Consider the following 104002-nt stretch of genomic DNA (forward strand, 5'->3'; position numbering starts at 1 on the left):
CCAGTCTAAACAACCCAGTCTGTAATATCCAGTCTAAAACTAGTCCTGTAATATCCAGTCTAACAACCTAGTCCTGTAATAACCAGTCTAACAACCTAGTCCTGTAATATCCAGTCTAACAACCTAGTCCTGTAATATCCGTCTAACAACCTAGTCCTGTAATATCCAGTCTAACAACCTAGTCCTGTAATATCCAGTCTAACAACCTAGTCCTGTAATATCCAGTCTAACAACCTAGTCCTGTAATATCCAGTCTAACAACCTAGTCCTGTAATATCCAGTCTAACATCCCAGCCTGTAATATCCAGTCTAACAACCCAGTCCTGTAATATCCAGTCTAACAACCTAGTCCTGTAATATCAGTCTAACAACCTAGTCCTGTAATATCCAGTCTAACAACCACACTATCCGAGTCCTGTAATATCCAGTCTAACAACCTAGTCCTGTAATATCCAGTCTAACAAACCTAGTCCTGTAATATCCAGTCTAACAACCCAGTCCTCGTAATATCCAGTCTAACATACCTAGTCCTGTAATATCAACAGTCTAACAACCTAGTCCTGTAATATCCAGTCTACAACCTATCCTGTAATATCCAGTCTAACAACCTAGTCCTGTAATATCCAGTCTAACAATCCTCAGTCCTGTAATATCCAGTCTAACAACCTAGTCCTGTAATATCCAGTCTAACATCCCAGTCCTGTAATATCCAGTCTAACAACATAGTCCTGTAATATCCAGTCTAACATTTCCCAGTCCTGTAATACTCCAGTTAACATCCCTAGTCCTGTAATATCCAGTCTAACACCCTAGTCCTGTAATATCCAGTCTAACAACCCTAGTCCTGTATATCCAGTCTAACAACCTAGTCCTGTAATATCCAGTCTAACAACCTAGTCCTGTAATATCCAGTCTAACAACCTAGTCCTGTAATATCCAGTCTAACAACCTAGTCCTGTAATATCCAGTCTAACAACCTAGTCCTGTAATATCCAGTCTAACAACCTAGTCCTGTAATATCCAGTCTAACAACCTAGTCCTGTAATATCCAGTCTAACAACCTAGTCCTGTAATATCCAGTCTAACAACCTAGTCCTGTAATATCCAGTCTAACAACCTAGTCCTGTAATATCCAGTCTAACAACCCAGTCCTGTAATATCCAGTCTAACAACCTAGTCCTGTAATATCCAGTCTAACAACCTAGTCCTGTAATATCCAGTCTAACAACCTAGTCCTGTAATATCCAGTCTAACAACCTAGTCCTGTAATATCCAGTCTAACAACCTAGTCCTGTAATATCCAGTCTAACAACCTAGTCCTGTAATATCCAGTCTAACAACCTAGTCCTGTAATATCCAGTCTAACAACCCAGTCCTGTAATATCTAGTCTAACATCCCAGTCCTGTAATATCCAGTCTAACATCCCAGTCCTGTAATATCCAGTCTAACAACCCAGTCCTGTAATATCCAGTCTAACAACCCAGGCCTGTAATATCCAGTCTAACAACCTAGTCCTGTAATATCCAGTCTAACAACCCAGTCCTGTAATATCCAGTCTAACAACCTAGTCCTGTAATATCCAGTCTAACATCCCAGTCCTGTAATATCCAGTCTAACATCCCAGTCCTGTAATATCCAGTCTAACATCCCAGTCCTGTAATATCCAGTCTAACATCCCAGTCCTGTAATATCCAGTCTAACAACCCAGTCCTGTAATATCCAGTCTAACAACCCAGTCCTGTAATATCCAGTCTAACATCCCAGTCCTGTAATATCCAGTCTAACATCCCAGTCCTGTAATATCCAGTCTAACAACCCAGTCCTGTAATATCCAGTCTAACAACCCAGTCCTGTAATATCCAGTCTAACATCCCAGTCCTGTAATATCCAGTCTAACATCCCAGTCCTGTAATATCCAGTCTAACAACCCAGTCCTGTAATATCCAGTCTAACAACCTAGTCCTGTAATATCCAGTCTAACATCCCAGTCCTGTAATATCCAGTCTAACAACCCAGTCCTGTAATATCCAGTCTAACAACCCAGTCCTGTAATATCCAGTCTAACATCCCAGTCCTGTAATATCCAGTCTAACAACCCAGTCCTGTAATATCCAGTCTAACATCCCAGTCCTGTAATATCCAGTCTAACAACCCAGTCCTGTAATATCCAGTCTAACATCCAGTCCTGTAATATCCAGTCTAACAACCCAGTCCTGTAATATCCAGTCTAACATCCCAGTCCTGTAATATCCAGTCTAACATCCCAGTCCTGTAATATCCAGTCTAACAACCCAGTCCTGTAATATCCAGTCTAACAACCCAGTCCTGTAATATCCAGTCTAACAACCCAGTCCTGTAATATCCAGTCTAACATCCCAGTCCTGTAATATCCAGTCTAACAACCCAGTCCTGTAATATCCAGTCTAACATCCCAGTCCTGTAATATCCAGTCTAACATCCCAGTCCTGTAATATCCAGTCTAACATCCCAGTCCTGTAATATCCAGTCTAACAACCCAGTCCTGTAATATCCAGTCTAACATCCCAGTCCTGTAATATCCAGTCTAACAACCCAGTCCTGTAATATCCAGTCTAACATCCCAGTCCTGTAATATCCAGTCTAACATCCCAGTCCTGTAATATCCAGTCTAACAACCCAGTCCTGTAATATCCAGTCTAACATCCCAGTCCTGTAATATCCAGTCTAACATCCCAGTCCTGTAATATCCAGTCTAACAACCCAGTCCTGTAATATCCAGTCTAACATCCCAGTCCTGTAATATCCAGTCTAACAACCCAGTCCTGTAATATCCAGTCTAACAACCTAGTCCTGTAATATCCAGTCTAACATCCCAGTCCTGTAATATCCAGTCTAACAACCTAGTCCTGTAATATCCAGTCTAACATTGCAGTCCTGTAATATCCAGTCTAACAACCTAGTCCTGTAATATCCAGTCTAACAACCTAGTCCTGTAATATCCAGTCTAACAACCGAGTCCTGTAATATCCAGTCTAACAACCTAGTCCTGTAATATCCAGTCTAACAACCTAGTCCTGTAATATCCAGTCTAACAACCCAGTCCTGTAATATCCAGTCTAACAACCTAGTCCTGTAATATCCAGTCTAACAACCTAGTCCTGTAATAACCAGTCTAACAACCTAGTCCTGTAATATCCAGTCTAACAACCTAGTCCTGTAATATCCAGTCTAACAACCTAGTCCTGTAATATCCAGTCTAACAACCTAGTCCTGTAATATCCAGTCTAACAACCTAGTCCTGTAATATCCAGTCTAACAACCTAGTCCTGTAATATCCAGTCTAACAACCTAGTCCTGTAATATCCAGTCTAACATCCCAGTCCTGTAATATCCAGTCTAACAACCCAGTCCTGTAATATCCAGTCTAACAACCTAGTCCTGTAATATCCAGTCTAACAACCTAGTCCTGTAATATCCAGTCTAACAACCACACTACCCGAGTCCTGTAATATCCAGTCTAACAACCTAGTCCTGTAATATCCAGTCTAACAACCTAGTCCTGTAATATCCAGTCTAACAACCCAGTCCTGTAATATCCAGTCTAACAACCTAGTCCTGTAATATCCAGTCTAACAACCTAGTCCTGTAATATCCAGTCTAACATCCCAGTCCTGTAATATCCAGTCTAACATCCCAGTCCTGTAATATCCAGTCTAACAACCTAGTCCTGTAATATCCAGTCTAACATCCCAGTCCTGTAATATCCAGTCTAACAACCTAGTCCTGTAATATCCAGTCTAACATCCCAGTCCTGTAATATCCAGTCTAACAACCTAGTCCTGTAATATCCAGTCTAACAACCTAGTCCTGTAATATCCAGTCTAACAACCTAGTCCTCTAATATCCAGTCTAACAACCGAGTCCTGTAATATCCAGTCTAACATCCCAGTCCTGTAATATCCAGTCTAACAACCTAGTCCTGTAATATCCAGTCTAACAACCTAGTCCTGTAATATCCAGTCTAACAACCTAGTCCTGTAATATCCAGTCTAACAACCTAGTCCTGTAATATCCAGTCTAACAACCTAGTCCTGTAATATCCAGTCTAACAACCCAGTCCTGTAATATCCAGTCTAACAACCTAGTCCTGTAATATCCAGTCTAACAACCTAGTCCTGTAATATCCAGTCTAACAACCTAGTCCTGTAATATCCAGTCTAACAACCTAGTCCTGTAATATCCAGTCTAACAACCTAGTCCTGTAATATCCAGTCTAACAACCTAGTCCTGTAATATCCAGTCTAACAACCTAGTCCTGTAATATCCAGTCTAACAACCCAGTCCTGTAATATCTAGTCTAACATCCCAGTCCTGTAATATCCAGTCTAACATCCCAGTCCTGTAATATCCAGTCTAACAACCCAGTCCTGTAATATCCAGTCTAACAACCCAGGCCTGTAATATCCAGTCTAACAACCTAGTCCTGTAATATCCAGTCTAACAACCCAGTCCTGTAATATCCAGTCTAACAACCTAGTCCTGTAATATCCAGTCTAACATCCCAGTCCTGTAATATCCAGTCTAACATCCCAGTCCTGTAATATCCAGTCTAACATCCCAGTCCTGTAATATCCAGTCTAACATCCCAGTCCTGTAATATCCAGTCTAACAACCCAGTCCTGTAATATCCAGTCTAACAACCCAGTCCTGTAATATCCAGTCTAACATCCCAGTCCTGTAATATCCAGTCTAACATCCCAGTCCTGTAATATCCAGTCTAACAACCCAGTCCTGTAATATCCAGTCTAACAACCCAGTCCTGTAATATCCAGTCTAACATCCCAGTCCTGTAATATCCAGTCTAACATCCCAGTCCTGTAATATCCAGTCTAACAACCCAGTCCTGTAATATCCAGTCTAACAACCTAGTCCTGTAATATCCAGTCTAACATCCCAGTCCTGTAATATCCAGTCTAACAACCCAGTCCTGTAATATCCAGTCTAACAACCCAGTCCTGTAATATCCAGTCTAACATCCCAGTCCTGTAATATCCAGTCTAACAACCCAGTCCTGTAATATCCAGTCTAACATCCCAGTCCTGTAATATCCAGTCTAACAACCCAGTCCTGTAATATCCAGTCTAACATCCCAGTCCTGTAATATCCAGTCTAACAACCCAGTCCTGTAATATCCAGTCTAACATCCCAGTCCTGTAATATCCAGTCTAACATCCCAGTCCTGTAATATCCAGTCTAACAACCCAGTCCTGTAATATCCAGTCTAACAACCCAGTCCTGTAATATCCAGTCTAACAACCCAGTCCTGTAATATCCAGTCTAACATCCCAGTCCTGTAATATCCAGTCTAACAACCCAGTCCTGTAATATCCAGTCTAACATCCCAGTCCTGTAATATCCAGTCTAACATCCCAGTCCTGTAATATCCAGTCTAACATCCCAGTCCTGTAATATCCAGTCTAACAACCCAGTCCTGTAATATCCAGTCTAACATCCCAGTCCTGTAATATCCAGTCTAACAACCCAGTCCTGTAATATCCAGTCTAACATCCCAGTCCTGTAATATCCAGTCTAACATCCCAGTCCTGTAATATCCAGTCTAACAACCCAGTCCTGTAATATCCAGTCTAACATCCCAGTCCTGTAATATCCAGTCTAACATCCCAGTCCTGTAATATCCAGTCTAACAACCCAGTCCTGTAATATCCAGTCTAACATCCCAGTCCTGTAATATCCAGTCTAACAACCCAGTCCTGTAATATCCAGTCTAACATCCCAGTCCTGTAATATCCAGTCTAACATCCCAGTCCTGTAATATCCAGTCTAACAACCCAGTCCTGTAATATCCAGTCTAACAACCCAGGCCTGTAATATCCAGTCTAACAACCTAGTCCTGTAATATCCAGTCTAACAACCCAGTCCTGTAATATCCAGTCTAACATCCCAGTCCTGTAATATCCAGTCTAACAACCCAGTCCTGTAATATCCAGTCTAACATCCCAGTCCTGTAATATCCAGTCTAACAACCCAGTCCTGTAATATCCAGTCTAACATCCCAGTCCTGTAATATCCAGTCTAACAACCCAGTCCTGTAATATCCAGTCTAACAACCTAGTCCTGTAATATCCAGTCTAACAACCTAGTCCTGTAATATCCAGTCTAACAACCCAGTCCTGTAATATCCAGTCTAACAACCTAGTCCTGTAATATCCAGTCTAACAACCTAGTCCTGTAATATCCAGTCTAACAACCTAGTCCTGTAATATCCAGTCTAACAACCCAGTCCTGTAATATCCAGTCTAACAACCTAGTCCTGTAATATCCAGTCTAACAACCTAGTCCTGTAATATCCAGTCTAACAACCTAGTCCTGTAATATCCAGTCTAACAACCTAGTCCTGTAATATCCAGTCTAACAACCTAGTCCTGTAATATCCAGTCTAACAACCTAGTCCTGTAATATCCAGTCTAACATCCCAGTCCTGTAATATCCAGTCTAACATCCCAGTCCTGTAATATCCAGTCTAACAACCTAGTCCTGTAATATCCAGTCTAACATCCCAGTCCTGTAATATCCAGTCTAACATCCCAGTCCTGTAATATCCAGTCTAACAACCTAGTCCTGTAATATCCAGTCTAACATCCCAGTCCTGTAATATCCAGTCTAACATCCCAGTCCTGTAATATCCAGTCTAACAACCTAGTCCTGTAATATCCAGTCTAACATCCCAGTCCTGTAATATCCAGTCTAACATCCCAGTCCTGTAATATCCAGTCTAACAACCTAGTCCTGTAATATCCAGTCTAACAACCTAGTCCTGTAATATCCAGTCTAACATCCCAGTCCTGTAATATCCAGTCTAACAACCCAGTCCTGTAATATCCAGTCTAACAACCCAGTCCTGTAATATCCAGTCTAACATCCCAGTCCTGTAATATCCAGTCTAACATCCCAGTCCTGTAATATCCAGTCTAACATCCCAGTCCTGTAATATCCAGTCTAACAATAATGATGAAGCGAAAACAGGTTTAGCATTTTAGACTGAAATACCTTATTTACATAGGTATTCAGACACTTTGGTATGAGACTCAACATTGAGCTCAGGTGCATCCTGTTTCCATTGATCATTCTTGAGATGTTTCTACAAATTTACTGAATTGTGTCGAGGCACAGATCTGGGGAAGGGTACCAGAAAACGTCTGCAGCATTGAAAGCCCCCAAGAACACAGTGGCCACCATCATTCTTAAATGGAAGAAGTTTGGAACCACCAAGACTCTTCCTAGAGCTGACCGCCCGGCCAAACTGAGCAATCGGGGGAGAAGGGCCTTGGTCAGGGAGGTGACCAAGAACCTGATGGTCACTCTGACAGAGCTCCAGAGATCCTCTATGGAGATGGGAGAATCTTCCAGAAGGACAACCATCTCTGCAGCACTCCACAAATTAGGCCTTTATGGTAGAGTGGCCAGACGGAAGCCACTCCTCAGTAAAAGGCACATGACAGCCCGCTTGGAGTTTGCCAAAAGGCACCTAAAGGACTCTCAGACCATGAGAAACAAGATTTTCTGGTCTGAAGAAACTAAGATTGACCTCTTTGGCCTGAATGCCAAGCGTCACGTCTGGTTGAAACCTGACACCATCCCTACGGTGAAGCATGGTGGTGGCAGAATCATGCTGTGGGGCTGTTTTTCAGCGGCAGGGATTGGGAGACTAGTCAGGATTGAGGGAAAGATGAACAGAGCAAAGTCCAGAGAGATCCTTGATGAAAACTTGCTCCTGAGCACTCAGGACCTCAGAATGGGGCGAAGGACCCTAAGCACACAGTCAAGACAACGCAGGAGTGGCCTCGGGACAAGTCTCTGAATGTCCTTGATTGGCCCAACCAGAGCCCGGACTTGAATCTCTGGAGAGACCTGAAAATAGCTGTGCAGCGAGGCTCCCCATCCAACCTGACAGAGCTTTAGAAGATCTGCAGAGAAGAAATGGGAAAAACTCCCCAAATACAAGTGAAGACAAGAAGACATTATGTGGTATTGTGTATAGATTGATGAGGGGAAATTTATAAAAAAAATCCATTTTAGAATATAACTAACGTAACTAAAAGGTCAAGGGGTCTGAATACTTTCCAAATGCACTGTAAGTGCCTTTGAACGGGGTATAGTAGTAGGTGCAACTCAATATTAGGAAGGTGTTCTTAATGTTTTGTCCACTCAGTGTACGTTCAGTCGGAATATAATGTTTTCATTCACTACAGTATTATCATAATGCTATACAGCTTTCAACCTACTTTTTTGCTCAGATCCTTTCTAGTGGTCTACTGATACTGGAATCACTTAAAGAATTTCAACCAAAATTTTATATTCATGGTTTTTTCAACACATTGCTTGGGGCAAGATCACCCTTAGTGAAGTTGACAACAACCGGATGTAGCCGGTTTCCAGGGATACGGCTAATTCCACCTAGCTTCCTTTTCCTCTAAACCCCCCCCCCTGCTACGTTGGGTTAGGAACAGACAGCCAGGGTTTGAAACCCCCAGTACTATCGGGTCAGCGCTACTCCCAATGGTCACGGCAATGCTAACTACAATACTAACAGTGTCCAACTGAATGGGTGGTGAGTGGAGACTGAGGCAGAGTGATAGGAGTCAAAAGGAGTCAGATAAGCCCTTTCCAGTATAGAGAAGAAACAAAGAAGCACAATAGTGTATACTGAACTAGGGGAAAATACAGTAGAATACAGTAAAATACAATAGAATGCAGTAAAATACTGTAGAATACAATATAATACAGTAATATACTGTAGAATACAATAGAATACAGTAATATACTGTAGAATACAATAGAATACAGTAATATACTGTAGAATACAATAGAATGCAGTAAAATACTGTAGAATACAATATAATACAGTAATATACTGTAGAATACAATAGAATGCAGTAAAATACTGTAGAATACAATATAATACAGTAATATACTGTAGAATACAATAGAATACAGTAAAATACCGTATGTGGAAAAAAGTAATTAAATATGAAACATTACTATAGTGTCAGTCAATGCTTTTTGATCTGACAAGAAAACACCAGCATGTGTTTTATTTTTTTATGATTATTTCTTAAATTGGGTTTATTTTGGTTTAAATATTGGTTGTCTGGGTCTGTAGCCCAATGGGTGGGCTAATAAACTAACAACAAATATAAACAACCAATCCAGTTAGAGTGTTAGTATTTAGACAAAAACACCAGCATTGAGGTGTAAACATGTAAATAAGAACACATTTTAAAAGTGAATTAAAAAAAATCGTAGTTAGTGTTTATGTAGGTTTTAATTATTATGTATTTCTAGGACTCTAGGAAAGAACATGCCCAACAGGTGACCAACAGGTGACCAACAGGTGACCAACAGGTGACCAACAGGTGACCAACAGGTGACCAACAGGTGACCGACAGGCGACCTAAAAGCGAGCCTAATAAACACTAAGCGGTAAACGCAGTAGGTGTTATTATTTACCTCCAAACACCCCGACTGGTTCCTGTCTCCCTCCGCCTGTCGCCCCTCTCTCGTGTATCCTCCCTGTCCCTGGGCTGAGGACCCACCAGTCCCTCCAGACCCCAGCCTCTTCTCCTCCCTGAAGCTCTGCTCCAACAGCTTCTTGTTCAGCAGACGGGCTGCGTTCTCTGCCAGGGTGTATCCAGGCGGGGCAGACAGGTCCTGGCGTATACTGAGCACCTCTGGTGTCCTCTCACCCCCTGTTCCCCCCGGCCCTCCCTGGGCCTCTACTATCAGCTGCACCGGGCTGGGAGAACGCCCGCGGACATTCCTCAGAAACTCCTGGACAGCTCCAAGGTATCTTGGGTCTTTGGGGTCTGAGGGGGGTAGACTGGGACCACCGGGTCCACCAGGAGGTGAGGGGTCAGGGGGAGCGGTTCGGGTGCGGCTGGGGGACTTGGTGAATTTGCACTGCGGGGGTTCGTAGGCCACGGGGCTGTGGTCTATGATGTTGAAGAGACAAGACAGGCCGTCGTTGATGGTGGTGTGGACCGGAGAGTCCCTGGTGGTGGTGGAGCGAGCCCAGGCCGACTCAGAGGCACCCTTCTGGGGGGTGGTAGGGGTAGGGGCCCTGGGGCCGGCCGCGGAGCTTGAGGCCCCACCTGGGAGGTCAGCCTTCGATGATGTTGACAGCTTCCTCTGGAGCTTAGGAGAGCCATACTTAGGAGAACAACATGGACGCTCGAACTTGGACTGGACCACAGGAGAGTACTGTATCTTACGGATGTTTCTGGAGGGGGAGGAGATGGGTGTAGAGCTGCCTCCTTTAGGGGTGAGGCAGCGGTGGGGGGAGCTGGTGAGGGTGCGGAGGATGTCTGTTTGTAAGCCCACGCTGATGGTCTGAGTGGTCTGGGTTCCGCGAGTGGTGAAACCATTTGTCTGACACGCCGTATCTCGGAGCTGTGGAGTAAATTAAACAGACAAGTGAAACGTCTTAGTGACATGCGCAGGTGAGGAGAGGATCCCCAAAGCTTAAACAGTATACTATAGAAACCTGGAAGACAGTATACTATAGAAACCTGGAAGACAGTATACTATAGAAACCTGGAAGACAGTATACTATAGAAACCTGGAAGACAGTATACTATAGAAACCTGGAAGACAGTATACTATAGAAACCTGGAAGACAGTATACTATAGAAACCTGGAAGACAGTATACTATAGAAACCTGGAAGACAGTATACTATAGAAACCTGGAAGACAGTATACTATAGAAACCTGAAAGACAGTATACTATAGAAACCTGAAAGACAGTATACTGTAGAAAACTGAAAGACAGTATACTATAGAAACCTGGAAGACAGTATACTGTAGGAACCTGAAAGACAGTATACTATAGAAACCTGGAAGACAGTATACTGTAGGAACCTGAAAGACAGTATACTGTAGAAACCTGGAAGACAGTATACTATAGAAACCTGGAAGACAGTATACTATAGAAACCTGGAAGACAGTATACTATAGAAACCTGAAAGACAGTATACTATAGAAACCTGGAAGACAGTATACTGTAGAAACCTGAAAGACAGTATACTATAGAAACCTGAAAGACACTATACTGTAGAAACCTGAAAGACAGTATACTGTAGAAACCTGAAAGACAGTATACTGTAGAAACCTGAAAGACAGTATACTATAGAAACCTGAAAGACAGTATACTATAGAAACCTGAAAGACAGTATACTATAGAAACCTGAAAGACAGTATACTGTAGAAACTTCACAAAGATGAACAACAGACTAGATGGATGAACAACAGACTAGATGGATGAACAACAGACTAGATGGATGAACAGCAGACTAGATGGATGAACAACAGACTAGATGGATGAACAACAGACTAGATGGATGAACAACAGACTAGATGGATGAACAACAGACTAGATGGATGAACAACAGACTAGATGGATGAACAGCAGACTAGATGGATGAACAGCTAGACAACAGACTAGATGGATGAACAACAGACTAGATGGATGAACAACAGATTAGATGGATGAACAACAGACTAGATGGATGAACAACAGACTAGATGGATGAACAGCAGACTAGATGGATGAACAACAGACTAGATGGATGAACAACAGACTAGATGGATGAACAGCAGACAACAGACTAGATGGATGAACAACAGACTAGATGGATGAACAACAGACTAGATGGATGAACAGCAGACTAGATGGATGAACAGCAGACTAGATGGATGAACAACAGACTAGATGGATGAACAGCAGACTAGATGGATGAACAACAGACTAGATGGATGAACAACAGACTAGATGGATGAACAACAGACTAGATGGATGAACAACAGACTAGATGGATGAACAACAGACTAGATGGATGAACAGCAGACTAGATGGATGAACAGCTAGACAACAGACTAGATGGATGAACAGCAGACTAGATGGATGAACAATAGACTAGATGGATGAACAACAGACTAGATGGATGAACAACAGACTAGATGGATGAACAACAGACTAGATGGATGAACAACAGATTAGATGGATGAACAGCAGACTAGATGGATGAACAGCAGACTAGATGGATGAACAACAGACTAGATGGATGAACAGCAGACTAGATGGATGAACAGCAGACTAGATGGATGAACAACAGACTAGATGGATGAACAACAGACTAGATGGATGAACAACAGACTAGATGGATGAACAACAGACTAGATGGATGAACAACAGACTAGATGGATGAACAACAGACTAGATGGATGAACAGCAGACTAGATGGATGAACAACAGACTAGATGGATGAACAGCAGACTAGATGGATGAACAACAGACTAGATGGATGAACAACAGACTAGATGGATGAACAACAGACTAGATGGATGAACAACAGACTAGATGGATGAACAACAGACTAGATGGATGAACAACAGACAACAGACTAGATGGATGAACAACAGACTAGATGGATGAACAACAGACTAGATGGATGAACAACAGACTAGATGGATGAACAACAGACTAGATGGATGAACAGCAGACTAGATGGATGAACAACAGACTAGATGGATGAACAACAGACTAGATGGATGAACAACAGACTAGATGGATGAACAACAGACTAGATGGATGAACAGCAGACTAGATGGATGAACAACAGACTAGATGGATGAACAGCAGACTAGATGGATGAACAACAGACTAGATGGATGAACAACAGACAACAGACTAGATGGATGAACAACAGACTAGATGGATGAACAGCAGACTAGATGGATGAACAACAGACAACAGACTAGATGGATGAACAACAGACTAGATGGATGAACAACAGACTAGATGGATGAACAACAGACTAGATGGATGAACAACAGACTAGATGGATGAACAACAGACTAGATGGATGAACAGCAGACTAGATGGATGAACAGCAGACTAGATGGATGAACAACAGACTAGATGGATGAACAGCAGACTAGATGGATGAACAACAGACTAGATGGATGAACAACAGACTAGATGGATGAACAGCAGACAGCAGACTAGATGGATGAACAACAGACTAGATGGATGAACAGCTAGACAACAGACTAGATGGATAAACAACAGACTAGATGGATGAACAGCTAGGCAACAACAACAGATACAACGTCAACAGACCTGTCTCTGTTGCTCCAGGTGGTCCGAGGTGCCCGAGCGGTAGTTCCTTACGGAGAAGGCCACCTCCTTCATGTCATCACTGAGGTTCCGTGACAGCTGCAGCTCCAGAGACGAGGCGTACCCCACCGTGGGGATGGGACCCCCCACAGAGGGACCCCGCAGTCCCCCCCCACCCTCTAATAACTCCTTATGACAGAAAGGAGGCCACCTACCATCACCAAACACCTCGTCTGGACCTCCTACCCCCCCAATCCCGGAGGCACCCCCTACCTCACCAACACCCCCACCCCCTTGCCCCAAGGTTCCTTTGGGGTACAGGTAGTCTTGATCGGAGGGCCCGGGGGATCGGGTGGGGCTGTGGGAGACGTGGACCCCTGCTCCCCCTCCTATGTTACCCTCGTTGCCCCTGAGTGGGGAGCGCTGGTGATGGGGTGGGCAGGGGGGCTCGTGGCTGGATTGGGTGTTAGTGGTCAAAGTCACGCTGGTGGTTAGGGACCACGAGGCCGGCTGGAACGGTTCTGGAAGTCAGAGAGAGAATGTGGAACGATTAGAACTACAATTCTAACTAATACCGCTATGGAACGTATTCTAGAACAGCCAATATCCCTCCCCTAAAAACACAGCTCTCTGGAACAATCCTTGGATAGCTTCTTTTTATTTTTTAAATTCTAAAATAAATGTATTCCTATGACTGAATTAAAAAGGAATGACTTAATGTAGATCCTTTCTAAGGACATGCAACTTAAAACGTTTCGTAACAAGACATTTTGATTTTAAATCTTTTTTTTTTTGACATCAGAGTAATCTTGAGGAAACTTTATATGAGTCAGAAAATTATACTAGAAAAAAAATATAAAACTACTGGAACCAAGACTTAAAATTTACTGATATTGGCACAAGATGGAAGGAATGTTGGAACATAACTAACGGAATTTACAGTTAATGAAAATCAGCTTAATCCAGCATAAACTAATGTATAGAATTTATTATACAAGAGATACAATTCCCAAATTCTACAGCCCACAGCAGAGTCATGTCTTCAGTGTAAAACTAACAATGACTCAATAATCCTTCTGGGAATGCTATGATGTCATAAAGTTATGGGCGGAGTTAGAAAGCTGTCTGTCAGAAGTATTACAACGTAAATGTACTTTTTAAATCAGTTTGTCTGCATATTTCTCGACATGACATACGAGGGTGAGATACCCGATGGGTCGGACGACACTTTCACCGTCAATCATCTTGAAAAGAAAACGTAGACTTTAAAAAACAAAATGGAAATCAACCAATCCGCCGTTGTTAAGACAACGGAAAGGTAAAATGCTTTATTATCTAAATGAATGAAAGTGCTTGGGCCACGTAGAGAAACAAAATGGTGCAGTTTGAGGCCATGAGGTGGAGAGTGATGCGGGCGCTGGAGATGGAGGGTGGGGGGAGCAGGTGGGTCTGGGCAGGGGTGATGTTGTGGATGTTTGTGTGATGTTGTCGTTTGTATGTGTATGTTTTCTATTGTGAAAAAATAAAAATAAAGTAATAAAAAACGTAAATGGTGGTGGTAAAAACAGACAGCATTAAACCATGAGCAACATCAGTACCTGAAGCGGGCCGTTCTGCCCAGGCCTCCATGGCTGTAGGGGTGTGGTGGCCTGGTGTCGGGGAGGGGCCAGGGACAGGGAAGTCCCACCCTTTACTGTTGAACTCCTCAATGTACTTCAGGTCGTCAGGTGACAGGGGCGGAGTCACGTCGTCACGGCCACGGTCACCGTGACGACTCCTGTCAGGCAGGAAGGGAGAGCTGTCCATCAGACGCTGGAAGTCACTCATAGAACAGACCGACTTAGCCCTGTGGAGGAGGAGAGAAACGTTTCAGATAAAAACACTTAACAATTACATTATTACATTATCAGACAAATGTAGCAGAGGAGAGAAGAGAAGAGAAGAGGAGAGGAGAGGAGAGGAGAGGAGAGGAGAGGAGAGGAGAGGAGAGGAGAGGAGAGGAGAGGAGAGGAGAGGAGAGGAGAGGAGAGGAGAGGAGAGGAGAGGAGAGGAGAGGAGAGGAGAGGAGAGGAGAAGAGAGGAGAGGAGAGGAGAGGAGAGGAGAGGAGAGGAGAGGAGAGGAGAGGAGAGGAGAGAAGAGAAGAGAAGAGAAGAGAAGAGAAGAGAAGAGAAGAGAAGAGAAGAGAAGAGGAGAGGAGAGGAGAGGAGAGGAGAGGAGAGGAGAGGAGAGGAGAGGAGAGGAGAGGAGAGGAGAGGAGAGGAGAGGAGAGGAGAGGAGAGGAGAGGAGAGGAGAGGAGAGGAGAGGAGAGGAGAGGAGAGGAGAGGAGAGAAGAGAAGAGGAGAGGATAGAAGAGGAGAGAGTGCAGAGAGGATTCAGTACATATGCATCACAGACCCACTGCTGCTTCCTGTCACTAGAAGGAAAACGCAGGTAAGGACATGACATTAGAGATACACAGCACAGGGAGGACTGTCTCTGTCATATCTCTTGTCTAAACTACATGGTACAGCCTCTCTTCACAGGTAGGACTGTCTCTGTCATATCTCTTGTCTAAACTACATGGTACAGCCTCTCTTCACAGGGCATAAACACATCTAGTTTGCTCTCCATAAAGGCCAGTTAATGCGTTTCATTTCCTTTCATCAGGGATCGCTATAAAATTATTCAATAATTAATCAGGCTGCAATGACTTGGATCACGTACCATTACGATCTTTCACGAAGAGCTATTCAACACAAACCACCAGGAAATATCACAGAGCTGCTTCACAGAGCTGCTTCACAGAGCTGCTTCAACACAAACCACCAGGAAATATCACAGAGCTGCTTCACAGAGCTGCTTCACAGAGCTGCTTCAAAGAGCTGCTTCACAGACCCGCTTCAAAGAGCTGCTTCACAGAGCTGCTTCACAGAGCTGCTTCAACACGAACCACCAGGAAATATCACAGAGCTGCTTCACAGAGCTGCTTCAAAGAGCTGCTTCACAGAGCTGCTTCACAGAGATGCTTCAAAGAGCTGCTTCACAGAGCTGCTTCACAGAGCTGCTTCACAGAGCTGCTTCACAGAGCTGCTTCAACACAAACCACCAGGAAATATCACAGAGCTGCTTCACAGAGCTGCTTCAACACAAACCACCAGGAAATATCAAAGAGCTGCTTCACAGAGCTGCTTCACAGAGCTGCTTCACAGAGCTGCTTCACAGAGCTGCTTCAACACAAACCACCAGGAAATATCACATCTAACAGCAGTCATTTCTTTACCCATAGGATGTATCAGTACAGCAGACGTGTTTAAAATACAGTGAGTGGAGTTCAGAGAACACAACAGCCAAAAGCAGAAAGCACACCGATTGTAAATGATAAAATGGCAGCCTGTCTAGATAAGATAAGTGGAAACAATACCAGTAATAACATAATTCGGATGAATCCAGGTAAGTCACACTTACAGTAACAATAAGGATAGGTTGCCACAGTAACAATAAGGATAGGTTGCCACAGTAACAATAAGGATAGGTTGTCACAGTAACAATACGGATAGGTTGTCACAGTAACATTAAGGATAGGTTGCCACAGTAACATTAAGAATAGGTTGCCACAGTAACAATAAGGGTAGGTTGCCACAGTAACAATAAGGATAGGTTGTCACAGTAACAATGAGGATAGGTTGTCACAGTAACAATGAGGATAGGTTGTCACAGTAACAATAAGGATAGGTTGTCACAGTAACAATAAGGATAGGTTGTCACAGTAACAATAAGGATAGGTTGCCACAGTAACAATAAGGATAGGTTGTCACAGTAACAATAAGGATAGGTTGTCACAGTAACAATAAGGATAGGTTGTCACAGTAACAATAAGGATAGGTTGTCACAGTAACAATAAGGATATGTTGTCACAGTAACAATAAGGATAGGTTGTCACAGTAACAATAAGGATAGGTTGTCACAGTAACAATAAGGATAGGTTGTCACAGTAACATTAGGATAGGTTGTCACAGTAACATTAGGATAGGTTGTCACAGTAACAATAAGGATAGGTTGTCACAGTAACAATAAGGATAGGTTGTCACAGTAACAATAAGGATAGGTTGTCACAGTAACAATAAGAATAGGTTGCCACAGTAACATTAAGGATATGTTGTCACAGTAACAATAAGGATAGGTTGTCACAGTAACAATAAGGATAGGTTGTCACAGTAACATTAAGGATAGGTTGTCACAGTAACAATAAGGATAGGTTGTCACAGTAACATTAAGGATATGTTGTCACAGTAACAATAAGGATAGGTTGTCACAGTAACAATAAGGATAGGTTGTCACAGTAACAATAAGGATAGGTTGTCACAGTAACAATAAGGATATGTTGTCACAGTAACAATAAGGATAGGTTGTCACAGTAACAATAAGGATAGGTTGTCACAGTAACAATAAGGATAGGTTGTCACAGTAACAATAAGGATATGTTGTCACAGTAACAATAAGTATAGGTTGTCACAGTAACAATAAGGATAGGTTGTCACAGTAACATTAAGGATAGGTTGTCACAGTAACAATAAGAATAGGTTGCCACAGTAACAATAAGGATAGGTTGTCACAGTAACAATAAGGATATGTTGTCACAGTAACAATAAGGATAGGTTGTCACAGTAACAATAAGGATAGGTTGTCACAGTAACATTAAGGATATGTTGTCACAGTAACAATAAGGATAGGTTGTCACAGTAACAATAAGGATAGGTTGTCACAGTAACAATAAGGATAGGTTGTCACAGTAACATTAAGGATAGGTTGTCACAGTAACATTAAGGATAGGTTGTCACAGTAACAATAAGGATAGGTTGTCACAGTAACAATAAGGATAGGTTGTCACAGTAACAATAAGGATAGGTTGTCACAGTAACAATAAGGATAGGTTGTCACAGTAACATTAAGGATAGGTTGTCACAGTAACAATAAGGATAGGTTGTCACAGTAACATTAAGGATAGGTTGTCACAGTAACAATGAGGAAAGGTTGTCACAGTAACAATAAGGATAGGTTGTCACAGTAACATTAAGGATAGGTTGTCACAGTAACAATAAGGATAGGTTGTCACAGTAACAATAAGGATAGGTTGTCACAGTAACAATAAGGATAGGTTGTCACAGTAACAATAAGGATAGGTTGTCACAGTAACAATAAGGATAGGTTGTCACAGTAACATTAAGGATAGGTTGTCACAGTAACATTAAGGATAGGTTGTCACAGTAACATTAAGGATAGGTTGTCACAGTAACAATAAGGATAGGTTGTCACAGTAACAATAAGGATAGGTTGTCACAGTAACAATAAGGATAGGTTGTCACAGTAACAATAAGGATAGGTTGTCACAGTAACATTAAGGATAGGTTGTCACAGTAACATTAAGGATAGGTTGTCACAGTAACATTAAGGATAGGTTGTCACAGTAACATTAAGGATATGTTGTCACAGTAACATTAAGGATAGGTTGTCACAGTAACAATAAGGATAGGTTGTCACAGTAACATTAAGGATAGGTTGTCACAGTAACATTAAGGATAGGTTGTCACAGTAACATTAAGGATAGGTTGCCACAGTAACAATAAGGATAGGTTGTCACAGTAACATTAAGGATAGGTTGTCACAGTAACAATAAGGATAGGTTGTCACAGTAACAATAAGGATAGGTTGTCACAGTAACATTAAGGATAGGTTGTCACAGTAACAATAAGGATATGTTGTCACAGTAACATTAAGGATAGGTTGTCACAGTAACAATAAGGATAGGTTGTCACAGTAACATTAAGGATAGGTTGTCACAGTAACAATAAGGATAGGTTGTCACAGTAACATTAAGGATAGGTTGTCACAGTAACAATAAGAATAGGTTGCCACAGTAACAATAAGGATAGGTTGTCACAGTAACAATAAGGATAGGTTGTCACAGTAACAATAAGGATAGGTTGTCACAGTAACATTAAGGATAGGTTGTCACAGTAACATTAAGGATAGGTTGCCACAGTAACAATAAGGATAGGTTGTCACAGTAACAATAAGGATAAGTTGTCACAGTAACAATAAGGATAGGTTGTCACAGTAACAATAAGGATAGGTTGTCACAGTAACATTAAGGATAGGTTGTCACAGTAACAATAAGGATAGGTTGTCACAGTAACATTAAGGATAGGTTGTCACAGTAACAATAAGGATAGGTTGTCACAGTAACAATAAGGATAGGTTGTCACAGTAACACTAAGGATAGGTTGTCACAGTAACATTAAGGATAGGTTGTCACAGTAACAATAAGGATAGGTTGTCACAGTAACAATAAGGATAGGTTGTCACAGTAACAATAAGGATAGGTTGTCACAGTAACAATGAGGATAGGTTGTCACAGTAACAATGAGGATAGGTTGTCACAGTAACAATAAGGATAGGTTGTCACAGTAACAATAAGGATAGGTTGTCACAGTAACAATGAGGATAGGTTGTCACAGTAACAATAAGGATAGGTTGTCACAGTAACAATAAGGATAGGTTGTCACAGTAACATTCAGGATAGGTTGTCACAGTAACAATAAGGATAGGTTGTCACAGTAACATTCAGGATAGGTTGTCACAGTAACAATAAGGATAGGTTGTCACAGTAACAATAAGGATATGTTGTCACAGTAACAATAAGGATAGGTTGTCACAGTAACAATAAGGATAGGTTGTCACAGTAACAATAAGGATATGTTGTCACAGTAACATTAAGGATAGGTTGTCACAGTAACATTAAGGATAGGTTGCCACAGTAACATTAAGGATAGGTTGTCACAGTAACAATAAGGATAGGTTGTCACAGTAACAATAAGGATAGGTTGTCACAGTAACAATACGGATAGGTTGTCACAGTAACAATAAGGATATGTTGTCACAGTAACATTAAGGATAGGTTGTCACAGTAACAATAAGGATAGGTTGTCACAGTAACAATAAGGATAGGTTGTCACAGTAACATTAAGGATAGGTTGTCACAGTAACATTAAGGATAGGTTGTCACAGTAACAATAAGGATAGGTTGTCACAGTAACAATAAGGATAGGTTGTCACAGTAACAATAAGGATAGGTTGTCACAGTAACATTAAGGATAGGTTGTCACAGTAACAATAAGGATAGGTTGTCACAGTAACATTAAGGATAGGTTGTCACAGTAACAATAAGAATAGGTTGCCACAGTAACAATAAGGATAGGTTGTCACAGTAACAATAAGGATAGGTTGTCACAGTAACAATAAGGATAGGTTGTCACAGTAACAATAAGGATAGGTTGTCACAGTAACAATAAGGATAGGTTGTCACAGTAACAATAAGTATAGGTTGTCACAGTAACAATAAGGATAGGTTGTCACAGTAACAATAAGGATATGTTGTCACAGTAACATTAAGGATAGGTTGTCACAGTAACAATAAGGATAGGTTGTCACAGTAACATTAAGGATAGGTTGTCACAGTAACAATAAGGATAGGTTGTCACAGTAACAATAAGGATAGGTTGTCACAGTAACAATAAGGATAGGTTGTCACAGTAACAATAAGTATAGGTTGTCACAGTAACAATAAGGATAGGTTGTCACAGTAACAATAAGGATAGGTTGTTACCTGAGCAGGCTGCCAAAACCCATCTCCTCCTCCTCCTCTTGGTACATAGAGGGGCCCTCTCTGTCTGGGATCTCATTCAGAGCCTGAAATCTCACACACACAGACACACACAGACACACACAGACACACACAGACACACACAGACACACAGACACACAGACACACACACACACACAGACACACAGACACACACAGACACACACACACACACACACACACACACACACACACACACACACACACACACACACACACACACACAGTGTTAGTGCAAGGCTGGAACAAAACCATGCACTGGACCAGTATTGAAAAAGACCACTCTTTTGAGGTCTGAAAACGCTTTAGGGGTGAAATGTTACTTTTATACACTCCTGGGTTATGTCCCAAATGGCTCCCCATTCCCTATATAGTGCACTACTATAGACCAGAGCCCTATATAGTGCACTACTATAGACCAGAGCCCTATATAGTGCACTACTATAGACCAGAGCCCTATATAGTGCACTACTATAGACCAGAGCCCTATATAGTGCACTACTATAGACCAGAGCCCTATTCCCTATATAGTGCACTACTGTAGACCAGAGCCCTATATAGTGCACTACTATAGACCAGAGCCCTATTCCCTATATAGTGCACTACTGTAGACCAGAGCCCTATTCCCTATATAGTGCACTACTATAGACCAGAGCCCTATTCCCTATATAGTGCACTACTATAGACCAGAGCCCTATTCCCTATATAGTGCACTACTGTAGACCAGAGCCCTATTCCCTATATAGAACACTACTGTTGACCAGAGCCCTATTCCCTATATAGTGCACTACTTTAGACCAGAGCCCTATTCCCTATATAGTGCACTAATTTAGACCAGAGCCCTATTCCCTATATAGTGCACTACTTTAGACCAGAACCCTATTCCCTATATAGTGCACTACTTTAGACCAGAGCCCTATTCCCTATATAGTGCACTACTATAGACCAGAGCCCTATTCCCTATATAGGGCACTACTATAGACCAGAGCCCTATTCCCTATATAGTGCACTACTATAGACCAGAGCCCTATTCCCTATATAGTGCACTACTATAGACCAGAGCCCTATTCCCTACATAGTACACTACTATAGACCAGAGCCCTAAGATAAGAATTTCACTGTGAGGTCTACTATACCTGTTGTATTCAGCATTTCACTGTAAGGTCTACTACTCCTGTTGTATTCAGCATTTCACTGTGAGGTCTACTACACCTGTTGTATTCAGCATTTCACTGTAAGGTCTACTACACCTGTTGTATTCAGCATTTCACTGTGAGGTCTACTACACCTGTTGTATTCAGTATTTCACTGTGAGGTCTACTACACCTGTTGTATTCAGCATTTCACTGTAAGGTCTACTACACCTGTTGTATTCAGCATTTCACTGTGAGGTCTACTACACCTGTTGTATTCAGTATTTCACTGTGAGGTCTACTACACCTGTTGTATTCAGCATTTCACTGTGAGGTCTACTACACCTGTTGTATTCAGCATTTCACTGTGAGGTCTACTACACCTGTTGTATTCAGCATTTCACTGTGAGGTCTACTACACCTGTTGTATTCAGCATTTCACTGTAAGGTCTACTACACCTGTTGTATTCAGCATTTCACTGTAAGGTCTACTACACCTGTTGTATTCAGCATTTCACTGTGAGGTCTACTACACCTGTTGTATTCAGCATTTCACTGTGAGGTCTACTACACCTGTTGTATTCAGCATTTCACTGTAAGGTCTACTACACCTGTTGTATTCAGCATTTCACTGTAAGGTCTACTACACCTGTTGTATTCAGCATTTCACTGTGAGGTCTACTACACCTGTTGTATTCAGCATTTCACTGTGAGGTCTACTACACCTGTTGTATTCAGCATTTCACTGTGAGGTCTACTACACCTGTTGTATTTAGCATTTCACTGTAAGGTCTACTACACCTGTTGTATTCAGCATTTCACTGTGAGGTCTACTACACCTGTTGTATTCAGCATTTCACTGTGAGGTCTACTACACCTGTTGTATTCAGCATTTCACTGTGAGGTCTACTACACCTGTTGTATTCAGCATTTCACTGTGAGGTCTACTACACCTGTTGTATTCAGCATTTCACTGTAAGGTCTACTACACCTGTTGTATTCAGTATTTTACTGTGAGGTCTACTACACCTGTTGTATTTAGCATTTCACTGTAAGGTCTACTACACCTGTTGTATTCAGCATTTCACTGTGAGGTCTACTATACCTGTTGTATTCAGCATTTCACTGTGAGGTCTACTACACCTGTTGTATTCAGCATTTCACTGTGAGGTCTATCTACACCTGTTGTATTCAGCATTTCACTGTGAGGTCTACTACACCTGTTGTATTCAGCATTTCACTGTAAGGTCTACTACACCTGTTGTATTCAGCATTTCACTGTAAGGTCTACTACACCTGTTGTATTCAGCATTTCACTGTGAGGTCTACTACACCTGTTGTATTCAGTATTTCACTGTGAGGTCTACTACACCTGTTGTATTCAGCATTTCACTGTGAGGTCTACTACACCTGTTGTATTCAGCATTTCACTGTGAGGTCTACTACACCTGTTGTATTCAGCATTTCACTGTGAGGTCTACTACACCTGTTGTATTCAGCATTTCACTGTAAGGTCTAAACCTGTTGTATTCAGCATTTCACTGTGAGGTCTACTACACCTGTTCTATTCAGCATTTCACTGTAAGGTCTAAACCTGTTGTATTCAGCATTTCACTGTGAGGTCTACTACACCTGTTGTATTCAGCATTTCACTGTGAGGTCTACTACACCTGTTGTATTCAGCATTTCACTGTAAGGTCTACTACACCTGTTGTATTCAGCATTTCACTGTGAGGTCTACTACACCTGTTGTATTCAGCATTTCACTGTAAGGTCTACTACACCTGTTGTATTCAGCATTTCACTGTGAGGTCTACTACACCTGTTGTATTCAGCATTTCACTGTGAGGTCTACTACACCTGTTGTATTCAGCATTTCACTGTAAGGTCTACTACACCTGTTGTATTCAGCATTTCACTGTGAGGTCTACTACACCTGTTGTATTCAGCATTTCACTGTAAGGTCTACTACACCTGTTGTATTCAGCATTTCACTGTAAGGTCTACTACACATGTTGTATTCAGCATTTCACTGTAAGGTCTACTACACCTGTTGTATTCAGCATTTCACTGTGAGGTCTACTACACCTGTTGTATTCAGCATTTCACTCTGAGGTCTACTACACCTGTTGTATTCAGTATTTCACGGTAAGGTCTACTACACCTGTTGTATTCAGTATTTCACTGTGAGGTCTACTACACCTGTTGTATTCAGCATTTCACGGTAAGGTCTACTACACCTGTTGTATTCAGTATTTCACTGTGAGGTCTACTACACCTGTTGTATTCAGCATTTCACGGTAAGGTCTACTACACCTGTTGTATTCAGTATTTCACTGTGAGGTCTACTACACCTGTTGTATTCAGCATTTCACTCTAAGGTCTACTACACCTGTTGTATTCAGCATTTCACTCTAAGGTCTACTACACCTGTTGTATTCAGTATTTCACTGTGAGGTCTACTACACCTGTTGTATTCAGCATTTCACTGTAAGGTCTACTACACCTGTTGTATTCAGCATTTCACTCTAAGGTCTACTACACCTGTTGTATTCAGCATTTCACTCTAAGGTCTACTACACCTGTTGTATTCAGTATTTCACTGTGAGGTCTACTACACCTGTTGTATTCAGCATTTCACTGTAAGGTCTACTACACCTGTTGTATTCAGCATTTCACTCTAAGGTCTACTACACCTGTTGTATTCAGCATTTCACTGTAAGGTCTACTACACCTGTTGTATTCAGCATTTCACTGTGAGGTCTACTACACCTGTTGTATTCAGCATTTCACTCTAAGGTCTACTACATCTGTTGTATTCAGCATTTCACTGTGAGGTCTACTACACCTGTTGTATTCAGCATTTCACTCTAAGGTCTACTACACCTGTTGTATTCAGTATTTCACTGTGAGGTCTACTACACCTGTTGTATTCAGCATTTCACTCTGAGGTCTACTACACCTGTTGTATTCAGTATTTCACGGTAAGGTCTACTACACCTGTTGTATTCAGTATTTCACGGTAAGGTCTACTACACCTGTTGTATTCAGCATTTCACTGTGAGGTCTACTACACCTGTTGTATTCAGCATTTCACTGTGAGGTCTACTACACCTGTTGTATTCAGCATTTCACTGTAAAGGTCTACTACACCTGTTGTATTCAGCATTTCACTGTAAGGTCTACTACACCTGTTGTATTCAGCATTTCACTGTGAGGTCTACTACACCTGTTGTATTCAGCATTTCACTGTAAGGTCTACTACACCTGTTGTATTCAGCATTTCACTGTGAGGTCTACTACACCTGTTGTATTCAGCATTTCACTGTGAGGTCTACTACACCTGTTGTATTCAGCATTTCACTGTGAGGTCTACTACACCTGTTGTATTCAGCATTTCACTGTGAGGTCTACTACACCTGTTGTATTCAGCATTTCACTGTGAGGTCTACTACACCTGTTGTATTCAGCATTTCACTGTGAGGTCTACTACACCTGTTGTATTCAGCATTTCACTGTGAGGTCTACTTCACCTGTTGTATTCAGCATTTCACTGTAAGGTCTACTACACCTGTTGTATTCAGCATTTCACTGTGAGGTCTACTACACCTGTTGTATTCAGCATTTCACTGTGAGGTCTACTACACCTGTTGTATTCAGCATTTCACTGTGAGGTCTACTACACCTGTTGTATTCAGCATTTCACTGTAAGGTCTACTACACCTGTTGTATTCAGTATTTTACTGTGAAGTCTACTACACCTGTTGTATTCAGCATTTCACTGTGAGGTCTACTACACCTGTTGTATTCAGCATTTCACTGTGAGGTCTACTACACCTGTTGTATTCAGCATTTCACTGTGAGGTCTACTACACCTGTTGTATTCAGCATTTCACTGTGAGGTCTACTACACCTGTTGTATTCAGCATTTCACTGTGAGGTCTACTACACCTGTTGTATTCAGCATTTCACTGTGAGGTCTACTACACCTGTTGTATTCAGCATTTCACTGTGAGGTCTACACCTGTTGTATTCAGCATTTCACTATAAGGTCTACTACACCTGTTGTATTCAGCATTTCACTGTAAGGTCTACTACACCTGTTGTATTCAGCATTTCACTGTAAGGTCTACTACACCTGTTGTATTCAGCATTTCACTGTGAGGTCTACTACACCTGTTGTATTCAGCATTTCACTGTGAGGTCTACTACACCTGTTGTATTCAGCATTTCACTGTAAGGTCTACTACACCTGTTGTATTCAGCATCTCACTGTAAGGTCTACTACACCTGTTGTATTCAGCATTTCACTGTAAGGTCTACTACACCTGTTGTATTCAGCATCTCACTGTAAGGTCTACTACACCTGTTGTATTCAGCATTTCACTGTAAGGTCTACTACACCTGTTGTATTCAGCATCTCACTGTAAGGTCTACTACACCTGTTGTATTCAGCATTTCACTGTGAGGTCTACTACACCTGTTGTATTCTGCATATCACTGTAAGGTCTACTACACCTGTTGTATTCAGCATTTCACTGTGAGGTCTACTACACCTGTTGTATTCAGCATTTCACTGTAAGGTCTACTACACCTGTTGTATTCAGCATTTCACTGTAAGGTCTACTACACCTGTTGTATTCAGCATTTCACTGTAAGGTCTACTACACCTGTTGTATTCAGTATTTCACTGTAAGGTCTACACTTGTTGTATTCAGCGCATGTGACAATTAACATTTGATTTGATTTGATATGGCTCTGGTCAGAGCAGTATACTATATAGGGAATTAGTTCTGACATGTCTCACCTGGTTCATACAGGGGAACCTCTTGTCAGGGTCCAGTCTGCAGGGAGGTGGGGCCATCAGGCCACCCAGGGGGTCCAGTGTCAGAGCGTCCAGGAAAAGGTTCTCCGTTGGGCCTCGGAACCTCACTACAGCCCCCTGCTCTTCATGGGCCTCCGAGTCCGAGTGGGAGCGGGTGGGGAGGGAAACAGGGCCTGGGATGGCAGAGCGAGTAAAGCGTGGTGACCTTGGGGAGCGAGGGGCCTTACATGGGCTCTTCTGGGGGGAAAAGACACCTCTGTGTCCTCCTGCTCTCTCCCCTTCTTTGACGTCGGATGGTGAGCCATCGCTGCCCCTCCGTACGTTAAGCTCTCTCTGTAGCTGTGGGGGGAGGAGAGAGAGAAGAGGAGAGGAGAGGAGAGAGAGAGAAGAGGAGAGGAGAGGAGAGGAAAGAGAGAGAGAGAGAAAGGAAGGAGGGAAGAGAGGAGAGGGAAGAGAGAGAGGAGGAGAGGGAGGGGAAGACAGGGAGGTGAAGAGAGAGAGAGACGGAGGGAAGGAGGAGAGGAGAGGGAGGGGAAGACAGGGAGGTGAAGAGAGAGAGAGACGGAGGGAAGGAGGAGAGGAGAGGGAGGGGAAGACAGGAAGGCGAAGAGAGAGAGAGACGGAGGGAAGGAGGAGAGGAGAGGGAGGGGAAGACAGGAAGGTGAAGAGAGAGAGAGACAGGGGAAGGAGGAGAGGAGAGGGAGGGGAAGACAGGGAGGTGAAGAGAGAGAGAGACAGAGGGAAGGAGGAGAGGAGAGGGAGGGGAAGACAGGGAGGTGAAGAGAGAGAGAGACAGAGGGAAGGAGGAGAGGAGAGGGAGGGGAAGACAGGGAGGTGAAGAGAGAGAGAGATGGAGGGAAGGAGGAGAGGAGAGGGAGGGGAAGACAGGGAGGTGAAGAGAGAGAGAGACGGAGGGAAGGAGGAGAGGAGAGGGAGGGGAAAACAGGGAGGTGAATTATGAAAAACAAAATGTACATAGTCACAATTTTCAGTGATCATATTATAATGCCATAAGCATCAATATAACACTGTGAGACATTGTTCCTTCTTCTGAGATATTAATTATACTAAGACTTAATTATTACTAACTCTGTGTATCTTATGCATTTCTCAGACATATAATGGTGTGAATATTCGCCCTAGGGGCTTCTTCTATTCCTTTCCCTTTCTCCTCCTATCTCTCGATCCTCTTCCCCCTCTCTCTCCCTCTTTTCCCCCCTCTTCCCCTTCCCCATCTCTCTCCCACCTCTCCCCCTCTTCCCCTTCCCCATCTCTCTCCCTCCTATCCCTCTTCCTATCTCTTCCTCTTCTCTCTCCCCTGCCCTCCCTCTCTCCCCTCATCTCCCTCCTCTACCCCTCTTCTCTCCCCCTGCCCTCCCTCTCTCCCCTCATCTCCCTCCTCTACCCCTCTTCTCTCCCCCTGCCCTCCCTCCCGTCCTCTCCCTCCCCTCATCTCCCCTCCCCCTCCTCTCCCTTCCCCATCTCTCTCCCTCCTATCCCTCTTCCTATCTCTTCCTCTTCTCTCTCCCCTGCCCTCCCTCTCTCCCCTCATCTCCCTCCTCTACCCCTCTTCTCTCCCCCTGCCCTCCCTCTCTCCCCTCATCTCCCTCCTCTACCCCTCTTCTCTCTCCCCTGCCCTCCCTCTCTCCCCTCATCTCCCTCCTCTACCCCTCTTCTCTCCCCCTGCCCTCCCTCTCTCCCCTCATCTCCGCCCCACCTCCTCTCCCTCCTTTCTCCCTTCCCCTCCTCTCACCCCCTCCCCTCCTCTCCCGCCTCTCTCCCTCCCGTCCTCTCCCTCCCCTCATCTCCCCTCCACCTCCTCTCCCTTCCCCTCCTCTCTCCCCCTCCCCCTCATCTCCCCCTCCCTCCCCTCCTCTCCCACCTCTCTCCCACCTCTCTCCCTCCCCTCATCTCCACTCCACCTCCTCTCCCTCCTCTCTCCCTCCCCTCCTCTCCCGCCTCTCTCCCTCCCCTCCTCTCCCTCATCTCCCCTCATCTCCGCCCCACCTCCTCTCCCTCCTTTCTCCCCTCCCCTCCTCTCCCACCTCTCTCCCTCCCCTCATCTCCCCTCCACCTCCCTCTCCTCTCTCCCTTCACCTCCTCTCTCCCCCTGCCCCTCCTCACCCTCTCCATCTTGTGGTGCATGTTTCTCATGTTGCTGTCCCACTCTTGTCTCTCCCGGTCGAAGCGTTCCAGCAGGTCTCTCCTCTCCCTCCCCCACCTCTTCTCTCCATGCTGCAGCTTCCAGTGGAGGTCCAGGGAGGTGCTGTGGCTCTCGGCCAGGAGGCAACGATGCTCCTCTCGCTCCTGTTTAAAGGCCCAGTCTGAGTCTCCTCCTCCTCCTCCCTGCGTCTCTCCTCTGGCCTCTCCGCTCACCTCTCCTTTCTCTTCTTGTCTCTCCTCTTCCAGCTGGTTGAACACAGAACAGACAGGCAATATATTAGTACAGTTGAAGAGCAATCCTTACCAATGTGGTGAAGTATTAGGATGGGTCCTTCTCCTGACCGTGTGAGCAGGAGAAACTCAGTCTGTCAGATGACCTGACTACAATCAGTCTGTCAGATGACCTGACTACAATCAGTCTGTCAGATGACCTGACTACAATCAGTCTGTCAGATGACCTGACTACAATCAGTCTGTCAGATGACCTGACTACAATCAGTCTGTCAGATGGATGACCTGACTACAATCAGTCTGTCAGATGACCTGACTACAATCAGTCTGTCAGATGACCTGACTACAATCAGTCTGTCAGATGACCTGACTACAATCAGTCTGTCAGATGACCTGACTACAATCAGTCTGTCAGATGGATGACCTGACTACAATCAGTCCGTCAGATGACCTGACTACAATCAGTCTGTCAGATGACCTGACTACAATCAGTCTGTCAGATGGATGACCTGACTACAATCAGTCTGTCAGATGACCTGACTACAATCAGTCTGTCAGATGACCTGACTACAATCAGTCTGTCAGATGACCTGACTACAATCAGTCTGTCAGATGACCTGACTACAATCAGTCTGTCAGATGACCTGACTACAATCAGTCTGTCAGATGACCTGACTACAATCAGTCTGTCGGATGACCTGACTACAATCAGTCTGTCGGATGACCTGACTACAATCAGTCTGTCGGATGACCTGACTACAATCAGTCTGTCAGATGACCTGACTACAATCAGGTTGATAGTTTGCTAAATATGTGTTATTAGATGGAAGTTATTTGTGTTGTGAACAGATATCTACGATATATATTTTCAGCAGCCTGTATTGTGAAACGGCAGTGAAAACGGACTACAGAAACCCTCCACATTTTTTTATAAGGAGTTGATATAAGGAACCAGAGGAAGAAACCCTCCAGCCAGTCGGTGTTCTGTAGAGGAATATCAAACATTCTCCTTGTCATAGGGAAATAATATGCAAAACTGCTATGGCTATGAACAACATGTTTAAATTATTGAATGGATATACAATAAAGAGATTTATAATTTGTGTTGGCTCACTGGGTTTTAGACTAAATGTTGTAGCTCAAACACAAAAAAACAGATTACGAACAGACACAGTTGGTTCCACTCAGACAAAACTGACTGTCCTGAGCCAAGACGAACCTCAACCAAGTGTTAAAATAGTTCTGTCTCAGCGCTGCGGTCTCTTTAAAAAAGGTGGCCAGGCGTCATCTGTCACTGTGTTGGATCATTAATGACCTCAAGAACGACAGGAAGGTAGGATACATATTTATGCCCCCTTGACTGCAGACAGCACCATCTGTGTACCTGAGCAACATCACACTTCATCACCAGCCGTTCACTTATCAAGAGACCGTCAGGTCTACATTAACATATTATCCATATACTTACTGTAACTATGTCCCAGCTCCTGCTGTTGTTATGGATAGGGGGCAGCATTTTCACGTTTGGATGAATAGCATGCCCAGAGTAAACTGCCTGCTACTCAGTCCCAGATGCTAATATATGCATAGTATTATTAGTATTGGATAGAAAACACTCTGAAGTTTCTAAAACTATTTTAATGATGTCTGTGAGTATAACAGAACTTATATGGCAGGCAAAAACCTGAGAAAAAATCCAAACAGGAAGTGGGAAATCTGAGGTTTGTAGTTTTTGAACTCAGCCCCTATCGAATTCACAGTGGGATATGGGTTATGTTGCACTTCCTAAGGCTTCCACTAGATGTCAACCGTCTGTAGAACGTTGTTTCAGGCTTCTACAGTGAAGGGGGGCCGGATGGGAGCTGTTTGACTAAGGGGTCTGCCTGCAGCCTCGTTCTCAGTCACGCGCATTTCACATGAGAGGTAGCTCTCCTTCCATTGCTTTTCTACAGACAATGGAATTCTCTGGTTGGAACATTATTGAACATTTAAGTTAAAAACATCCTAAAGATTGATTCTATACTTAGTTTGACAAGTTTCTACGACCTGTAATATAACTTTTTGAACTTTTCGTCCGACTGGACCTGAACGGCGTTTGGATTTGTTTACCAACAAAAGAAGCTGTTTGGACATAATTGATGGACTTTATGGAACAAATCAAACATTTATTGTCGAACTGGGATTCCTGGGAGTGCATTCTGATGAAGATCATCAAAGGTAAGTGAATATTTATAATGCTATTTCAGACTAATGTTGACGGCGCAACATGACGGATATTTATTTTTTGGTTTTGGGCTCTGAGCGCCGTACTCAGATTGTGCTTTTTCCGTAAAGTGTTTTTGAAATCTGACACAGCGGTTGCATTAAGGAGAAGTTTATCTATATTTCCATGTATAACACATGTATTTTCATCAACATTTATAATGAGTTTGTCTGTAGATTCATGTGGCTCTCTGCAAAATCACTGGATGTTTTGGAACTACTGAACGTAACACGCCAATGTAAAATAAGATTTTTGGATATAAATATGAACTTTACCAAACAAAACATACATGTATTGTGTAACATGAAGTCCTATGAGTGTCATCTGATGAAGATCATCAAAGGTTAGTGATTCATTTTATCTCTATTTGTGCTTTTTTTCCCCCCTCTCTTTGGCGGGGAAAATGGCTGCCTTAAAGAGGCAGCATCACTGGGATGTAGATGGCTGCCTTAAAGAGATTAAAGAGACAGCATCACTGGGATGTAGACGTCTGCCTGAAAGAGGCAGCATCACTGGGACGGAGATGTTGTCTCTTTAATCTCTTTAAGGCAGCCATCTACATCCCAGTGATGCTGTCTCTTTAATCTCTTTAAGGCAGCCATCTACATCCCAGTGATGCTGTCTCTTTAATCTCTTTAAGGCAGACATCTACATCCCAGTGATGCTGTCTCTTTAAGGCAGACATCTACATCCCAGTGATGCTGTCTCTTTAAGGCAGACATCTACATCCCAGGGATGCTGTCTCTTTAATCTCTTTAAGGCAGCCATCTACATCCCAGAGCTGCTGTCTCTTTAAGGCAGCCATCTACGTCCCAGTGATGCTGTCTCTTTAATCTCTTTAAGGCAGACATCTACATCCCAGTGATGCTGCCTCTTTAATCTCTTTAAGGCAGACATCTACATCCCAGTGATGCTGCCTCTTTAATCTCTTTAAGGCAGACATCTACATCCCAGTGATGCTGTCTCTTTAATCTCTAAGGCAGACATCTACATCCCAGTGATGCTGTCTCTTTAATCTCTTTAAGGCAGACATCTACATCCCAGTGATGCTGTCTCTTTAATCTCTAAGGCAGACATCTACATCCCAGTGATGCTGTCTCTTTAAGGCAGCCATCTACATCCCAGTGATGCTGTCTCTTTAATCTCTTTAAGGCAGACAGGCATCTACATCCCAGTGATGCTGTCTCTTTAATCTCTTTAAGGCAGACATCTAGAGTAAGTTACCTGAGCAACGTGACACTTTATCTCGGCCGATTTAACCTTCCAGGATATCTTGTTGTTGGCGTAGCTGTGTGTCTGTGTGTGTGTGTGTGTGTGTTCGTGTTCGTGTTCGTGTGTGTGTGTGTGTGTGTGTGTGTGTGTGTGTGTGTTCGTGCCTGGATTAGAGTTACCTGAGCAACGTGACACTTCATCTCTGCCCATTTGACCTCCCAGGAAGCCTTGTCGTTGGCGTAGTTCTGCTGCAGCTGGCACCTCCTGCTCTCCTCCTCCCTCAACTCTGACCTGAACTCCTCTAACAGGGAGCGCACTGCCTGGAGCACCCTACGGTTCTCACCCACCTGGAGAGGAGGAGCGGGGGAGGAAGTGGGGGAGGCGAGAGAGGAGGAGGAGGTGAGGGAGGGGTCGGGGAAAGGGGTGAGGAGGAGGAGGAGGAGGAGGAGGAGGAGAGGTGAAAGAGAGAGAATGAAACTGGGTCATGCATTTATTAAAGATATCATTGTGTCCTTTCTATTTACCTAATAATGTCAGCTGTTTCCAACACAAGTCATGCTTTTAATTTCCACGTTCATCTACACAAACTATAACTCTACACCACTTACTAAACTCAGCAAAAAATGAAACGTCCCTTTTTCAGGACCCTGTCTTTCAAAGATAATTAGTAAAAATCCAAATAACTTCACAGATCTTCATTGTAAAGGGTTTAAACACTGTTTCCCATGCTTGTTCAATGGACCATAAACAATTCATGAACATGCACCTGTGGAACGGTCGTTAAGACACTAACAGCTTACAGACGGTAGGCAATTAAGGTCACAGTTATGAAAACTCAGGACACTAAAGAGGCCTTTCTACTGACTCTGAAAAACACCAAAAGAAAAATGCCCAGGGTCCCTGCTCATCTGCGTGAACGTGCCTTAGGCATGCTGCAAGGAGAACTGCAGATGTGGCCAAGGCAATAAATTGCAATGTCCGTACTGTGAGACGCCTAAGACAGAGCTACAGGGAGACAGAACGGACAGCTGATCGTCCTCGCAGTGGCAGACCACGTGTAACAACACCTGCACAGGATCGGTACATCTGAACATCACATCTGCGGGACAGATACAGGATGGCAACAACAACTGCCCGAGTTACACCAGGAACGCACAATCCCTCCATCAGTGCTCAGACTGTCCGCAATAGGCTGAGAGAGGCTGGACTGAGGGCTTGTAGGCCTGTTGTAAGGCAGGTCCTCACCAGACATCACTGGCAACAACGTCGCCTACGGGCACAAACCCACCGTCGCTGGACCAGACAGGACTGGCAAAAAGTGTTCTTCACTGACGAGTTGCGGTTTTGTCTCACCAGGGGTGATGGTCGGATTCGCGTTTATCGTCGAAGGAATGAACATTACACCGAGGCCTGTACTCTGGACCGGGATCGATTTGGTGGTGGAGGGTCCGTCATGGTCTGGGGCGGTGTGTCACAGCATCATCGGACTGAGCTTGTTGTCATTGCAGGCAATTTCAACGCTGTGCGTTACAGGGAAGACATCCTCCTCCCTCATGTGGTACCCTTCCTGCAGACTCATCCTGACATGACCCTCCAGCATGACAATGCCACCAGCCATACTGCTCGTTCTGTGTGTGATTTCCTGCAAGTGCATGTGCATGTCAATGTTCCGCCATGGCCAGCGAAGAGCCCAGATCTCAATCCCATTGAGCACATCTGGGACCTGTTGGATCGGAGGGTGAGGGCTAGGGCCGTTCCCACCAGAAATGTCCGGGAACTTGCAGGTGCCTTGGTGGACGAGTGGGGTAACATCTCACAGCAAAAACTGCCAAATCTGGTGTAGTCCACGAGGAGGAGATGCACTGCAGTACTTAATGCAGCTGGTGGCCACACCAGATACTGACTGTTACTTTTGATTTTGACCCCCCTTTGTTCAGGGACACATTATTCCATTTCTGTTAGTCACATGTCTGTGGAACTTGTTCAGTTTATATCTCAGTTGTTGAATCTTGTTATGTTCATACAAATATTTACACATGATAAGTTTGCTGAAAAATAAACGCAGTTGACAGTGAGAGGACATTTATTTTTATGTTGGTTAGCACTAGGCTCTGCTGCGGTTCATTTGTTTATTGGGATCCCCATTAGCTTTTTGCAGAAGCAGCAGCTACTCTTCCTGGGGGTCCACAAAAAAACAGCATGACAAGTTACAAAACACTGATACACTGATAGACAAGAAGAGTCACGCACATTAAAGTACAACCACATACAAACAATACCACAATACAACAAAATAATGTGTGTGTTAGAGTGTGTCCCCCCTCACAGTCCCGCTGTTCCAAGAGATGTTGTTTGTTTTTAAAGGTCATTTTTCTGTGAGACGCCTAAGACAGAGGCATGCGATCATGCCTCTGTATAATACCGTGAGTTGCCGTGAATTCATTTTGGACTTGGGGAACTGTGAAGAGACCTCTGGTGGCATGTCTTGTTTGGGGTATGTATGGATGTATGAACTATATTGATTATGCAGATCGGGAATTTTAAATCACAGTAATATTTCTCATAAAAACTAGAAGAGAAGCAATTCATCTCTCGTGAACCCTCAACCAGGAAAGACTGTGGTGTTGTTGATGTTAGTTCTGTGTGTGTAGTTAAGGGCGAGGTGTCCTGCTCTGTTCCGAGACGGCTGCAGCTTCGCTGTAGTTGACCATATTACCAGACAGTCATCAAGACGGGACAAGACCAGAGGCTGAATCAACAAGTACCGTTGATTTGTGTCACATATTTATCAGATGTTATTGGTCCATACACATATTTAACAGATGTTATTGGTCCATATTTAAACAGATGTAATTGGTACATATTTATCAGATGTTATTGGTCATTTACATTACATTTACATTTAAGTCATTTAGCAGACGCTCTTATCCAGAGCGACTTACAAGTACATACATTCATACTTTTTTTGTACTGGCCCCCCGTGGGAATCGAACCCACAACCCTGGCGTTGCAAGCGCCATGCTCTACCAACTGAGCCACACGGGGCTGATGGTCCATACACATATTTAACAGATGTTATTGGTCCATACACATATTTATCAGATGTTATTGGTCCATACACATATTTATCAGATGTTATTGGTCCATATTTATCAGATGTTATTGGTCAATACACATATTTATCAGATGTTATTGGTCCATACACATATTTAAACAGATGTTATTGGTCCATATTTATCAGATGTTATTGGTCCATACACATATTTATCAGATGTTATTGGTCCATACACATATTTAACAGATGTTATTGGTCCATACACATATTTATCAGATGTTATTGGTCACATATTTAACAGATGTTATTGGTCCATACACATATTTATCAGATGTTATTGGTCCATATTTATCAGATGTTATTGGTCCATATTTATCAGATGTTATTGGTCCATATTTATCAGATGTTATTGGTCCATACACATATTTATCAGATGTTATTGGTCCATACACATATTTATCAGATGTTATTGGTCCATATTTATCAGATGTTATTGGTCCATATTTATCAGATGTTATTGGTCCATATTTATCAGATGTTATTGGTCCATATTTATCAGATGTTATTGGTCCATATTTATCAGATGTTATTGGTCCATATTTATCAGATGTTATTGGTACATACACATATTTATCAGATGTTATTGGTCCATACACATATTTAACATATGTTATTGGTGTCACGACTTCCGCCGAAGTCGGCCCTTCTCCTTGTTCGGGTGGTGTTCGGCGGTCGACGTCACCGGCTTTCTAGTCACCACCGATCCATTTTTCTGTTTCGTTTTGTTTTGTCTGCAATATTACACACCTGGTTTCAATTCCCCTATTATGTTCCCTATTTAACCCTCTGGCTTTCATTTCTGTTTTGTCCGTGATTGTTTGTTACGTTAGTGGTTGTTGTTATTTCTTATTGATGTTTTGTAATTATTCCCTTTGTGGAATTTTGCTGTCATTTTTGAGTAAACGTTTTGTGTTTCGCTCAACACCTGTGTCCTGCATTTGACTCTACTACTTCGCCGCACACAACCCTGACAATTGGTCCATATACATATTTAAACAGATGTTATTGGTCCATATTTATCAGATGTTATTGGTCCATATTTATCAGATGTTATTGGTCCATACACATATTTAAACAGATGTTATTGGTCCATATTTATCAGATGTTATTGGTCCATATTTATCAGATGTTATTGGTCCATATTTATCAGATGTTATTGGTCCATATACATATTTATCAGATGTTATTGGTCCATACACATATTTAACAGATGTTATTGGTCCATACACATATTTATCAGATGTTATTGGTCCATATTTATCAGATGTTATTGGTCCATACACATATTTATCAGATGTTATTGGTCCATACACACATTTAGCAGATGTTATTGGTCCATACACATATTTAACAGATGTTATTGGTCCATACACATATTTATCAGATGTTATTGGTCCATAAACATATTTATCAGATGTTATTGGTCCATACACATATTTATCAGATGTTATTGGTCCATATTTAACAGATGTTATTGGTCCATACACATATTTATCAGATGTTATTGGTCCATACACATATTTATCAGATGTTATTGGTCCATATTTAACAGATGTTATTGGTCCATACACATATTTAACAGATGTTATTGGTCCATACACATATTTATCAGATGTTATTGGTCCATACACATATTTATCAGATGTTATTGGTCCATATTTATCAGATGTTATTGGTCCATATTTATCAGATGTTATTGGTCCATATTTATCAGATGTTATTGGTCCATACACATATTTATCAGATGTTATTGGTCCATACACATATTTATCAGATGTTATTGGTCCATATTTATCAGATGTTATTGGTCCATATTTATCAGATGTTATTGGTCCATATTTATCAGATGTTATTGGTCCATATTTATCAGATGTTATTGGTCCATATTTATCAGATGTTATTGGTCCATATTTATCAGATGTTATTGGTACATACACATATTTATCAGATGTTATTGGTCCATACACATATTTAACATATGTTATTGGTGTCACGACTTCCGCCGAAGTCGGCCCTTCTCCTTGTTCGGGTGGTGTTCGGCGGTCGACGTCACCGGCTTTCTAGTCACCACCGATCCATTTTTCTGTTTCGTTTTGTTTTGTCTGCAATATTACACACCTGGTTTCAATTCCCCTATTATGTTCCCTATTTAACCCTCTGGCTTTCATTTCTGTTTTGTCCGTGATTGTTTGTTACGTTAGTGGTTGTTGTTATTTCTTATTGATGTTTTGTAATTATTCCCTTTGTGGAATTTTGCTGTCATTTTTGAGTAAACGTTTTGTGTTTCGCTCAACACCTGTGTCCTGCATTTGACTCTGCTACTTCGCCGCACACAACCCTGACAATTGGTCCATATACATATTTAAACAGATGTTATTGGTCCATATTTATCAGATGTTATTGGTCCATATTTATCAGATGTTATTGGTCCATACACATATTTAAACAGATGTTATTGGTCCATATTTATCAGATGTTATTGGTCCATATTTATCAGATGTTATTGGTCCATATTTATCAGATGTTATTGGTCCATATTTATCAGATGTTATTGGTCCATATACATATTTATCAGATGTTATTGGTCCATACACATATTTAACAGATGTTATTGGTCCATACACATATTTATCAGATGTTATTGGTCCATATTTATCAGATGTTATTGGTCCATACACATATTTATCAGATGTTATTGGTCCATACACACATTTAGCAGATGTTATTGGTCCATACACATATTTAACAGATGTTATTGGTCCATACACATATTTATCAGATGTTATTGGTCCATAAACATATTTATCAGATGTTATTGGTCCATATTTAACAGATGTTATTGGTCCATACACATATTTATCAGATGTTATTGGTCCATACACATATTTATCAGATGTTATTGGTCCATATTTAACAGATGTTATTGGTCCATACACATATTTAACAGATGTTATTGGTCCATACACATATTTATCAGATGTTATTGGTCCATATTTAACAGATGTTATTGGTCCATATTTATCAGATGTTATTGGTCCATACACATATTTAACAGATGTTATTGGTCCATACACATATTTAAACAGATGTTATTGGTCCATACACATATTTAACAGATGTTATTGGTCCATATTTACCAGATGTTATTGGTCCATACACATATTTAACAGATGTTATTGGTCCATACACATATTTAACAGATGTTATTGGTCCATAAACATATTTAACAGATGTTATTGGTCCATATTTAACAGATGTTATTGGTCCATATTTAACAGATGTTATTGGTCCATATTTAACAGATGTTATTGGTCCATACACATATTTAACAGATGTTATTGGTCCATACACATATTTAACAGATGTTATTGGTCCATACACATATTTAACAGATGTTATTGGTCCATATTTAACAGATGTTATTGGTCCATATTTAACAGATGTTATTGGTCCATATTTAACAGATGTTATTGGTCCATACACATATTTAACAGATGTTATTGGTCCATACACATATTTAACAGATGTTATTGGTCACATATTTATCAGATGTTATTGGTCCATATTTATCAGATGTTATTGGTCCATACACATATTTAAACAGATGTTATTGGTCCATATTTATCAGATGTTATTGGTCCATATTTATCAGATGTTATTGGTCCATATTTATCAGATGTTATTGGTCCATACACATATTTAAACAGATGTTATTGGTCCATATTTATCAGATGTTATTGGTCCATATTTATCAGATGTTATTGGTCCATACACATATTTAACAGATGTTATTGGTTCATACACATATTTAACAGATGTTATTGGTCCATACACATATTTATCAGATGTTATTGGTCCATACACATATTTATCAGATGTTATTGGTCCATACACATATTTAACAGATGTTATTGGTCCATACACATATTTATCAGATGTTATTGGTCCATACACATATTTATCAGATGTTATTGGTCCATAAACATATTTATCAGATGTTATTTATCCATACACATGTTAAACAGATGTTATTGGTCCATATTTATCAGATGTTATTGGTCCATATTTATCAGATGTTATTGGTCCATATTTATCAGATGTTATTGGTCCATACACATATTTAAACAGATGTTATTGGTCCATACACATATTTAAACAGATGTTATTGGTCCATATTTATCAGATGTTATTGGTCCATATTTATCAGATGTTATTGGTCCATATTTATCAGATGTTATTGGTCCATATTTATCAGATGTTATTGGTCCATATTTATCAGATGTTATTGGTCCATATTTATCAGATGTTATTGGTACATACACATATTTATCAGATGTTATTGGTCCATACACATATTTAACATATGTTATTGGTGTCACGACTTCCGCCGAAGTCGGCCCTTCTCCTTGTTCGGGTGGTGTTCGGCGGTCGACGTCACCGGCTTTCTAGTCACCACCGATCCATTTTTCTGTTTCGTTTTGTTTTGTCTGCAATATTACACACCTGGTTTCAATTCCCCTATTATGTTCCCTATTTAACCCTCTGGCTTTCATTTCTGTTTTGTCCGTGATTGTTTGTTACGTTAGTGGTTGTTGTTATTTCTTATTGATGTTTTGTAATTATTCCCTTTGTGGAATTTTGCTGTCATTTTTGAGTAAACGTTTTGTGTTTCGCTCAACACCTGTGTCCTGCATTTGACTCTGCTACTTCGCCGCACACAACCCTGACAGAATCACGGACCAAACTTCAAATGGAGTCAGCAGGCACAGCCAGCCCCTCTCTCCCAGTCGGGGAGCAAGTTCAACAGCACGCGACCATGTTACACAGTTTAGGGACCGCCATGGATCGCGTGCTGCAGACAATGGACCGATGGGAGAGAGGAGGTCTCCCGGTAAATCATACCCCATCACCCCCACCCGCGCCTCTCCCTACTCCACCGGTCATCCCTCCATCGTCAGGACCCAGTGGGATTCGGCTCTCGCTCCCAGGAGCGTATGACGGTACAGCAGCCGGGTGTCAGGGGTTCCTCCTACAGTTGGAGTTATACCTGGCAACTGTTCATCCGACCCCTTCAGGACGAGAGAGAGTGGGCGCCCTCATCTCCTGTCTGACGGGTAAGGCCCTGGAGTGGGCCAACGCCATCTGGAGAAGAGAGGGCCAAACCCTGGATGACTATGATGACTTCTCTCGCCGCTTCCGGGCGGTCTTTGATCATCCACCTGAAGGGAGAGCGGCGGGAGAGCGTTTGTTCCATCTCAGACAGGGGATGAGGAGCGCTCAAGATTTCGCCCTGGACTTCCGTACTCTGGCCGCTGGTGCGGGATGGAATGAGCGGGCCCTGATCGATCACTACAGGTGTAGTCTACGAGAGGACGTTCGTAGGGAGTTAGCCTGCAGGGACACCACTCTTAACCTGGACCAGCTGGTGGATTTATCTATCCGGCTGGATAACCTGTTGGCCTCCCGCGGACGTCTAGATCGGGGTCCGCCCGTTCCATTACCCAGCCCCTTGGATCCTACACCGATGGAGTTAGGAGGGGCTGCTAGAAGGGAGACCGGAGGGAGGACCACTCCATGCACCAACTGTGGACGCAGAGGACACACTGCTGTCCGGTGCTGGGGTGTTTCTCCTGGAAGTCGAGGTAGCAGGCGGAGCACTGATGGGTCATCTCCGGTGAGTAGGCACATAACTCACCCAGAGTCTTCTGTTGCGCACATGTGGTTACATATAGAATTTCCTGAGTTTTCCTCGCATCCCCAGCATAAGGCGCTAGTAGATTCAGGCGCAGCTGGGAACTTTATTGATCGCTCTTTAGCACATAGATTAGGGATCCCTATTATTCCTGTTGATGTTCCCTTCCCTGTACATGCCTTAGATAGTCGTCCTTTGGGGTCGGGGCTGATTGGGGAGGTCACAGCGCCCATCGCTATGAGAACGCAGGGGGATCACGAGGAGAGAATTAGTCTCTTTTTGATCGACTCTCCTGCGTTTCCTGTTGTGTTGGGTCTTCCCTGGTTGGCCTCTCATGATCCGATTATTTCGTGGCAACAGAGGGCTCTCAAGGGATGGTCCTGTCAGTGTTCAGGGAGGTGTGTAGGTGTTTCCTTAGGTGCCACTACGGTGGAAAGTCCAAACCAGGTTTCCAACATGCACATTCCTCCCGAATATGCCGATTTGGCACTCGCCTTCTGTAAGAAGAAGGCGACTCAATTACCACCCCATCGACCGGGGGATTGTGCGATAGATCTCTTGGTAGACACTAAACTTCCCAGGAGTCATGTGTATCCTCTGTCACAGGAGGAGACGGTGGCTATGGAGACATATGTCACCGAATCTCTGGGACAGGGATACATTCGGCCTTCCATCTCACCTGTCTCCTCGAGTTTCTTTTTTGTGAAGAAGAAGGATGGAGGTTCGCGCCCGTGTATTGATTATCGAGGATTAAATAAGATCACGGTAAAATACAGTTACCCGCTACCACTCATAGCCAGTATGACCGAGTCATTACACGGGGCGCGCTTCTTCACAAAATTGGACCTCAGGAGCGCTTACAACCTGGTGCGTATTAAGGGGGGAGATGAGTGGAAGACAGCATTTAGCACCACTTCTGGGCATTATGAGTACCTCGTCATGCCGTACGGGTTAATGAATGCTCCATCAGTCTTCCAATCATTTGTGGATGAGATCTTCAGGGACCTGCATGGGCAGGGTGTAGTGGTGTATATAGATGACATTCTAATATACTCCGCTACACGCGCCGAGCATGTGTCCCTGGTGCGTAGGGTGCTTGGTAGACTGTTGGAGCATGACCTGTACGTCAAGGCTGAGAAATGTCTGTTCTTCCAACGATCCATCTCCTTCCTAGGGTACCGCTTTTCAGCGTCAGGGGTAGAGATGGAGAATGACCGCATTTCAGCCGTGTGTAATTGGCCGACTCCAACCACGGTAAAGGAGGTGCAGCGGTTTTTAGGGTTTGCCAACTACTACCGGAGATTTATCCGGGGTTTTGGTCAGGTAGCGGCTCCCATTACCTCACTGCTGAAGGGAGGACCGGTGCGACTGCAGTGGACAGCTGGGGCGGACAGGGCTTTTGGTCACCTGAAGGCTCTGTTTACCTCGGCTCCAGTTCTGGCTCATCCTGATCCTTCCTTAGCATTCATAGTTGAGGTGGACGCGTCCGAGGCGGGGATAGGGGCTGTGCTGTCTCAGCGTTCGGGTACGCCACTAAAGCTCCGCCCCTGTGCATTCTTTTCGAAGAAGCTCAGCCCGGCGGAGCGAAACTATGATGTGGGGGACCGGGAGTTGCTGGCTGTTGTCATGGCTCTGAAAGCGTGGAGACACTGGCTTGAGGGGGCTAGACACCCTTTTCTCATTTGGACTGACCACCGCAATCTGGAGTACATACGGGCAGCGAGGAGAATGAACCCTCGCCAGGCAAGGTGGGCCATGTTTTTCACCCGTTTTGATTTCACCCTTACCTACAAACCAGGTTCCCAGAACGTTAAGGCAGATGCACTGTCCCGGCTGTATGATACAGAGGAGAGGTCCACAGATCCCACTCCCATAATTACAGCCTCTCGCCTGGTGGCACCGGTGGTGTGGGAGGTGGACGCGGACATCGAACGGGCGTCACGTACAGAGTCCGTTCCACATGACTGTCCAGCTGGGCGTCTGTACGTTCCGTTTGATGTCCGCGATCGTTTGATCTGTTGGGCTCATACGTCACCCTCCTCTGGTCATCCTGGTATCGGTCGGACGGTGCGCTGCCTTTCTGGGAAGTACTGGTGGCCCACTTTAGCTAAGGACGTGCGGGTTTATGTTTCCTCCTGTTCGGTATGTGCACAGTGCAAGGCACCTAGACATCTGCCCAGAGGGAAATTACAACCCCTTCCCGTTCCACAGCGACCATGGTCACACCTATCGGTGGATTTCGTGACGGATCTTCCCCCGTCGCGGGGTAACACCACGATCCTGGTCGTTGTGGATCGGTTTTCTAAGTCCTGCCGTCTCCTTCCTTTGCCCGGTCTCCCTACGGCTCTACAAACTGCGGAGGCTCTGTTCACCCATGTATTCCGGCACTACGGGGTGCCTGAGGATATAGTTTCTGATCGGGGTCCCCAATTTACGTCTAGAGTCTGGAGGGCGTTTATGGAACGCCTGGGGATCTCGGTCAGCCTTACCTCAGGTTTCCACCCCAAGAGCAACGGGCAGGTGGAAAGAGTAAACCAGGATGTGGGTAGGTTTCTGAGGTCCTATTGCCAGGACCGGCCGGGGGAGTGGGCAGCTTACATCCCCTGGGCCGAGATGGCCCAAAACTCCCTACGCCACTCCTCTACCAACCTATCACCTTTTCAGTGTGTGCTAGGTTACCAGCCGGTCCTGGCACCATGGCATCAGAGCCAGATTGAGGCTCCTGCGGTGGATGAATGGTTTCGGCACTCAGAGGAGACTTGGAACGCTGCCCACGTACGGCTACAACGTGCCATCAGGAGACAAAAAGCGAGTGCCGACCGCCACCGCAGTGAGGCCCCGGTGTATGCACCGGGGGATCGGGTCTGGCTCTCGACCCGAAACCTACCCCTTCACCTGCCCTGCCGGAAACTGGGTCCGCGGTTTATGGGGCCATTTAAAGTCCTGAGGAGATTGAACGAGGTTTGTTATAGGTTACAACTCCCCCCTGATTACCGTATTAACCCCTCGTTCCATGTGTCTCTCCTCAGGCCGGTGGTGGCTGGTCCGCTCCAGCAGTCTGAGGTGCGGGAGGTTCCTCCGCCCCCTCTTGACATCGAGGGGGTCCCGGCGTATAGCGTAAGGGCCATCATGGATTCTAGACGTCGGGCGAGGGGCCTTCAGTACCTCGTGGAGTGGGAGGGGTACGGTCCGGAGGAGAGATGCTGGGTACCGGTGGAGGACATTCTAGATCCATCCATGTTACAAGAGTTTCACCGTCTCCACCCAGATCGCCCTGCACCTCGCCCTCCGGGTCGTCCTCGAGGCCGGTGTCGTCGCGCTGCTGGAGCCGCGCGTCAAGGGGGGGGTACTGTCACGACTTCCGCCGAAGTCGGCCCTTCTCCTTGTTCGGGTGGTTTTCGGCGGTCGACGTCACCGGCTTTCTAGTCACCACCGATCCATTTTTCTGTTTCGTTTTGTTTTGTCTGCAATATTACACACCTGGTTTCAATTCCCCTATTATGTTCCCTATTTAACCCTCTGGCTTTCATTTCTGTTTTGTCCGTGATTGTTTGTTACGTTAGTGGTTGTTGTTATTTCTTATTGATGTTTTGTAATTATTCCCTTTGTGGAATTTTGCTGTCATTTTTGAGTAAACGTTTTGTGTTTCGCTCAACACCTGTGTCCTGCATTTGACTCTGCTACTTCGCCGCACACAACCCTGACAATTGGTCCATATACATATTTAAACAGATGTTATTGGTCCATATTTATCAGATGTTATTGGTCCATATTTATCAGATGTTATTGGTCCATACACATATTTAAACAGATGTTATTGGTCCATATTTATCAGATGTTATTGGTCCACATATTTATCAGATGTTATTGGTCCACATATGTATCAGATGTTATTGGTCCACATATTTATCAGATGTTATTGGTCCACATATGTATCAGATGTTATTGGTCCACATATTTATCAGATGTTATTGGTCCATACACATATTTAACAGATGTTATTGGTCCATACACATATTTATCAGATGTTATTGGTCCATACACATATTTATCAGATGTTATTGGTCCATATTTAACAGATGTTATTGGTCCATACACATATTTAACAGATGTTATTGGTCCATACACATATTTATCAGATGTTATTGGTCCATATTTAACAGATGTTATTGGTCCATACACATATTTATCAGATGTTATTGGTCCATATTTAACAGATGTTATTGGTCCATATTTATCAGATGTTATTGGTCCATACACATATTTAACAGATGTTATTGGTCCATACACATATTTAAACAGATGTTATTGGTCCATACACATATTTAACAGATGTTATTGGTCCATATTTACCAGATGTTATTGGTCCATATTTAACAGATGTTATTGGTCCATACACATATTTAACAGATGTTATTGGTCCATACACATATTTATCAGATGTTATTGGTCCATATACATATTTATCAGATGTTATTGGTCCATATACATATTTATCAGATGTTATTGGTCCATATACATATTTAACAGATGTTATTGGTCCATATTTAACAGATGTTATTGGTCCATACACATATTTATCAGATGTTATTGGTCCATATTTAACAGATGTTATTGGTCCATATTTATCAGATGTTATTGGTCCATACACATATTTAACAGATGTTATTGGTCCATACACATATTTAAACAGATGTTATTGGTCCATACACATATTTAACAGATGTTATTGGTCCATATTTAACAGATGTTATTGGTCCATATTTAACAGATGTTATTGGTCCATACACATATTTAACAGATGTTATTGGTCCATACACATATTTATCAGATGTTATTGGTCCATATACATATTTATCAGATGTTATTGGTCCATATACATATTTATCAGATGTTATTGGTCCATATACATATTTAACAGATGTTATTGGTCACATATACATATTTAACAGATGTTATTGGTCCATATACATATTTATCAGATGTTATTGGTCCATATTAACAGATGTTATTGGTCCATATTTATCAGATGTTATTGGTCCATATTTAACAGATGTTATTGGTCCATATTTAACAGATGTTATTGGTCCATATTTAACAGATGTTATTGGTCCATATTTAACAGATGTTATTGGTCCATATTTAACAGATGTTATTGGTCCATATTTAACAGATGTTATTGGTCCATATTTAACAGATGTTATTGGTCCATATTTAACAGATGTTATTGGTCCATATTTAACAGATGTTATTGGTCCATATTTAACAGATGTTATTGGTCCATATTTAACAGATGTTATTGGTCCATATTTAACAGATGTTATTGGTCCATACACATATTTAACAGATGTTATTGGTCCATATTTATCAGATGTTATTGGTCCATACACATATTTATCAGATGTTATTGGTCCATATTTATCAGATGTTATTGGTCCATATTTATCAGATGTTATTGGTCCATATTTATCAGATGTTATTGGTCCATACACATATTTATCAGATGTTATTGGTCCATATTTATCAGATGTTATTGGTCCATATTTATCAGATGTTATTGGTCCATATTTATCAGATGTTATTGGTCCATATTTATCAGATGTTATTGGTCCATATTTATCAGATGTTATTGGTCCATATTTAACAGATGTTATTGGTCCATATTTAACAGATGTTATTGGTCCATATTTAACAGATGTTATTGGTCCATATTTAGCAGATGTTATTGGTCCATATTTAGCAGATGTTATTGGTCCATATTTAACAGATGTTATTGGTCCATATTTATCAGATGTTATGTTACCTCCAAAAGTGCAGTAACAATTCACAACAATACATAGGTTATACTGTGGTGAGTTGTAGGACATGTACCAGGTTATACTGTGGTGTGTTGTAGGACATGTACCAGGTTATACTGTGGTGAGTTGTAGGACATGGACCAGGTTATACTGTGGTGAGTTGTAGGACATGGACCAGGTTATACTGTGGTGAGTTGTAGGACATGGACCAGGTTATACTGTGGTGAGTTGTAGGACATGGACCAGGTTATACTGTGGTGAGTTGTAGGACATGGACCAGGTTATACTGTGGTGAGTTGTAGGACATGTACCAGGTTATACTGTGGTGTGTTGTAGGACATGTACCAGGTTATATTGTGGTGAGTTGTAGGACATGGACCAGGTTATACTGTGGTGTGTTGTAGGACATGTACCAGGTTATACTGTGGTGAGTTGTAGGACATGTACCAGGTTATACTGTGGTGAGTTGTAGGACATGGACCAGGTTATACTGTGGTGAGTTGTAGGACATATACCAGGTTATACTGTGGTGAGTTGTAGGACATGGACCAGGTTATACTGTGGTGAGTTGTAGGACATGGACCAGGTTATACTGTGGTGAGTTGTAGGACATGTACCAGGTTATACTGTGGTGTGTTGTAGGACATGGACCAGGTTATACTGTGGTGAGTTGTAGGACATGTACCAGGTTATACTGTGGTGAGTTGTAGGACATGTACCAGGTTATACTGTGGTGAGTTGTAGGACATGGACCAGGTTATACTGTGGTGTGTTGTAGGACATGTACCAGGTTATACTGTGGTGAGTTGTAGGACATGGACCAGGTTATACTGTGGTGAGTTGTAGGACATGTACCAGGTTATACTGTGGTGAGTTGTAGGACATGTACCAGGTTATACTGTGGTGTGTTGTAGGACATGTACCAGGTTATACTGTGGTGAGTTGTAGGACATGTACCAGGTTATACTGTGGTGAGTTGTAGGACATGGACCAGGTTATACTGTGGTGTGTTGTAGGACATGTACCAGGTTATACTGTGGTGAGTTGTAGGACATGTACCAGGTTATACTGTGGTGAGTTGTAGGACATGTACCAGGTTATACTGTGGTGAGTTGTAGGACATGTACCAGGTTATACTGTGGTGAGTTGTAGGACATGGACCAGGTTATACTGTGGTGAGTTGTAGGACATGTACCAGGTTATACTGTGGTGAGTTGTAGGACATGTACCAGGTTATACTGTGGTGAGTTGTAGGACATGTACCAGGTTATACTGTGGTGAGTTGTAGGACATGTACCAGGTTATACTGTGGTGTGTTGTAGGACATGTACCAGGTTATACTGTGGTGTGTACAGTACAAATTGCATCCTAAGCAGAGTTTGATGTGTTCATCCTTGTGCTAAATGCTAACAGGGCTTTGGGACCTGTTTTTGAATAATGGTTTGTGGTTTAAAGCAGCTCCATTTTCAGATCAGTGTACAAAACCATTTCTGTCAAGTTAAAGAAATCACAACAGTAGATAGAGTAGAGCACTTTAGATTCTGTTAAGGAAACATGACATACCCTACTGCTCTGTGACAGACAGACAGACAGACAGACAGACAGACAGACAGACAGACAGACAGACAGCTTAATTTCTCTTTGACTGTGAGACATCGTTCATTCTCCACAGTACAGCGAACAAGTAGAACGCTTGTATCTACAACATGAATGATAGTAACTCATATTAACTGTATTCTACTCCGACACACAGTGAGCTCATCTAGCTGGTTGAAATCTATCCTGAGAAAATAACACGTTAGCCAGGAGGTCAAAGAGTTACTATATTTGCCTCCTTTTTTTTGTATTTCAATAATGAGCCATGCTGAAGTAGTGCTATGATATAACTGGTGACTGCAGCTGGTCAAAATGACTGCTGCTGGAGACAGAACCTGAACGGCTACAGGAATCAAGTTTCTACTCGGCGAGAGAAACTGTCTCCGGCAAAATGATGCATGTCTCTTCACTGGCCAACATGTCTTAGTACAGTAGCTGGGAAGGCAACGTGCAGACACTGTGCGCAGAGACAGGAAATAGTATTATTTGGGTAGTGATCGTTGAACTCCATTGTACTTGAACAGACTTTGTACTCATCCCAAAGTGCACTTTAACCTTTGAGTGTATCAACAGAGGGGAAATCCGTTGTGCCCTACCTGTGTCTGATTCTGCAGGCGTTCAGGGGAGGGGAGTTGGGTTGTGGGGCCAGGCTCGGCGCCGTCTCTCTGGGGTAGCTGGGTAGACGACGTGTCCCTGTCCTCTCTCTCCGTCTCTTCCTCTCCGTGCTCCAAGATCAGCTCTGGAATACCCTCCAACTTCTCATGGTGGGACAGACAGGACATGGAATAACAAGGTTATTAAACACGACTACAGACATGGAATAACACGGTTATTAAACACGACTACAGACATGGAATAACAAGGTTATTAAACACGACTACAAAGACATGGAATAACACGGTTATTAAACACGACTACAAAGACATGGAATAACAAGGTTATTAAACACGACTACAGACATGGAATAACACGGTTATTAAACACGACTACAGACATGGAATAACAAGGTTGTTAAACACGACTACAGACATGGAATAACACGGTTATTAAACACGACTACAGACATGGAATAACAAGGTTATTAAACACGACTACAGACATGGAATAACAATGTTATTAAACACGACTACAGACATGGAATAACAATGTTATTAAACACGACTACAGACATGGAATAACAAGGTTATTAAACACAACTACAGACATGGAATAACAATGTTATTAAACACGACTACAGACATGGAATAACAAGGTTATTAAACACGACTACAGACATGGAATAACAAGGTTATTAAACACAGCTACAGACATGGAATAACACGGTTATTAAACAACTACAGACATGGAATAACACGGTTATTAAACACAACTACAGACATGGAATAACACGGTTATTAAACACGACTACAGACATGGAATAACAAGGTTATTAAACACGACTACAGACATGGAATAACACGGTTATTAAACACGACTACAGACATGGAATAACAAGGTTATTAAACACGACTACAGACATGGAATAACAAGGTTATTAAACACGGCTACAGACATGGAATAACACGGTTATTAAACACGACTACAGACATGGAATAACAAGGTTATTAAACACGACTACAGACATGGAATAACAAGGTTATTAAACATGACTACAGACATGGAATAACAAGGTTATTAAACACGACTACAGACATGGAATAACACGGTTATTAAACACGACTACAGACATGGAATAACAAGGTTATTAAACACGACTACAGACATGGAATAACAAGGTTATTAAACACGACTACAGACATGGAATAACAAGGTTATTAAACACGACTACAGACATGGAATAACAAGGTTATTAAACACGACTACAGACATGGAATAACAAGGTTATTAAACACGACTACAGACATGGAATAACAAGGTTATTAAACACGACTACAGACATGGAATAACAATGTTATTAAACACGACTACAGACATGGAATAACACGGTGATTAAACACGACTACAGACATGGAATAACAAGGTTATTAAACACGACTACAGACATGGAATAACAAGGTTATTAAACACGACTACAGACATGGAATAAGAAGGTTATTAAACACGACTACAGACATGGAATAACACAGTTATTAAACACGACTACAGACATGGAATAACAAGGTTATTAAACACGACTACAGACATGGAATAACACGGTTATTAAACACGACTACAGACATGGAATAACACGGTTATTAAACACGACTACAGACATGGAATAACACGGTTATTAAACACGACTACAGACATGGAATAACAAGGTTATTAAACACGACTACAGACATGGAATAACAAGGTTATTAAACACGACTACAGACATGGAATAACACGGTTATTAAACACGACTACAGACATGGAATAACAAGGTTATTAAACACGACTACAGACATGGAATAACAAGGTTATTAAACACGACTACAGACATGGAATAACAAGGTTATTAAACACGACTACAGACATGGAATAACAAGGTTATTAAACACGACTACAGACATGGAATAACAAGGTTATTAAACACGACTACAGACATGGAATAACAAGGTTATTAAACACGACTACAGACATGGAATAACAAGGTTATTAAACACGGCTACAGACATGGAATAACAAGGTTATTAAACACGGCTACAGACATGGAATAACACGGTTATTAAACACGACTACAGACATGGAATAACAAGGTTATTAAACACGACTACAGACATGGAATAACAAGGTTATTAAACACGACTACAGACATGGAATAACAAGGTTATTAAACACGACTACAGACATGGAATAACAATGCTATTAAACACGACTACAGACATGGAATAACACGGTGATTAAACACGACTACAGACATGGAATAACAAGGTTATTAAACACGACTACAGACATGGAATAACAAGGTTATTAAACACGACTACAGACATGGAATAACAAGGTTATTAAACACGACTACAGACATGGAATAACAAGGTTATTAAACACGACTACAGACATGGAATAACAAGGTTATTAAACACGACTACAGACATGGAATAACAAGGTTATTAAACACGACTACAGACATGGAATAACAATGTTATTAAACACGACTACAGACATGGAATAACACGGTGATCAAACACGACTACAGACATGGAATAACAAGGTTATTAAACACGACTACAGACATGGAATAACAAGGTTATTAAACACGACTACAGACATGGAATAAGAAGGTTATTAAACACGACTACAGACATGGAATAACACAGTTATTAAACACGACTACAGACATGGAATAACAAGGTTATTAAACACGACTACAGACATGGAATAACACGGTTATTAAACACGACTACAGACATGGAATAACACGGTTATTAAACACGACTACAGACATGGAATAACACGGTTATTAAACACGACTACAGACATGGAATAACAAGGTTATTAAACACGACTACAGACATGGAATAACAAGGTTATTAAACACGACTACAGACATGGAATAACAAGGTTATTAAACACGACTACAGACATGGAATAACACGGTTATTAAACACGACTACAGACATGGAATAACACGGTTATTAAACACGACTACAGACATGGAATAACAAGGTTATTAAACACGACTACAGACATGGAATAACAAGGTTATTAAACACGACTACAGACATGGAATAACAAGGTTATTAAACACGACTACAGACATGGAATAACACGGTTATTAAACACGACTACAGACATGGAATAACAAGGTTATTAAACACGACTACAGACATGGAATAACAAGGTTATTAAACACGACTACAGACATGGAATAACAAGGTTATTAAACACGACTACAGACATGGAATAACACGGTTGTTAAACACGACTACAGACATGGAATAACAAGGTTATTAAACACGACTACAAAGACATGGAATAACAAGGTTATTAAACACGACTACAGACATGGAATGACAATGTTATTAAACACGACTACAGACATGGAATAACACGGTGATTAAACACGACTACAGACATGGAATAACACGGTGATTAAACACGACTACAGACATGGAATAACAAGGTTATTAAACACGACTACAGACATGGAATAACAAGGTTGTTAAACACGACTACAGACATGGAATAACACGGTTATTAAACACGACTACAGACATGGAATAACAAGGTTATTAAACACGACTACAGACATGGAATAACAAGGTTATAAAACACGACTACAGACATGGAATAACAAGGTTATTAAACACGACTACAGACATGGAATAACAAGGTTATTAAACACGACTACAGACATGGAATAACAAGGTTATTAAACACGACTACAGACATGGAATAACACGGTTATTAAACACGACTACAGACATGGAATAACAAGGTTATTAAACACGACTACAGACATGGAATAACACGGTTATTAAACACGACTACAGACATGGAATAACAAGGTTATTAAACACGACTACAGACATGGAATAACAAGGTTATTAAACACGACTACAGACATGGAATAACAAGGTTATTAAACACGACTACAGACATGGAATAACAATGCTATTAAACACGACTACAGACATGGAATAACACGGTGATTAAACACGACTACAGACATGGAATAACAAGGTTATTAAACACGACTACAGACATGGAATAACAAGGTTATTAAACACGACTACAGACATGGAATAACAAGGTTATTAAACACGACTACAGACATGGAATAACACGGTTATTAAACACGACTACAGACATGGAATAACAAGGTTATTAAACACGACTACAGACATGGAATAACAAGGTTATTAAACACGACTACAGACATGGAATAACAAGGTTATTAAACACGACTACAGACATGGAATAACAAGGTTATTAAACACGACTACAGACATGGAATAACACGGTTATTAAACACGACTACAGACATGGAATAACAAGGTTATTAAACACGACTACAGACATGGAATAACAAGGTTATTAAACACGACTACAGACATGGAATAACAAGGTTATTAAACACAATGACAAAGCAGGAAGAGGAGCAGCAAATCAGTGAACTAACCAACCAACAAACTGAGAGTCAGTCAATCAATCACTCAGTTGACCAATCAAACGACTCGATCCTGCACTGATGAATGATTGAGTGTTTTGAGCTAGATGTCAACCCTCCTCCTGGAGAACTATTGAGAATGCAGGCTTTTGCTCCAGCCCTGTTATACACTGTTTGGTCACTGTGCTCTAACAAGATGTACTCAGCTCAATCCTCCTAAGTGATCGACTGCCTTTTTGGTTTGTTCCTTAGGAGCTCATGAGGAGACACGTGGACAGATAGGACTCAACCAGGACGGGAGGTCATGAGCAGACACGTGGACAGATAGGACTCAACCAGGACGGGAGGTCAAGAGCAGACACGTGGACAGATAGGACTCAACCAGGACGGGAGGTCAAGAGCAGACACGTGGACAGATAGGACTCAACCAGGACGGGAGGTCATGAGCAGACACGTGAACAGATAGGACTCAACCAGGACGGGAGGTCAAGAGCAGACACGTGGACAGATAGGACTCAACCAGGACGGGAGGTCATGAGGAGACACGTGGACAGATAGGACTCAACCAGGACGGGAGGTCAAGAGCAGACACGTGGACAGATAGGACTCAACCAGGACGGGAGGTCATGAGCAGACACGTGGACAGATAGGACTCAACCAGGACAAGAGGTCATGAACAGACACGTGGACAGATAAGACTCAACCAGGACGGGAGATCATGAGCAGACACGTGGACAGATAGGACTCAACCAGGACGGGAGGTCAAGAGCAGGCACGTGGACAGATAGGACTCAACCAGGACGGGAGGTCAAGAGCAGACACGTGGACAGATAGGACTCAACCAGGACAAGAGGTCATGAACAGGCACGTGGACAGATAGGACTCAACCAGGACAAGAGGTCATGAGCAGGCACGTGAACAGATAGGACTCAACCAGGATGGGAGGTCAAGAACAGACACGTGGACAGATAGGACTCAACCAGGACAGGAGGTCATGAGCAGGCACGTGAACAGATAGGACTCAACCAGGACAAGAGGTCATGAGCAGGCACGTGAACAGATAGGACTCAACCAGGATGGGAGGTCAAGAACAGACACGTGGACAGATAGGACTCAACCAGGACGGGAGGTCATGAGCAGGCACGTGAACAGATAGGACTCAACCAGGACGGGAGGTCAAGAACAGACACGTGGACAGATAGGACTCAACCAGGACGGGAGGTCATGAGCAGGCACGTGAACAGATAGGACTCAACCAGGACGGGAGGTCATGAGCAGGCACGTGGACAGATAGGACTCAACCAGGACGGGAGGTCATGAGCAGGCACGTGGACAGATAGGACTCAACCAGGACGGGAGGTCATGACCAGGCACGTGGACAGATAGGACTCAACCAGGACTGGAGGTCATGAGCAGGCACGTGGACAGATAGGACTCAACCAGGACTGGAGGTCATGACCAGGCACGTGAACAGATAGGACTCAACCAGGACGGGAGGTCATGAGCAGGCACGTGGACAGATAGGACTCAACCAGGACGGGAGGTCATGAGCAGGCACGTGGACAGATAGGACTCAACCAGGACGGGAGGTCATGACCAGGCACGTGGACAGATAGGACTCAACCAGGACTGGAGGTCATGAGCAGGCACGTGGACAGATAGGACTCAACCAGGACTGGAGGTCATGACCAGGCACGTGAACAGATAGGACTCAACCAGGACGGGAGGTCATGACCAGGCACGTGGACAGATAGGACTCAACCAGGACGGGAGGTCATGAGCAGGCACGTGGACAGATAGGACTCAACCAGGACGGGAGGTCAAGAGCAGACACGTGGACAGATAGGACTCAACCAGGACAAGAGGTCATGAACAGACACGTGGACAGATAGGACTCAACCAGGACAAGAGGTCATGAACAGGCACGTGGACAGATAGGACTCAACCAGGACGGGAGGTCATGAGCAGGCACGTGAACAGATAGGACTCAACCAGGATGGGAGGTCAAGAACAGACACGTGGACAGATAGGACTCAACCAGGACGGGAGGTCATGAGCAGGCACGTGGACAGATAGGACTCAACCAGGACGGGAGGTCATGACCAGGCACGTGGACAGATAGGACTCAACCAGGACGGGAGGTCATGAGCAGGCACGTGGACAGATAGGACTCAACCAGGACGGGAGGTCATGACCAGGCACGTGGACAGATAGGACTCAACCAGGACTGGAGGTCATGAGCAGGCACGTGGACAGATAGGACTCAACCAGGACTGGAGGTCATGACCAGGCACGTGAACAGATAGGACTCAACCAGGACGGGAGGTCATGAGCAGGCACGTGGACAGATAGGACTCAACCAGGACGAGAGGTCATGAGCAGGCACGTGGACAGATAGGACTCAACCAGGACGGGAGGTCATGACCAGGCACGTGGACAGATAGGACTCAACCAGGACTGGAGGTCATGAGCAGGCACGTGGACAGATAGGACTCAACCAGGACGGGAGGTCATGACCAGGCACGTGGACAGATAGGACTCAACCAGGACGGGAGGTCATGAGCAGGCACGTGGACAGATAGGACTCAACCAGGACGGGAGGTCATGACCAGGCACGTGGACAGATAGGACTCAACCAGGACGGGAGGTCATGAGCAGACACGTGAACAGATAGGACTCAACCAGGACGGGAGGTCATGAGGAGACACGTGGACAGATAGGACTCAACCAGGACGGGAGGTCATGAGCAGACACGTGGACAGATAGGACTCAACCAGGACTGGAGGTCATGAGCAGGCACGTGGACAGATAGGACTCAACCAGGACTGGAGGTCATGATTAGGCACGTGGACAGATAGGACTCAACCAGGACTGGAGGTCATGAGCAGACACGTGGACAGATAGGACTCAACCAGGACGGGAGGTCATGACCAGGCACGTGGACAGATAGGACTCAACCAGGACGGGAGGTCATGACCAGGCACGTGGACAGTTAGGACTCAACCAGGACTGGAGGTCATGAGCAGGCACGTGGACAGATAGGACTCAACCAGGACGGGAGGTCATGACCAGGCACGTGGACAGATAGGACTCAACCAGGACGGGAGGTCATGAGCAGGCACGTGGACAGATAGGACTCAACCAGGACGGGAGGTCATGACCAGGCACGTGGACAGATAGGACTCAACCAGGACGGGAGGTCATGAGCAGACACGTGAACAGATAGGACTCAACCAGGACGGGAGGTCATGAGGAGACACGTGGACAGATAGGACTCAACCAGGATGGGAGGTCATGAGCAGACACGTGGACAGATAGGACTCAACCAGGACTGGAGGTCATGAGCAGGCACGTGGACAGATAGGACTCAACCAGGACTGGAGGTCATGAGCAGGCACGTGGACAGATAGGACTCAACCAGGACTGGAGGTCATGAGCAGACACGTGGACAGATAGGACTCAACCAGGACGGGAGGTCATGACCAGGCACGTGGACAGATAGGACTCAACCAGGACTGGAGGTCATGACCAGGCACGTGGACAGATAGGACTCAACCAGGACGGGAGGTCATGAGGAGACACGTGGACAGATAGGACTCAACCAGGATGGGAGGTCATGCCTTTTTGTCCTCGTATGAATGACTTTTACATTTAGTTTTGAGTCTCTTTTCAATGTTTTAATTTGAAATGTAACTAATTGTAGATTAAACTAGCTAATTTCATAATCTCTTGAACCTCTGTGATTTCAACAGTAGAACAAACTAAAATTAAGAAAAAACGAATTTGTTTTGACAGCATACCTATCTAACTAGTTAACTATTTAACTATCTAACTAGCTAACCAGCTAGCAGATTTACAGCATCATTCGCTATCAGCCGATAGCCACTCTTTTCCCGAAGTTTATCGTCTCTAGTCGTCTCAACTTAAAAGGCCTAGGAGTCACTGGCACTTGCTTGTGTGTCATGAGTGAGTGTGTCGTTGCAGAAAAATAAAGAGGCCTGTAAATGTTAAATAAATAAATAAAAGGCATGTAAATGTTAAATAAAATAAATAAAGAGGCCTGTAAATGTTAAATAAAATAAATAAAGAGGCCTGTAAATGTTAAATAAAATAAATAAAAGGCCTGTAAATGTTAAATCAATAAATAAAAGGCCTGTAAATGTTAAATAAAATAAATAAAAGGCCTGTAAATGTTAAATAAATAAATAAAAGGCCTGTAAATGTTAAATAAATAAATAAAAGGCATGTAAATGTTAAATCAATAAATAAAAGGCCTGTAAATGTTAAATAAAATAAATAAAAGGCCTGTAAATGTTAAATAAAATAAATAAAGAGGCCTGTAAATGTTAAATAAATAAATAAAAGGCATGTAAATGTTAAATCAATAAATAAAAGGCCTGTAAATGTTAAAATAAATAAATAAAAGGCATGTAAATGTTGAAATAAAATAAATTAGAGGCCTGTAAATGTTAAATAAATAAATAAAAGGTCTGTAAATGTTAAATAAATAAATAAAAGGCATGTAAATGTTGAAATAAAATAAGAGGCCTGTAAATGTTAAATAAATAAATAAAAGGCCTGTAAATGTTAAAATAAATAAAAGGCATGTAAATGTTGAAATAAATAAATGGGTAGTTGTTATGGGAGGGGGGGGGGCACCTGCACCCCAAAGCTCTGTGCATGGCCCTACCTCTGAGTGTGCTGTCTCCTCCCCGGTCTCTGTCCTCTTCCCCAGCCTCCAGACTAAACTACCTGGGGTTCAGCCTCTAGCCAGTCACCTCACCTCTGAGTGTGCTGTCTCCTCCCCGGTCTCTGTCCTCTTCCCCAGCCTCCAGACTAAACTACCTGGGGTTCAGCCTCTAGCCAGTTATCTCACCTCTCAGTGTGCTGTCTCCTCCCCGGTCTCTGTCCTCTTCCCCAGCCTCCAGACTAAACTACCTGGGGTTCAGCCTCTACCTGGGGTTCAGCCTCTACCTCTAGCCAGTCATCTCACCTCTGAGTGTGCTGTCTCCTCCCCGGTCTCTGTCCTCTTCCCCAGCCTCCAGTGCATGAGGATCCAGCGTAGCTTCATATAGAAGATGACGGTGTTGTGTCTGAACAACTGGACCTCCTGCTGCAGTAGGGTTCTCTCCTGGACCCAGGGAGCCTCGTGGGCCTGCAGGCCCGTCAGATCCAGACCCGCCCTGGGCCTCACACCCTGCGGATCCAGCCGCCTCCGTTCCTCATCCTGGTGGGAGATAGGGAGAGGAGGTTGGGAGGGAGGGAAGGTTGGGCGGGAGGGGAGGTTGGGAGGGAGGGAAGGGGTGGTAAGAGAAACAGAGGAGGAGGGGGGTGAAATGTGGGGTAGGGAGATAGGGAGGGGAACATTTTGTTATTCTCCATTATTTCCTCATTGGGGTGGGTAGGGAGGTGGAAAGCGGGGGGGGGGGGGGGGTAAGGTCAGGAGTTTTCCCCACATGACCCCTCGTTGAAAACTACTGTACATTTAGGTCCCAGAGTTTGTCAAAGGTCCTGGAGGGTTCCGTGACCATGTGACCTAACCAGGAAAAACTCTGAGCCCTGGAGATAGTCTTTAACCAGGCCCCAGAGCCCTCAAGAGAGTCTTTAACCAGGCCCCAGAGCCCTCAACAGAGTCTTTAACCAGGCCCCAGAGCCCTCAACAGAGTCTTTAACCAGGCCCCAGAGCCCTCAAGAGAGTCTTTATCCAGGCCCCAGAGTCCTGGAGATAGTCTTTAACCAGGCCCCAGAGCCCTGAAGATAGTCTTTAACCAGGCCCCAGAGCCCTGAAGAGAGTCTTTAACCAGGCCCCAGAGCCCTGGACACAGTCTTTAACCAGGCCCCAGAGCCCTGAAGAGAGTCTTTAACCAGGCCCCAGAGTCCTGAAGAGAGTCTTTAACCAGGCCCCAGAGCCCTGAAGATAGTCTTTAACCAGGCCCCAGAGCCCTCAAGAGAGTCTTTAACCAGGCCCCAGAGCCCTGAAGAGAGTCTTTAACCAGGCCCCAGAGCCCTGAAGATAGTCTTTAACCAGGCCCCAGAGCCCTGAAGAGAGTCTTTAACCAGGCCCCAGAGCCCTGGACACAGTCTTTAACCAGGCCCCAGAGCCCTGAAGAGAGTCTTTAACCAGGCCCCAGAGTCCTGAAGAGAGTCTTTAACCAGGCCCCAGAGCCCTGAAGAGAGTCTTTTACCTGGCCCCAGAGCCCTGAAGAGAGTCTTTAACCAGGCCCCAGAGCCCTCAAGAGAGTCTTTAACCAGGCCCCAGAGACCTGAAGAGAGTCTTTAACCAGGCCCCAGAGCCCTGAAGATAGTCTTTAACCAGGCCCCAGAGCCCTGAAGAGAGTCTTTAACCAGGCCCCAGAGCCTTGAAGATAGTCTTTAACCAGGCCCCAGAGCCCTGGAGATAGTCTTTAACCAGGCCCCAGAGCCCTGAAGAGAGTCTTTAACCAGGCCCCAGAGCCCTGAAGAGAGTCTTTAACCAGGCCCCAGAGCCCACAAGAGAGTCTTTAACCAGGCCCCAGAGCCCTCAAGAGAGTCTTTAACCAGGCCCCAGAGCCCTCAAGAGAGTCTTTAACCAGGCCCCAGAGCCCTCAAGAGAGTCTTTAACCAGGCCCCAGAGCCCTCAAGAGAGTCTTTAACCAGGCCCCAGAGCCCTCAAGAGAGTCTTTAACCAGGCCCCAGAGCCCTCAAGATAGTCTTTAACCAGGCCCCAGAGCCCTCAAGATAGTCTTTAACCAGGCCCCAGAGCCCTCAAGATAGTCTTTAACCAGGCCCCAGAGCCCTGAAGAGAGTCTTTAACCAGGCCCCAGAGCCCTGAAGATAGTCTTTAACCAGGCCCCAGAGCCCTCAAGATAGTCTTTAACCAGGCCCCAGAGCCCTGGAGATAGTCTTTAACCAGGCCCCAGAGCCCTGAAGATAGTCTTTTACCTGGCCCCAGAGCCCTGAAGAGAGTCTTTAACCAGGCCCCAGAGCCCTCAAGAGAGTCTTTAACCAGGCCCCAGAGCCCTGAAGAGAGTCTTTAACCAGGCCCCAGAGCCCTGAAGATAGTCTTTAACCAGGCCCCAGAGCCCTGAAGAGAGTCTTTAACCAGGCCCCAGAGCCTTGAAGATAGTCTTTAACCAGGCCCCAGAGCCCTGGAGATAGTCTTTAACCAGGCCCCAGAGCCCTGAAGACAGTCTTTAACCAGGCCCCAGAGCCCTGAAGAGAGTCTTTAACCAGGCCCCAGAGCCCTGAAGAGAGTCTTTAACCAGGCCCCAGAGCCCACAAGAGAGTCTTTAACCAGGCCCCAGAGCCCTCAAGAGAGTCTTTAACCAGGCCCCAGAGCCCTCAAGAGAGTCTTTAACCAGGCCCCAGAGCCCTCAAGAGAGTCTTTAACCAGGCCCCAGAGCCCTCAAGAGAGTCTTTAACCAGGCCCCAGAGCCCTCAAGATAGTCTTTAACCAGGCCCCAGAGCCCTCAAGATAGTCTTTAACCAGGCCCCAGAGCCCTCAAGATAGTCTTTAACCAGGCCCCAGAGCCCTCAAGATAGTCTTTAACCAGGCCCCAGAGCCCTGAAGAGAGTCTTTAACCAGGCCCCAGAGCCCTGAAGATAGTCTTTAACCAGGCCCCAGAGCCCTCAAGATAGTCTTTAACCAGGCCCCAGAGCCCTGGAGATAGTCTTTAACCAGGCCCCAGAGCCCTGAAGAGAGTCTTTAACCAGGCCCCAGAGCCTTGAAGAGAGTCTTTAACCAGGCCCCAGAGCCCTGAAGATAGTCTTTAACCAGGCCCCAGAGCCCTGAAGATAGTCTTTAACCAGGCCCCAGAGCCCTGAAGATAGTCTTTAACCAGGCCCCAGAGCCTTGAAGATAGTCTTTAACCAGGCCCCAGAGCCCTGAAGAGAGTCTTTAACCAGGCCCCAGAGCCCTGAAGATAGTCTTTAACCAGGCCCCAGAGCCCTGAAGAGAGTCTTTAACCAGGCCCCAGAGCCCTGAAGAGAGTCTTTAACCAGGCCCCAGAGCCCTGAAGAGAGTCTTTAACCAGGCCCCAGAGCCCTGAAGAGAGTCTTTAACCAGGCCCCAGAGCCCTGAAGAGAGTCTTTAACCAGGCCCCAGAGCCCTGAAGATAGTCTTTAACCAGGCCCCAGAGCCCTGAAGAGAGTCTTTAACCAGGCCCCAGAGCCCTCAAGATAGTTTTTAACCAGGCCCCAGAGCCCTGAAGATAGTCTTTAACCAGGCCCCAGAGCCCTGAAGAGAGTCTTTAACCAGGCCCCAGAGCCTTGAAGAGAGTCTTTAACCAGGCCCCAGAGCCCTGAAGAGAGTCTTTAACCAGGCCCCAGAGCCCTGAAGAGAGTCTTTAACCAGGCCCCAGAGCCCTGAAGATAGTCTTTAACCAGGCCCCAGAGCCCTGAAGAGAGTCTTTAACCAGGCCCCAGAGCCCTGAAGATAGTCTTTAACCAGGCCCCAGAGCCCTGAAGATAGTCTTTAACCAGGCCCCAGAGCCCTGAAGAGAGTCTTTAACCAGGCCCCAGAGCCCTGAAGATAGTCTTTAACCAGGCCCCAGAGCCCTGAAGATAGTCTTTAACCAGGCCCCAGAGCCCTGAAGAGAGTCTTTAACCAGGCCCCAGAGCCCTCAAGATAGTCTTTAACCAGGCCCCAGAGCCCTGAAGAGAGTCTTTAACCAGGCCCCAGAGCCCTGAAGAGAGTCTTTAACCAGGCCCCAGAGCCCTGAAGAGAGTCTTTAACCAGGCCCCAGAGCCCTGAAGAGAGTCTTTAACCAGGCCCCAGAGCCCTGAAGAGAGTCTTTAACCAGGCCCCAGAGCCCTGAAGATAGTCTTTAACCAGGCCCCAGAGCCCTGAAGAGAGTCTTTAACCAGGCCCCAGAGCCCTGAAGAGAGTCTTTAACCAGGCCCCAGAGCCCTGGAGAGAGTCTTTAACCAGGCCCCAGAGCCCTGAAGATAGTCTTTAACCAGGCCCCAGAGCCCTCAAGATAGTCTTTAACCAGGCCCCAGAGCCCTCAAGATAGTCTTTAACCAGGCCCCAGAGCCCTCAAGATAGTCTTTAACCAGGCCCCAGAGCCCTCAAGATAGTCTTTAACCAGGCCCCAGAGCCCTCAAGATAGTCTTTAACCAGGCCCCAGAGCCCTCAAGATAGTCTTTAACCAGGCCCCAGAGCCCTCAAGATAGTCTTTAACCAGGCCCCAGAGCCCTGAAGAGTCTTTAACCAGGCCCCAGAGCCCTGAAGAGAGTCTTTAACCAGGCCCCAGAGCCCTCAAGATAGTCTTTAACCAGGCCCCAGAGTTCTGAAGAGAGTCTTTAACCAGGCCCCAGAGCCCTGGAGATAGTCTTTAACCAGGCCCCAGAGCCCTGGAGATAGTCTTTAATGCATGGAGCCCCAGACCGAGGGTGATTGACCGTCATCTTGAACTTCTTCCATTTTCTAATAATTGCGCCAACAGTTGTTGCCTTCTCACCAAGCTGCTTGCCTATTGTCCTGTAGCCCATCCCAGCCTTGTGCAGGTCTACAATTTAATCCCTGATGTCGTTACACAGCTCTCTAGTCTTGGCCATTGTGGAGAGGTTGGAGTCTGTTTGATTGAGTGTGTGGACAGGTGTCTTTTATACAGGTAACAAGTTCAAACGGGTGCAGTTAATACAGGTAATGAGTGGAGAACAGGAGGGCTTCTTAAAGAAAAACTAACAGGTCTGTGAGAGCCGGAATTCTTACTGGTTGGTAGGTGATCAAATACTTATGTCATGCAATAAAATGCAAATGAATTACTTAAAAATCATACAATGTGATTTTCTGGATTTTTGTTTTAGATTCCGTCTCTCACAGTTGAAGTGTACCTATGATAAAAATTACAGACCTCTACATGCTTTGTAAGTAGGAAAACCTGCAAAATCGGCAGTGTATCAAATACTTGTTCTCCCCACTGTTTTTATTATTTACAGTATGTAGCCTACACCCCCCTACATATGTATTATTTACAGTATGTACACCCCCCTGCATATGTATTATTTACAGTATGTACACTCCCCTAAATACTTATTATTTACAGTATGTACACTCCCCTACATATGTATTATTTACAGTATGTACACCCCCCTGCATATGTATTATTTACAGTATGTACACTCCCCTAAATACTTATTATTTACAGTATGTACACTCTACATATTTATTATTTACAGTATGTACACCCCCCTGCATATGTATTATATACAGTATGTACACTCCCCTAAATACTTATTATTTACAGTATGTACACTGCCCTACATATGTATTATTTACAGTATGTACACCCCCCTACATATGTATTATTTACAGTATGTACACCCCCCTACATATGTATTATTTACAGTATGTACACTCCCCTACATATGTATTATATACAGTATGTACACCCCCCTACATATGTATTATATACAGTATGTACACCCCCCTACATATGTATTATTTACAGTATGTAGCCTACACTCCCCTACATATGTATTATATACAGTATGTACACTCCCCTACATATGTATTATATACAGTATGTACACCCCCCTACATATGTATTATTTACAGTATGTAGCCTACACTCCCCTACATATGTATTATTTACAGTATGTACACCCCCCTACATATGTATTATATACAGTATGTACACTCCTCTACATATGTATTATTTACAGTATGTAGCCTACACTCCCCTACATATGTATTATTTACAGTATGTAGCCTACACTCCCCTACATATGTATTATTTACAGTATGTACACTCCCCTACATATGTATTATATACAGTATGTACACTCCTCTACATATGTATTATTTACAGTATGTAGCCTACACTCCCCTACATATGTATTATTTACAGTATGTAGCCTACACTCCCCTACATATATATTATTTACAGTATGTAGCCTACACCCCCCTACATATGTATTATATACAGTATGTACACTGCCCTACATATGTATTATTTACAGTATGTACACTCCCCTACATATGTATTATTTACAGTATGTACACTCCCCTACATATGTATTATTTACAGTATGTACACCCCCCTAAATATGTATTATATACAGTATGTACACTCCCCTACATATGTATTATATACAGTATGTACACCCCCCTACATATGTATTATTTACAGTATGTACACCCCCCTACATATGTATTATATACAGTATGTACACTCCCCTACATATGTATTATATACAGTATGTACACCCCCCTACATATGTATTATTTACAGTATGTAGCCTACACCCCCCTACATATGTATTATTTACAGTATGTAGCCTACACCCCCCTAAACACTTATTATTTACAGTATGTACACTCCCCTACATATGTATTATTTACAGTATGTACACTCCCCTACATATGTATTATATACAGTATGTAGCCTACACTCCCCTACATATGTATTATTTACAGTATGTACACTCCCCTACATATGTATTATTTACAGTATGTAGCCTACACCCCCCTACATATGTATTATTTACAGTATGTAGCCTACACCCCCTAAACACTTATTATTTACAGTATGTACACCCCCCTACATATGTATTATTTACAGTATGTACACTCCCCTACATATGTATTATATACAGTATGTACACCCCCCTACATATGTATTATTTACAGTATGTACACTCCCCTACATATGTATTATTTACAGTATGTACACTCCCCTACATATGTATTATATACAGTATGTACACTCCCCTACATATGTATTATATACAGTATGTACACTCCCCTACATATGTATTATATACAGTATGTACACCCCCCTACATATGTATTATTTACAGTATGTAGCCTACACTCCCCTACATATGTATTATTTACAGTATGTACACTCCCCTACATATGTATTATATACAGTATGTACACCCCCCTACATATGTATTATATACAGTATGTACTCTCCCCTACATATGTATTATTTACAGTATGTACACCCCCATACATATGTATTATTTACAGTATGTACACCCCCATACATATGTATTATTTACAGTATGTACACTCCCCTACATATGTATTATTTACAGTATGTACACCCCCCTACATATGTATTATTTACAGTATGTACACTCCCCTACATATGTATTATTTACAGTATGTACACCCCCCTACATATGTATTATTTACAGTATGTACACCCCCCTACATATGTATTATTTACAGTATGTACACTCCCCTAAATACTTATTATTTACAGTATGTACACTCTACATATTTATTATTTACAGTATGTACACCCCCCTGCATATGTATTATATACAGTATGTACACCCCCCTACATATGTATTATTTACAGTATGTACACCCCCTTTACATATGTATTATTTACAGTATGTACACTGCCCTACATATGTATTATTTACAGTATGTACACTCCTCTACATATGTATTATATACAGTATGTACACTCCCCTAAATACTTATTATTTACAGTATGTACACTCCCCTAAATACTTATTATTTACAGTATGTACACTCCCCTAAATACTTATTATTTACAGTATGTACACTCCCCTAAATACTTATTATTTACAGTATGTACACTCCCCTAAATACTTATTATTTACAGTATGTACACTCCCCTAAATACTTATTATTTACAGTATGTACACTCCCCTAAATACTTATTATTTACAGTATGTACACTCCCCTAAATACTTATTATTTACAGTATGTACACTCCCCTAAATACTTATTATTTACAGTATGTACACTCCCCTAAATACTTATTATTTACAGTATGTACACTCCCCTAAATACTTATTATTTACAGTATGTACACTCCCCTACATATTTATTATTTACAGTATGTACACTCCCCTAAATACTTATTATATACAGTATGTACACTCCCCTACATATGTATTATTTACAGTATGTACACCCCCCTGCATATGTATTATTTACAGTATGTACACCCCTCTACATATGTATTATTTACAGTATGTACACTCCCCTCTCCTGGGTGATGGGGCCGTGTGCAACAGCCACTGGCCTTTCTCACCTATATGAATGAACCGAATATGTTGACCGAATCAATTTAATTACACTTTTAATTTATATGCAATAAAAAGTCTCATTAAAGTTTGGTTATATATTCTGATGCCTTTCTGATGTCAACATTGGTGTGGACACGAGAGGCTGTAGCCAATAGCATAGTCTATCACCTACATTTAGACATGTAGGTTAACTATTTATGGACATATACAGACACATGTTTTTAACAGAATAGCTAGTGTGTTTATTTTGTTTTTCAAAATCAATTTAATTGGCTATTTTGGTTAATGCCCTTGGTGCCTTGTCAGACGGCCTTGATGCCCTGGCATATTGGGCACATAACCTGCGATCGTGATCCAGCCGGGAACTGCATTTCTGCCCCAGCTGTGTCCCTCAGCTGTTCCCCCCCAAAACATCAACCGGACAACACACAGTTACCATCAGAGCTGTACCCCCAAAACATCAACAGGACAACACACAGTTACTATCAGAGCTGTACCCCCCAAAACATTAACCAGACAACACACAGTTACTATCAGAGCTGTACCCCCAAAACATCAACCAGACAACACACAGTTACTATCAGAGCTGTACCCCCAAAACATCAACAGGACAACACACAGTTACTATAAGAGCTGTACCCCCCAAAACATTAACCAGACAACACACAGTTACTATCAGAGCTGTACCCCCAAAACATCAACCAGACAACACACAGTTACTATCAGAGCTGTACCCCCAAAACATCAACAGGACAACACACAGTTACTATCAGAGCTGTACCCCCAAAACACCAACCGGACAACACACAGTTACTATCAGAGCTGTACCCCCAAAACATCAACAGGACAACACACAGTTACTATCAGAGCTGTACCCCCCAAAACATCAACCGGACAACACACAGTTACTATCAGAGCTGTACCCCCAAAACATCAACCGGACAACACACAGTTACTATCAGAGCTGTACCCCCAAAACATCAACCGGACAATACACAGTTACCATCAGAGCTGTACCCCCAAAACATCAACAGGACAACACACAGTTACTATCAGAGCTGTACCCCCAAAACTTCAACCAGACAATACACAGTTACTATCAGAGATGTACCCCCAAAACATCAAAAGGACAACACACAGTTACTATCAGAGCTGTACCCCCAAAACATCAACCGGACAACACACAGTTACTATCAGAGCTGTACCCCCCAAAACATCAACCAGACAACACACAGTTACTATCAGAGCTGTACCCCCAAAACATCAACCGGACAATACACAGTTACCATCAGAGCTGTACCCCCAAAACATCAACAGGACAACACACAGTTACTATCAGAGCTGTACCCCCAAAACTTCAACCAGACAATACACAGTTACTATCAGAGATGTACCCCCAAAACATCAAAAGGACAACACACAGTTACTATCAGAGCTGTACCCCCAAAACATCAACAGGACAACACACAGTTACAATCAGAGCTGTACCCCCAAAACATCAACCAGACAACACACAGTAACTATCAGAGCTGTACCCCCAAAACATCAACCAGACAATACACAGTTACTATCAGAGCTGTACCCCCAAAACATCAACCGGACAACACACAGTAACTATCAGAGCTGTACCCCCAAAACATCAACCAGACAACACACAGTAACTATCAGAGCTGTACCCCCAAACTATCAACCAGACAACACACAGTAACCCTCAGAACAGGCCAAAATAATATCCTGGATACCAATGTTTGGCAACGACACGGAGTACAAGGAGTGAAATGTCATAACTGTCAAATCCTAATTTAAAATCTGTGGGCTTGAGATTGACCATTTATCGAGACTTATCATTGACGTCAACGCAGGATTAAAACAAAAATACATGCATGAATCTCAAGTTTGAAATCCAGAGTCTTCTTCCAAACAGAAGTCTGTAACCCTATGGACTGTATAGTACAGTACATAACCCTAGTGACGTCTGTAACCCTACAGACTGTATAGTACAGTACATAACCCTAGTGACGTCTGTAACCCTACAGACTGTATAGTACAGTACATAACCCTAGTGACGTCTGTAACCCTACAGACTGTATAGTACAGTACATAACCCTAGTGACGTCTGTAACCCTACAGACTGTATAGTACAGTACATAACCCTAGTGACGTCTGTAACCCTACAGACTGTATAGTACAGTACATAACCCTAGTGACGTCTGTAACCCTACAGACTGTATAGTACAGTACATAACCCTAGTGACGTCTGTAACCCTACAGACTGTATAGTACAGTACATAACCCTAGTGACGTCTGTAACCCTACAGACTGTATAGTACAGTACATAACCCTAGTGACATATGTAACCCTACAGACTGTATAGTACAGTACATAACCCTAGTGACGTCTGTAACCCTATAGACTGTATAGTACAGTACATAACCCTAGTGACGTCTGTAACCCAACAGACTGTATAGTACAGTACATAACCCTAGTGACGTCTGTAACCCTACAGACTGTATAGTACAGTACATAACCCTAGTGACGTCTGTAACCCTACAGACTGTATAGTACAGTACATAACCCTAGTGACGTCTGTAACCCTACAGACTGTATAGTACAGTACATAACCCTAGTGACGTCTGTAACCCTACAGACTGTATAGTACAGTACATAACCCTAGTGACGTCTGTAACCCTATAGACTGTATAGTACAGTACATAACCCTAGTGACGTCTGTAACCCAACAGACTGTATAGTACAGTACATAACCCTAGTGACGTCTGTAACCCTACAGACTGTATAGTACAGTACATAACCCTAGTGACGTCTGTAACCCTATAGACTGTATAGTACAGTACATAACCCTAGTGACGTCTGTAACCCTACAGACTGTATAGTACAGTACATAACCCTAGTGACGTCTGTAACCCTACAGACTGTATAGTACAGTACATAACCCTAGTGACATATGTAACCCTACAGACTGTATAGTACAGTACATAACCCTAGTGACGTCTGTAACCCTATAGACTGTATAGTACAGTACATAACCCTAGTGACGTCTGTAACCCTACAGACTGTATAGTACAGTACATAACCCTAGTGACGTCTGTAACCCTATAGACTGTACAGTACAGTACATAACCCTAGTGACGTCTGTAACCCTATAGACTGTATAGTACAGGACATAACCCTAGTGACGTCTGTAACCCTACAGACTGTATAGTACAGTACATAACCCAAGTGACGTCTGTAACCCTACAGACTGTATAGTACAGTACATAACCCTAGTGACGTCTGTAACCCAACAGACTGTATAGTACAGTACATAACCCTAGTGACGTCTGTAACCCTACAGACTGTATAGTACAGTACATAACCCTAGTGACGTCTGTAACCCTACAGACTGTATAGTACAGTACATAACCCTAGTGACGTCTGTAACCCTATAGACTGTACAGTACGGTACTCTCTAAATGTCATCACAAAACCATGTCAGTATTATCTACGCCCCTACAGGATTACCAATTCATTTAAGGTTCTGCTCTCAGACTGACTGATGTGTGTGAAGCCTATATGAGCTATAATATATTACACTGGGACTGCGTTCTGTGTTCTAATGGGACTGTGTTCTGTGTTCTAATGGGACTGTGTTCTGTGTTCTAATGGGACTGTGTTCTGTGTTCTAATGGGACTGTGTTCTGTGTTCTAATGGGACTGTGTTCTGTGTTCTAATGGGACTGTGTTCTGTGATCTAATGGGACTGTGTTCTGTGTTCTAATGGGACTGTGTTCTGTGTTCTAATGGGACTGTGTTCTGTGTTCTAATGGGACTGTATTCTGTGATCTAATGGGACTGTGTTCTGTGTTCTAATGGGACTGTGTTCTGTGATCTAATGGGACTGTGTTCTGTGTTCTAATGGGACTGTGTTCTGTGATCTAATGGGACTGTGTTCTGTGTTCTAATGGGACTGTGTTCTGTGTTCTAATGGGACTGTGTTCTGTGATCTAATGGGACTGTGTTCTGTGATCTAATGGGACTGTGTTCTGTGTTCTAATGGGACTGTGTTCTATCCTTATTTGTAGAACTGCTCATCATCATCATTATCTCTTTCTCTGTCTAACTCCTCTTCCCTCTCTTGTGAACCTACCATAGGAGTCCCCTCGAAGCCTACCATTGACTATGTACATACCCAGCGTGCGACAGAGCTGCAGGAGTTGTGACCCGTTTTTGTTGGTTATGTTGTCATAGTTGTGCCTAGGGGGGCATAATATCTCTCTCTCTCTCTCTCTCTCTCTCTCTCTCTCTCTCTCTCTCTCTCTCTCTCTCTCTCTCTCTCTCTCTCTCTCTCTCTCTCTCTCTCTCTCTCTCTCTCTCTCTCTCTCTCTCTCTCTCTCTCTCTCTCTCTCTCTCTCTCTCTCTCTCTCAATTCAATTCAAGGGGCTTTATTGGCATGGGAAACATGTGTTAACATTGCCAAAGCAAGTGAGGTAGATATTATACAAAAGTGAAATAAACAATACAAATTAACAGTAAACATTACACATACAGAAGTTTCAAAACAATAAAGACATTACAAATGTTATATTATATATATACAGTGTTGTAACAATGTACAAATGGTTAAAGCACACAAGTTAAAATAAATAAGCATAAATATGGGTTGTATTTACAATGGTGTTTGTTCTTCACTGGTTGCCCTTTTCTTGTGGCAACAGGTCACAAATCTTGCTGCTGTGATGGCACACTGTGGAATTTCTCCCAGTAGATATGGGAGTTTATCAAAATTGGATTTGTTTTCAAATTCTTTGTGGATCTGTGTAATCTGTGGGAAATATGTCTCTCTAATATGGTCATACATTGGGCAGGAGGTTAGGAAGTGCAGCTCAGTTTCCACCTCATTTTGTGGGCAGTGAGCACATAGCCTGTCTTCTCTTGAGAGCCATGTCTGCCTACGGCGGCCTTTCTCAATAGCAAGGCTATGCTCACTGAGTCTGTACATAGTCAAAGCTTTCCTTAAGTTTGGGTCAGTCACAGTGGTCAGGTATTCTGCCACTGTGTACTCTCTGTTTAGGGCCAAATAGCATTCTAGTTTGCTCTGTTTTTTTGTTAATTCTTTCCAATGTGTCAAGTAATTATCTTTTTGTTTTCTCATGATTTGGTTGGGTCTAATTGTGCTGTTGTCCTGGGGCTCTGTGGGGTGTGTTTGTGTTTGTGAACAGAGCCCTAGGACCAGCTTGCTTAGGGGACTCTTCTCCAGGTTCATCTCTCTGTAGGTGATGGCTTTGTTATGGAAGGTTTGGGAATCGCTTCCTTTTAGGTGGTTGTAGAATTTAACGGCTCTTTTCTGGATTTTGATAATTAGTGGGTATCGGCCTAATTCTGCTCTGCATGCATTATTTGGTGTTCTACGTTGTACACGGAGGATATTTTTGCAGAATTCTGCATGCAGAGTCTCAATTTGGTGTTTGTCCCATTTTGTGAAATCTTGGTTGGTGAGCGGACCCCAGACCTCACAACCATAAAGGGCAATGGGCTCTATGACTGATTCAAGTATTTTTAGCCAGATCCTAATTGGTATGTTGAAATTTATGTTCCTTTTGATGGCATAGAATGCCCTTCTTGCCTTGTCTCTCAGATCGTTCACAGCTTTGTGGAAGTTACCTGTGGCGCTGATGTTTAGGCCGAGGTATGTATAGTTTTTTGTGTGCTCTAGGGCAACAGTGTCTAGATGGAATTTGTGGTCCTGGCGACTGGACCTTTTTTGGAACACCATTATTTTGGTCTTACTGAGATTTACTGTCAGGGCCCAGGTCTGACAGAATCTGTGCAGAAGATCTAGGTGCTGCTGTAGGCCCTCCTTGGTTGGTGACAGAAGCACCAGATCATCAGCAAACAGTAGACATTTGACTTCAGAGTCTAGTAGGGTGAGGCCGGGTGCTGCAGACTGTTCTAGTGCCCGCGCCAATTCGTTGATATATATGTTGAAGAGGGTGGGGCTTAAGCTGCATCCCTGTCTCACCCCACGACCCTGTGTGAAGAAATGTGTGTGTTTTTTGCCAATTTTAACCGCACACTTGTTGTTTGTGTACATGGATTTTATAATGTCGTATGTTTTACCCCCAACACCACTTTCCATCAATTTGTATAGCAGACCCTCATGCCAAATTGAGTCGAAGGCTTTTTTGAAGTCAACAAAGCATGAGAAGACTTTGCCTTTGTTTTGGTTTGTTTGGTTGTCAATTAGGGTGTGTAGGGTGAATACATGGTCTGTTGTACGGTAATTTGGTAAAAAGCCAATTTGACATTTGCTCAGTACATTGTTTTCATTGAGGAAATGTACGAGTCTGCTGTTAATGATAATGCAGAGTATTTTCCCAAGGTTACTGTTGACGCATATTCCACGGTAGTTATTGGGGTCAAATTTGTCTCCACTTTTGTGGATTGGGGTGATCAGTCCTTGGTTCCAAATATTGGGGAAGATGCCAGAGCTAAGGACGATGTTAAAGAGTTTTAGTATAGCCAATTGGAATTTGTTGTCTGTATATTTGATCATTTCATTAAGGATACCATCAACACCACAGGCCTTTTTGGGTTGGAGGGTTTTTATTTTGTCCTGTAACTCGTTCAAGGTAATTGGAGAATCCAGTGGGTTCTGGTAGTCTTTAATAGTTGATTCTAGGATTTGTATTTGATCATGTATATGTTTTTGCTCTTTATTCTTTGTTATAGAGCCAAAAAGATTGGAGAAGTGGTTTACCCATACATCTCCATTTTGGATAGATAATTCTTCGTGTTGTTGTTTGTTTAGTGTTTTCCAATTTTCCCAGAAGTGGTTAGAGTCTATGGATTCTTCAATTACATTGAGCTGATTTCTGACGTGCTGTTCCTTCTTTTTCCGTAGTGTATTTCTGTATTGTTTTAGTGATTCACCATAGTGAAGGCGTAGACTCAGGTTTTCTGGGTCTCTATGTTTTTGGTTGGACAGGTTTCTCAATTTATTTCTTAGATTTTTGCATTCTTCATCAAACCATTTGTCATTGTTGTTCATTTTCTTTGGTTTTCTATTTGAGATTTTTAGATTTGACAGGGAAGCTGAGAGGTCAAATATACTGTTAAGATTTTCTACTGCCAAGTTTACACCTTCACTATTGCAGTGGAACGTTTTACCCAGGAAGTTGTCTAAAAGGGATTGAATTTGCTGTTGTCTAATTGTGTTTTGGTAGGTTTCCAAACTGCATTCCTTCCATCTATAGCATTTCTTAATGTTACTCAGTTCCTTTGGCTTTGATGCCTCATGATTGAGTATTGCTCTGTTCAAGTAGACTGTGATTTTGCTGTGGTCTGATAGGGGTGTCAGTGGGCTGACTGTGAACGCTCTGAGAGACTCTGGGTTGAGGTCAGTGATAAAGTAGTCTACAGTGCTACTGCCAAGAGATGAGCTATAGGTGAACCTACCATAGGAGTCCCCTCGAAGCCTACCATTGACTATGTACATACCCAGCGTGCGACAGAGCTGCAGGAGTTGTGACCCGTTTTTGTTGGTTATGTTGTCATAGTTGTGCCTAGGGGGGCATAATCTCTCTCTCTCTCTCTCTCTCTCTCTCTCTCTCTCTCTCTCTCTCTCTCTCTCTCTCTCTCTCTCTCTCTCTCTCTCTCTCTCTCTCTCTCTCTCTCTCTCTCTCTCTCTCTCTCTCTCTCTCTCTCTCTCTCTCTCTCTCTCTCTCTCTCTCTCTCTCTCTCTCTCTCTCTCTCTGCCCTCCTCTCCTCCTCTCTCTCTTTCTCCTCAAATGTAAATCACACAGAGCACTAATTCTACTATACGAAAGCTGCTTTTTCATTCATCCTCTCATTCATTCACTCTCTCCACCTCGCAGATTATGTTAGAGGGGAAACTGAAATCCCACCTCCCAACTGTAACAATATATTTAGAAACCACATCCCTGGTCAGAGTGTTTGTCGTTACATAATAGTGTCCAATTTCTCTGTGACAGTATAAGCCATCAGGTCCTCGATGGCCTTTTCTGCTCTCGATGGCTAAGCTAAACCGTGTTTATCAAAGAATACGTCACGCACATCAACATCTGATGCCGAGGAACAGCAGTTATGTGTCTGTGGTATTGGTGGGTGGAGCTTCTATCTGTTATACAGTACCGTGTGTGTGTGTGTGTGTGTGTGTGTGTGTGTGCGTGCGTGCGTGCGTGCGTGCGTGCGTGCGTGCGTGCGTGCGTGCGTGCGTGCGTGCGTGCGTGCGTGCGTGCGTGCGTGCGTGCGTGCGTGCGTGCGTGCGTGCGTGCGTGCGTGTGTTATTGGAAGCTAAAGCACCTATCTGATGTACTGTAGCTACATGACACTATGCTGCGTCAGAGTCAGAGATAATAATCTCTGTGTGTGCAGATGAAAGCACAATATGGGAAAAATAGCACGGTCGCTGTGTCACAGACTTTAGAGGGCTCCCCGCATGTCCAACAACATTCAATACACCCTGCCCCCCCCCAATACATCCTAGTCATAGACTGTTCTCTCTGCTACTGCACGCCAAGCGGTACCGGAGCGCCAAGTCTAGGTCCAAGAGGCTTGTAAACAGCTTCTACCCCCAAGCCATAAGACTCCTGAACATCTAATCAAATGGCTACCCAGACTATTTGCATTGCTCCCCCCTTTTACACTGCTGCTACTCTCTGTTATTATCTATGCATAGTCACTTTAATAACTCTACCTACATGTATATATTACCTCAATTAGCTCGACTAACCCGGTACCCCCTGTATATAGCAAAAATATTGACTCTGTACCGGTACCCCCTGTATATAGCCTCCACATTGACTCTGTACCGGTACCCCCTGTATATAGCAAAAATATTGACTCTGTACCGGTACCTCCTGTATATAGTCTCCACATTGACTCTATACCGGTACCCCCTGTATATAGCCTCCACATTGACTCTGTACCGGTACCCCTGTATATAGCCTCCACATTGACTCTGTACCGGTATCCCCTGTATATAGCCTCCACATTGACTCTGTACCGGTACCCCCTGTATATAGCCTCCACATTGACTCTGTACCGTAACACCCTGTATATAGCCTCCACATTGACTCTGTACTGGTACCCCCTGTATATAGCCTCCACATTGACTCTGTACCAGTACCCCCTGTATATAGCCTCCACATTGACTCTGTACCGTAACACCCTGTATATAGCCTCCACATTGACTCTGTACTGGTACCCCCTGTATATAGCCTCCACATTGACTCTGTACCGGTACCCCCTGTATATAGCCTCCACATTGACTCTGTACCGTAACACCCTGTATATAGCCTCCACATTGACTCTGTACTGGTACCCCCTGTATATAGCCTCCACATTGACTCTGTACCGGTATCCCCTGTATATAGCCTCCACATTGACTCTGTACCGGTACCCCCTGTATATAGCCTCCACATTGACTCTGTACCGTAACACCCTGTATATAGCCTCCACATTGACTCTGTACTGGTACCCCCTGTATATAGCCTCCACATTGACTCTGTACCGGTACCCCCTGTATATAGTCTCCACATTGACTCTGTACCGGTACCCCCTGTATATAGTCTCCACATTGACTCTGTACCAGTACCCCCTGTATATAGTCTCCACATTGACTCTGTACCAGTACACCCTGTATATAGTCTCCACATTGACTCTGTACCAGTACACCCTGTATATAGCCTCCACATTGACTCTGTACCGGTACACCCTGTATATAGCCTCCACATTGACTCTGTACCGGTACCCCCTGTATATAGTCTCCACATTGACTCTGTACCGGTACCCCCTGTATATAGTCTCCACATTGACTCTGTACCGTAACACCCTGTATATAGCCTCCACATTGACTCTGTACCGGTACCCCCTGTATATAGTCTCCACATTGACTCTGTACCAGTACCCCCTGTATATAGCCTCCACATTGACTCTGTACCGTAACACCCTGTATATAGCCTCCACATTGACTCTGTACCGGTACCCCCTGTATATAGCCTCCACATTGACTCTGTACTGGTACCCCCTGTATATAGCCTCCACATTGACTCTGTACCAGTACCCCCTGTATATAGCCTCCACATTGACTCTGTACCAGTACCCCCTGTATATAGTCTCCACATTGACTCTGTACCAGTACCCCCTGTATATAGTCTCCACATTGACTCTGTACCGTAACACCCTGTATATAGCCTCCACATTGACTCTGTACCGGTACCCCCTGTATATAGCCTCCACATTGACTCTTTACCGTAACACCCTGTATATAGCCTCCACATTGACTCTGTACCGGTACCCCCTGTATATAGCCTCCACATTGACTCTGTACCGGTACCCCCTGTATATAGTCTCCACATTGACTCTGTACCAGTACCCCCTGTATATAGCCTCCACATTGACTCTGTACCGTAACACCCTGTATATAGCCTCCGCATTGACTCTGTACCGTAACACCCTGTATATAGCCTCCACATTGACTCTGTACCGGTACCCCCTGTATATAGCCTCCACATTGACTCTGTACCGGTACCCCCTGTATATAGTCTCCACATTGACTCTGTACCAGTACCCCCTGTATATAGTCTCCACATTGACTCTGTACCAGTACCCCCTGTATATAGCCTCCACATTGACTCTGTACCGTAACACCCTGTATATAGCCTCCACATTGACTCTGTACCGGTACCCCCTGTATATAGCCTCCACATTGACTCTGTACTGGTACCCCCTGTATATAGCCTCCACATTGACTCTGTACCAGTACCCCCTGTATATAGCCTCCACATTGACTCTGTACCAGTACCCCCTGTATATAGTCTCCACATTGACTCTGTACCAGTACCCCCTGTATATAGTCTCCACATTGACTCTGTACCGTAACACCCTGTATATAGCCTCCACATTGACTCTGTACCGGTACCCCCTGTATATAGCCTCCACATTGACTCTTTACCGTAACACCCTGTATATAGCCTCCACATTGACTCTGTACCGGTACCCCCTGTATATAGCCTCCACATTGACTCTGTACCGGTACCCCCTGTATATAGTCTCCACATTGACTCTGTACCAGTACCCCCTGTATATAGCCTCCACATTGACTCTGTACCGTAACACCCTGTATATAGCCTCCGCATTGACTCTGTACCGTAACACCCTGTATATAGCCTCCACATTGACTCTGTACCGGCACCCCCTGTATATAGCCTCCACATTGACTCTGTACCGTAACACCCTGTATATAGCCTCCACATTGACTCTGTACTGGTACCCCCTGTATATAGCCTCCACATTGACTCTGTACCGTAACACCCTGTATATAGTCTCGCTATTGTTATTTTACTGCTGTTCTTTAATTATTTGTTACTTCATTTCTTATTTTTGTTGGTATTTTTCTTAAAATTGCATTGTTGGTTAAGGGCTTGTAAGTAAGCATTTCACTGTAAGGTCCAAAACCTGTTGTATTCGGCGCATGTGACTAATAGAATTTGATTTAATTTGACTGTCTGTCTGTCCTTAGTCAGTCCTACAGTAGCATGGTATGATCAGTCCTACAGTAGGTGGTAAAAGACAGGGAGGTAGAGAGATGGAAGAGGCACTGACCTCCAGTCTTAAAGAAGCCAGGAAGGGTCTGTGGTATCTAGTGTGTCTCAGGATGGCTCCCCTGTGCGTGCGTGCGTGCGTGCGTGCGTGCGTGCGTGCGTGCGTGCGTGCGTGCGTGCGTGTGTTATTGGAAGCTAAAGCACCTATCTGATGTACTGTAGCTACATGACACTATGCTGCGTCAGAGTCAGAGATAATAATCTCTGTGTGTGCAGATGAAAGCACAATATGGGAAAAATAGCACGGTCGCTGTGTCACAGACTTTAGAGGGCTCCCCGCATGTCCAACAACATTCAATACACCCTGCCCCCCCCCAATACATCCTAGTCATAGACTGTTCTCTCTGCTACTGCACGCCAAGCGGTACCGGAGCGCCAAGTCTAGGTCCAAGAGGCTTGTAAACAGCTTCTACCCCCAAGCCATAAGACTCCTGAACATCTAATCAAATGGCTACCCAGACTATTTGCATTGCTCCCCCCTTTTACACTGCTGCTACTCTCTGTTATTATCTATGCATAGTCACTTTAATAACTCTACCTACATGTATATATTACCTCAATTAGCTCGACTAACCCGGTACCCCCTGTATATAGCAAAAATATTGACTCTGTACCGGTACCCCCTGTATATAGCCTCCACATTGACTCTGTACCGGTACCCCCTGTATATAGCAAAAATATTGACTCTGTACCGGTACCTCCTGTATATAGTCTCCACATTGACTCTATACCGGTACCCCCTGTATATAGCCTCCACATTGACTCTGTACCGGTACCCCTGTATATAGCCTCCACATTGACTCTGTACCGGTATCCCCTGTATATAGCCTCCACATTGACTCTGTACCGGTACCCCCTGTATATAGCCTCCACATTGACTCTGTACCGTAACACCCTGTATATAGCCTCCACATTGACTCTGTACTGGTACCCCCTGTATATAGCCTCCACATTGACTCTGTACCAGTACCCCCTGTATATAGCCTCCACATTGACTCTGTACCGTAACACCCTGTATATAGCCTCCACATTGACTCTGTACTGGTACCCCCTGTATATAGCCTCCACATTGACTCTGTACCGGTACCCCCTGTATATAGCCTCCACATTGACTCTGTACCGTAACACCCTGTATATAGCCTCCACATTGACTCTGTACTGGTACCCCCTGTATATAGCCTCCACATTGACTCTGTACCGGTATCCCCTGTATATAGCCTCCACATTGACTCTGTACCGTAACACCCTGTATATAGCCTCCACATTGACTCTGTACTGGTACCCCCTGTATATAGCCTCCACATTGACTCTGTACCGGTACCCCCTGTATATAGTCTCCACATTGACTCTGTACCGGTACACCCTGTATATAGCCTCCACATTGACTCTGTACCAGTACACCCTGTATATAGCCTCCACATTGACTCTGTACCGGTACACCCTGTATATAGCCTCCACATTGACTCTGTACCGGTACCCCCTGTATATAGTCTCCACATTGACTCTGTACCGGTACCCCCTGTATATAGTCTCCACATTGACTCTGTACCGTAACACCCTGTATATAGCCTCCACATTGACTCTGTACCAGTACCCCCTGTATATAGCCTCCACATTGACTCTGTACCGTAACACCCTGTATATAGCCTCCACATTGACTCTGTACCGGTACCCCCTGTATATAGCCTCCACATTGACTCTGTACTGGTACCCCCTGTATATAGCCTCCACATTGACTCTGTACCAGTACCCCCTGTATATAGCCTCCACATTGACTCTGTACCAGTACCCCCTGTATATAGTCTCCACATTGACTCTGTACCAGTACCCCCTGTATATAGTCTCCACATTGACTCTGTACCGTAACACCCTGTATATAGCCTCCACATTGACTCTGTACCGGTACCCCCTGTATATAGCCTCCACATTGACTCTTTACCGTAACACCCTGTATATAGCCTCCACATTGACTCTGTACCGGTACCCCCTGTATATAGCCTCCACATTGACTCTGTACCGGTACCCCCTGTATATAGTCTCCACATTGACTCTGTACCAGTACCCCCTGTATATAGCCTCCACATTGACTCTGTACCGTAACACCCTGTATATAGCCTCCGCATTGACTCTGTACCGTAACACCCTGTATATAGCCTCCACATTGACTCTGTACCGGCACCCCCTGTATATAGCCTCCACATTGACTCTGTACCGTAACACCCTGTATATAGCCTCCACATTGACTCTGTACTGGTACCCCCTGTATATAGCCTCCACATTGACTCTGTACCGTAACACCCTGTATATAGTCTCGCTATTGTTATTTTACTGCTGTTCTTTAATTATTTGTTACTTCATTTCTTATTTTTGTTGGTATTTTTCTTAAAATTGCATTGTTGGTTAAGGGCTTGTAAGTAAGCATTTCACTGTAAGGTCCAAAACCTGTTGTATTCGGCGCATGTGACTAATAGAATTTGATTTAATTTGACTGTCTGTCTGTCCTTAGTCAGTCCTACAGTAGCATGGTATGATCAGTCCTACAGTAGGTGGTAAAAGACAGGGAGGTAGAGAGATGGAAGAGGCACTGACCTCCAGTCTTAAAGAAGCCAGGAAGGGTCTGTGGTATCTAGTGTGTCTCAGGATGGCTCCCCTGTTCTGGGCCGGACCCTGAGGAAGACCCTCCTGGCTCTGGCCCTGGGTCTCCACGGCTCGCTCCTGTCCTAGACGCCACTCCAGCTCATCCCTCACACCGGACCGTGACTGAAGGGGTGGGGTGTCAGGGGTCAAGGGGTGGAAGGAGTAGAAATGCATGAAGTGGATTGGTGGGTGAACGAACAGAGATGAATAACCACGAACAAACAGAGGAAGAAATAAAAATACAAAAATGGGTAAAAAGAAGATAAAACCAAATTGCAAAAAATGTACTGAAACTTAAGAGGACAGACTGACGGAACAGGAAATGAAGAAAAGCACAAAGAGAAAGAGCAACTTAAAGACCGCGGCGGACGAGAGAGACGAGAAGAGGACGAGAACGAGGATGAGCAACAGGATGGGTTGAAACAGCTGAAGGATGAACACAAAAGAGGAGAAAAAAGAGAGGGAATGCAAAAACACTGTTTATGAAGCGCATGCAATGAGGGCTACATGACTCCAAACACACAGCTGATACCACAGCAGACTGCAGATAGATTAGCTAGCACGCCAACAGCTGATAGATACCACAGCAGACTGCAGATAGATTAGCTAGCACGCCAACAGCTGATAGATACCACAGCAGACTGCAGATAGATTAGCTAGCATACCACCAGCTGATAGATACCACAGCAGACTGCAGATAGATTAGCTAGCACGCCAACAGCTGATAGATACCACAGCAGACTGCAGATAGATTAGCTAGCACACCAACAGCTGATAGATACCACAGCAGACTGCAGATAGATTAGCTAGCACGCCAACAGCTGATAGATACCACAGCAGACTGCAGATAGATTAGCTAGCACACCAACAGCTGATAGATACCACAGCAGACTGCAGATAGATTAGCTAGCACACCAACCATAGATCGATACCACAGCAGACTGCAGATAGATTAGCTAGCACGCCAACAGCTGATAGATACCACAGCAGACTGCAGATAGATTAGCTAGCACGCCAACAGCTGATAGATACCACAGCAGACTGCAGATAGATTAGCTAGCACGCCAACAGCTGATAGATACCACAGCAGACTGCAGATAGATTAGCTAGCACGCCAACAGCTGATAGATACCACAGCAGACTGCAGATAGATTAGCTAGCACGCCAACAGCTGATAGCTACCACAGCAGACTGCAGATAGCTTAGCTAGCACGCCAACAGCTGATAGATACCACAGCAGACTGCAGATAGATTAGCTAGCACGTCAACAGCTGATAGATACCACAGCAGACTGCAGATAGATTAGCTAGCACGTCAACAGCTGATAGATACCACAGCAGAATGCAGATAGATTAGCTAGCACGTCAACAGCTGATAGATACCACAGCAGAATGCAGATAGCTTAGCTAGCACGCCAACAGCTGATAGATACCACAGCAGACTGCAGATAGATTAGCTAGCACACCACCAGCTGATAGATACCACAGCAGACTGCAGATAGATTAGCTAGCACGCCAACAGCTGATAGATACCACAGCAGAATGCAGATAGATTAGCTAGCACGCCAACAGCTGATAGATACCACAGCAGACTGCAGATAGATTAGCTAGCACGCCAACAGCTGATAGATACCACAGCAGACTGCAGATAGATTAGCTAGCACGCCAACAGCTGATAGATACCACAGCAGAATGCAGATACCTTAGCTAGCACGCCAACAGCTGATAGATACCACAGCAGACTGCAGATAGATTAGCTAGCACACCACCAGCTGATAGATACCACAGCAGACTGCAGATAGATTAGCTAGCACGCCAACAGCTGATAGATACCACAGCAGAATGCAGATAGATTAGCTAGCACGCCAACAGCTAATAGATACCACAGCAGACTGCAGATAGATTAGCTAGCACACCAGCCATAGATAGATACCACAGCAGACTGCAGATAGATTAGCTAGCACACCAACAGCTGATAGATACCACAGCAGACTGCAGATAGATTAGCTAGCATGCCAACAGCTGATAGATACCACAGCAGACTGCAGATAGATTAGCTAGCATACCACCAGCCATAGATAGATACCACAGCAGACTGCAGATAGCTTAGCTAGCATACCACCAGCCATAGATAGATACCACAGCAGACTGCAGATAGCTTAGCTAGCATACCACCAGCCATAGATAGATACCACAGCAGACTGCAGATAGCTTAGCTAGCATACCACCAGCCATAGATAGATACCACAGCAGACTGCAGATAGATTAGCTAGCATACCACCAGCCATAGATAGATACCACAGCAGAATGCAGATAGATTAGCTAGCATACCACCAGCCATAGATAGATACCACAGCAGACTGCAGATAGCTTAGCTAGCATACCAACAGCTGATAGATACCACAGCAGACTGCAGATAGATTAGCTAGCATACCACCAGCTGATAGATACCACAGCAGACTGCAGATAGATTAGCTAGCATACCACCAGCCATAGATAGATACCACAGCAGACTGCAGATAGCTTAGCTAGCATACCACCAGCCATAGATAGATACCACAGCAGACTGCAGATAGCTTAGCTAGCATACCACCAGCCATGCAATAGCAAAAAAAACTCTACACACGTGCAATGCCGTTATTTTTCACATGACACTTTTAACGGTTTTTACACTGTTAAACGTGACTCTTTATTAGACTCTTATCATTCTACATAACTTTAACTTTATCTTGTTTTCTTTGAGTAGAAGGCAAACCGTGTCCTTCAAGAGAATGTTTGTTTGTAGTAGCTGTTAGTTGAGTAACAGTATGCCCCACCCATCCTAACCACAATTAGGATTCTACAGGCGAACGGATTAAAACAGTGGCACAGGTATTATCCCTATATTCAATTTCAAAAGAGAATCAAACATTTTTTTATAAAAAATGTATTCATTGAATAATTCCAAAAAGGCCCAATCATGGTGTAAAGAGCAAACTGTTTATTAACATACTGTCTCAAACAGCGGTACCAGCGGTACCAGCGGTACCAGCGGTGGAGGACAACGCAGCGGACAGAAGGCGAAGGGACCGGCAAGGTCCTTCCACGGGCAACTCCTCATTCTGACTTTGATTGATTGGTTGATTTGTTAATTGATTGCTTGATCAATTGTGTGAAAAAGCCATATGGAAGAAGCTGCCAACACCCCCCCCCCCCCCCCCCCCCCCCCTCCCACTGAGTTGAAGCAGGCATCTGCATGTGGGTACAGGTCAAGGCGATGGATCAAGCAGGTTGCCATTTCGGGGGCAGGGTGCGTATGGGTATGTGGACGCAGCTCTGAAAGCGAGCGTGAGGGTGTGAGGGATGGTGAATGGGGACGGGAGAAGGGAGGTGGTGGTGCTGGGTGGCTGAGCCGGGTGACTCAAGGTGGGACAGGCACTGCTGTGGCACCTCTGCTGGTCGTTTGGTTGTCCTGTGTTTCTCAGTCCATCTCTGAGGATACCAAGTGTGTTCAAGCCCAGCACTAACACACCTGATTCAACTAAACAGCTAATCACCAAGCCCATGATTATTAGTACTGGGCTAGGAACCCCAAGCAATGGATGGGTAACATTGGTCTAAAGGACCGTGTTTACACAGTCAGACAAATTCGGATCTTTTTTTCTCCCACAAATTGGTCTTCTCACCAATCACATCAGATCTTTTCACACCAGATCTTATCTGAGTGGTCAAAAGACCAATTAGTGTGAATTTAAAAAAAAATCTGAATTGGGCTACCTGTGTAAACGCAGCCAAGGTGTCACCATCTCTGCCTGGTTCCTGCTGGTCTTTACTGATCTAGTGTTGCATTCAAACAGAGGGGCTCTATGGACTTTCTGTAGCTGTGTCATGTAGGGGTCATGTAGGGGTCATGTAGGGGTGTAGTGGGCCATTTGTTTGTTTTTGTCTTGTGTTGAACCTGGGACCAATGTGAAAGAAAGTTTAAAATAAACATGACTTGTGTTCTGAGTGGGTAGTCTTCTGATAAAGCAGACATGGGCCTGTATCCCAAACGGCACCCTATTCCCTACATAGTGCACTACTTTTGACCAGTGTCTGATTGGCTCTGGTCAAATCTAGTGCACTACACGGGGAATAGGGTGCCATTTCAGACGCAGCCCCACGCTAGCTATAATGAATGGTTTTGTGTATTTGACACGCTACGCTGCATTAGCATCACATTTAGAGGCTGGGAATGGCTCTACTAATGACTCCCCTTGGCGTTTTATACTGTTTACATCCAGTAGTAATGGACTGTACCATTTACACAGACCCCCCCCTTGAGGTTTTATACTGTTTAAATCCAGTAGTGATGGACTGTACCATTCACACAGACCCCCCCTTGAGGTTTTATACTGTTTACATCCAGTAGTAATGGACTGTACCATTCACACAGACCCCCCTTGAGGTTTTATACTGTTTACATCCAGTAGTAATGAACTGTACCATTCACACAGACCCCCCCCCCTTGAGGTTTTATACTGTTTACATCCAGTAGTAATGGACTGTACCATTCACACAGACCCCCCCCTTGAGGTTTTATACTGTTTACATCCAGTAGTAATGGACTGTACCATTCACACAGACCCCCCCTTGAGGTTTTATACTGTTTAAATCCAGTAGTAATGGACTGTACCATTCACACAGACCCCCCTTGAGGTTTTAAACTGTTTATATCCAGTAGTAATGGACTGTACCATTTACACAGACTCCCCTTGAGGTTTTATACTGTTTACATCCAGTAGTAATGGACTGTACCATTCACACAGACCCCCCCTTGAGGTTTTATACTGTTTAAACCCAGTAGTAATGGACTCTACCATTTACACAGACTCCCCTTGGGGTTTTATACTGTTTAAACCCAGTAGTAATGGACTCTACCATTCACACAGACTCCCCTTGGTGTTTTATACTGTTTAAACCCAGTAGTAATGGACTCTACCATTTACACAGACTCCCCTTGGGGTTTTATACTGTTTACATCCAGTAGTAATGGACTGTACCATTTACACAGACTCCCCTTGGGTGAGTTTTATACTGTTTACATCCAGTAGTAATGGACTGTACCATTCACACAGACTCCCTTTGGCGTTTTATACCGCTCCCGTCTGTGAATCTGTGCGGTGTCTGAAATGGCACCTAATTGACCCACACGGCCCTGGTCAAAAGTAGTGCCCTATATACCTACCCTACCCACTGAGTAGGGTGCATATTCCTCACTGCTGTTTAAAGTCACGTTGTGCTCTGTCTGACAGATTCATTACTTCAACATTTCTATTGGTTTCCTGGTGTCATAATGTCTTAATGTATAAATCAGAATGTCATGAAATAATATCAATATCGGTTTAACTCTGTTTTCCATAATGACTACTTGCCGCTACAGGCAGGCATTCTTAAACTGATTGATAAGACATACTAACTAATTGATAAGACATACTAACTGATTGATAAGACATACTAACTGATTGATAAGACATACTAACTGATTGATAAGACATACTAACTGATTGATAAGACATACTAACTGATTGATAAGACATACTAACTGATTGATGCAGCCAGGGGGTTGATGTCTAGATGTAGCAAGGAGACAGACAACGTAACATACAGTACAGACAGTACTGCAACACAAATGGCTCCCTATTCCCTATGTAGTGCACTACTTTGACCAGGGCCCATAGGGCTTTTAACTAGTGCTACCGGCCCGAACCGAGTGAGAGTGAAAACAGTTTTTATTCTTTTATTTTTGTTTACCTTTATTTAACTAGGCAAGTCAGTTAAGAACACATTCTTATTTACAATGACGGGCCTACCCCGGCCAAACCCGGACGACGCTGGGCCAGTTGTGCACCGCCCTATGGGACTCCCAATCACGGCCTGGATGTGATGCAGCCTGGATACGAAGCAGGGACTGCAGGGCCTTTAGATCGTTGCGCCACTCGGGAGCCTAAAACATGTTTCCCGCATGTAGTGCACCCTATTCACTACGTAGTGCACTACCTTTGACCAGAGCCTTCAGGATTTACTTTACTTGGCTTCAGCCCTTGGCTCCTATAAGGAGAATAGGCCCTTGACGAATGTTGTATCACATCCAGGCTTACCTTACTGCGAAGTAAGATAAGCCTGAAGACTCTGGTCAAAGGTAGAGCACTACGTAGTGAATAGGGTGCCATTTCGGCCGCACCCCTGAATAGAGACAGATATAGGTCAAAAGTCGGAGGAGTTTTATCCAATTCCTTACCTGGAAATCTGTGACCAGGTCGCGTCCCAGGGTGCCGATGGGCGAGTCTCGTGACATGGAGGTGACCCCAGACAGGAAGCTACTGGACTCTGTGAGGTTGGGCAAGGGTGACAGGTCGTCTCCCCGATCCCGGTCACCTCCCTTCTCCCTCAGGCCCTCTCCCAGGTGATCCACCTTCTCCATGAAGATATGGAGCTCTGTGCGGAAGGCCTTCATACGGGTGTTGATCGTGTCCAGGACCTGTGAGTCTGGTTTGGGATCGGGGAGGCGGGTGGTGTCTTCTTTAAACCCCTCCAGAGCCAGACTCAAACTGTCCCCTCCTGTTATTAAAATCTTTCCCTCGTAGATCAGACTGTCCGTGTCGCTAATGAGACGATCTACGGTCTTCCCAAGGCGCTCTGCTTCTCGTTTGACATTCGTGAACGTCTCGCGGTCTTCTCGCCTACGATTAGATAGTTCGGTGGCGCTGAGCCCGCTGAGCTCGTCCGAGGGCTTGTGACTTCCAAACCCCGAGGTCGTGGTGGTCTTCTCAAAGAGGTCCTCCGAGTCACTCTCGCCACCGACAGGCCCCTCTCTCTTGGGGTGAAGTAAGAGGAGCCTCCCAGTTTCTTCCTCCTCTGCAGTGTCGCGGTGCCCGGTGTCGCTGTCTGCATCGCTGTCCCGCGGGGAGCTGGTGCGGAGGCCCAGGTGTTGGGCCAGGTCACAGCGCTGAACGTTGGACATCAGGACTCTGTTCTCATACTGCAGCTTCATCACCTAGATGAGGACACGAGACACCATTATGAAAGCTTTAGAGACAAGTCAACATTATGTTAGCTTTAGAGACAAGTCAACATTATGTTAGCTTTAGAGACAAGTCAACATTATGTTAGCTTTAGAGACAAGTCACCATTATGAAAGTTTTAGAGACAAGTCAACATTATGAAAGCTTTAGAGACAAGTCAACATTATGTTAGCTTTAGAGACAAATCAACATTATGAAAGCTTTAGAGACAAGTCAACATTATGAAAGCTTTAGAGACAAGTCAACATTATGAAAGCTTTAGAGACAAGTCAACATTATGAAAGCTTTAGAGACAAGTCAACATTATGAAAGCTTTAGAGACAAGTCAACATTATGTTAGCTTTAGAGACAAATCAACATTATGAAAGCTTTAGAGACAAGTCAACATTATGAAAGCTTTAGAGACAAGTCAACATTATGAAAGCTTTAGAGACAAGTCAACATTATGAAAGCTTTAGAGACAAGTCAACATTATGAAAGCTTTAGAGACAAGTCAACATTATGAAAGCTTTAGAGACAAGTCAACATTATGAAAGCTTTAGAGACAAGTCAACATTATGAAAGCTTTAGAGACAAGTCAACATTATGAAAGCTTTAGAGACAAGTCAACATTATGAAAGCTTTAGAGACAAATCAACATTATGAAAGCTTTAGAGACAAGTCAACATTATGAAAGCTTTAGAGACAAGTCAACATTATGAAAGCTTTAGAGACAAGTCAACATTATGAAAGCTTTAGAGACAAGTCAACATTATGAAAGCTTTAGAGACAAATCAACATTATGAAAGCTTTAGAGACAAGTCAACATTATGAAAGCTTTAGAGACAAGTCAACATTATGAAAGCTTTAGAGACAAGTCAACATTATGAAAGCTTTAGCAACGTCCTGAATGGTACCCTATTCCTTTTATAGTGCACACCTCCATCATGCTGCCTCACACAGAGCATTATGGGTACTGTAGTCCATCACGCTGCCTCACACCTCATTATGGGTACTGTAGTCCATCATGCTGCATCACACAGAGCAGTATGGGTACTGTAGTCCACCATGTTGCCTCGCATAGAGCATTATGGGTACTGTAGTCCATCATGCTGCCTCACACTGAGCATTATGGGTACTGTAGTCCATTATGCTGCCTCACATAGCGCATTATGGGTACTGTAGTCCATGCTGCCTCACCTTCCCACTGAGCTCATTTATCTGCATCCTGGCTGACTTCAGCTCCTCGATCATCACCACACCGCTTCCGTTACCCCCGCCTCCTCCGTTACTCCCATTACCGGACTTCATCATCATCATCACTCCGACATCGACCTCCTCGTCTCTCGGGCCGAACTTGAAGCGGTTCAGTTCGGAGGTCAGCTGCTTGTTGTGGTCCTCGATCTCCGAGATGGACCGCCGGAGAAGTTCTGCCTCTTCCTCTACGAACTGTAGGTGGCGCCGCAGCTCCCCGGCTGACTCCAGAGCGTCTCCGCCGTACGGGGAGGAGGGCATGCTGCTGAAGGGCTCCCGGCCGAAACAGTCCCTCTCGTACTGGCAACGGATGTCCTCGTTCTCAGCCCTCAGGCCTCGGTTCTCCACCTGATAATAATGAACACAATGATTAGGAAGCGATCTTCATTTAAAGGAATAAATCAAAGTACTGCAGGAAGGGGAAACAAAAGACAATAGCACCCTATTCCTTATGTAGTGCACTACTTTGACCTAAACCCCGGGCTCTGTCTATAGTAGTGGATAGGGACCTGGTCTATAGTAGTGCACTACATGGATTAGAATGGGATAGTGTTCCATTTTCAGACACACCCAGGATCTGGCCACTCACCTCCAGCTCTACAATTTTCCTCCCCAGAATATTCGCCTCTTCCTCCACCAGTTTGAGTCGGAGCCGTAGCTCGGCCTCCCTGGTGCTGTGGGGCCCACCACCTGCGAGCTCTGCCAGGGGTAGAGGGCTGTCCACGTCCCCGTAGACTGACTTGTACTGCTGGATCTCCTGCTCTAGCTTGTCCTTCTCCTTCCCCAGCTTGGCCATCTTCTTACGCATGAGGGTGGCCTCTTCCTTAGAGAACTGCAGCTGACACCTGAGATCTGCACTGTCCTCCTGTGAAGAGGAGGCGGAGGAGGAGGAGGGGGGAGGAAGAGGGAGGAGTAGGGGGGAGGGGAGGAGGGAGGGAGGAGGGGAAGAGTAGGAGGAAGAGGGAGGAGGGGAGGAGGGAGGTAGAAGAGAGAGGAGGGGGAGGAGGAGGGAGGAGTAGGGGGGAGGGGAGGAGGGGAGGAGGAAGAGTAGGGGGGAGAGAAGAGAGGGGGGAGGGGGAGGAAGAGGGATGGGGGAGGAGGGGGGAGGAGGGGGAGAGGAGGGGGAGAGGAGGGGGAGGAGGAGGAAGAGAGAGGAGGAAGAGAGAGGAGGAAGAGAGAGGAGGGGGAAAGGAGAGAGGGGAGGGGGAGGAGGAGGGGGAGAGGAGGAGGGAGGAGGAAGAGGAGGAAGAGGAGGATGTCATTAGTGTACGCTCATTGTGAAATCAGATTGGGTTTATGTGATAGAATGTATAATAGAAGCCTGCTACCTGGGTCAGAGATGATAGAATGTGTGATAGACGTCTCCTACCTGGGTCAGAGACGATAGAATGTGTGATAGAAGTCTCCTACCTGGGTCAGAGATGATAGAATGTGTGATAGAAGTCTCCTACCTGGGTCAGAGATGATAGAATGTGTGATAGACGTCTCCTACCTGGGTCAGAGATGATAGAATGTGTGATAGAAGCCTCCTACCTGGGTCAGAGATGATATAATGTGTGATAGAAGTCTCCTACCTGGGTCAGAGATGATAGAATGTGTGATAGAAGTCTCCTACCTGGTTCAGAGATGATATAATGTGTGATAGAAGTCTCCTACCTCGGTCAGAGATGATATAATGTGTGATAGAAGCCTCCTACCTGGTTCAGAGATGATATAATGTGTGATAGAAGTCTCCTACCTGGGTCAGAGATGATATAATGTGTGATAGAAGTCTCCTACCTGGGTCAGAGATGATAGAATGTGTGATAGAAGTCTCCTACCTGGGTCAGAGATGATATAATGTGTGATAGACGTCTCCTACCTGGGTCAGAGATGATAGAATGTGTGATGGAAGTCTCCTACCTGGGTCAGAGATGATATAATGTGTGATAGAAGTCTCCTACCTGGGTCAGAGTGTCACGTTCCTGACCTTATTTCCTTTGTTTTGTCTTTGTTTAGTTGGTCAGGACGTGAGCTGGGTGGGCATTCTATGTTATGTGTTTCTATGTTGGGTTCATTTTCAATTAGCCTGATATGGTTCTCAATCAGGGGCAGGTGTTTTACGTTTCCTCTGATTGAGAACCATATTAAGGTAGGCTGTTCTCACTGTTTGTTTGTGGGTGATTGTTGCTGTGTCTGTGTTTGTTCGCCACACGGTACTGTTACGTTTCGTTCGTTCGTTCGTTCGTTTGTTCCTGTTCGTGCGTTCATTTTTATATGTTCTCAAGTACAGGTCTGTTCACGTCATTTTGTTATTTTGTATTTTGTCAAGTGTTCTTCGTGTTCGTCTTATTCAAATAAATCATTATGTATTCACACTACGCTGCGCTTTGGTCCGATCCTTGCTCCTCAGACGAGGAGGAAGACGAGCGTTACAGAATCACCCACCAACCAAGGACCAAGCAGCGTAGTAACGGGCAGCAGCGACAGCATACACAGGACTTCTGGACATGGGAGGAAATTCTGGACGGTAAGGGACCCTGGGCACAACCTGGAGAATATCGCCGCCCTCGTGAAGAGCTGGATGCAGCTAAAGCCGAGAGGCGGTGGTATGAGGAGGCAGCACGGAAGCAAGGCTGGAAGCCTGTGAGTCAGCCCAAAAAAAATCTTGGGGGGGGGGGGGGGGGGGGGGGGGGCTACAAGGGAGTGTGGCAAAGTCAGGTAGGAGACCTGCGCCAACTCCCCGAGCTTACCGTTGAGAGCGAAAGTACGGGCAGACACCGTGTTATGCGGTAAAGCGCACGGTGTCTCCTGTACGTGTGCATAGCCCGGTGCGGTACATTCCAGCTCCACGTATCGGCCGGGCTAGATTGAGCATTGAGCCAGGTGCCATGAAGCCGGCTCAACGCGTCTGGTCTCCAGTGCGTCTCCTCGGGCCGGCATACATGGCACCAGCCTTACGCATGGTGTCCCCGGTTCGCCAACACAGCCCAGTGCGGGTTATTCCACCTCCCCGCACTGGTCGGGCTACGGGGAGCATTCAACCAGGTAAGGTTGGGCAGGCTCGGTGCTCAAGGGAGCCAGTACGCCTGCACGGTCCGGTATATATCCGGCGCCACCTCCCCGCCAGCCCGGTACCACCAGTTCTGGCACCACGCACCAAGCCTCCTGTGCGTCTCCAGAGTCCTGTGCGCCCTGTTGCTGCTCCCCGCACTAGCCTTAAGGTGCGTGTCCTTAGCCCGGTACCACCAGTTCCGGCACCACGCACCAGGCCTACTGTGCGCCTCAGCCAGCCAGAGTCTGCCGTCTGCCCAGTGCCGCCTGCACTGCCCGTCTGCCCAGAGCCGTCTGAACTGCCCGTCTGTCCTGAGCCTTCAAAGCCGCCCGTCTGTCCTGAGCCTTCAAAGCCGCCCGTCTGTCCTGAGCCTTCAAAGCCGCCCGTCTGTCCTGAGCCTTCAGAGCAGTCCGTCAGTCAGGAGCCGCTAGAGCCGCCCGCCAGACAGGAGCCGCTAGAGCCGCCCGCCAGACAGGAGCCGCTAGAGCCGCCCGCCAGACAGGAGCAGCCAGAGCCGCCCGCCAGACAGGAGCAGCCAGAGCCGCCCGCCAGACAGGAGCAGCCAGAGCCGCCCGCCAGACAGGAGCAGCCAGAGCCGCCCGCCAGACAGGAGCAGCCAGAGCCGCCCGCCAGCCGTGACCTGCCAGTGCCGTCCGCCAGCCGTGACCTGCCAGTGCCGTCAGCCAGCCGTGACCTGCCAGAGCCGTCAGCCAGCCGTGACCTGCCAGAGCCGTCAGCCAGCCGTGACCTGCCAGAGCCGTCAGCCAGCCGTGACCTGCCAGAGCCGTCAGCCAGCCGTGACCTGCCAGAGCCGTCAGCCAGCCGTGACCTGCCAGAGCCGTCTGCCAGCCGTGACCTGCCAGAGCCGTCTGCCAGCCGTGACCTGCCAGAGCCGTCTGCCAGCCGTGACCTGCCAGAGCCGTCTGCCAGCCGTGACCTGCCAGAGCCGTCTGCCAGCCGTGAATGTATGATAGACGTCTCCTACCTGGGTCAGAGATGATAGAATGTGTGATAGAAGTCTCCTACCTGGGTCAGAGATGATATAATGTGTGATAGAAGTCTCCTACCTGGTTCAGAGATGATAGAATGTGTGATAGAAGGGAGTGTAGACAAAGGGAGCATGTAGCATGTAGCACGTAGCATGTAGCATGTAGCACGTAGCATGTAGCACGTAGCACGTAGCATGTAGCACGTAGCATGCAGCTCCCTGGTGGAGTTCACTTCCACTGTTGTTAAATAAAGTATACAGATTTGATCATTCTGTTGTCGCTGAAAAATGTACTGCTCCGCAGGAAATGCCGATTAGCGTCGTGATTTGCATAAATTAATTGAAAACCTCACACTAACACACGGTTATGTTAGGAGCATTGGACATGTCATGTAGTCTAATTTGGGCAAGCCAGTAGCCTAACCACCGGTCAAGCAACATCATGGACTAAACGTTCAAATCCTGATGCTGCAGGATTCTTTTGCAGCGACAATACTGGTTCAAATTAAGATCCCACACCTGTAGGCGGCATGCTGTATGAAGGACAGCATCTGGAAATAGCTGTGACAGTGATAATGTAAACATCTCTAAACCAATCAAAACTAACTCAATTAAATACATCCTGCAGAGTCACAGAGAGGGAGTGTGGCAAAGTCAGGTAGGAGACCTGCGCCAACTCCCCGAGCTTACCGTTGAGAGCGAAAGTACGGGCAGACACCGTGTTATGCGGTAAAGCGCACGGTGTCTCCTGTACGTGTGCATAGCCCGGTGCGGTACATTCCAGCTCCACGTATCGGCCGGGCTAGATTGAGCATTGAGCCAGGTGCCATGAAGCCGGCTCAACGCGTCTGGTCTCCAGTGCGTCTCCTCGGGCTGGCATACATGGCACCAGCCTTACGCATGGTGTCCCCGGTTCGCCAACACAGCCCAGTGCGGGTTATTCCACCTCCCCGCACTGGTCGGGCTACGGGGAGCATTCAACCAGGTAAGGTTGGGCAGGCTCGGTGCTCAAGGGAGCCAGTACGCCTGCACGGTCCGGTATATATCCGGCGCCACCTCCCCGCCAGCCCGGTACCACCAGTTCTGGCACCACGCACCAAGCCTCCTGTGCGTCTCCAGAGTCCTGTGCGCCCTGTTGCTGCTCCCCGCACTAGCCTTAAGGTGCGTGTCCTTAGCCCGGTACCACCAGTTCCGGCACCACGCACCAGGCCTACTGTGCGCCTCAGCCAGCCAGAGTCTGCCGTCTGCCCAGTGCCGCCTGCACTGCCCGTCTGCCCAGAGCCGTCTGAACTGCCCGTCTGTCCTGAGCCTTCAAAGCCGCCCGTCTGTCCTGAGCCTTCAAAGCCGCCCGTCTGTCCTGAGCCTTCAAAGCCGCCCGTCTGTCCTGAGCCTTCAGAGCAGTCCGTCAGTCAGGAGCCGCTAGAGCCGCCCGCCAGACAGGAGCCGCTAGAGCCGCCCGCCAGACAGGAGCCGCTAGAGCCGCCCGCCAGACAGGAGCAGCCAGAGCCGCCCGCCAGACAGGAGCAGCCAGAGCCGCCCGCCAGACAGGAGCAGCCAGAGCCGCCCGCCAGACAGGAGCAGCCAGAGCCGCCCGCCAGCTGTGACCTGCCAGTGCCGTCCGCCAGCCGTGACCTGCCAGTGCCGTCAGCCAGCCGTGACCTGCCAGAGCCGTCAGCCAGCCGTGACCTGCCAGAGCCGTCAGCCAGCCGTGACCTGCCAGAGCCGTCAGCCAGCCGTGACCTGCCAGAGCCGTCAGCCAGCCGTGACCTGCCAGAGCCGTCAGCCAGCCGTGACCTGCCAGAGCCGTCTGCCAGCCGTGACCTGCCAGAGCCGTCTGCCAGCCGTGACCTGCCAGAGCCGTCTGCCAGCCGTGACCTGCCAGAGCCGTCACTCAGTCCGGAGCCGCCCCTCAGTCCGGAGCCGCCCCTCAGTCCGGGGCCGCCCCTCAGTCCGGGGCCGCCCCTCAGTCCGGGGCCGCCCCTCAGTCCGGTGCCGCCCCTCAGTCCGGTGCTGCCCCTCAGTCCGGTGTTGCCCCTTAGTCCGGTGCTGCCCCTTAATCCAGTGGGGTTAATATGGTGGGTAGCCATTAGGAGGAGGCCACGGAAGCGGGGATTAACTATGGTGGGGTGGGGACCACGTCCAGAGCCAGAGCCGCCACCGTGGACAGATGCCCACCCAAACCCTCCCCTATAGGTTCAGGTTTTGAGGCCGGAGTCCGCACCTTGGGGGGGGGGGGGGGGGGGGGTACTGTCACGTTCCTGACCTTATTTCCTTTGTTTTGTCTTTGTTTAGTTGGTCAGGACGTGAGCTGGGTGGGCATTCTATGTTATGTGTTTCTATGTTGGGTTCATTTTCAATTAGCCTGATATGGTTCTCAATCAGGGGCAGGTGTTTTACGTTTCCTCTGATTGAAAACCATATTAAGGTAGGCTGTTCTCACTGTTTGTTTGTGGGTGATTGTTGCTGTGTCTGTGTTTGTTCGCCACACGGTACTGTTACGTTTCGTTCGTTCGTTTGTTCCTGTTCGTGCGTTCATTTTTATATGTTCTCAAGTACAGGTCTGTTCACGTCGTTTTGTTATTTTGTATTTTGTCAAGTGTTCTTCGTGTTCGTCTTATTCAAATAAATCATTATGTATTCACACTACGCTGCGCTTTGGTCCGATCCTTGCTCCTCAGACGAGGAGGAAGACGAGCGTTACACAGAGATGATAGAATGTGTGATAGAAGTCTCCTACCTGGGTCAGAGATGATAGAATGTGTGATAGAAGTCTCCTACCTGGGTCAGAGATGATAGAATGTGTGATAGACGTCTCCTACCTGGGTCAGAGATGATATAATGTGTGATAGACGTCTCCTACCTGGGTCAGAGATGATAGAATGTGTGATAGAAGTCTCCTACCTGGGTCAGAGATGATAGAATGTGTGATAGAAGCCTCCTACCTGGGTCAGAGATGATAGAATGTGTGATAGACGTCTCCTACCTGGGTCAGAGATGATATAATGTGTGATAGAAGTCTCCTACCTGGGTCAGAGATGATAAAATGTGTGATAGAAGTCTCCTACCTGGTTCAGAGATGATAGAATGTGTGATAGAAGTCTCCTACCTGGGTCAGAGATGATAGAATGTGTGATAGAAGTCTCCTACCTGGTTCAGAGATGATAGAATGTGTGATAGACGTCTCCTACCTGGGTCAGAGATGATATAATGTGTGATAGAAGTCTCCTACCTGGGTCAGAGATGATAGAATGTGTGATAGAAGTCTCCTACCTGGTTCAGAGATGATAGAATGTGTGATAGAAGTCTCCTACCTGGTTCAGAGATGATAGAATGTGTGATAGAAGTCTCCTACCTGGGTCAGAGATGATAGAATGTGTGATAGAAGTCTCCTACCTGGTTCAGAGATGATAGAATGTGTGATAGACGTCTCCTACCTGGGTCAGAGATGATATAATGGGTGATAGAAGTCTCCTACCTGGGTCAGAGATGATAGAATGTGTGATAGAAGTCTCCTACCTGGGTCAGAGATGATAGAATGTGTGATAGACGTCTCCTACCTGGGTCAGAGATGATAGAATGTGTGATAGACGTCTCCTACCTGGGTCAGAGATGATAGAATGTGTGATAGACGTCTCCTACCTGGGTCAGAGATGATAGAATGTGTGATAGACATCTCCTACCTGGGTCAGAGATGATAGAATGTATGATAGACGTCTCCTACCTGGGTCAGAGATGATAGAATGTGTGATAGAAGTCTCCTACCTGGGTCAGAGATGATATAATGTGTGATAGAAGTCTCCTACCTGGTTCAGAGATGATAGAATGTGTGATAGAAGTCTCCTACCTGGGTCAGAGACTTCTTGTCTCTAAATGTTTCCCTGCTTCCTCTCCGCCGTGTACCAGTCTGTGAGAAGGAAGAGAAAACACAAATATCAGAGGACAACACTGGCTACATACAATAACTAGGACTAGGTGGGGACAATGATTTATACTGCTTCAATCCTCAAAACACTTTTTCCTTTTTGACAGAACACATGTAACTATAGAAGTAGAATGAATAGAACGGTCTCGGAACCTCTAAACCTGGCAAAAAGGGTAAAACTGTGGGCAAAGCCCTGTTTCTGTGGAGAGTGTGGGGGAGATATGGACCTGGCGAATATTTCACTGGTGCTGGGACTGGGGTGGCTTAACAACAAACTCACATACTTTCTCATCCGGGTCTTCCTCAGATTGGAAGACATGTTGTGCCCAAAGTAAGTACGTACAGACAGACAGACAGACAGACAGACAGACAGACAGACAGACAGACAGACAGACAGACAGACAGACATCGAGAGACTGACCAACAGAGAGACAGACAGACCAACAAACACAGACAGACAGACAGAGCAACAAACAGAGACAGGCAGATAGACCAACAGACACGAGAGACTGACAACCACTGTGACAGACAGTCAGACAGACAGACGTACAGTACTGACGTACAGTACTGACAGACAGACAGACAGACAGACAGACAGACAGACAGACAGACAGACAGACAGACATCTTATTCTGTTTCCGACTCAACACACACCACATTTCCACAATAGCCTGTCCTGAGCATTTGCCTGCCTGTCTGTCTGTCTGTCTGTTTATGTTTGACATTTGAAATGTGTTCTAACGAGCTCTGCATCACGCGAAGCAAAGCCAGGATCAAATGTGTCCTTCTGCACGATAGCTTAGTGTTTTCACTGACTGACTGGCAACCCTTTACCCATAATGCTCTATGTGAGGCAGCATGATGGACTACAGTACCCTGCCAGATAAACCCATTCAACTTCAAATCCACTGCTCTCTTGGTGTGGACATCCAAATATGCATACTACACACACAGACACAGAAATGTATTGTTTACACACACACACACACACACACACACACACACACACACACACACACTTGCCCCCTCTGTCCTGTGTTTACTGGTGATGTAACGAAGTGGGTTCCCCAACATAAACTGACACCAGGAAGTGAGTCAAGGTCTGTCCTTGTCCGGCTGTAACGAGGTCTCAGTCTTTTCACCTGGCTAGCCATCTGATTCCTATAGTGTATCAGCTATCCCAGCTAGGCTATATCAGTCCCCTACGATGGCGCTAAAGGACAGCCCCAAGACAGCAACTTTCAGTTTGTACAAATTCAATGACATGCCTTTTTGGTTTACGCAACGCCCCCAGTACCACTCTGCCACTTTCTCCTCTGTCCCTCGAATCACAGATTCTGTGTGGAAATGGCCTGTAGCAGAGGACGCAGAGGTGTAAAATGTACTCAATTGTCATACTTGAGTAAAAGTAAAGATACCTTAATAGAAAATGACTCAAGTAAAAGTGAAAGTCACCCAGTAAAATACTACTTGAATAAAAGTCTAAAAGTATTTGGTTTTAAATATACTTAAGTATCAAATGTAAAAGTATAAATAATTTCAAATTCCTTATATTAAGCAAACCAGACGGCATCATTTTTGTGTTTTATTTTATTGACGGATAGCCAGGGGCACACTCCAACACTCAGATATAATTTACAAACAAAGCGTTTGTGTTTAATGAGTCCGCCAGATCAGAGGCAGTAGGGAGGACCAGGGATGTTCTCTTGATAAGTGTGTGAATTGGACCATTTTCCTGTCAAAATGTAACAAGTACTTTTGGATGTCAGGGAAAATGTATGGAGTAAAAAGTACATAATTTTCTTTAGGAATGTAGTGAAGTAAAAGTAGTCAAAAATATAAATAGTAAAGTACAGATTCCCACATAAACTACTTAAGTAGTACTTTAAAGTATTTTTACTTAAGTGCTTTACACCACCACTGAGTGGATGTCATTAGCCCCAGCAGTCTTAAATCGGCAGTATCGGCTAGCCTGCCAGTGTAGGGATCCCTGACACCATCCTGTATAATTTGTTCCCTGCAGGCCAGGGTGACAGTAAGGTCTAATCTCTCTGGGGAGAGACAGGATTAAATATCTCCTTGCACAGAGCTGTTCCAGGCCCGACTACCACAGACCTCCCTGGCTATACTGTATCCAGAATGCACCAGGCTTGGCTCAATTCCATTACAATTCAGAAAGTAAACCATATTCCAATTCCACATTTTCCTGTGTACTTCCTGAATTGACTGGAATTAAAATGGCATTGACCCTTAACCCTGGTATACACACAGTCAGCTACAACCCATAGATATATATATAACAGCTGACCAGGGTCGCTGGCATTCAGCAGGGTGGAATTTAACATGGCAGATAGATATTCATTAGAAATGATATGACTGGAGCTGATATGATTGGAGCTGATATGATTGGAGCTGATATGATTGGAGCTGATATGACTGGAGCTGATATGATTGGAGCTGATATGATTGGAGCTGATATGACTGGAGCTGATATGATTGGAGCTGATATGATTGGAGCTGATATGATTGGAGCTGATATGATTGGAGCTGATATGATTGGAGCTGATATGACTGGAGCTGATATGATTGGAGCTGATATGATTGGAGCTGATATGATTGGAGCTGATATGATTGGAGCTGATATGACTGGAGCTGATATGATTGGAGCTGATATGATTGGAGCTGATATGATTGGAGCTGATATGATTGGAGCTGATATGACTGGAGCTGATTTGACTGGAGCTGATATGATTGGAGCTGATATGATTGGAGCTGATATGATTGGAGCTGATATGATTGGAGCTGATATGACTGGAGCTGATTTGACTGGAGCTGATATGATTGGAGCTGATATGATTGGATGTCAGAGTCGTGTGTATAGGTGGCAGGGAAGTCAGGCGCAGGAGAGTCAAATGGAGTCTTTTAATGAATGTCCCAGTAACATGCTCCATAACACTAATAAGAAACGAACTTAAACAAATATGGGTACGAAGACCCGCGCACCTATACACATAAAAAACAACACTAACAAGAAACAATCTCTGACAAAGACATGAGGAGAAACAGAGGGTTAAATACACAAGAGGTAATGGATGGGATTGGAAACAGGTGTGTGAGAATACAAGACAAAACCAATGGAAAAATGAAAAATGGATCAATGATGGCTAGAAGACCGGTGACGTCGACCGCCGAACACCGCCCGAACAAGGAGAGGCAACGACTTCGGCAGAAGTCGTGACACTGGAGCTGATATGATTGGTTGACTCTACATATCAGACAGAGGCCTATCTGTTCTACACTGTATATATCTATCTGACTGAATACAACCCTGGTCACAGCAGTATAATCTCTAACCCTGGTCATAGCAGTATAATCTCTAACCCTGGTCACAGCAGTATAATCTCTAACCCAGGTCACAGCAGTATAATATCTAACCCTGGTCACAGCAGTATAATCTCTAACCCTGGTCATAGCAGTATAATCTCTAACCCTGGTCACAGCAGTATAATCTCTAACCCTGGTCACAGCAGTATAATCTCTAACCCTGGTCACAGCAGTATAATAGCTAACCCTGGTCACAGCAGTATAATATCTAACCCTGGTCACAGCAGTATAATCTCTAACCCTGGTCATAGCAGTATAATCTCTAACCCTGGTCACAGCAGTATAATATCTAACCCTGGTCATAGCAGTATAATCTCTAACCCTGGTCATAGCAGTATAATCTCTAACCCTGGTCATAGCAGTATAATCTCTAACCCTGGTCACAGCAGTATAATCTCTAACCCTGGTCATAGCAGTATAATATCTAACCCTGGTCATAGCAGTATAATCTCTAACCCTGGTCACAGCAGTATAATCTCTAACCCTGGTCACAGCAGTATAATCTCTAACCCTGGTCATAGCAGTATAATCTCTAACCCTGGTCATAGCAGTATAATCTCTAACCCTCGTCATAGCAGTACAATCTCTAACCCTGGTCACAGCAGTATAATCTCTAACCCTGGTCACAGCAGTATAATCTCTAACCCTGGTCACAGCAGTATAATATCTAACCCTGGTCATAGCAGTATAATCTCTAACCCTGGTCATAGCAGTATAATCTCTAACCCTGGTCATAGCAGTATAATATCTAACCCTGGTCATAGCAGTATAATATCTAACCCTGGTCATAGCAGTATAATCTCTAACCCTGGTCATAGCAGTATAATCTCTAACCCTGGTCACAGCAGTATAATATCTAACCCTGGTCATAGCAGTATAATCTCTAACCCTGGTCATAGCAGTATAATCTCTAACCCTGGTCATAGCAGTACAATCTCTAACCCTGGTCATAGCAGTATAATATCTAACCCTGTTGAATAGATAGATAGATAGATAGATAGATAGATAGATAGATAGATAGATAGATAGATAGATAGATAGGAGATAAATAGAAAGATAAATAAATAGAGATAGATAGATAGATGTGTATGTAGCACGTAGCATGTAGCACGTAGCATTAGCACATAGCATGTAGCATGTAGCACGTAGCATGTAGCATGTAGCACGTAGCATGTAGCACGTAGCACGTAGCATGTAGCACGTAGCATGCAGCTCCCTGGTGGAGTTCACTTCCACTGTTGTTAAATAAAGTATACAGATTTGATCATTCTGTTGTCGCTGAAAAATGTACTGCTCCGCAGGAAATGCCGATTAGCGTCGTGATTTGCATAAATTAATTGAAAACCTCACACTAACACACGGTTATGTTAGGAGCATTGGACATGTCATGTAGTCTAATTTGGGCAAGCCAGTAGCCTAACCACCGGTCAAGCAACATCATGGACTAAACGTTCAAATCCTGATGCTGCAGGATTCTTTTGCAGCGACAATACTGGTTCAAATTAAGATCCCACACCTGTAGGCGGCATGCTGTATGAAGGACAGCATCTGGAAATAGCTGTGACAGTGATAATGTAAACATCTCTAAACCAATCAAAACTAACTCAATTAAATACATCCTGCAGAGTCACAGAGAGAGAGAGAGAGAGAGAGAGAGAGAGAAAGAGAGAGAGAGAGAGAGAGAGAGAGAAGAATCGGCAGCACCTGGTATCACCCTACACAACACTGAAATCAAGTGTCTGCTGTACGCAGATGACCTGGTGCTGCTGTCTCCCACTAAAGAGGGGTTACAGCAGCACCTAGATCGTCTTCACAGGTTCTGTCAGACCTGGGCTCTGACCGTTAACCTAAAAAAAACAAATATAATGATATTCCAAAAAAGGTCGGGAAATAAGGATGACAAATATAAATTCTATTTGGACACAGTTCTATTAGAACACACCAAAAACTACACATATCTAGGACTAAATATGAGCAACACAGGTAGCTTTCACATGGCTGTGAATGAGCTGAGAGACAAAGCAAGAAGAGCATTCTATGCCATTAAAAGGAACATCAAAATTGAAATTCCAATTAGAATCTGGCTCAAAATTTTTCAATCAGTTATAGAACCAATTGCTCTATATGGCAGTGAAGTATGGGGTCCACTCTCTAATAATGAATTTACTAAATGGGACAAACATCCAACTGAAATATTGCATGCAGAGTTTTGCAAGACTGTATTGCAAGTACAAAGAAAAACTCCAAATAACGCATGTAGGGCAGAATTGGGCCAATACCCCCTCCTCATTCGAAAAGAAAAAAGAGCCATCAAATTTTACAACCATCTAAAAACAAGTGACCCTAAAACATTCCATCACACAGCTCTACAATGTCAAGAGATGAAACCAGAGAAGAGTCCCCTCAGCCAGCTGGTTCTGAGGCTCAGTTCACCAACCCAAACCAACCCCATAGAGCCTCGGGACAGCCCTCAGAAAATCTGGCCCAACCAAATCATCACAAAACAAAAAGAAAAATATATCACCTATTGGAAAGACACCACAAAAAATCAAAGTAAACTTCAATGCTATTTGGCTCTAAACAGACAGTACATGGTGGCAGACTATCTGACCACTGTGACTGATAGAAAACTGAGGAAAACATTGACTAGGTACAGACTCAGTGAGCACCGTCTGGCTATAGAGACCGGTCGTCACAGACAAACCTGGCTGCCCAGAGAGGACAGGCTGTGCTCACTCTGCTCCAGGGGAGAGGTAGAGACAGAGGTGCATTTCCTACTACACTGTGACAAATACTCAGACCTAAGAGCATATTTCTTTCCCAAAATTATAACTCAATACAAAGAATTTGAAACTATAAAAGATGAAGAAAAAATCAAATATTTATTGGGTGAAAAGCCAAAATGTGCAGTTTTGGCAGCCAAATATGTGTCCTCCTGCCACAACCTGAGGGACAGCCAGTGAAAAATGCAAAGTAATGTTGATAATATTTCCCATTTAGCTTAGTTTTGTTTTGTCTTTCATACCAGGTCATATGTCTTCTCAAGTCATATTGACACTGGTCTACTACTGTTGCTTTAATTTATTGTTGTTCTGATTAATATTGTTGTTGTAGTTGTTGTTAATGGTAATCCCATGTCCACTACTACTGTTATTATTGCTGTTGGTCCCACCATTTATTTATATAT

The 104002-nt window shown here is 44.4% G+C and overlaps 1 protein-coding gene across 1 annotated transcript; it reads right to left on the reverse strand.

Annotated features, from left to right (window-relative positions):
- Nucleotides 1-9508: 9508 nt before the first annotated feature.
- LOC120043437 (microtubule cross-linking factor 1) lies at nt 9509-97750 on the reverse strand (the record flags this gene model as incomplete). Its single annotated transcript, XM_038988021.1, has 15 exons — nt 97712-97750; nt 97354-97413; nt 90077-90352; nt 89434-89835; nt 87471-88226; nt 81165-81335; nt 58949-59182; nt 49478-49636; nt 32860-33027; nt 28936-29220; nt 26794-27150; nt 20818-20900; nt 14772-15019; nt 13177-13694; nt 9509-10447 (listed from the first exon to the last, which is right to left on the reverse strand). Coding segments are annotated over exons 1-15 (4695 nt in total), but the record flags the coding sequence as incomplete, so codon positions are not given.
- Between the last annotated feature and the right edge of the window lie 6252 nt (nt 97751-104002).

The sequence above is a fragment of the Salvelinus namaycush genome, unplaced genomic scaffold (assembly GCF_016432855.1).
Source record: "Salvelinus namaycush isolate Seneca unplaced genomic scaffold, SaNama_1.0 Scaffold917, whole genome shotgun sequence".
In the NCBI taxonomy this organism is placed as follows: Eukaryota; Metazoa; Chordata; class Actinopteri; order Salmoniformes; family Salmonidae; genus Salvelinus; species Salvelinus namaycush.